This window comes from Oncorhynchus gorbuscha, linkage group LG09 (genome assembly GCF_021184085.1).
Source record: "Oncorhynchus gorbuscha isolate QuinsamMale2020 ecotype Even-year linkage group LG09, OgorEven_v1.0, whole genome shotgun sequence".
Lineage (NCBI taxonomy): Eukaryota > Metazoa > Chordata > Actinopteri > Salmoniformes > Salmonidae > Oncorhynchus > Oncorhynchus gorbuscha.
This window is the reverse complement of record NC_060181.1, coordinates 53,404,783-53,535,739: the sequence shown is the minus strand read 5'-3', so window position 1 is coordinate 53,535,739 and position 130,957 is coordinate 53,404,783. Positions and strand designations below refer to the sequence as shown.

Here is a 130,957-nt window from a genome sequence, read left to right as displayed (position 1 = left end):
AACCATTCTAAATGCAATCGCTATTAAACTCTTGATGACCACAATTATTTCTCAAGCTCAACTCGTAATTCAAGAGCACCTCACATTCCCATTCGAGGCCATAGGCTATAGTCAACAGTAGGCAGGCTATCAGTGCGTCACCCACCACTTGGCAACGTGAGCTTGAGGCAGTATAATGGTTTGAAATCTGAACGTTTTACTTTACTTCAAATAATGAGCCATGTCTTACATTGCTTCAAAGTAGCCTAGCCAAAATCCTACCATAGAAACCTGGAGGAAATTCATGCCATTAGCGGCAGGTAGCCTAGTGGTTAGAGCGTTGGGCCAGTAGCCGAAAGGTTGATGGTTTGAATCCCCGAGCTGACAAGGTAAAAATCTGTCGTTCTTCCCCTGAACAAGGCAGTTGGCCTACCAGAGAACAGTGGGCTGTCATAAATAAGAATTTGTTCTTAACAGACTTGCCTAGTTAAATAAAGGCTAAATTTAAAAAATAATCTCTACTGTTTTATTGGTTTTTATATGAACTTTCTTTTGCTGTCCAGAAGCCTAAGGCACCATCCTAGCCATAGCAACCCATCCTAGTTGTTGGTATTAGATTCCCCATCTTTTAGGTTCTAACAGAGATTTTTTAGCTCTGTCATATATGGAACTGCTCACATTAGGTGCGCTGTTAAGAACTGTGTTTTTCCACAAATTACATTTTGGCAAATATTTGAAAACTGCATTTTATTAACTGCTTCATTACAGGGGTTGCATGCTCAATTATAGGATATAGCCTTTTGACTGGAAAATGATAGGCTTGCCAGGTCAGCAAACTGTTATATTTTTTTTTACAAGACTAAAGGGACGTGACCAACAGAAAATACTATGCATGCATACCAGGAACTGACATTTTTCATTAAGAGCTGAATGGAAACATGCAACAAGAACTTGCCAGGTTGCATGTTTCCATTCAGCTCTTAATGAAAAATGTCAGTTCCTGGTATGCATGCATAGTATTTTCTGTTGGTCACGTCCCTTTAGTCTTGTAAAAAAAAATATAACAGTTTGCTGACCTGGTTAATGAGGGGGGGGGGGGGGGGGGGTTAGTCAGAAGCTAAATGTGTCTAAATTTGCATCCATAGCAATCACACATTATAGTGTCTCAGGTATATGATAAAGTGTTTAGATTTTATATAGTCTATCATCTGTCCTGTACATTATACATTATTATAAATTTTAAATAATTGAAACATACATGAGTTAAAGACATGACAGATGTAGTGGAGGAAGCTGATGGCGGTGTGAAGTGGATGTTGTGGGAACAAATAACATTTCACATGTTACCGACTGAACTGATAGCATCGAGTGCAATTTTTTTTTTTTTACGTTTTAAATAATAACTCACTATTCCAGCAGCAGGATTATGTCGTGGTCTGTCTCGTAGGCAGCTTGCAGGTTGACCACACGAGGGTTGTTGCGGGCCGCCTCCAGCACGGCCATCTCGTGCACCACCTCGGCCCGACAATCTCGGCCCTGCCTCCGCTTCCGCAGGAACTTGGCGGCGAACATCTTTCCCGTAGCCTTCTCCATGCACCGCTTCACCACTGCAAATTTCCCTCTGGCACCAAGGACAGAGCGAGGGAGGGCTGAGTCATTTTTTAAAATCACACATTATCTGGGTCATTTTAGTCTTCTCTGAAGGAGACAACATTGTTACCATTTGAACATCAGTTCATACAGTACCAGTCAAAAGTTTAAACACACCTACTCATTCAAGGGTTCTTTATTTTTACTATTTTCTACATTGTTGAATAAAAGAATACATCCAAACTATGGAATCCAAATATATTTTAGATATATCCCTCAAAATAGCCACCCTTTGCCTTGATGACAGCTTTGCACAGGTGGCATTCTCCCAACCAGCTTAACCTGGAATGCTAATCCAACCGTTTTGAAGGACTTCCCACATATACTGAGCTCTTATTGGGTGCTTTTTCTTCACTCTGCGATCCAACTCATCCCAAACCATCTCAATTTGGTTGAGGTTAGGTTATTGTGGAGGCCAGGTCATTGATACAGCCCTCCATCACTCTCCTTCTTGGTCAAATAGCCCTTGCACAGCCTGGAGGTGTGTTAGGTCATTGTCCTGCTGAAAAACAAATGGCGTATCACTGCCAAATGCTGTGGTAGCTATGCTTGTTAAGTGTACCTTGAATTCTAAATGAATCAACGACAACTTCACCAGCAATGCAGCCCCACACCATCACATCACCACCGCCATACTTCATGGAGGGAATCACACATGCAGAGATCATCCATTTATTTACTATGAGTCTCACAAAGATACAGCAGTTAGAACCAATAATCTCAGATTTTGACTCATCAGACCAAAGAACAGATTTTCCTCGGTCTAATGTCCATTGCTTGTGTTTCTTCGACAAACCAAGTCTCTTCTTATTGGTGTCCTTTAGTGGTTTCTTTACAACAATTTGACCATGAAGGCCTGATTCACGCAGTGTCCTCTGAAAAGTTGATGTTGAGATGTGTCTTTTAGTTGAACTGAAATATTTACTTGGGCTGCAATTTCTGAGGCTGGTAACTGTAATGAACTTATCCTCCGCAGCAGAGTTAAATCTGGTTCTTCTTTTCCTGTGGCGGTCCTCATAAGAGCCAGTTTCATCATAGCGCTTGATGGTTTTTGCAACAGCACTTGAACTTTAAAAGTTATTGAAATATTATGTATTGATTGACCGTCATGTCTTAAAGTAATGATGGACTGTCATTTCTCTTAGCTTATTTTAAGTATTCTTGCCATAATATGGACTTGGTCTTTTACCAAATAGGGCTATCTGCTGTATACCACCCCTATCTTGTCACAACACAACTGATTGACTCAAATGCATTACGGAAAGAATTTCCACAAATGAACTTTTACCAAGGCACACCTGTTAATTGAAACACATTCCAGGTGACTAACGCACAAATCTGGTTGAGAGAAAGCTTTGCACACTCTTGGCAATCATCAAGGAAAAGGGTGGCTACTTTGAAGAATTTCATATATAATATATTTTGATTTGTTTAACACTTTTTTGGTTATTACATGATTATATGTGTTATTTAATAGTTTTGATGTCTTCACTATTATTCTAAAATGTACAAAAAGTAAAAATAAAGAAAAACCCTGGAATGAGTGAGTGTGTCCAAACTTTTGACTGGTACTGTATGTAAATGTAAAATGTACATTTAGGTCATTTAGCAGACGCTCTTGACCAAAGTTTTAGTGGCCCTCCTGTTGACAGCGGAGAGGAAATGTTGCAGTTTTAAAGCAAGTTTTCTGGATTTTACACATTTTCCATTGGGCGGAGAGAACATTTAACAATTTTATAACAAATTTCATTCAATTCTACTCATTTCGCCATGCGGTAGTGGAAAATGAGCTGTTTTACAGCTAATTTCCTGCAATTCTACACCTTTTGCCACAGGGTGGAGAGAAACGTTTGCCGTTTTTAATATATCTGAGCGAGGCTGACTAACAAAGACAAGGGGGGGTCCTGCGGCTGGTAATTCAACCATGATAACAGATCTTTGTTTGGGCACAAATTCTTAATGTAGCCAACATTTCCCCTTCAAACTTTGCCAACACCACCAAGAAAGAAAAAACACAAACGGGAAGTTGCCAGACATAGTTGATTTCCTCATTTCTTCTGTGGCTGAATTCAAGTCTGGTTTTCACATGCCCTTGCTTCCTTCCTCCTGAATTGCACTAGCAAGGTTGGGGACACCGGCGATGTGACATACCCTAATGGGTCCTTTATGACAGGCAAAAAATGTTAGGTTTGGCTCATGTAGAGCACTTATAGCCACATCGCTTACAAAAAGACAATGAGGTAATCGTATGAAAACGGAACAAAAAAAATCCACCAAGTATGCATTTTATGAAATTTCATAAAACGAAATGATCTTGTGAGAAATGCCTTTCCATAAATCTATTTGTAGACTTGCCTATTTGGTGCAATTTCTAACATTTAGCCTATCCAACAATAAAAACTCTAGGCACACCAAAACTATCTGATACACAATCTTAGAGGTAGCCTTGCTAGCTATATTGTAGGTAGGCATTTACAGTTGGTAAACAAAGTTCAAGCATCAATGTAGTTAAAAAGTCTTAACTATTAGTCAACTACTATAGCTAACCACACTTGAGAGGTGCCATGTTATAGCTAATTTTAAGGATAACGTTATTTCTAATCACATTTGACGCGTTAGTTAGTCAGTAGTATATTGTGATGTATCGCACTATAATCCAAGAGACCAGTGATGCATTGGAGTCAGAAGGTCAAGATGTGAGAAGAGAATGAAGGAATTAGATAGCTTTAAAAAGGGGGAAATCGTAACGTTAGCATTGGCTCACCTGCCCAACTCGCCGGTGATTTCGTACATACTGTCCATCGGTTCCGTATTGATAAGGGTTTGAATTTCTCCAAGTAACACAGTAGGTCCATTGCGGTTGTCAAGCCGCCTCCGAGACATCGTTGTGGTTAGCCTGACTGTAGGAATAAATTAGCGCCTGTTAAGGCTGTAGACTAGCTAGCGCAATGTGTTTAGTACTAAACCAGTTAAGGTTAGTTGGCAGTTGTATAGCTAACTAGCGTTTACTAACATCGTTATATTAGCTGGATAACGTTACATAGCTCACTAGATAAATAACTAGCTAGTTTTAAATGTTTTAGCTGTTGAGAACTTGTTAGCTAGTTGTAGAAAAGCTAGCTAACGTTAGTTACTTGTTTGACAAGACAGGTCAAGAACAACGGTTAACGTCAGCTCATCTACTGTACTGCAGCTAACTAAACAACAAAGCTAGCTAACGTTACCCTTTTCTAGACAGCGAATTACGTCACTCACGAGTTGCCACTTGTGGGGTTGATTGACAAACGTGACGAAACTGTCCCTTCTGACATCGTAGAGTCATTTGCGACATTAGTGCCTAGTTTACTAACATCTGGCTAAAATCCTTCCCCTCGTCGATGTGTTAAAAAACGTATGTGTTAAAAAAATTGAAGGATTTACAGAATCAACTAGATACATTGTATGAGGAAAAGGCTAGAGGAACTTTCATAAGATCCAGAAAACAATGACTTGAAAAGGCGAAAAGAACAGATACATTTTGGGGGGGGAAAAGAGGGGAACTCGACACACAGATTAATGGGGTTACCACTGAGGATGCAGAGTTGTTATCAGACTTTACCACTAAGTTTTATGAGAATCTTTACTCCTTAGATAACAATTTTAGTGACTAAGGATCTCCTTGATTCTTTAGAGAATGTTTATTCGGTTAGTGAAGAATTTGTTTTATTTATTTATTTGAACACTTTTATTTGAACTTAATATAATACATCAATAAAATCAATTTAGCCTCAAATAAATAATGAAACATGTTAAATTTGGTTTAAATAATGCAAAAACAAAGTGTTGGAGAAGAAGGTAAAAGTGCAACATTGGCCATGTAAATAAGATATCGTTTAAGTTCCTTGCTCAGAACATGAGAACATATGAAAGCTGGTTTCTTTTAACATGAGTCTTTAATATTACCAGGTAAGAAGTTTTAGGTTGTAGTTATTATAGAAATTATAGGATTATTTCTCTCTACCATTTGTATTTCATATACCTTTGACTATTGGATGTTATTATAGGCACTTTAGTATTGCCAGTGTAACAGTATAGCTTCCGTACCTCTCCTCGTCCCTACCTGGGCTCGAACCAGGAACACATTGACAACAGCCACCCTCGAAGTATTGTTACCCATCGCTCCACAAAAGCCCTCTGCAAGGGGAACAACTACTTCAAGGTCTCAGAGTGAGTTACGTCACCGATTGAAACGCTATTAGCACGCACCCCGCTAACTAGCTAGCCATTTCACATCGGTTACACCAGCCTAATCTCGGGAGTTGATAGGCTTGAAGTCATAAACAGCTCAATGCTTGAAGCACAGGGAAGAGCTGCTGGCAAACGCACAAAAGTGCTGTTTGAATGAATGCTTACGAGCCTGTTGCTGCCTACCACCGCTCAGTCAGACTGCTTTATCAAATATCAAATCATAAAATGAATTATAACATAAGAACACACAGAAATACGAGCCTTGTGTAATTAATATGGTCAAATCCGGAAACTATCATTTTGAAAACAAAACGTTTATTCTTTCAGTGAAATACGGAACCGTTCTGTATTTTATCTAACGGGTGGCATCCATATGTCTAAATATTCCTGTTACATTGCACAACTGAGAGAATTCACAACCTTCAATGTTATGTCATAATTACGTAAAATTCTGGCAAAACTGTTGCATATACCCTGACTCTGTGTGTAATGAACAGTAAGAGAAGTGACAATTTCCCTAGTTTAATATTGCCTGCTAACCTGGATTTCTTTCAGCTAAATATGCAGGTTTAAAACAAATATACCTCTGTGTATTCATTTAAAGAAAGGCATTGGTGTTTATGGCTAGGTACATTCGTACAACGATTGTGCTTTTTTCGCAAATGCGCTTTTGATAAGTCATCCCGCTTTTGGCGAAGTTGGTCTTCACACAGTTCGCAATGAACCAGGCGGCCCAAACTGCTGCATATAGCCTGACTCTGTTGCACAGAAAGCGACATAATTTCTCCTAGTTAAAGGAATTCATGTTAGCAGGTATTATAAACTAAATATGCAGGTTTAAGAATATATATACTTGTGATTCAATTTTAAGATTATGGATAAATACACATTGGTGCAACGACAGTGCTTTTTTTCCGCAAATGCGCTTGTTAAATAACCGTTTGGTGAAGTAGGCTATGATTCAATGATAAATTAACAAGCACCGCCTCGATTGTATGCAACGCAGGACAAGCTAGATAAACTAGTAATATCATCAACCATGTGTAGTTAACTAGTGATTATGTTAAGATTCATTGTTTTTATAAGATGTGTTTTATACTAGCTAGCACCTTACCTTGGCTCCTTGCTGCACTGGCATAACAGCTGCACTCGCATAATGTAATCGGCCGTGATCGGTGTTCAAAAATGCTGATTACCGATTGTTATGAAAACTTGAAATCGGCCCTAATTAATTGGCCATTCCGATTAATCCGTCGACCTCTAGTCCAGATGTGAAACAGGGGGCTCAGTCCATGGCAGGGTGCTGCCCATCTGAGGCCCAGGGAATGAAGGCAGGGAAATGGGGGACAAGGATGAGGGAATGGGGAATACAGTCCGTGACTCCGGGGAACCACGCAGTGACACAGGGAAGGAGACTGGGTGAGTGGGCTGTCTGGAGCCTTGTATGCAGCGCCTGGGTGTGGGTGCCTGGGGAATGTCATTGCCAGAGAGGGGAATTGTGGGGGTCCCTGGGGTTTGGGAAGAAGAGGCCCCTTTGTATGGTGCTAACCTGTCCCAGGACAGTGTCACCTTTCTCCCCCTGGGAGACAGCTGCACCCGCTACACAACCTCCCCTACCCTCTCCAGAATGCTGCAGGGCCCCACTCAGTGGCTGTCCAACTTGGGCCATCTGCCTTTCTTTCTCAGGGGGCTGTAGACCCAGACCAGCTCCCCAGACACAAAGTCCCTTCCCCGGGTATGCACGTCATAGTTCCTCTTCTGCCTCACACCTACATTCATCAGCTGCTCTCTGGCAAATGTGTGGGCTGTCTCCAGGCAGTCCTGGAGTCTCCGGCCCCGGGGGAACAGGAGGGCTATACAGTGGCCGACCAAACGCCATCTCTGGAGGGGTGCGGATCTCTCCCCAGCATGAAGAGGGCAGGCGTGCAGGTGGAGTCTTGGACAGTGAAGTGGCATGCCATGAGGACCATGGGCACATGCTTGTCCCAGTCATGCTGATGTTTGGCAGAGACGATGGCCAGCTGCTGTCCAAGCGTTTTGTTGAAGCGCTCCACAAGGCCATCACTTTCAGGATGGAGGTGAGCAGTGCGGGTGTTGTGCATACCCAGCCTCTCACACATGGTGATGAACACATGGGACTCAAAGTTTTTGCCTTGGTCGCTGTGGATGGACTCCGCAGCTCCAACATCCCTGCTGTCAGGGTGTTGACAATGGTCCCTTTCTCCTGGTCTGTCTGTTTAGCTCACATAGACCTCTGTACAGTAGTGTGTGCACCCCATAGAAAATGTGTGTGTGTGTGTGTAAATAAATCCTTTGGGTAGGGGTTATGCACTGAGAAGTCCAAAACCAGGATGAAAACATGCTTTCAAGAAATCGTAAGCATCTGTGTTGGTGTGTAGTGTATGCCCCATGCTTAAAAATGCTTCTATAGCTGTGTGGATGGTACTGAAGTACAGTTTTAACCATGTTTTGAGGCTACAAAGTCTCTCGTTACAACTGAGTTTTTAGTCGTGACCCAATAGGAAATGGACGCATCCCTTCGTAAAACAATGAGTAAAAGTGTCTCTCATAACAAGGCACGAGTCCAATGCCACAGTCTCGGCTTCCATATTCCTCATTCAACCACAGTCATCAATTGTACGAGCTACACTTTGTGCGGCTCTGGTGTTTCTTCTTCTTTGAAGGCTCCTCAGTCTTCCAACTACGGCAAGCTGGAGGTTCATACATTCACTCTTTTGTGATACATTCATCAGTTCACTGAATGGGAGAACATTTCTTCATTGAGAAATAAAGCCTTTTGTTTGGCAATGTCTCAGTGTGTGTGTATTTGCAGCCAGGTGATGGATTTGTGATTTTAAGGTAACTAACAAGTTGCCAAACCAGGCTGAAATGCCATAGAATAGAATGCTCTCTATGACAACATGATAGAATAGGAGCATGTCCTTCTGTTTGACAAAACAAAATCTGAACCTACTCAAAAAATAAAGTCATTGTTGGATCGTGGTGCATTTGTAAAAGTAGACCTGAGTAAAATCCACATTATGGACCACCACAGGTGTGGTCGCCAACAGATTTGGGGTTGAAAACCATTTCCTCAGTTTGCTTGACATTTAGGATGAACATCTGAATCTCTTACAAACCTCTGTTTCTCTGACACAGTAGTCGGTCTCTTTACATTAGACCCAGAATGGTAGTATCATCAGAAAACTGGACAATATAGCTATTAGTGTGAATGGGATAGGTTCGCTCTGACCAGCTGGGTCCTGTTGGTCAGAAATGAGTGATACCCCCTGATGGTATAGGGTTTGACTGACATTTTCTGAGTTTACTGTGGAGGATGTGTGGCTGCAAGATGTTAAATGCTGAACCAAAATCCACAAATAGCAGTTGAGCATAGGCCGATGAGGATTGTTTCATCAGTGCCACATTTGTATTTAAAAGTAAGCTGATGAGGGTCCTTCAATACTCTTCATTTTAAGCTGCCCAATTCTATAAGAGTAATTATTTTGAGCCAAACACATTTTTGTCATCATCTGACAATAGTCAAATAGATGCCATGAGTTATAATAGTCAAACATAGATTTATTGGTAAAAACCAGTAGGCTGTTTGCTACCCAATTATTCAAGAGTAGTTATTTTTATTGGTAATAAATAAAAAACTGGTAGACTAATAACTGACATCAAAATTACTTTTATTTTCATTTTTTCGCTATATGTGAGGTGTTTGTTGTGTGTTTTGTCGACAATCAAATGACACAGTATGATTCTCTATCAAGAATAGAGTGCCTTGTAGCTCTCCCAGTCTTGTTTCACACGGTCGGGAACCGACCAATAAAAATGTGTTAAGAAACTAAAAACAACACACTCAATTAAAACCGCCTAACCAATTACAGAGCACTGGTGTAACGCCTATCGCTGTTGTTCCTCCCACTTCTGTTGACATGCCCACTTTCAGACCCACTCCACATACTGTATGCGGTTACCCATTCTTGCAGCGCGTGGCTTCTCAAACACCATACTTACGATGAGGGGCTTCTTCAAACGGAGGGCATCATTGATGTGAACCTAGTATCTCACAATGACAGGGTCATTCGCACGTGTATTGTACAAAAAGCTGTAAAGCATAAGTGCAATCATAGATCAGGAAAAAAAAGAAAAAGAAATGGGGCAATTCAATTTTTTAGCTGGAACTCTGTATTTTCATATTTTCCAAAATACTTTATGGAATGCAGAGTTAAAATAAAATGTGTGTGTGCGTGTGTTCCTTTCTTTCTGCAAAAATAAATAGAATAGAAAACCATGTCCATGGTATGCTGTAGATCTCTATATGCTGCTCTCTAAGTGCAATCCGTTTTGTCACCAAAGCCCCATATACTACCCACCATTGCGACCTGTACGCTCTCGTTGGCTGGCCCTCGCTTCATACTCGTTGCCAAACCCACTGGCTCCATGTCATCTACAAGACCCTGCTAGGTAAAGTCCCCCCTTATCTCAGCTCGCTGGTCACCATAGCATCACCCACCTGTAGCACGCGCTCCAGCAGGTATATCTCTCTGGTCACCCCAAAAACCAATTATTTCTTTGGCCGCCTCTCCTTCCAGTTCTCTGCTGCCAATGACTGGAACGAACTACAAACATCTCTGAAACTGGAAACACTTATCTCCCTCACTAGCTTTAAGCACCAACTGTCAGAGCAGCTCACAGATTACTGCACCTGTACATAGCCCATCTATAATTTAGCCCAAACAACTACCTCTTTCCCTACTGTATTTATTTATTTATTTTGCTCCTTTGCACCTGATTATTTTTATTTCTACTTTGCACATTCTTCCACTGCAAATCTACCATTCCAGTGTTTCACTTGCTATATTGTATTTACTTTGCCACCATGGCCTTTTTTTTGCCATTACCTCCCTTATCTCACCTCATTTGCTCACATCGTATATAGACTTGTTTATACTGTATTATCGACTGTATGTTTGTTTTACTCCATGTGTAACTCTGTGTCGTATGTGTCGAACTGCTTTGCTTTATCTTGGCCAGGTCGCAATTGTAAATGAGAACTTGTTCTCAACTTGCCTACCTGGTTAAATAAAGGTGAAATAAATAAAAATAAATGAATAAAGTGTTATGCCCTACTGGCTGAGCCCCTGCTTCACCTAAAAAAAATACACAGAAAGAAAACACACATTCATGTATCGCTAATTAAAACTTGCCCTGTGCCATTGTCTTTTAATACAATCATTGGGGGTGAAAAGGAGAAATACAGGAGCTTTTGCATAGAGTGGAGTTCTGACAGTGGGATGTCCAATCCTATTGGTAATTGATCAGGCAAGGGGAGTGGTGGTGGCGGTGAGTTTTGTCCTTATTGGGCGAGAAGCAGACTGACTTTATTCTTATTGGACATTCGCAGCAGAAGAAAAAGCCATGGAAAATGTCTTGATTGGCAGAAATGATTTGAACCCCATTGTGAAAGGTTACTGCACATGCCACAAAGCCGCCCCTCCAAGCTCGAGGTGATGTGTGGACGTTCGAGACTGGGGTCATTCCGTTATACAGAAATAGGGAGACATGGTTGACTATGCGAGCCCCAAACCATTAGTACATTTCGTGCAAAATAAACAGTACCAGTCAAAAGTATGGACACACCTACTCATTAAAGAGTTTTTCTTTATTATTACAATTTTCTACATTGTAGAATAATAGTGAAAACATCAAAATTGAAATAACACATGGAATCATGTAGTAACCAAAAAAAGTGTTAAACAAAGACAATGCCAAGAGTGTGCAAAACTGTCATCAAGTCAAAGGATGGCTACTTTGAAGAATCTCAAATGTAAAATATATTTTGATTTGTTTAACACCTTTTTGGTTACTACATGATTCCATATGTGTTATTTCATAGTTGTGATGTCTCCACTATTATTCTACAATGTAGAAAATAGTAAAAATAAAGAAAAACCCTGGAATGACTAGGTGTGTCCAAACTTTTGAATGGTACTGTATATGTATACACAACAGGGACAGACATACAGTACATGTACAATTATATACAAAGAAAAGTGCTCTCACTTCCTCTTCGTCATTCATTACATCCCTATTGGTTCTCTGTGTAGCCATGAACTATGACCCTTAACCTCCATCCTCTAATATATCGTCACGACAAGTGAACACTTGAATGTAACAAAACAATTTCCCTTAAAGCGTGCTGGCACAGTTCTTCAGTAACACTCGTCATAACCTGTCACATAAACAACAATGCCTGTTATAACATTTCATAGTTAGTGAACCCATACACAATGGGACACAAAACATAGAGATATATTTGACGTATCCCTCGTCGTGTCTTTGGACGTATTTATAACAGTGCTACGAACACATTATAGCAACATACCCTAAAGTACTGTCTGGCTCCTCCCGCTATTTTCTCCACATCGATTGCGATATCCTCATGCAAAATCTAATAAGGACAAACTTGGGTTGCACTATTTCGGCATGCAAATATCGAGCTATAATAACACAACACCATCTAGGGGTTCCAGACTCAGTGCAGCTCACAGAGTTGCTGAGATGGACCCTGCATGCAGTATCGAGCCAGGCTGAGATATGAAGGCTGCCTCCACAGTGCATCACAGTGGGGCTTCTATTACTATCTACTCTAGCCCGAGTTGACTGTTTAGCTCACATAGACCTCTGTACAGTAGTGTGTGCACCCCATAGAAAATGTGTGTGTGTGTGTGTGTGTGTGTGTGTGTGTGTGTGTGTGTGTGTGTGTGTGTGTGTGTGTGTGTGTGTGTGTGTGTGTGTGTGTGTGTGTGTGTGTGTGTGTGTGTGTGTGTGTGTGTGTGTGTGTGTGTGTGTGTGTGTGTGTGTAAATAAATCCTTTGGGTAGGGGTTATCCACTGAGAAGTCCAAAACCAGGATGAAAACATGCTTTCAAGAAATCGTAAGCATCTGTGTTAGTGTGTAGTGTATGCCCCATGCTTAAAAATGCTTCTCTTGCTGTGTGGATGGTACTGAAGTACCCATATATGATGTGCTGCCCTCTTGTGTTTGCATCCTGGAACTGTTTTGGAATACACTTAAAGCTAGAATCCTTAATTGAAAGAATAACAAAGTGCTCAGCTTTCTACCGCCTCTGTTTTGGTAGAAAGCTGAGGGTTGGGCCTGGAGAAATGTAACCCCTCTCAAATTCATAGACAGAGCTATGGATGCAAGGACTGACCATCCATGATACAAAAAGTACAGTTTTAACCATGTTTTGAGGCTATACAGTTTGTTTACATTTACATTGTTTACAATCATTGGAGTAAAACAAGTTTATATTTTGGGTTCTGATGGGGTACAACTGTTGAACTAAGTTCATGATGCATTTATAAGTTATATTCTTCAAGAATCAATGGGTATATATCATTCATTTATAGGTCCAAAAATAGATGTAGGAAGCAACTAAGGATTCTAGCTTTGAAAGTTGTGTTTTTTGTGTGTGACACAGATAAACCTTTTTGAATGTAATTTTGAACAACCAAATAGACAATACAAAGTCTCTCGTTACAACTGAGTTTTCAGTCGTGACCCAATAGGAAATGGACGCATCCCTTCGTAAAACAATGAGTAAAAGTGTCTCTCATATCTCTCATAACAAGGCACATGTCCGATGCCACAGTCTCGGCTTCCATATTCCTCAATCAACCACAGTCATCAATTGTACGAGCTACACTTCGTGCGGCTCTGGTTTTTCTTCTTCTTTGAAGGCTCCTCAGTCTTCCTACTACGGCAAGCTGGAGATTCATACAGGTTCACATACACAGGTTCACTCTTTTGTGATACATTCATCAGTAAGTACACTGAATGGGAGAAAATTACATCAGTGAGAAATAAAGCCTTTTGTTTGGCAATGTCTCAGTGTGTATGTGTATGTGTGTGTGTGTACATGCATGTGGAGCTACATGCGTCTATGAGAAAGTGCATCTCATCTATTTGGAAAAAGAGTGACCCTACAATTGTATCCGTACGTAAGTGTGTGTCAGTTTTAAAGCCTTGCTCATGTAGTCTAACATAAGGTAAGTGCAGTTTGTTTTGGAGTATGACAATGCCTTTGGTGCCCCTTAGGAGCTCTGACATACAATTGAATCCCTTCAGAAATGATAACGGTCTTACTCATGAGGGTCATCTTGAAAGTGTGTGCGTTAGAAGCGTGTGTATGTTCGAAGCCAAGGCATTAGTTCATTATGTATTATAGTGTGCATAGTCTGCAGCCCCAGAGTAGAAAATGAAACAGTTCTGAGGTCCAGAACACGAGGTCACTCCAGGAGGAAGCATAGGGGATTAGAATAAGGTTTCTCTGGGCTTGAAGTGCAGGCTGAACCCCTGGAGGACAGAGGAGGACTGGAGATACAGTAACCAAGGCCATTAAACTGATAAGAGATAAAGCACAAGTGTGGTGGTTGTACGCAGGAATCGAATGGAGGGCATCAGTGTAGGTAAAAGAACAGTAACGTTATTCCAGGAAGTATGGGCTCATGGAGCAGGGAGGTATAGCAAAGCCAGGGGGTCAAATTGGGATTATCTTGTTGGTGAAATTGTCCCAAAGGTTGTTGTTTTTTCTCCACAATGATAATTTCTTGTAGATGTCTATTCAGTCTCCATTGTGTACTGTGAGTCCCGTCTCGCCTCAAGCTAAGGTGGTGGGATTTCCTATCCACCATTGCTCTTACCCAATTCAACCCCTGGCTTTGGCGGACATTTTGGAGAGGTTACTCCAGGCCAAAGGTGCTGGTTTCCTCCACAGCCGTCAGCATTTTCTCGTAGAGCATGGAGAACGACGGGTACGGCGGGAGGTCCAGACGGTTAAAGCATGTGTGGGCCCTGTAGAGAGACAGATCCATAGTGAGGAGTAAACTGACAGAATATGCATGCACGCACGCACGCACCCACGCATGTACAATGTGCATAATATACATTCTACTTTATATGTGCAACAGTGGCGGTCGGTGCCATTTAAGATGAGGACGCCATTTAATTGTTTTACGAGCATGGCCTTATTTTTATTACAGCATATTGGATGACTATCATTCATATTCCATTCACCTAACTCAATGCAGCATCGATAGATCTAGGCTACTACATGACACTCAAATTTCCCAATACCCATCATGAGGTTGCTACAACCTAGCTTATAAATTAAAGTTTACAACTTTGGTGCACATTTTGAGAGAATTCTTAGTAATCAAAGTGACAGACAGTAACACATTCAATACTGTCATGCACACTCTTGCCTGTATCTAGCTGATCTAGGGTGTAATCATTAGTCCAACAGTTGCAAATGAGGGTTTCTATTGGACAAATTCAGGTATGTTTATCCCCGTTTCCTTCTGTTTGCTTCCATTTAAGAATCATTGTTCAACAGAATCAGGGGAATGAATACAAATCAAATCAACATTTTATTTGTCACATGTGCCAAATACAAACCTTAACCAACAATGCAGTTGAAGAAATAGAGTTAATAAAATATTTACTAAATATAGTTTAAAAAAATTGAATCAATCAATAGGTAACACAAGAAATGTACATAACAATAACGAGGCTGTACACAGGGGGTACCTGTACCGAGTCAATGTACGGGGGTACAGGTTAATAGAGGTCATTTGTAAAGAGACTATGCATAGATAATAAACAGTGAGTAGCAGCAGTGTAAAAACAAACGCGGTAAAGCAACCAGTCAGGATGCTCTCGATGGTGCAGCTGTAGAACTTTGAGGATCTGGGGACGTGTACCAAATATTTTCAGTCTCCTGATGGGGAAAAGGTTTTGTCGTGCCCTGTTCACAACTGTCTTGGTGTGTTTGGACCGATAGTTTGTTGATGATGTGGACACCAAGGAACTTGAAACTCTCATCCACTTCAGTCCCGTCGATGTTAATGGGGGCCTGTACGGTCCTCCTTTTCCTATAGTCCACTATCAGCTCCTTTGTCTTGCTCACATTGAGAGGTTGTTGTCCAGGCACCTCACTGCCAGGTCTCTGACCTCCCTATAGTCTGTCTCATCAATGTCGGTGATCAGGCCAACCACTGTTGTGTCGTCAGCAGACTTATTGTGTTGGAGTCGTGCTTGGCCACGCAGTCATAGGTGAACAGGGAGTACAGGAGGGGACTAGGCACGCACCTCTGAGGGGCCCCAGTATTGAGGATCAGTGTGGCAGATATGTGGTTGCCTGCCCTTACCATCTGGGGGCGGCATGTCAGGAAGTCCAGGATCCAGTTGCAGAGGGAGGTGTTTAGTCCCAGGGTCCTTAGCTTAGTGATGAGCTTTATGGGCACTGTGGAGTTGAATGCTGAGCTGTAGTCAATTTACAGCATTCTCACGCAGGTGTTCCTTTTGTCCAGGTGGGAAAGGGCAGTGTGGAGTGCGATTGAGATTGCATCTGTGGATCTGTTGGGGCGGTATGCGGATTGGAGTGGGTCTAGGGTTTCTGGCATGATGGTGTTGATGGGGTGGCAGGGTAGCCTAGTGGTTAGAGCATTGGACTAGTAACCGGAAGGTTGCAAGTTTAAATCCACGAGCTGACAAGGTACAAACCTCTCATTCTACCCCAGAACAGGCAGTTAACCCACTGTTCCTAGGCTGTCATTGAAAATAAGAATTTGTTCTTAACTGACTTGCCTAGTTAAATAAAAATATATTTTAAAAAATGTGAGCCATGACCAGCTTTTCAAAGCACTTCATGTCAACCGACGTGAGTACTATGGGGCAATAATCATTTAGGCAGGTTACTTTCGCCATCTTGGGCACAGGATCTGTTTGAAACAGAGACTGGTTGAAAATGTCAGTGAAGACACTTGCCAGTTGGTCCGTGCATGCTTTGAGTACACGTCCTGGTAATCTGTCTGTCCCTGCGGCTTTGTGAATGTTGACCTGTTTAAAGGTCTTGCTCACATCAGCTACGGAGAGAGTTCACACAGTCATCCAGAACAGCTGGTGCTCTCATGCATGTTTCAGTGTTGTTTGCCTCAAAGCGAGCATAAAAAGGCATTTACCTCATCTGGTAGGTTCGCGTCACTTGGCAGCACGTGGCTGGGTTTCCCTTTGTAGTCCTTAACAGTTTGCAAACGCTGCCACATCCGATGAGCGTCAGAGGCGGTGTAGTAGGATTCAATCTTAGTCCTGTATTGACGCTTTGCCTGTTTGATGGTTCGTCTGAGGGCATAGCAAGATTTCCCATAAGCGCCCGGATTAGTGTCCCGCTCCTTGAAAGCAGAAACTCTAGCCTTTAGCTTGGTGAGGTTGTTGCCTGTAATCCATGGCTTCTGGTTGGAAAATGTACGTACCGTCACTGTGGGTACGACAAGTCCATGCACTACATCCCAGAACATATTCAGTCTGTGCTAACAAAACAGTCCTGTAGGGTAGCATCCGGGTCATCTGACCACTTCTGTATTGAGCAAGTCACTTGTACTTCCTGCTTTAGTTTTTCCTTGTAAGCAGCAATCAGGAGGATGTAATTATGGTCATATTTGTCAAATCGAGGGCGAGGGAAAGCTATGTATGCATCTCTGTGTGTGGAGGAAAGGTGGTCTAGAGTGTTTTTTCCTCTGGTTACACGTGACATGCTGGTAGAAATTAGGTAAGATGGATTTAAGTTTGCCTGTACTTCTGGATGAGCATTTTTCCTGTTTGCTGATGGCTTTATACAGCTTTTTGAGTGTGGTCTTCGTGCCAGCATCGGTTTTTGGTGGTAAATAGACAGCTACGAATAATATAGATGTGAACTCTCTTGGTAGACAGTTTATCATGACGTATTTTACCTCAGGCGAGCAATACCTTGAGACTTCCTCAATATTAGACATTGTGCACCAGCAGTTTTTGACAAATGGACACACACCCTCTTGACAAAGCAGTATAGCCTTTGAGTCAGACTCATTAAAGAAATACAGATGAAGTCGGAAGTTCACATACACCTTAGGAAAATACATATAAACTACGTTTTTCACAATTCCTCACATCTAATCCTAGTAAAACTTGATTAGTGTAGTGTTAGCTAGCTACATAGCTGTCTTTGCTGTCTTTGTATCCAAGATAATTGTGTAGTTTAGAGTGTGTAGTCTTAGAGTGATTATCACATGACTGTAAGTCGCTTTGGATAAAAGCGTCTGCTAAATGGCATATATTATTATTATTATATTATCTTAATTTACCGAGGTTAGCTAGCCAGCTATTTGTCGTCCTTAACGTAGGAGACTCTGCTAGCTAGCCAACAGCTAGCCAACAGCTAGCCAACAGCTAGCCGACAGCTAGCCAACAGCTAGCCGACAGCTAGCCAACGTCTACCGATTAGACTCACAACCCGGTCGCATTCACAGGTAGTATCACATTTTCATTTCATTTCATTACAGTACAACAGTTTGATTTGTTTGATCGTAGCTAGCTACATAGCTAGCTAGCTTAACGTAAACAACACTGCTAGCTAGCCAGCTAGCCCCCGAATAGCAGCACTGTCGAAACTATTACACTCAGCGGTACGACTTGATTAGTGTAGTGTCAACAACGCACCCACTGCCAGCTAGCCTACTTCAGCAGTACTGCATCATTTTAATCATTTTAGTCAATAAGATTCTTGCTACGTAAGCTTAACTTTCTGAACATTCGAGACGTGTAGTCCACTTGTCATTCCAATCTCCTTTGCATTAGCGTAGCCTCTTCTGTAGCCTGTCAACTATGTGTCTGTCTATCCCTGTTCTCTCCTCTCTGCACAGACCATACAAACGCTCCACACCGCGTGGCCGCGGCCACCCTAATCTGGTGGTCCCAGCGCGCACGACCCACGTGGAGTTCCAGGTCTCCGGTAGCCTCTGGAACTGCCGATCTGCGGCCAACAAGGCAGAGTTCATCTCAGCCTATGCCTCCCTCCAGTCCCTCGACTTCTTGGCACTGACGGAAACATGGATCACCACAGACAACACTGCTACTCCTACTGCTCTCTCTTCGTCCGCCCACGTGTTCTCGCACACCCCGAGAGCTTCTGGTCAGCGGGGTGGTGGCGCCGGGATCCTCATCTCTCCCAAGTGGTCATTTTCTCTTTCTCCCCTTACCCATCTGTCTATCGCCTCCTTTGAATTCCATGCTGTCACAGTTACCAGCCCTTTCAAGCTTAACATCCTTATCATTTATCGCCCTCCAGGTTCCCTCGGAGAGTTCATCAATGAGCTTGATGCCTTGATAAGCTCCTTTCCTGAGGACGGCTCACCTCTCACAGTTCTGGGCGACTTTAACCTCCCCACGTCTACCTTTGACTCATTCCTCTCTGCCTCCTTCTTTCCACTCCTCTCCTCTTTTGACCTCACCCTCTCACCTTCCCCCTACTCACAAGGCAGGCAATACGCTCGACCTCATCTTTACTAGATGCTGTTCTTCCACTAACCTCATTGCAACTCCCCTCCAAGTCTCCGACCACTACCTTGTATCCTTTTCCCTCTCGCTCTCATCCAACACCTCCCATACTGCCCCTACTCGGATGGTATCGCGCCGTCCCAACCTTCGCTCTCTCTCCCCCGCTACTCTCTCCTCTTCCATCCTATCATCTCTTCCCTCTGCTCAAACCTTCTCCAACCTATCTCCTGATTCTGCCTCCTCAACCCTCCTCTCCTCCCTCTCTGCATCCTTTGACTCTCTATGTCCCCTATCCTCCAGGCCGGCTCGGTCCTCCCCTCCCGCTCCGTGGCTCGATGACTCATTGCGAGCTCACAGAACAGGGCTCCGGGCAGCCGAGCGGAAATGGAGGAAAACTCGCCTCCCTGCGGACCTGGCATCCTTTCACTCCCTCCTCTCTACATTTTCCTCCTCTGTCTCTGCTGCTAAAGCCACTTTCTACCACTCTAAATTCCAAGCATCTGCCTCTAACCCTAGGAAGCTCTTTGCCACCTTCTCCTCCCTCCTGAATCCTCCTCCCCCCTCCTCCCTCTCTGCAGATGACTTCGTCAACCATTTTGAAAAGAAGGTCGACGACATCCGATCCTCGTTTGCTAAGTCAAACGACACCGCTGGTTCTGCTCACACTGCCCTACCCTGTGCTCTGACCTCTTTCTCCCCTCTCTCTCCAGATGAAATCTCGCGTCTTGTGACGGCCGGCCGCCCAACAACCTGCCCGCTTGACCCTATCCCCTCCTCTCTTCTCCAGACCATTTCCGGAGACCTTCTCTATTACCTCACCTCGCTCATCAACTCATCCCTGACCGCTGGCTACGTCCCTTCCGTCTTCAAGAGAGCGAGAGTTGCACCCCTTCTGAAAAAACCTACACTCGATCCCTCCGATGTCAACAATTACAGACCAGTATCCCTTCTTTCTTTTCTCTCCAAAACTCTTGAACGTGCCGTCCTTGACCAGCTCTCCCGCTGTCTCTCTCTGAATGACCTTCTTGATCCAAATCAGTCAGGTTTCAAGACTAGTCATTCAACTGAGACTGCTCTCCTCTGTATCACGGAGGCGCTCCGCACTGCTAAAGCTAACTCTCTCTCCTCTGCTCTCATCCTTCTAGATCTATCGGCTGCCTTCGATACTGTGAACCATCAGATCCTCCTCTCCACCCTCTCCGAGTTGGGCATCTCCGGCGCGGCCCGCGCTTGGATTGCGTCCTACCTGACAGGTCGCTCCTACCAGGTGGTGTGGCGAGAATCTGTCTCCTCACCACGCGCTCTCACCACTGGTGTCTCCCAGGGCTCTGTTCTAGGCCCTCTCCTATTCTCGCTATACACCAAGTCACTTGGCTCTGTCATAACCTCACATGGTCTCTCCTATCATTGCTATGCAGACGACACACAATTAATCTTCTCCTTTCCCCCTTCTGATGACCAGGTGGCGAATCGCATCCCTGCATGTTTGGCAGACATATCAGTGTGGATGACGGATCACCACCTCAAGCTGAACCTCGGCAAGACGGAGCTGCTCTTCCTCCCGGGGAAGGACTGCCCGTTCCATGATCTCGCCATCACGGTTGACAACTCCATCGTGTCCTCCTCCCAAAGCGCTAAGAACCTTGGCGTGATCCTGGACAACACCCTGTCGTTCTCAACCAACATCAAGGCGGTGGCCCGTTCCTGTAGGTTCATGCTCTACAACATCCGCAGAGTACGACCCTGCCTCACACAGGAAGCGGCGCAGGTCCTAATCGAGGCACTTGTCATCTCCCGTCTGGATTACTGCAACTCGCTGTTGGCTGGACTCCCTGCCTGTGCCATTAAACCCCTTCAACTCATCCAGAACGCCGCAGCCCGTCTGGTGTTCAACCTTCCCAAGTTCTCTCACGTCACCCCGCTCCTCCGTTCTCTCCACTGGCTTCCAGTTGAAGCTCGCATCCTCTACAAGACCATGGTGCTTGCCTATGGAGCTGTGAGGGGAACGGCACCTCAGTACCTCCAGGCTCTGATCAGGCCCTACACCCAAACAAGGGCACTGCGTTCATCCACCTCTGGCCTGCTCGCCTCTCTACCACTGAGGAAGTACAGCTCCCGCTCAGCCCAGTCAAAACTGTTCGCTGCTCTGGCTCCCCAATGGTGGAACAAACTCCCTCACGACGCCAGGACAGCGGAGTCAATCACCACCTTCCAGAGACACCTGAAACCCCACCTCTTTAAGGAATACCTAGGATAGGATAAGTAATCCCTCTCACCCCCCTTTAAGATTTAGATGCACTATTGTAAAGTGACTGTTCCACTGGATGTCATAAGGTGAATGCACCAATTTGTAAGTCGCTCTGGATAAGAGCGTCTGCTAAATGACTTAAATGTAAATGTAAATGTAATGTAAAAATTACCTGTCTTAGGTCAGTTCGGATCACCAGTTTATTTTAAGAATGTGAAATGTCAGAATAATAGTAGAGAGAATTATTTGGAAGACTTATTTGTGACCAAGCTTCAACTTCCTGACTGGTGTCTTGAGATGTTGCATCAATATATCTACATAATTTTCCTACCTCATGATGCAATCTATTTTGCGAAGTGCACGAGTCCCTCCTGCAGCAAAGCACCCCCACAACATGATGCTGCCACCCCCGTGCTTCACGGTTGGGATGGTGTTCTTCTGCAAGCCTCACCCTTTTTTCCTCCAAACATAACGATGATCAAAATGGCCAAATAGTTATGTTTCTGTTTCATCAGACCAAAGGACATTTCTCAAAAAAGTACGCTCTTTGTCCCCATGTGCAGTTGCAAACTGTAGTCTGGCTTTTTTAATGGCTGTTATTGTTCCTTGCTGAGCGGCCTTTCAGGTTATGTCGATATAGGACTCGTTTTACTGTGGATATAGATACTTAACGACCTGTTTCCTCCAGCATCTTCACAAGGTCCTTTGCTGTTGTTCTAGGATTGATTTGCACTTTTCGCACCAAAGTACATTCATCTCTAGGAGACAGAACGCGTCTCCTTCCTGAGCGGTATGACGTCCGCGTGGTCCCATGGTGTTTATACTTGCATGCTATTGTTTGTACAGATGAACATTGTACCTTTAGGCATTTAGAAATTGCTCCCAACAATGAACCAGACTTGTGGAGTCTACAGTTTTCTTTCTGTCTTGGCTGAATTCTTTAGATTTTTCATGATGTCAAGCAAAGAGGCACTGAGTTTGAAGGTAGGCCTTGAAATACATCCACAGGTACACCTCCAATTGACTCAAATGATGTCAATTAGCCTATCAGAAGCTTCTAAAGCCATGACATCATTTTCTGGAATTTCCCACGCTGTTTAAATGCACAGACAACTTAGTGTATGTGAACTACTGACCCACTGGAATTGTGATACAGTGAATTATAAGTGAAATAATCTGTCTGTAAACAATTGTTGGAAAAATTACTTGTGTCATACACAAAGTAGATGTCCTAACTGACTTGCCAAAACTATAGTTTGTTAACAAGAAGTTTGTGGAGTGGTTGAAAAACAAGGTTTAATGACTCCAACCTAAGTGTATGTAAACTTCCGACATCAACTGTACATCTTCATCCATTGAGGTGAGTAATCGCTGTTCTGATGTCTAGAAGCTCTTTTTGGTCGTAAGAGGCGGTAGCAACAATGGTGGCAGCAACATTATGTACAAAATGAGTTACAACAAATGCTAAATAAATAAATACATAGCACAGTTGGTTAGGAGCCTGTAAAACGTCAGCCATCCCCCCCTACTCCATTGTCTTGTTGTACTCCTTATTCCACGCAAACACAGTTCACTTTCATAGTAGCCACATACAGCATGATCACTTTGCTTGTTGTAATTCATTCTCACAACTATGCGCTCTCCTCTCTCACCTTTTCCCTTCACTTGTGGACTTCAGTGCACAACACATTAGCTGTCTGTGACCAGGCAAATAAAAGCTTTCCAAGCCCAACATTCATATCATCACCGCTACACACAACCTACATCATTGTCACCATCTCATGTCATTGTCAACATTGCTCATAGAACTAAACGCATTTGTAAACCCGCTACAATCATGCAGTACAGTGTACAGTCAGCAAGCACTTTAGCAGTTACACCTGTGCGCCCAATGGCAATAAATGAATAAAAAACAATGCTTACCTTGACTTGGAAGTGTTTCAGTGTTTGATAGCAATATCCAGCTAGCTAACATACTCTAGCATTCCTCTGTTTGAGCAAGCTATACTGGCTAGCTAGCTAAGTAAGTGAAAAAATAGGAAACATAGCTAGCTCTCCCTCTTGCTTCAATTTGTTCAAAACTGTTAAACTCTTGTCTTTCTCTCTCTTTGAGTCAACTACTCACCACATGTTATGCACTGCAGTGCTAGCTAGCTGTAGCTTATGCTTTCAGTATTAGATTCATTCTCTGATCCTTTGATTGTGTGGACAAAATGTCAGTTCATGCTACAAGAGCTCTGACAGGTTGGAAGATGTCCTCCGGAAGTTGTCATAATTAGTACCATGAGCCTCCAATGTTTTGTATTAGCTGTCCTCCGGCTACACCATGGTGGTACCCTACAAAGTGCTGTAGACCTTAATTGCAAAACAGTGTGTTTTAATCAATTATATGGTTACGTGAATATATTTAGTGTAGTTTTATCTAAAAATGATAGTTTTTCTAACAGTGAAACTGTTTTAATTTGTATTAAATTCACTGAGTATGGTTCTCCTTTTCCTCCTCTGAGGAGCTTCCACTGATGTGCGCACACACATCACATACACACAAACCTATAATACACACAGGATAGTGACAGAAGCAGAACATGTTGAATAGCTCACACAAACATGTAGGCAAATATACAGACAGACAGACGGGTGTACTGTACCTGGGCAAGGAGGTGATTTTGCCCCACTTCTCCACACAGAACCTGCGTGGTCCATTGCTACCTCTGAGGGAGGCAAAGCCCTCATAGGGAATACTGGAGGTGCCTGTCACAAACTAGGGAGAAATAAACAATGTCAACTATCCAATTTTAGGTAACACTATTTTTACAGCACCAAATATGGGCTCCCGAGTGGCGCAGGCTAGAGGCATCTAGCATCTCAGTGCTAGAGGTGTCACTACAGACCCTGGTTCGATTCCAGGCTGTATCACAACCGGCCGTGATCGTGAGTCCCATAGGGCGGTGCACAATTGGCCCAGCGTCCGGGTTAGGGTTTGGCTGGGGTAGGCGGTGATTGTAATTAAGAATTTGCTCTTAACTGACTTGCCTAGTTAAATCAATAATAAGCAGGTATTTACATGCAATTATATACATTTTGCACAAAAATTACTTCTTGTCACTAGGTTATGAATTGTACCGGGAAGCACCAATTTTAAGCAAGTAATTTCACATTCAATACCAAATAAATACCAGTGGTAACAGAGCTGTAAAATAAAGAGCTATTGTAAGTTAAGACTGGGGAGCTTAGCCTTTCCTAAGTATCAAACTCTGTTGGAGTTTCCCCTGAAAAGTAGTACCTGCAGCAGTCTCAATTTCTGCTCATTGTTGAACCTCTCCACTGCCGCCCAGAACCAGCGGATTACTATGTGGTTGTCATGGTACCCTGGGGAGAAAGATGGAAGGCATCTCAGTCAGCCGTAGATCAAAATAAGCCTCCTGTTCTTAAAAGTAGCTTTCATGTCCAGTCAAAAGTGTTGCCCCTGCACTTGTTTGTAAACTGGGTGGGTTGTGCGGGGCCAAGCAGTAACAGCTGACTCCACTAATCAAAGTTATGATCTCATCTTTGATTAGTAGAATTATGGGTGTTACTACTTGGCTGGAGCAAAAGCATGCCCCCACACCATCTGACTGACCACCACTGCTCCCGTCTCTACCTCCTCTGTACTCTGTGTTGTTCCTCCAGTCTGCCAGGTCGATCTCTGCAGTGCCAGCGATCACCAGCTCCAGCTCCCGGGCATCAAACACAGATACCAGCCGCACATCCACCACCTAACCAATACATGTCACAATACTAACGTATTATCTATTACAGAGACATTCCCACCTTGCCAATACATATTGCAACACTGATACACCCCTAATAAATTTAGAGTAACCACATGGAATGTTAATGGCCTGCATGATTATCCATTTGATTATATCTATTTAAGATACATTACCACCTGCTGCATCATTATCTATTACCCAATACACATACTGTACATTACCACCTGACCAACACATACTGTATCACAACGTAACAGTGCATCATTATCTATTGCAGATACATTACCACTTGACCAATACATGTCAGAATGATGGACCATTGTTGGTGTGTGTGATGTCATAGGGCCCTGTGTTTTGTACAATCATGTCACATGACCTAGATTTGAACCTTTATTTAAAGCTTTTTCATCAAACTGTCCCATTCTCTTTTTATTTCAAATGGTCCAGCACCATCCTCAGACAATTTCTTTCATTTTTGGTGAAACAAATTCCAGGATAAGGCTTTAAAATACAGGATAAAAATCATGCTACAGTGAGCTCCAAAAGTATTGGGACAGTGACAATTTGTGTTGTTGTTTTGGCTCTGTACTCCAGCACTTTGGATTTGAAAAGATACAATGACTATGAAGTGCAGACTGTCAGCTTCAATTTGACTGTATTCTTATCCATTTTGCATGAACCATTTAGAAATTACAGCACTTTTTGTACATAGTCCCTCCCATTTTAGGGGACCAAAGGCATTGTGACAAATTCACTTATGTATGTATTAAAGTAGTCAAAAGTTATGTATTTGGTCCCATATTCATAGCCAACAATCAAGCTTGTGACCTTACACATTTGTTGGATTTGCTGTTTCTTTTGGTTGTGTTTCAGATTATCTTGTGCCCAACGGTAAATAATGTCATTTTAGAGTCACTTTTATTGTAAATAAGAATAGTATATGTTTCAAAACACTTCTGAGTAATAATGAGTGAGAAAGTTAGATTCACGAATATCATACCCCGCAAAAAATGCTAATCTCCCCTGTTACTGTAATGGTGAGCGGTTAACATGTCTTGGGGGTTTATTTGTGCAGCTGTAACAGTCGGCACTTTAACTTCATAGTCATTGCATCATTTTCAAATACAAAGTGCTGGAGTATGGAGCTAAAACAACAAAAAATGTGTCAGTGTCCCAATACTTTTTGGAGCTCACTTTATGTCACAAGATTGCACAAAACACAGGGCCCTACCTCATAGAAGCCTCGCACCAGGCTCTCCGTCTGCTGAGCCACACCCCTTTCGATGCGCCACTTAACCATACGCTCGATGTACTCCTTCTTATTCTTCTCTGACACTGGAATACCAGCCCCGCCTGGCTTCAGCTCTCTCTCTGTGATCTAAAAGGCCGTAGAGATTGATACACAATATGGGTGAAACTTAGTCTGGGTACCAGTCTTTTTGGCTAGCATTCCACTTCTTGACGCTTCTATCATTTGCCAAAGAGACTGGCCTTTCTTCAATCTTCCAATATGAACATTCTATCATTAATGAGCGAGGAGATCCGAGGATTTGATCTTGACTCGAAAACCCTCACAGCTATCCTCAAATCACAAAGGTTATGCAAATATTAGAACTCTATCACTCTTTGTTCTCCACATGTCTGTTGGCAGTTAAGCAAGTTGCTAAGCAACCAATTTTAGTTGTCCAGTGTTAAACCAGTCTGTCAAAGGTTGATAGCGCACATCTAAATTCTCAAACTAAATACGTACTACAATTCCAACCACAAAACATTTTATACAACAACTTGCAAGAGCTAAATGTTGGTTTTTGACTTTTATACAGATGTTGGATGTTAACTTGATTACTCTTGTCGCTGAGAACTTTCCTGTTGTTTCAAGAAATTCAAATGAGCCTCGTGATTCCTTGAAAATGAACATCAAAATAATATATTTCGCTCACTCAGGCCTAGGTCCCCTAACCGACTTGCCAAAACTATAGTTTGTTAACAATACATTTATGGAGTGGTTGTCAAACAAGTTTTAATGACTCCAACCTAAGTGTATGTAAACATCTGACTTCAAATGTAAGTATCCCATGATCTCAGTATATATGCACCTGTTCTGAAAGGCCCCACAGTCTGCAACACCTCTAAGCAAGGGGCACCACCAAGCAGGCAGCACCATGAAGATCTCCAAACAGGTCAGGGACAAAGTTGTGGAGAAGTACAGATCAGGGTTGGGTTATAAATAAAGATCCAAAACTTTGAACGGAGAACCATTAAATCCGTTATTAAAAAATGGAAAGAATATGGCACCACAACAAACTTGCCAAAGGGACGGACGCCCACCAAAACTCACAGACCAGGCAAAGAGGGGGTTAACCAGAGAGGCAACAAAGTTACCAAAGATAACCATGAAGGAGCTGCAAAGCTCCACCGCGGAGATTGGAGTATCTGTCCATAGGACCACTTTAAGCCGTACACTCCACAGAGCTGGGCTTTACGGAAGAGTGGCCAGAAAAAAAGCCATTGCTTAACCTCTCTTGGGTAGAGGGCAGTATTTTCACGTCCGGATGAAAAGTTTGCCCAAAGTTAACTGCCTGTTACTCAGGCCCAGAAGCTAGGATATGCATATATTGGTAGATATGGATAGAAAACACTCTAACGTTTCTAACACTGTTAAGTTAACGCTCTGAGTGTGGTTTCAGGAAAATAACCTCACACTCAACGTCAACAAAACTAAGGAGATGATTGTGGACTTCAGGAAACAGCAGAGGGAACACCCCCCTATCCACATCGATGGAACAGTAGTGGAGAGGGTAGTAAGTTTTAAGTTCCTCGGCATACACATCACAGAGAAACTGAATTGGTCCACTCACACAGACAGCATCATGAAGAGGGCGCAGCAGGAGGAGGCTGCGCCCTGAGGCACCTCAGGAGGCTGAAGAAATTCGGCTTGTCACCAAAAGCACTCACAAACTTCTACAGATGCACAATCGAGAGCATCCTGGCGGGCTGTATCACCGCCTGGTACGGCAACTGCTCCGCCCACAACCGTAAGGCTCTCCAGAGGGTAGTGAGGTCTGCACAACGCATCACCGGGGGCAAACTACCTGCCCTCCAGGACACCTACACCACCCGGTGTTACAGGAAGGCCATAAAGATCATCAAGGACAACAACCACCCGAGCCACTGCCTGTTCACCCCGCTATCATCCAGAAGGCGAGGTCAGTACAGGTGCATCAAAGCTGGGACCGAGAGACTGAAAAACAGCTTCTATCCCAAAGGCATCAGACTGTTAAACAGCCACCACTAACATTGAGTGGCTGCTGCCAACACACTGACTCAACTCCAGCCACTTTAATAATGGGAATTGATGGGAAATTATGTAAAATATATCACTAGCCACTTTAAACAATGCTACCTTATATAATGTTTACATACCCTACATTATTCATCTCATATGTATACGTATATACTGTACTCTATATCATCTACTGCATCTTTATGTAATACATGTATCACTAGCCACTTTAACTATGCCACTTTGTTTACCTACTCATCTCATATGTTTATACTGTACTCGATACCATCTACTGTATCTTGCCTATGCCGCTCTGTACCATCACTCATTCATATATATTTATGTACATATTCTTTATCCCCTTATACACACAAGTGTAAGACAGTAGTTTTGGAATTGTTAGTTAGATTACTTGTTGGTTATTACTGCATTGTCGGAACTAGAAGCACAAGCATTTCGCTACACTCGCATTAACATCTGCTAACCATGTGTATGTGACAAATCAAATTTGATTTGAATCCAAGTGGTGTGTAAATAGGGGTGCTAATTTGCATTCGTGTAAAGTACTTAAGTAAAAATACTTTAAAGTACTACTTGAGTAGTTTTTGGAGGTATCTGTAGTTTACGATTTATCTTTTGGGCAACTTTTACTTTATTACATTGCTATAGAAAATAAAAGTAAAACTTTTTACTCCCTACATTTTCCATGACATTCAAAAGTACTCATTACATTTTGAATGCTTAACAGGACAAGAAGATTGTCCAATTCACACACTTATCAAGAGAATGTCCCTGGTCGTCCCTACTGCCTCTGATCTGGCGGACTTACTAAACACAAATGCATCTTTTGTAAATTATGTCTGTGTGTAGGGGTGTACCCCTGACTATTCGTACATTTTAAAACAAGAAAATGGTGCCATCTGCTTTGCTTAATATAACTAATTTGAAATTATTTACACATTTACTTTTGATACTGAAGTATATTTAGAACCAAATACTTTTACTCAAGTAGTATTTTACTGGATGACTTCCAATTGTACTTGAGTAACTTTCTATTAAAAATGTATCTATAATTTACTCAAGTATGACACTTGGGTATTTTTTACACCCCTGCTAATTGTGTCCCAAAATGTTAAATAGAATGATATGGGAAAGCTGTGCCTTCCTGGTGCTTTTCACCACAGTAACGTTTTAACAGTGTTTAATATTTATTTTGGGGTGAACCTTCTTTTTAGTGATTCTGGTCTGCTGACAGTTACTACAGGGTTTTTGAGTCTACGAAGGCAGTAGGATCAGTCCAACTGTTGTTTAATTCTGAATTATATCGATTTTAAAATAGTTGTTAATCACTGTTGTTTCTAATTAACGCATTTGTATATCTTTTAAAATTATAACTAGTTTGGCATGTATTTGCGTTGCGAGTGCTGTGAGGTTTGCCATTAAGTAGTGTGCTTTATTTGAGCTTAGTAGTTGTTGTAGTTGTTGGCTCTCTTCAAAAGTAAAAGATCATATATTCCTGTTTAAGTTTTTTCAGAGTACTTTCTGTCATGTTTTGTCTTAGATTGTCTTGTCATTTTGCTTTTCCCTCTGTTCATTTTCCCCCTGCTGGTCTTTTTAGGTTCGTTCCCCTTTTTCTCTCTCCCTTCCTCTCTCTCTTCTCTCTATCGTTCCGTTCCTGCTCCCAGCTGTTCCTATTCCCCTAATCAATCATTTAGTCTTCCCACACCTGTTCCCGATCCTTTTCCCTGATTAGAGTCCCTATTTCTCTCCTTGTTTTCCGTTCCTGCCCTGTCGGATCCTTGTCTATTGTTCACCGTGCTGTGTCTATGTATCGCCCTGTCGTGTCGTGTTTCCCTCAGATGCTGCGTGGTGAGCAGGTGTCTGAGTCTGCTACGTTCAAGTGCCTTCCCGAGGCAACCTGCAGTTCTTGATCAAGTCTCCAGTCTGTTCTCGTCATTACGAGTAGAATTATGCCTTTTGATTGTAAAGTTACTTTACTGGATTAAAAACTCTGTTTTCGCCAAGTCGCTTTTGGGTCCTCATTCACCTGCATAACAGAAGGATCCGACCAAAGAATGGACCCAGCGACTACAGATGCTCGTAACACTGCCGTCGAGATCCAAGGAGCCATGCTCGGCAGACACGAGCAGGAATTGTCTGCTGCTCGCCATGCCGTGGAGAACCTGGCCGCTCAGGTTTCCGACCTCTCTGGACAGTTCCAGAGTCTTCGTCTCGTGCCACCTGTTACTTCCTGGCCTGCCGAGCCTCCGGAACCTAGGGTTAATAACCCATCTTGCTACTCCGGGCAGCCCACGGAGTGCCGCTCCTTTCTCACCCAGTGTGATATTGTGTTCTCTCTCAACCCAACACATACTCTAGCGAGAGAGCTCGGGTTGCTTACGTCATTTCACTCCTTACTGGCCGGGCTCGAGAGTGGGGCACAGCTATCTGGGAGGCAAGGGCTGATTGTTCTAACAATTACCAGAACTTTAAAGAGGAGATGATTCGGGTTTTTGACCGTTCAGTTTTTGGTAGGGAGGCTTCTAGGGCCCTGGCTTCCCTATGCCAAGGTGATCGATCCATAACGGATTACTCTATAGAGTTTCGCACTCTTGCTGCCTCTAGTGACTGGAACGAGCCGGCGCTGCTCGCTCGTTTTCTGGAGGGACTCCACGCAGTGGTCAAAGATGAGATTCTCTCTCGGGAGGTTCCTTCCAGTGTGGACTCTTTGATTGCTCTCGCCATCCGCATAGAACGACGGGTAGATCTTCGTCACCAAGCTCGTGGAAGAGAGCTCGCGTCAACGGTGTTTCCCTGCTCCGCATCGCAACCATCTCCCTCCTCTGGCTCAGAGACTGAGCCCATGCAGCTGGGAGGTATTCGCATCTCGACCAAGGAGAGGGAACGGAGGATCACCAACCGCCTGTGCCTCTATTGCGGATTTGATGGACATTTTGTCAATTCATGTCCAGTAAAAGGCCAGAGCTCATCAGTAAGCGGAGGGCTACTGGTGAGCGCTACTACTCAGGTCTCTTCATCTAGATCCTGTACTACTATGTCGGTTCATCTACGCTGGACCGGTTCGGGTGCTACATGCAGTGCCTTGATTGACTCTGGGGCTGAGGGTTGTTTCATGGACGAAGCATGGGCTCGGAAACATGACATTCCTTTCAGACAGTTAGACAAGCCTACGCCCATGTTTGCCTTAGATGGTAGTCATCTTCCCAGTATCAGATTTGAGACACTACCTTTAACTCTCACAGTATCTGGTAACCACAGTGAGACTATTTCTTTTTTGATTTTTCGTTCACCTTTTACACCTGTTGTTTTGGGTCATCCCTGGCTAGTATGTCATAATCCTTCTATTAATTGGTCTAGTAATTCTATCCTATCCTGGAACGTTTCTTGTCATGTGAAGTGTTTAATGTCTGCCATCCCTCCCATTTCTTCTGTCCCCACTTCTCAGGAGGAACCTGGCGATTTGACAGGAGTGCCGGAGGAATATCATGATCTGCGCACGGTCTTCAGTCGGTCCCGAGCCAACTCCCTTCCTCCTCACCGGTCGTATGATTGTAGTATTGATCTCCTTCCGGGGACCACTCCTCCTCGGGGTAGACTATACTCTCTGTCGGCTCCCGAACGTAAGGCTCTCGAGGATTATTTATCTGTGTCTCTTGACGCCGGTACCATAGTGCCTTCTTCCTCTCCGGCCGGGGCGGGTTCTTTTTGTTAAGAAGAAGGACGGTACTCTGCGCCCCTGCGTGGATTATCGAGGGCTGAATGACATAACGGTTAAGAATCGTTATCCGCTTCCCCTTATGTCATCAGCCTTCGAGATTCTGCAGGGAGCCAGGTGCTTTACTAAGTTGGACCTTCGTAACGCTTACCATCTCGTGCGCATCAGAGAGGGGGACGAGTGGAAAACGGCGTTTAACACTCCGTTAGGGCATTTTGAGTACCGGGTTCTGCCGTTTGGTCTCGCCAATGCGCCAGCTGTTTTTCAGGCATTAGTTAATGATGTTCTGAGAGACATGCTGAACATCTTTGTTTTTGTCTATCTTGACGATATCCTGATTTTTTCACCGTCACTCGAGATTCATGTTCAGCACGTTCGACGTGTTCTACAGCGCCTTTTAGAGAATTGTCTCTACGTGAAGGCTGAGAAGTGCTCTTTTCATGTCTCCTCCGTTACTTTTCTCGGTTCCGTTATTTCCGCTGAAGGCATTCAGATGGATTCCGCTAAGGTCCAAGCTGTCAGTGATTGGACCGTTCCAAGGTCACGTGTCGAGTTGCAGCGCTTTTTAGGTTTCGCTAATTTCTATCGGCGTTTCATTCGTAATTTCGGTCAAGTTGCTGCCCCTCTCACAGCTCTTACTTCTGTCAAGACGTGTTTTAAGTGGTCCGGTTCCGCCCAGGGAGCTTTTGATCTTCTAAAAGAACGTTTTACGTCCGCTCCTATCCTCGTTACTCCTGACGTCACTAGACAATTCATTGTCGAGGTTGACGCTTCAGAGGTAGGCGTGGGAGCCATTCTATCCCAGCGCTTCCAGTCTGACGATAAGGTTCATCCTTGCGCTTATTTTTCTCATCGCCTGTCGCCATCTGAGCGCAACTATGATGTGGGTAACCGCGAACTGCTCGCCATCCGCTTAGCCCTAGGCGAATGGCGACAGTGGTTGGAGGGGGCGACCGTTCCTTTTGTCGTTTGGACAGACCATAAGAACCTTGAGTACATCCGTTCTGCCAAACGACTTAATGCCCGTCAAGCTCGTTGGGCGTTGTTTTTCGCTCGTTTCGAGTTTGTGATTTCTTACCGTCCGGGTAGCAAAAACACCAAGCCGGATGCCTTATCCCGTCTGTTTAGTTCTTCAGTGGCTTCTACTGATCCCGAGGGGATTCTTCCTTATGGGCGTGTTGTCGGGTTGACAGTCTGGGGAATTGAAAGACAGGTTAAGCAAGCACTCACGCACACTGCGTCGCCGCGCGCTTGTCCTAGTAACCTCCTTTTCGTTCCTGTTTCCACTCGTCTGGCTGTTCTTCAGTGGGCTCACTCTGCCAAGTTAGCTGGTCATCCCGGTGTTCGAGGCACTCTTGCGTCTATTCGCCAGCGCTTTTGGTGGCCGACTCAGGAGCGTGACACGCGCCGTTTCGTGGCTGCTTGTTCGGACTGCGCGCAGACTAAGTCGGGTAACTCTCCTCCTGCCGGTCGTCTCAGACCGCTCCCCATTCCTTCTCGACCATGGTCTCACATCGCCCTAGACTTCATTACCGGTCTGCCTTTGTCTGCGGGGAAGACTGTGATTCTTACGGTTGTCGATAGGTTCTCTAAGGCGGCACATTTCATTCCCCTCGCTAAACTTCCTTCCGCTAAGGAGACGGCACAAATCATCATCGAGAATGTGTTCAGAATTCATGGCCTCCCGTTAGACGCCGTTTCAGACAGAGGCCCGCAATTCACGTCACAGTTTTGGAGGGAGTTCTGTCGTTTGATTGGTGCGTCCGTCAGTCTCTCTTCCGGGTTTCATCCCCAGTCTAACGGTCAAGCAGAGAGGGCCAATCAGACGATTGGTCGCATACTACGCAGCCTTTCTTTCAGAAACCCTGCGTCTTGGGCAGAACAGCTCCCTGGGCAGAATACGCTCACAACTCGCTTCCTTCGTCTGCTACCGGGTTATCTCCGTTTCAGAGTAGTCTGGGTTACCAGCCTCCTCTGTTCTCATCCCAGCTTGCCGAGTCCAGCGTTCCCTCCGCTCAAGCGTTTGTCCAACGTTGTGAGCGCACCTGGAGGAGGGTGAGGTCTGCACTTTGCCGTTACAGGGCACAGACTGTGAGAGCTGCCAATAAACGCAGGATTAAGAGTCCAAGGTATTGTTGCGGCCAGAGAGTGTGGCTTTCCACTCGCAACCTTCCTCTTACGACAGCTTCTCGTAAGTTGACTCCGCGGTTCATTGGTCCGTTCCGTGTCTCCCAGGTCGTCAATCCTGTCGCTGTGCGACTGCTTCTTCCGCGACATCTTCATCGCATCCATCCTGTCTTCCATGTCTCCTGTGTCAAGCCCTTTCTTCGCACCCCCGTTCGTCTTCCCTCCCCCCCTCCCGTCCTTGTCGAGAGCGCACCTATTTACAAGGTACGTAGGATCATGGACATGCGTTCTCGGGGACGGGGTCACCAATACTTAGTGGATTGGGAGGGTTACGGTCCTGAGGAGAGGAGTTGGGTTCCGTCTCGGGACGTGCTGGACCGTTCACTTATTGATGATTTCCTCCGTTGCCGCCAGGATTCCTCCTCGAGTGCGCCAGGAGGCGCTCGGTGAGTGGGGGGTACTGTCATGTTTTGTCTTAGATTGTCTTGTCATTTTGCTTTTCCCTCTGTTCATTTTCCCCCTGCTGGTCTTTTTAGGTTCGTTCCCCTTTTTCTCTCTCCCTTCCTCTCTCTCTTCTCTCTATCGTTCCGTTCCTGCTCCCAGCTGTTCCTATTCCCCTAATCAATCATTTAGTCTTCCCACACCTGTTCCCGATCCTTTTCCCTGATTAGAGTCCCTATTTCTCTCCTTGTTTTCCGTTCCTGCCCTGTCGGATCCTTGTCTATTGTTCACCGTGCTGTGTCTATGTATCGCCCTGTCGTGTCGTGTTTCCCTCAGATGCTGCGTGGTGAGCAGGTGTCTGAGTCTGCTACGTTCAAGTGCCTTCCCGAGGCAACCTGCAGTTCTTGATCAAGTCTCCAGTCTGTTCTCGTCATTACGAGTAGAATTATGCCTTTTGATTGTAAAGTTACTTTACTGGATTAAAAACTCTGTTTTCGCCAAGTCGCTTTTGGGTCCTCATTCACCTGCATAACACTTTCTTCTTAAGATAGTGATTTATTTCTCTTTCATTTGAATTTCTAACTCAGATTTAACTTTTGCAGAGTATGAGATTATTATTTCCCTATGTACGCCTTAAAAGCATCCCAAATTATATCGAAGGTTGGCATTTCTCTGTCCTCTATGTCTACATTTGTAATGGTTTTAATTTTTTTCATTTAATACATTTTGGGTCTTGAAGATGTACTCTGTTCATTCTCCATATTTTGTCGCTAATTGTATTTTCTGTTGATGTAATTAAGCATGAGATACAGGTGAATGATTTGATATGTCAAGGATTTTATAACCAGTAAATTCTTGTGTGCATTTTTGCAAGAAGCAAAAACGTAGTAAATTCTTGAATAGTCTTTCTATAATAGCTTTTCAATAAATATTGTTTTGTAGTTGGGAATAATAATCTCCAGGTGTTCTGTAAATTATTTGTAGAGATTACATTTTTCCGCATCACTGGAGGCTCAATGAAAACATATTTATTGCGACATCTGTCAAACTTATTGAATGTGTGATTTAGTGTTGCCTGCTAAAATAATAGTTCATGTCTGGATTTGATTTAATATAGCTTGAATTCTATCTATAATTAACAGATTTGACATTTGATTTGCATTCGCCTTCAACACACAATTTCAACTGCGAAATAACAATCTGCGAAATAACGATTGTACTGCAGAAATATTTAATATAAAAAAATGCAGTAGTTAAACTACGAACCTACGAAACAAAAATATCCTCCAGGAGTGAAGACGTGCGCTTCACTTTAAGAGCCGAGGTGGAGGTACAGGGTTTGAATGACAATTATGAGAGCCATTGGAATTAAGAGTTCTGATGACAAGCTATTTTGAAAACATTTCATTTTTGGTCAAGGGGTCGTAAAACGTTCATGCAGAATTAAATGAACATAATTATACAGATTTAAATCAAATAGTATCGATTAATGTACAAAAATAGCACTCACTTCTGTCATCATGAAGTGCTCTGAGAGGCTAGGATCATATCACCTCCACCTTACCTGACACCCTAGAACCAATTCAATTTACATACTGCCCCAATAGGTCCACGGATGATGCAATCGCCATCGTACTGCACACTGCCCCATCCCATCTGGACAAGAGGAAGACCTACATAAGAATTATGTTCATTGACTACAGTTCAGCCTTAAAACACCATAGTACCCTCTAAGCTCATCATTAAGCTTGGGGCCCTGGGTCTGAACCCCGCCCTGTGCAATTGGGTCTTGGACTTCCTGACGAGCCTATCCCAGGTGGTGAAGGTAGCCAACAACACCTCCACTACGCTGATCCTCAACACTGGGGCCCCACAAGGGTGAGTACTCAGCCCCTTCCTGTACTCCCTGTTCACCCATGACTGCATGGCCACGCAGGTCCCCAACTCAATCACCAAGTTTGCGGCCACTGTTGTGCCAGGTAAATAACCTCTCCCTCAACATCAACCATGCGAAGGAGCTGATCGTGGACTTCAGGATACAGCAGAGTGAGCACACCCCCATCCACATCGATGGGGCCACAGAGGAGAAGGTGAAAAGATTCAAGTACCTCGGCGTACACATCACTGAAAATCTGAAATGGTCCACCCGCACAGAAGTCGCAACAGTGCCTCTTCAAACTCAGGAGGCAGAAGAAATTTGGCTTGGCCCATAAGACCCTCACAAACTTTTGTTGGTGCACCATTGAGAGCATCCTGTCGGACTATATCACTGCCTTGTATGGCAACTGCACCACCCGCAACCGCAGGGCTCTCCAGAGGGCCCCCTCCTAGTACCATGCCCTGAAATGTAGTCACTAGTGTTTTTATTTGTACTATTTTGTTCATTGTAGAAAAATAGTAAAGCGATCAAAAGTATGAAATAACATATGGAATCATGTAGTAACCAAAAAAAGGTTAAACAAATCTAAATATATTTTAGATTCTTCAAAGTAGCCATCCTTCGCCTTGACAGCTTTTCACACTTAGTATTCTTTCAACCAGCTTCACCTGTAATGCTTTTCCAACAGTCTTGAAGCAGTTCCCAGATCCCAGTCTTGAAGCAGGTAGCCTAGGGGTTAGAGTGTTGGTCTTCTAACCAAACGGTTGCAAGATCAAATCCCTGAGCTGACAAGCTAAAACTTTAATTATGCCCCTGAACAAGGCAGTTAACCCACTGTTCCTAGGCTGTCATTGAAAATAAGAATTATTACTTAACTGACTTGCCTAGTTAAATAAAAGGTAAATACATTTTAAAAAATACGCTGAGCACTTGTTGGCTGCTTTTCGGTCACTCTATGGTCCAACTCATCTCTCTGCAGCAATTCAACCATGAAGACCTGATTCACACAGTTGATGTTGAGATGTGTCGGTTACTTAAACTTTGTGAAAGAGTTGTTTGGGCTGCATTTTGAGTCTGGTAACTCTACTGAACGTATCCTCTGCTGCAGAGGTAATTCTGGGTCTTCCATTCCTGTGGCGGTCCTCATGAGAGCCAGTTTCATCATAGTGCATGATGGTTTTTGCGACTGCACTTGAAGAAACTTTGTTATTGAACTGTTACGGATTGACTGATCTTTGTATCTTAAGGTAATGATGGACTGTCATTTCTCTTTGCTCATTTGAGCTGTTCTTGCCGTAATATGGACTTGGTCTTTTACCAAATAGGGTTGTGTTGTCACAACACAACTGATTGGCTCAAACGCATTAAGGAAACAAATTCCACAAATTAACTTTAACTGAAATGCATTCCAGGTGACTACCTCATGAAGCTGGTTGAGAGAAAGGGTAGCAACTTTGAAGAAGCTCAAATACACACTACCATTCTAAAGTTTGAGGTCACTTAGAAATAGTTAAAAGCACATTTTTCATAATATCAAATTGATCAGAAAGACAGTGTAGACATTGTTAATGTTGTAAATGACTATTGTAGCTGGAAACACCTGATTATTAATGGAATATCTACAGAGGCACACAGAGGCCCATTATCAGCAACCATCATTCCTGCATTCCAATGGCACGTTGTGTTAGCTAAGTTTATAATTTTAAAAAGGCTAATTGATCATTAGAAAACCCTTATGCAATTGTTAGCACAGCTGAAAGCTGTTGTGCTGATTAAAGAAGCAAATCAAACTGGCCTTCTTTAGACGAGTTGAGTATCCGGAGCATCAGCATTTGTGGGTTCGATTACAGGCGCAAAATGGCCAGAAACATAGCCCTTTCTTCTGAAACTCATCAGTCTATTCTTGTTCTGAGAATTGAAGGCTATTCCGTGCGATAAATTGCCAAGAAATGTCAACAGTGAAAAGGCAACTCCGGGATGCTGGCCTTCTAGGCAGAGTTGCAAAGAAAAAAATATCTCAGACTGGCCAATAAAAATAAAATATCAAGATGGACAAAAGAACACAGACACTGGACACAGGAAGATTGGAAAAAAGTGTTTGAGGTGTTCGGATCACGAAGAACATTCGTGAGATGCAGAAAAAAAATGACGTAATCTGTCAAGCATGGTGGAGGCAATGATGTGGTCTGGGGTTGCTTTGGTGGTGGTAAAGTGGGAGATTTGTACAGGGTAAAAAGGGATCTTGAAGGAAGGCTATCACTCCATACCATACCCGGTGGACAGCACTTATTTGGAGCCAATTTCCTCCTACAACAGGACAATGACACAAAGCACATCTCCAAACTATGCAATAACTATTTTGGGAAGAAGCAGTCAGCTGGTATTCTGTCTATAATGGAGTGGCCAGCACAATCACCGGATTGTGGGAGCAGCTTGACCGTATGGCACGTAAAAAGTATGTACCATACGTAAAAAGTGCCAATCAAGCCAATCCAACTTGTGGGAGGTGCTTCAGGATACATGGGGTGAAATATCTTCAGATTACCTCAACAAACTGACAACTAAAATGCCAAAGATCTGCAAGGCTGTAATTGCTGCAAATGGAGGATTCTTTGACGAAAGCAACGTTGAAAGACAATTATTATTTCAATTTAAAAAATCATTATTTATAGCCTTGTCAACATCTTGACTATATTTGCTACTCATTTTGCAACTCATTTCATGTATGTTTTCATGGAAAACAAGGACATTTCAAAGTGACCCCAAACTTTTGAACAGTGTATTTTGATTTGTTGAAGACTTTTTGGTCACATGATTCCATATGTGTTATTTCATAGTTTTGAGGTCTTCACTATTATTCTACAATGTAGAAAATAGTAAACATTAAAAAAAAATGGAATTAGTAGGTGTGTCCAAACTTTTGACTGTCACGCACGCACGCTCCGGACTAATATTTCTTAATTAAATTATTTTACTTTCATGTGTGTGCATTGTTAGATATTAGTGCACTGTTGGAGACAGAAACACAATTATTTTGCTACACCCGCAGTAACAAATAAATGCCAAATGTATATGTGACCAATAAAGAACAGTATGCCTAGGGTGGCTGGAGTCTTTTTTAGGGCCTTCCTCTGACACCGCCTGGTACAGAGGTCCTGGATGGCAGGAAGCTTGGCCCAGGTGATGTACTGGGCCGTATGCACTACCCTCTAGTGCCTTGCAGTTGGAGGCCGAGCAGATGCCATACCAGGCAGCAGAGGTGTGGACTCGAGTCACATGACTTGGACTCGAGTCACAAATATGACTTGCAACTCAAGTTTGACTTGAATACCAATGACTCGTGACTTAACTTGGACTTGAGCCTTTTGACTTGACCTGACTTGATACCCTCCTCAAGCCCAGATATTAAAAATTATGCTATTAAAAAAGGGTGCAGTGCACAAACTCTTCATTTAACAGATTACAATTTGAATTGGAAAGTAGCCAATCAAATTGTGGCAGCTGAGTGAATACAGATGGAGCCCTTGGAAAGATGATACTCAAAATTATTATTTTTGGATATAAAGACGACGCTGTATCAACAAAAACGGATTGCAACTTGCAAAACATGCGGGAAGAAAATTACAGACGGAGGTGCAACAATTTCCAACTTTGTTCGACATTTGAAGCTGCACAAAGAACAGTAATTTGTGGCAAATATAGCCGACAGCTATATCATTTATATCTTTGTTAGTGTAGTATGTAGGCTAACATAACGTTAAATCAATGAGCCTCCACAGTCAGTGCGGGAACGTGAACATTGCACCCAAGATTGAGCTACAACTGGCTATGCAGTTGGTAGCCTAAATCCTGCTGGATGTTACTGCTGTTCTTAAATCCTTTGACATACGTTAGCCTAATGTAACCACACACAGGGATTGTGCGTGTGCGTGTTAAGGTGGTGAGATTGTGTACAAGCCTACGGCGCCCAATAGCGATCCTCGATAGTCGATTTCTATGGGGGAAGGGGGGTCTTTCTCTTGGTTACCCATGTATTTTCATGGAAATACAAAGTTTATTCGGAAAGTATAAATATATATATTTTTTTTAAAGCATTCATGATTTGCATAAATGTAATATGCTATTACTCTTGTTAAAAATATGAAATGGCACTACAGTTGGTGAAGAGCACATTATGACTTGTTTAGAACTCGACTTGGGACTTGAGTCTTACTTGTGACTTGTAAAACAATGACTTTGTCCCACCTCTGCCAGGCAGTCATTCAACCGATCAGGATGCACTCGATGGTGCAGCTGTATAACTTTTTGAGCATCTGAGGACCCATGCCAAATCTTTTCAGTCTCCTGATGGGTTTTGTTGTGCCGTCTCCACGACGGTCTTGGTGTGCTTGGACCATGTCAGTTTGTTGGGGACGTGGACACCAAGGAACTTGAAGCGCTCAACCTGCTCCACTACAGCCCCGTCGATGAGAATGGGGGCATGCTCAGTCCTCCTTTTCCTGTAGTCCACAATCATCTCCTTTGTCTTGCTCACATTAAGGGAGAGGTGGTTGTCCTTGCGCCACATGGTCAGGTCTCTGACCTCCCTATAGGCTGTCTCATCGTTGTTGATGATCAGACCTACGACTTGTGTCATCAGCAAACTTAATGATGGTGTTGGAGTCGTGCCTGGCAGTGCTTTCATGAGTGAACAGGGAGTACAGGAGGTGACTGAGCATGCAACTGAGGGGCCCTTTGCTGCAGCAACAGATCAGGCTGAAGCCATCACCAAATCTATTGGGATGTTTAATCGCTGCAAACATAAGACCACACTCTGTTGTGGAAAACAAAAAGGCTTAAAAATATTGTTAAAATGTTTGAGCCATGCTACGAAATCCCCTCGCAGATCATGCCAGATCTTTGTGAACAGGAAAAGATCCAAATTGAGCACTGAAACTGCACCGTCTGTGTCCATGATCCTACCTCTGAAAACAAGGATTCTACAGTGGTTCCCCCTTTAAAAGTTGGGGCACACCTAGCGTGCTGCCTCAGCTTTCTGTGGCACGTCATTTAATTCTCAGCCATTTTTTCTGTTACTGCAAGTAATTGCTAGTTTGACCAGCAGAGGGGATCTTTGAGAAGCATTTGATAGTATTCCGTATAGGCATTAACCTGTTAGTCCTATAGGGGCAGTATTTCATTTTTGGATAAAAACACGTGCCCGTTTTAAGCGCAATATTTTGTCACGAAAAGATGCTCGACTATGCTTGGAATAGCTTTGGAAAGAAGACACTCTGACGTTTCCAGAACTGCAAAGATTTTCACTGTGAGTGCCTTATAACAAAAGCTTCAGGCAAAACCAAGATGTTTGAGCGACCAGTAAATCAACAGGATTTCTGAAGGTAGGTTTTCCATGATCGCCTTATATGGCTGTGAATGTGACAGGAATGAACGGACACTTTCTAGCGTTTCCCCAAGGTGTCTGCAGCATTGTGACGTATTTGTAGGCATATCATTGGAAGATTGACCATAAGAGACTACAATTGCCAAGTGTCCCGCACGGTGTCTGCGTGGAAATTGGTGCGCAAAAGTCACCTACCAGTATTTTTCCATCCGAATCTGAGAACAATGCAGGCTTCCAGGAACGGCATTTCAATGAAGAGATATATGACAAAACACCTTGAGGATTGATTCAAACAACGTTTTCCATGTTTCAGTCGATATTATGGAGTTAATTCGGAAAAAAGTTCGACGTGTAGGTGACTGAATTTTCGGTTAGTTTCGGTAGCCAAATGCATAGTAACAAAACGGAACGATGTGTCCTACACAAGCATCTTTCAGGAAAAACTGGACATCTGCTATGTAACTGAGAGTCTCCTCATTGAAACATCTGAAGTTCTTCAAAGGTAAATTATTTTATTTGATCCCTTTGCTGGTTTTTGTGAATATGTTGCGTGCTAAATGCTAACGCTAAATGCTAAGCTAGCTATCACCACTCTTACACAAATTATTGATTTTCTCTGGTTCTAAAGCATATTTTGAAAATCTGAGACGACAGGATTGTTAAGAAAAGGATAAGCTTGAGAGCAGGAATATTTATTTCATTTCATTTGCGATTTTTAGAAATCGCTAACGTTGCGTTATGGTAATGAGCTTGAGGCTGTAGTAATGCGACCGCATGCGGGATGGATCGGACTATGAGGTTAACAGAGAATTTAAAACCTTTTTTGTATAGTATGAGGTTGATTAAGAAATTTGGCTTAATTAATTTGATTAAAATTATGGTGTTTCTATTCAGAGAAAAACAAAACCCTCAAGGTATCTATGGCGTTGTACAACGTGACGTCGGGAGTAGACTACAGGATCGGAGGATTCTAAATTGTTTGTCATCATTAGACAACTTCATTTCAATATTTCTGTAAGTCAGTGATATTTATTCCCATAGTAATTCGTTGTGGATCCATAACTAAAATCAACTTTGAAATAGCATTTTGAAAGAAAATCATTATTGTATTAAATAAATGTGTTTATTAGGCTACTGTGCAGTTTACAATAAATACTGTAGTAAACATGGCTAATTCCTTACATAAGGGAGAGTAGGCCATGTCTATACTACAGCATGCGGGGTACGCGTGAGACCGGTGTTATGTCCGGTGTGATGTCTTCACTATTATTCTACAATGTGTCCAAACAATGTAGAATGAGTACAATGAGTAAGTGTCCAAACTTTTGACTGGTACTTGCTTAATTAATTGGATTAATATTATGGTGTTTTTATTCCATGAAAAACCCTCTGGGTTTCTGTTAGAATGGAACGGAAAATATGGTGCTGTACAATGTGACGGTAGGCAGTACAGTACTGGGCTATTTAGCTAAAGAATCCCTGTGTCCTGTGGACGGGAGACCGGGTGGAAGGAGTAGGCTGTTCACGTAAATAGGAATTTGTTCTTAACTGATTCCATATGTGTTGTTATTTCATAGTTGTGATGTCTTCACTATTATTCTACAATGTAGGAAATAGTTTTTTTTAATATAGAAAAATCCTGGAATGAGTAGGTGTGTCCAAACTTTTGACTGGTACTTGCTGAAACGGAAAATGACGGTCGGCAGTACAGTACTGGGCTACGCTGTCCTTTAGTTCGTAACTGACTTGCCTAGTTAAATAAAGGTTACACTATGAGCATAACATTTCTGCACCCTAATTTTCGAATTCTTGTCTAACCAATACCCAAATATTGCGATTAAGTGAAATATAAATATAATTTGAATGTCCTTTTTAAAATGTTATTAACGAAAGCATAAAGATAGATGAAGAAATACTGTGCTGCTGTTTTGAGTTATAAATGTAACACTTTAGAGTACTTAAGCATCAAATACATTGCAAGTTGAGGGATTTCCACAACAGTAGCCATTATAAAAAGTATATTGTCCTGCTAATAGGAAACATTTGCATGATGGGCTCTTTAAATAAATAAGACCTACACCATTTAACAGTATATTTAAAAATATATTTTTTAAATGATGTGACTCTCCGCCAATAATTACATTTAGAGGATTCTCAGATATTCTCACAGATCCTAAGGGGCTTTTCTATAATTCTAAAGTAATTAATGATAGCTTTGATAAAAAGTAACGCTATTTGAGATTTTGTTTTCATTTCACCGAGAGTGAGCGAGAAAAGGGCAATTCTTGAACATGGGGTGAGACATTCTTACTAATTTGTATATAGTCAGTTATTTAGAATTATTTATTTCCGGAGAAACCTAACTTGATTATTTAGCAGATGTCACTTGGTTATATTCAGTCAACACAGTGGGGAGAACAAGTATTTGATAACCTGCAAAATCGGCAGTGTTTCCTACTTACAAAGCATGTAGAGGTCTGTAATTTTTATCATAGGTACACTTCAACTGTGAGAGACGGAATCTAAAACAAAAAATCCAGAAAAGCACATTGTATGATTTTTAAGCAATGAATTTGCAGTTTATTGCATGACATAAGTATTTGATCACCTACCAACCAGTAAGAATTCCGGCTCTCACAGACCTGTTAGTTTTTTCTTCAAGAAGCCCCCTGTTCTCCACTCATTACCTGTATTAACTGCACCTGTTTGAACTCGTTACCTGTATAAAAGACACCTGTCCACACACTCAGACTCCAACCTCTCCACAATGGCCAAGACCAGAGAACTGTGTAAGGACATCAGGCATAAAATTGTAGACCTGCACAAGGCTGGGATGGGCTACAGGACAATAGGCAAGCAGCTTGGTGAGAAGGCAACAATTGTTGGCGCAATTATTAGAAAATGTAAGAAGTTCAAGATGACGGTCAATCTTCCTCGGTCTGGGGCTCCATGCAAGATCTCACCTTGTGGGGCATCAATGATCATGAGGAAGGTGAGGGATCAGCCAAGAACTACACAGCAGGACCTGGTCAATGACCTGACGAGAGCTGGGACCACAGTCTCAAAGAAAACCATTAGTAACACACCATGCCGTCTTGGATTAAAATCCTGCAGCGCACGCAAGGTCCCCCTGCTCAAGCCAGCGCATGTCCAGGCCCGTCTGAAGTTTGCAATGACCATCTGGATAAAAAAGTATATTGTCCTGCTAATAGGACTAATTTGCATGATGGGCTACATTCTTTACTATAACCACAATGTCACGTCATTTGTATCTACCTTTCCAATTACTTTTAGACTTTGGGAATTACAAATGTGTGCTCTCTTTTTAGTTTGAACGTGCAGCCTTTTTTTCTTTAAATTGTTTTATGTAGGATTCTAAGGCCTAAAAAAAAAATCCTACTTCTACTAGGCTGTTAAGCCTCATAACTTGCTGAGGTAGGCTAAGTTATTTTATATACAGTGGGGCAAAAAAGTATTTAGTCAGCCACCAATTGTGCAAGTTCTCCAACTTAAAAAGATGAGAGTCCTGCAATTTTCATCATAGGTACACTTCAACTATGACAGACAAAATGAGAAGAAAACAAATCCAGAAAAATCACATTGTAGGATTTTTAACGAATTTATTTGCAAATTATGGTGGAAAATAAGTATTTTCCACCATAACGAATCATAATACTTTTCCCCCTTTCCATGTTAAAGATTCCAATTGATAGTGTTTTTAGCCACAATCGGCCCCAACCCCAATTAATACATTTGGGCACAGTCGATAGCATGCTGGTGTCACGTCCTGACCTTAGTTCCTTTTTATGTCTCTATTTTGGTTTGGTCAGGACGTAAATTGGGGTGGGCATTCTATGTTTTTGCCTGGTATGGTTCCAAATCAGAGGCAGCTGTCAATCGTTGTCTCTGATTGAGGACCATACTTAGGTAGCCTGTTCCCACCTGGGTTTGTGGGTAGTTGTTTCCTGTTTTTTCACCTTACAGGACTGTTTTGTCGTTCACTCCCTTTTTTTGTCATTCAGTATTCAGTTTATTGAATTAAATTTACTATGAACACTTACCACGCTGCATGTTGGTCCGATGATTCCTATTCCTCATCATCAGACGAAGAGGAGAGCCGTTACAGTTGGACTTCAGGCTACAATGTTGAGGGTTTGTGTCACGCCTTGGTCATTGTATCTTGTGTTTTTGTTATATGTTTGGGTAGGCCAGGGTGTGACATGGGTTTATATGTTGTATTTCGTATTGGGGTTTGTATTAATTGGGAGTGTGTATTAGTAGGGGTGTGTCTAGTTAGGCTTGGCTGCCTGAGGCGATTCCTAATTGGAGTCAGCTGATTCTCGTTGTCTCGGATTGGGAACCGTATTTAGGCAGCCTGAGTGCGCGTTGTATTTCGTGGGCGATTGTACCTGTCTCTGTGTTAGTCACCAGATAGGCTGTATTAGTTTCACTCGTTTGTTGTTTTCGTATTTTCAGTTATTTCATGTACTGCTATTTTCTTCATTAAAGTCATGAGTAACCTACACGCTGCATTTCGGTCTGACTCACTTCAAACAACAGACGAAGTTCATTACAGAATCGTCCACCACGATTCACAGACCGAGCAGCGTGTGAACTGGCAGGATCTGAAGGTGGACGTTATGGACAACAGAAGCAAGGATTATACGACGTGGGAAGAAATCGACAGGTGGGCGGCCGACCCAGTGCGAGTGCAGGAGCCCGCCTGGGATTCCCTACAGCAATGCGAGGAGGGCTACCGGCAAATCGAATCAACGAAAAAGACACGCCGGAAAAAAACGGAGAGGTGCTAGTTTAAACAGGCAGCGACAGCTGGAGCAGCAAAGGGAGGATGAACTATTTGGAGAATGGACATGGGAAGACGTGTTGGATGGTAAAGGTTGTTACACTTGGGAGGAGATATTGGCCGGTAGAGATCGCCTCCCATGGGAACAGGTGGAGGCACTAAGGAGAGCAGAGGCAGCGGGAAATAGGAGCCGACGATACGAGGGAACACGGTTGGCAAGGAAACCAGAAAAACAGCCCAAAAAAATTATTGGGGGGGAGCTAGAAGGGAGAATAGTTATGTCAGGTAGGAGACCTGCGCATACTCCCTGTGCTCACCGTTGGGCTAGAGAGACCGGGCATGCACCGTGTTATGCTATGGAGCGCACGGTGTTTTCAGTGCAGGAGCATAGCCCGGTGAGGCACATACCAGCTCTTCCTATTGGCCGGGCTAGAGTGGGCATCGAGCCAGGTAAGCTTGGGCAGGCTCGGTGCTCAAGAGCTCTAGTGCGCCTGCACGGTCCGGTCTATCCAGAGCCACCTCTACACACCAGTCCTCCGGTAGCAGCTCCCCGCACCAGGCTTCCTGTGCGTGTCCTCGCGCCAGTACCACCAGTTCCAGCACCACGCACCAGGCATCCAGTGCGCCTCGCCTGTTCAGCGCAGCCAGTGCTTTTCTCCCCTCCTGCGCTGCCGGAGTCTCCTGTCTGCCCAGCGCCACCAGTGCTTCCAGTCGGCCCAGCGCGTCCAGTGCGCCTCGCTTGTTCAGTGCAGCCAGAGCCTTTCTCCTCTCCTGCACTGCCGGAGTCTCCTGTCTGTCCAGCGCCACCAGTGCTCCCAGTCGGCCCAGCGCGTCCAGTGCGCCTCGCCTGTTTAGCGCAGCCAGAGCTTTTCTCCTCTCCTGCGCTGTTGGAGTCTCCCGCCTGTTCAGCTCAGCCAGAGCCTTTCTCCTCTCCTGCGCTGCCGGAGTCTCCTGTCTGCCCAGCGCCGCCAGTCGGCCCAGCGTCACCAGTCTGCCAGGATCCGCCAGAAGTGCCAGTCTGCCAGGATCCGCCAGAAGTGCCAGTCTGCCAAGATCTTCTAGATCGGCCAGACAACCTGAATCATCCAGGTCCACCAGCCAGCCAGGATTTACCGGAGCCTACTACCTGCCTGAGCTTCCTCTCAGTACTAGGCTTCCTCTCTGTACTGGGCTCCCTCTCAGTACCGGGCTTCCCCTCAGTACCGGGCTTCCCCTCTGTCCCGAGCTGCCCCTCTGTCCCGAGTTGCCCCTCTGTCCCGAGCTGCCCCTCTGTCCCGAGCTGCCCCTCTGTCCCGAGCTGCCCCTCTGTCCCGAGCTGCCCCTCTGTCCCGAGCCGCCCCTCTGTCCCGAGCTGCCCCTCTGTCCCGAGCTGCCCCTCGGTCCCGAGCTGCCCCTCAGTTATGTGGGGAATAGGGTGAGGACTATTAGGCCATGGTCGGCGGAGAAGGTGGATTATCCTAGGACGCGAAGGGGAGGAACTAGGACATTTATGGAGTGGGGTCCACGTCCCGAGCCAGAACCGCCACCATGGACAGACGCCCACCCGGACCCTCCCTATGCTCTTGAGGTGCGTCCCGGAGTCCGCACCTTAGGGGGGGGGGTTCTGTCACGCCTTGGTCATTGTATATTGTGTTTTTGTTATATGTTTGGGTAGGCCAGGGTGTGACATGGGTTTATATGTTGTATTTCGTATTGGGGTTTGTATTAATTGGGAGTGTGTATTAGTAGGGGTGTGTCTAGTTAGGCTTGGCTGCCTGAGGCGATTCCTAATTGGAGTCAGCTGATTCTCGTTGTCTCGGATTGGGAACCGTATTTAGGCAGCCTGAGTGCGCGTTGTATTTCGTGGCCGATTGTACCTGTCTCTGTGTTAGTCACCAGATAGGCTGTATTAGTTTCACTCGTTTGTTGTTTTCGTATTTTCAGTTATTTCATGTACCGCTATTTTCTTCATTAAAGTCATGAGTAACCTACACGCTGCATTTCGGTCTGACTCACTTCAAACAACAGACGAAGTTCATTACAGTTTGAAACCTGCTCGCTGTAATGAATGAGTTTGATCCACCTGGTATTGGATATGGCTGGGAAAAAAACTTGCTAAATAGCGATTTTCGTAAATGAACTTTTTGACTCTACATTAACTAACATATCCCTCTCAATTGTATTTTTTTTGCTTGACTCGTTATGACGTTATAATTACTTAAATGATCTTCCCCGAAATGTTTTGTCAGCCATCTTTGCTGAAGTCACCAGGGATGGATGGCCCGTGTGAAATTCGTCATTGGAACCACTCGATGAATATCAAAATCTTGGGACCCAAATGCATAATGAGTGCTATAACTATGAATATTAATTCAGAACCTAACGTAGACAGATCGGCTAGCTACACATCCATAGGCATACAATTACTTTTATCCTCCACTACACAATAAGCAAGTAAATAGTTAGCTAACATAGCTATGTTACTTCAGCTGCATTGCAAGGCAAGCTTACACAATTGCACAACCAATTTCCAGTAAATGCTTTAGCTAGCTAGATTCTGCACATCCACTGTTCCACAAGACGACAGCCTGGTTTGTTGGTTCTCAGGAGTCCCTAAAACATTAAACACATTAATTATCCTAACACTAGCTAGCTGGTTAATGTTAGCTAGTCAGATAACTCGCTTAATAGCGATTTTCATAAATTAATTGTATGACAAAATAAGTACAAACCTTTGTCTCTACATTAACATATTCCTCTCAATTCTATTTTTTTTGCCTGACTCGTTATGGCGTTATAACAACTTACATCTGGTTCCACCATAATGTTTTGTCAGCCATCTTTGTTGAAGAACGCCACAAGACAAGGGTCAAAATTCATCATTCGAGCCACTCATTATGAAAACCATTTAAAAACCTTTGGGATCCAAATGCATAATGAGTGCTCGAACTCTCCCTTGTGGTGGTCTGGAGAAATGAAGCTGTGACACTGGGTACCTGTAAGTCCTGCGGTGCAAGCTCGCAACTTTTAAAATAAGGAACCACTGTACAATCCATGGTCACAAGTGAGGAAGACATCACAAGAGATGCCAAGGCAGCCATTAGAGAGGATCGGAACCCCAGAAAACCCCCTAATGTACAGGACTACCTTCATAGATCTACTGCACTGGATCCAAGGTTCAAGTCCCTGTCTTACCTAGACCCTGCCCTACGCCAGAGGACATACAGTGATCTCACCACTGAGATTGTGGCTACTGAAGAAGTAAAATAAATAAAGTGTGAATTTGTTAATAAATATACTGCAGTCTATTCTACGTCTATGCTATTGCTATTAGAATCATCCACTTTTGATTTTGAATAATACTGGCTTTTAAATGTTATTGCCACAATTATAGTTCTATGAAATATGAAAATAAATAATTAATTTAATAGAGCAAGTCATTTTTTCTGCAGGATCAAGCCACATAACTGACAGGAGCATACTCACAGAATAGGCATCTCCTCCACAAAATAATTTGGCCATAAAGGAGCTTTTCGGGGAGACCTTTGCGAGCAAGGACACGGGCAAGACGTTGCAAACACCATCAAAGAGGAGGTGGCATCCTACAAAGCAGTAAGTGGCATTCCAGTGGAGGGTGATCCACTGGCATGGTAGAAAAGCAATGAGTGTAAATACACTCACATTGCCATGATAGCAAGATGCTACCTGGCTGTGCCTGGCACTTCAGTTCCTAGTGAGAGGATGTTCTCCACAGCAGGGAACATAGTGACTGCAAAGAGGTCTACCATCTCCCCAGACATCCTCCTCTTTTAAAAATGTTTTATTGTAAGTTATAAGCTCAGGTTTGCTTTGCTTTATCTCAACTTTTTTTTTATGTTGACACAGGCTATTTTTTCCATTCACTATTGTCCAAAGGAAGAAGGTATCATGCCTCATTATTGCACTTTAATTTAACAATTGAGAACAGAATATTTTATTTTAAATTTGTATTTAAACATTAAAAAGTTCCTTGCTTTAAGTGTACTTTAAGTAATAAATGGAAAGCAAAGTTCTATTTTTCTCCCGCTGATCCGAACAATGAACCGATCCGTAAGTTAAAACCGCGATCCGATCCCTGAGTTTTGTGATCCATTGCACCACTAAAATCTAATGTAACTGAAGTGATTTGGTAAAATGTCAAGGAGTAGAAAAGTAGGTTACTTCCTTCAGAAATTACTTGAGTATGAGTACAACCCACAGAGAGTAACTAGAAAAGTACTAGTTCCTCCAAAAATTCAAAGGGCCAACCATGCCAACTCTGGCATATGTGTGCCGGGGTCAGCTGCTATAACAGCTAGACCACACAGGCAACCAATCATTTATTCGACCTATTGCTTTCCTTGAAAATAAAATAAAGCAATTAATAAACAATTCATACAATAAAACAACTGTTTTACCCCTAATGAAAAATACATCTACCCCTTACAAATATAAGAATTCCCACGAGACCCACTGTAGCCTACAAACACTGCTTTCAGCTGCCCCCAGAAGCGACTCTAAACATTCTATATTCATTCAAATCCTGCTGCTGAAGGATTATTTTCCTCCTGCGACGAAAGGGGTGACATTAAGATGCGACATATGTATAATTCTAATTTTGAGGCCCCACGTATTGTCATGGAAAGTGTTATTTCCAACAACCAACGAGCAACTCTGGTGGAAATCAAGCTGCACGTTGAGATTGCTGACAGGCCAGTCTCTTTGGCAAATGACAGGAGGGGCAAGGAGTGGAATGTTAGCTAAAATGACTGATAGGTGAATCCTACCTTCCCATTGACATCAATGCATGACTAAGCAAAAATGTGACTTAAGTAGAAGTTAGGATTCAGCCACAAGTACAGCACATTGCAACAAACAGTCAAATATCAAATGCAGGGCAGTGTATTTAGTCTAAAAACCATTGAAGATGCATACAATATATTAATTAAAACAATCATGCATACACACACCTGTCCAAAGACCTCCTCGTTGACGGTAAAGGTGAGGTCCAGCATGTCCTCGATGTCATTGTCCTTCATCCACTGTAAACTCTGGTGGAACTCCTCATCCAGGAACTCCAGGTCACTCAGGTCACACGGGCTGCAGGGGTCAAAGGTCAACAAGAGGAGAACAAGGGTAAATAGAGGTCAAAGATTGAACTCCTAACTCTACGATGAATAAGTCTTACATTTCAGTCATTTAGAATGTGCTTATCCAGAGTGTATATCAACCACTTAATAAAAGCATGGTAACTGAATTATTAATGCCAAATCCATTTAATCAACTTCTGTCGGTTCACCTTCCACCAGGTCAGTAGTTTTGTATAAAATATTTTACGTTAAAGCATTACTCGCTATTTGACATTGTGGTTGTTTTTCTAAAACCTATTAACAATGCGTGTTCATGACAATAGCAGCCCTAGCCAGCTGCTGGCTGGGGGCCTGATTGAGACACTCACATGCGCAGCAGGCCCTTGTAGAACGGGCGGGTAAAGAAGGCATCCAGCAGATACTGGTGGATCAGAGCCAGGCCCAGGATACGCCCACTGAAACGGAACCTGGAACACAGAGCAACATCACTGCTAGGTGTACAGTGCAGTGTGTTTATGATGACAAGTCAGATGTTATGGGTTTTTGTGTCTTTGTTCTTTATTTTACCTTCAGTAGATCTGTCCAGCATGTCTGTCTGTCTTCCTATATCCATCCACCCACTCACCATCCATATCATTGTAATGTAAACTTGTCACTCACCACTCGTGATGGTTGTCCACGAAGGCAGACATGGGGCTGATCTGCACAGTGTAGGTGTCGTTGGCGGAGTACTCAAACAGGCCGTAGTAAGGGTTAAACAGCTCCCTCGACACCAGGAAGAAGAACTCCCTCGAGGGGCCGCTGTAGTCCAGCCTATGAGACACACAACAGACGTTTGTAAACCATATATTAAGATTATGAAAAATACACAACTTACACAGCGGTGGGCTAGAGTTTAGAGCGTTGGGCCAGCAATGGAAAGGTTGCTGGTTCGAATCCCAGAGCCGACAAGGCGGTCTGTCAATCTGCCCTTGAGCAAGGCACTTAACCCTAATTGCTCCAGGGTCACCGTCAATAATGCCTGATCCCTGGCCGTGACTCCACTCGCTGAAGGTGTCTCAGGGGGGGTTGGGAAATGCAAAAAAAAACACATTTCCATTTGACACCAACACACTTGTAAAACACAGGAGAAATATAAGCACCCACCTATCGGACCTTGACATAACAACCGATGCATATGAGCAAACATAAGGAAATGTGTAGCATATATGAAATACCTAAACCCAAACACTCACCCTTCCTCGCCCACAAAGCTGACGTAGAGCTTACTCCTCTGCAGGTCTTTGCGGGAGTAGCACATTATCTGATTGAAGGCATCCTCCAATAGGTGATCTCTACGAATGATCAATCTGGAAGGAGAAACACACAGTCACGAACGTGCACACCACACATACACACAGTTTAAGATTATTATACGGCTGATATTTATCTGTTCTCTGAACCTGTTGAAACACGTCGTCAAACAGCAACAGTACTCACTTGACTTTCCCAGGTCCCTGGCCATAGCCTTTCGTCTCCAGCTTGCGATAGAAGTTTCTCAGTTTGGCCTCAAAGTCACGTTTGTAAGGGGCAGGGGCGCGTGCATTCGCCCGCTGAGTACCTGAGAGGGGGGCAGAAAAGGAAGAGCAGAGAGGAGGAAGATGAAAAATAGACAAAAAAATACATAAGTTCATCAGAAAATCGTGTATCTCATTATTACAACTTTCATTAGAATATAATTAGTTCATATGAAACACTTCACTTTACTGATTGAGAGCGCTAAAAGCAACTTCTACGGCTCAAGGCTTATTCTCACTGTCTTGCCCTGGTTAGGATGGATAGTTTGGATAAAAAGCAAAGCTATGGGAAGAAAAGGCATGAGGAGAAAGTGTGTGCGCACGCGGCTTTGCATGTGTGTTCTCACCGGGGGAGCTCTGAGGGGAGGAGCAGTAGCTGGGGTGCAGTAAGGCATGAGGTGGCACATAGGACATAACCTCCTCTTCAAACAGGCTGAGGGAGAGAGGGGTGCTTAATAACACACACACACTTATCACAAGCACACTAACAAACACAATACTCACAAACATACAGTCACACACACATGCAATACCATCTCGCACACACAAACACACACAAATCACAAACAGACATTAACCCCCAGAAGACACACCTGAGCAAAATGACTAGATCAGCATCGCTAGAGAGACGAGCAAGCCCAGAAACACCCTCACTGCGAATGAACTGTAACCTTTCCCTGCAGACACACACAGGTTAACATTTGTGATACTGCTGTATGGCACAAACATAATACACTTAGAGGGTTAGGATTAAAGGTTAAATATCTGGTTAAATGGTTCCCATGGTGATTGGGGTGACCTACTTGAGTGAGTGGTTCCTGACGAGCTCTGGCTGCCTCTCCTGCAGGATCTCAATGATGTTGGGTTGCCGTAGAAACGCCACAATCTTGTCGTTGTAGGCTGGGGAGAGACCTGTGTCAATATCAACATTCCTGGGTCTGTAACTGCATGTGTGCGTGCACCGGCGTGTGTGTGTGTGTGTGTATAAGCCAGTGTACTCACCCACAGGCACCAGGTCCTGATTGCGAGTGGACCCACTGAAGGTGCTGGAGGGGCAGGGCACGACAGGTGGGCTGGAGTGTCGCATGTCATCTACAACCTGCAACATAAGGGACACACATTTTAGTCAAGTCCATTTGGCAATACTTTGGCATTATTGTCTATTTTGGATGTGTAAGCTAGCATGTTCTTCAAACCAGCTAGCCAGGCAAGCTGCCAAGCCACCTGTACTGTAGGGTAGTCCACTAGTTTGCATGCTGTCCGGTCTGACCATGTTTTGAGTCGCCTAAGGGAATTTAGCAGTAGTCTCACCTCGCCTGCGCTGTGGCTGCGTTGGCGGTTAAGGTGCTGTCGGTGGGCCAGCAGGCTAGTTGAGTGTGCACTCTGGAGGGGGAGCCGCGGGTCGATGAAGGTTGTGGAGCGACAGTTGTGATCCACAAAGAAGGGCTGTGGAGAAACACAGCCAGCCACTTACATTAAGATAGATAAACAAATTACATTTTATAAAGGTGTACTGTACACACAGTTCCAGTCAAAAGTTTGGACACACCTACTCATTCAAGGGTTATTTATTTTTACTGTTTGCCTTGACAGCTTTGCACACTCTAGGGATTCTCTCAACCAGATTCACCTGGAATGCTTTTCCAACAGTCTTGAAGGAGTTCCCACATATGTAGGGCACTTGTTGGCTGCGTTTCCTTCATTCTGCAATCCAACTGATCCCAAACTATCTCAATTGGGTTGAGGTCAGATGATTGTGGAGGCCAGGTCATCTGATGCAGCACTCCATCACTCTCCTTGGTCAAATAGCCCTTACACAGCCTGGAGGTGTGTTGGGTCATTGTCCTGTAGAAAAACAAATGACAGCCTCACTAAGCCTAAACCAGATGGGATGGTGTATCGCTGCAGAATGCTGTGGTAGCCATGCTCGTTAAGGGTGCCTTGAATTCTAAATAAATCAGTGTCACCAGCAAAGCACCCCCACACCTCCATGCTTCGCGGTGGGTACCAAACATGTGGAGATCATATGTTCACCTACTCGGCATCTCACAAAGACACGGCAGTGGGAACCAAAAATTTCAAATCTGGTCCAAAAGGACAGATTTCCACGAGTCTAATGTCCATTGCTCGTGTTTTTTGAACCAAGCAAGTCTGGTCTTACTGGTGTCCTTTAGTAGTGGTTTCTTTGCAGCAATTCTACCATGAAGGCCTGATTCACGCAGTCTCCTCTGAACAGTTGATGTTGAGATGAACTCTGAAGAATTTATTTTGGCTGCAAATTCTGAGGCTGGCAACTCTAATGAAGTTATCCTCTGCAGCAGAGGTAACTCTGGGTCTTCCTTTCCTTTGGCAGTCCTAATGAGAGCCAGTTTCACCATAGAGCTTGATGGTTTTGGCGACTGCAATTGAAGAAAATGTCAAAGGTCTTGAAATGTTCCGGATTGACTGACCTTCATGTCTCAAAGTAATGATGGACTGCTCGACAAAGATGGCATTGATGGAGATGGCAGCATTGTGACTAGCTCTTAGGAAAATGCAGTATTTAGTTTTTTTTACATTATTAGCTCAGGAAATGTTGTCATTACATACAGCCGGGAAGAACTATTGGATATTAGAGTGCCGACTCTACCAGAACTACCAGACTTCCCTGGAGCAGATCCTTTGTTCATTCTCCCCAGAACAATTTAACTTATTCCAGAGGCCGACACAGAACGTCACCGGCGGAGGAGAGGCACTCGACGCGGCCTGCTGGTTTGACCTAGGAGGCGCGCACACCATCCACCACTTCTGAGTATTTAACTCGCTAATGTTCGGTCTTTGGATTTAAAAAAAGTTGAGCTTAGAGGAAGGATTTCTATCCAGAGAAACATTGCGTACTTTGATTCACGGAAACATGGCTCTCTCGGGACACTGTCGGAGTCCGTAAACCCAGCAGGATTCTCACTACATCGCACAGACAGGAATAAATATCTTTGGGAAGCAGAAGGGCAGTGGGGTGTGTTTCATGATTAATGACTCATGGTGTAATTCTAGGAACATACAGGAACTCAAGTCCTTTTGTTCACCCAACCTAGAATACCTCACGATTAAATGTTGACCATATTATCTCCCAAGAGAATTCTCCTCCGTCATCACCATGGCCGTTTACATCCATTTGAGTGCACACTCATACCGAAACCTCGTAGGCCCTCAAAGAACTTCACTGGACTTTATGCAAACTGGAAATCACATAACCCGAGGCTGCATTTATTGTAGCTGAGGATTTTAACAAAGCACATCTGAGGACGAGGCTGCCAAGGTTCTATCAACATGCTGACTGTCCTACCTGAGCTACTAAGACTCAAACATTGCTATTCAAACTTCCTGAATGCTTAAAAGGCCCTCCCCCGCCCTTCTTACGGCAAATCAGTCCACATCTCCATCTTGCTCCTCCAGTCCTATAGGCAGAAACTCAAACAGGAAGTACCCATGCTTCGTACTATTCAACGCTGGTCTGACCAATCGGAATCTATGCTTCAGGATTGTTTTGATCAAGTGGACTGGGATATGTTCCAGGTAGCTTGTGAGAAAATAATCTAGATGCATATACGGAGACGGAGTTTATAAGGAAGTGTATAGGAGATGTAGTACCCAATGACTATTAAAACCTACCCCAACCAGAAACCGTGGATATATGGAAGCATTCATGCAAAACTGAAAGTGTGAACCACCGCATTTAACCATGGCAAGGCAATCGGTAATATGGCAGAATATAAACAGTGTAGTTATTCACTCCGCAAGGCAACCAAACAAGCTAAATGTCAGTATAGAGATAAAGTGGAGTCGCAATTTAACGGCTCAGACCCGAGACGTATGTAGCAGGGACTACAGACAATCACGGACTACAAAAGGAAAACCAGCCACATCGCCGAAACCGACGTCTCGCTTCTGGATAGGCTAAACACATTCTTCACACGCTTTGAGGATAACAGTGCCACAGACTTGGCCCGCTACAAAGGGCTGTGGGCTCTTCTCTGTGGCAGATGAGAGTAAAACATTTAAAATGTGCTAACCCTCGCAAGGCTGCCGGGCCCAGACGGCACCCCTAGCTGTGTCCTCAAAGCATGTGCAGACCAGCTGGCTAGAGTGTTTACAGACATATTCGATCTCTCCCCATTCCAGTCTGCTGTCCTCACATGCTTCAAGATGGCCATTGTTCCATTGTTCCTGGACCCAAGAAGGCAAAGGTAACTTAATGACTATCGCCCCATAGCACTCACCTCTGTCATCATGAAGTGCTTTCAGAGACTAGTCAAAGATTATATCACCTCCACCCTACCTGCCACCCTACACCCACTTCAATTTGCTTACCGCCCCAATAGATCCACAGACGATGCAATCGCCATCACTCTGCACACTGCCCTATCCCATTTGGACAAGAGGAATACCTATGTAAGAATGCTGTTTATTGGCTATAGCACAGCATTCAACACCATAGTACCCTCGGTCTGAACCCCAACCTGTGCAACTGGGTCCTGGACCTAAGTAGGAAACATCACCTCCACTCCGCTGATCCTCAACACTGGGGCCCCACAAGGGTGCATGCTGAGCCTCCTCCTGTACTCCCTATTCACCCATCACTGCGTGGCCAAGCACGCCTCCAACTCAATCATAAAGTTTGCACACGACAACAGTAGTAGGCTTGATTACCAACAATGACAAGACCGCCAACAGGGAATAGGTGATGGCTCTGGGAATGTGGTGCCTGGAAATCAGCCTCTCACTCAACGTCAACAAAGCAAGAGGATCGTGGACTTCAGGAAAGCTTACATCCCTGACAAACATCCCTGACAAACTGAAATGGTCTACCCACACAGTCAGTGTGGTGAAGAAGGCACAACAGCCTCTTCAACCTCAGGAGGCTAAAGAACTTTGGCTTGTCACCTAAAACCCTCAAACATTTACAGATGCACAATTGAAATCATCCTGTCAGGCTGTATCACCGCCTGGTGAGGAAACTGCAATGCCCACAACCGCAAGGCTCTCCAGAGGGTGGTATGGTCTGCCCAGCGCATTACCGGGGGCAAAATACCCACCCTCCAGGACCCAATGTCACAGGAAGACCAAAAAGATCAAGGACACCCGAGCCACTGCCTGTTCACCCCACTATCATCCAGAAGGTGAGGTCAGTACAGGTGCATAAAAGCTGGGACCATGAGACTGAAAAACATCTTCCATCTCAAGGCCATCAGACTGTTAAACAGCCATCACTAGCACATTAGAGGCTGTTGCCTATAGGCATAGACTAGAAACCACTGGCCATTTTAAGGAATAGAACACTAGTCACTTTAATGTTTACATATCTGGAATTACTCATCTCATATGTATATACTGTTTTCTATACTATTCTAAGGTATCTCATTCACTTAATGTTTACATATCTTGCATTACTCATATGTATATATTGTTTTCTATACTATTCTACAGAATATTAGTCCGTTCCGCTCTGACATCGCTCATCCATATGTATATAGCCTTAATTAATTCCTACTTATATTTGTGTGCATTGGGTATATGTTGTGTAATTTGTTAGATATCACTGCACTGTCGGAGCTAGAAGCACAAGCATTTTGCTACACCCGCAATACATCTGCTAATCATGTGTATGTGATGTACCAATAAAATTTGATTTGACTAATTTCTCTTTGTTTATTTGAGCGGTTCATGCCATAATATGGACTTGGTCTTTTACCAAATAGGGATATCTTCTATATACCACCCCTACCTTGTCACAACACAACTGATTGGCTCAAACACATTAGGAGGTGAAGAAATTCCACAAATTAACTTTTAACAAGGCACACAAGTTAATTGCAATGCTTTTCAGGTGACGACCTCATGAGGCTGGTTGAGAGAATGCCAAGTGTGCGCAAAACTATCATCAAGGAAAAGGGTGTCTACTTTGAAGAATCTAAAATATATTGATTTGTTTAACACTTTTTTGATTCCATATGTGTTATTTCATAGCTTTGATATCTTCACTACTATTCCACAATATAATACAAGCAATACAAGTAAATAAAAACCCTGGAATGAGTAGGTGTCCATACTCTTGACTGGTACTGTATATCCACACACTCCCTGCTCTTACACCCAACCCCACTTCACACACACCCCTACCCCCCACACACTGGTCCAGACCTTGCCAGTCTGGTCATGCTTCATCTCCCAGCCCCTGGGTAGCTCCAGCTGGCTGTTGGTGAACATGTTGAGGAAGACCACCAGGTCCCGATTGTGCTGGTAACGCTCATAGTGGTGGGCGTCCCGACGCACCTTACTGATCATGTGCTTCAGGCAGGTGTTGCTCGTAAACATGCTGTAGGCACTCTGGGGAGGGAGGGGGGGGGGGAACAGACTGATGAGGACATCAAAAGAGGGACATTAAATGCTGGGCTCTTCTGTAAATGGGGTTATTACTGTGAGTAAACACATTAAGGAAGAATGATCAATGAAAACCCAGGTAGCATGGCTCATATTTATATATCAATTAACCTGATGAAGGCAACATTTGAAGTAAACGAGAAAAGAGCAGTTCACTCCAAGAAGCTCTTTCCTTACCATACACACCTTTGCTGATCATTATCAACTACTGAGAGATATGACATGGTAAGGGTGACCTTGAGGGACCAAAGGAGATCCATAAGAAGGTGAAAGGTGAGAGTTGAGCGCCTGTGCAGCCAGACTCACAGGGTTAGAATGCAGCACGGTGAAGAAGTCTGTGCTGCACAGGAACTTTGCGCTTGGGGACTGGAGCAGCAGAGAGAGACGCGACCGAGAGCTGGAGTGACCCACTGCGCTCTCTCTCCTGTACTCTACAACAGACAAAACAAAAACTGTTAGAGGTAAATATATGTTGGAAAGGGTGTGTGTGTGTGTGTGTGTGTCTGTGCGTGCGCTTGTATGCGCGCACATACAGTATGTGTGCATACCTCGTGTGTGTTATCAGTGCGTGTGTGTATGAATGTTAGTGTACAAGCACACCAGGGATGGTCTGGGGTAGAAAGTCACTCTCTGTGGGCTCTGGCGGGAGGTCAACTGTGTTCTCCTCAGACCTCTCACTGGTCATCGTCCTCCTGATGCTCTGATATCTGACAGACAGAAATAGAGTAAGAGGGAAAGAAGGACAGTGTGAGAAAAAGAGGAAAGGGTGTGAAGGGTTAAGGAGAGAGAGGAAATGTAGAGGATTGAAGTTACAAAAGTGTGTGTACACCTGAGTGTGTGAGGGAGAGAGAAGGTGTGAGTACGTATATGTACGCACATATATGTGTGCGAGTGTATGAGCATGGTGTGTATGTACGTGTGTGTGTGTGCGCCTCTACATGATTACAGACCTGCGGTTGAGCTGCTCCATCTGTTGGATGGAGCTGGAGCGGGTCAGGCCCTGGGGAGCGGGGGGTCCGGTGGGGCGCTGCCACGTGGTGGTCCGGTTCACGTGATCGACAAAGAAAATACGACCGTGACTATCGATCCTCGCCTCCCAGTCTGAGGAGGACAAACACATGGCTTTACATTCGCAAACACACACTTAACATGAGACAGAGGCTATGTCCCAAATGGCACCCTAGTTCCTTTATAGTGCACTACTTTTGACCAAAGACCGTAGGGAATAGGGTGCCATTTGGGACACAGCCACATTCGAACTAAATTCACACATGGTTGACATACAGATGCATTCTGACAGAACCATGACACCTCGAATAGCATAAAAATACAGTATATCAAATAGTATACCATTGTGTATATAGCAGTTAGAAATGTAGGACAAGTCATAGATTTAGATAGACAGCTCTAATGACAAAGCGTGTTTTAGCATGGGCAGTGCCATTGAAAACTGCCACCATTTTGAAGTAGATATGCAGGTCATAAGGAAAGGATCAGCCAATTAATTATACTACTCAGCAAACATTCCATAACTGCATGTGGCAGTAAATTTCCAACATTGGTTTTATACATGTTCAGACAACACACTCCAGGTGGCAGTATGCACCCTTTCAGTTTGTCTACATACTTATAGAAGTAATAGTCAAAGAAGCCATTAAGGCACAAATACAAAGAAGCCCCCTCTATCAGCCTCTATGAAGCCAAAAATACACATTGTATCAAGCAGCCTTCTTTCTCTCCTTTTTGTCATCTTCCTTCACCTCAAATACATACAGATATAGTATGTACAGACAGACACTTACTAGGAGGTAACGGTTCATCCACTCGTTGGTAACGGTGAATGTCATGGCGCACTGAGGGGAGGCAGTGCACGGGGTGACCGTTCACTTGAGCACCTGAGGATACATTCAGGAAAAGAGCACATGAGCCTTTTTATAGTTATGGTAATTCACTATTAGTTTCTCCATGACTGGATTAATTAATCATATTTAATGATAATTTCAAGTAGGGGTGTATGTGGATGCTTTGATGGATCCCACGGAAGCAGAATAGTAATATAATGTAGTAATATAATTTCATCATGTAATTTCTAAGATACTACAAGGTAAATATTAGGCTGCAAAATAAAGCATGAAGAAATTATTTTAAAAGTGGTAGTTACACACCGTCTTCTCCATCTGCCTCCATGGCAACTGCATCTGAATCAACAGATACAGCCACCCCTGCGGGTCTTGGCTCCTCCCCCTCCTCATCCTGGGGTACATTCCCAGATACCTGTAAGCTCCACATCCGCTCACTAATCTCCTCCCCTGGCTCCAGCGCATAGGCAGACGGAGCATCTCCTTCAACCTCATTGGCTGACGTATGCCCGCCCCCCTCGTCATCTACGTGCTGGTGGGTGGGTGGAGTGCCAGTGAAGGTGTCTCCCCCTGGGTCAATGGCAGCTACTGCCCTCTCCTCTGCCTCCTGCAACATGAGGGCTCAATGAGGTCAGAACAGTGTTTCCCAAATGATGGGTCAGGACCAGGGATGTAGTGGAGCATTAATAAATGATGTTAACACACCTTATTTGCTTTGGTAAATAACGTTCGTGCGCCTATAACACTAAAATGACATTGTTAGTATTTGCGCTACCTGCCGGCATCATCTCGAAAGGCGTTCTTGTTCACCCACCTTTTTTTAACCACTAACCACATCTCTGGGTAGGACCCAATGGCGGGTTGTGGTTCATTCTTTTAGAACCTTACTTTGTGAGGATTCGGTTTGCTGAAACAAGGTAAGGTCCTGGCTAGAAACATTGTTTGATGTAGTATTGTATTAGCTCGGTTTTCAACCTCAGCATGAGAACCAATCCTGAAACAGGAAGACCACTCAGTGAGCAAGCAACTTTATAGCTTTAAATCCTGAATTGTTCCTTTACTAAATGTCTCATGGACAGACACGTATAACTGGTATCCTAGCATCTGTCAACAGACGGACGTCTAACGAGGAACTTTGATCCGATATTTCATCAATCTTTCGAATATCAGATGGGGAGGGGACATTTGACCCATAGAATTGCCTGTAACTTGCAAAGAGAGCTACCGCCCTGCTTCCACTCCTCATTCTAGCATATTTTCTAACGTGTCAAATTTAATCGAGCATCTGACACAATCACGCAAGATTTTAGTTCTGGGTTTCCGTGATTGTTCCTTGACTTACTACTACAGATATATTTCTATGTATTCCATAGAGAACCTTTAACCACGGGTATGATCTACTCACTTAACCACCAGTCACTCACCTCAGCCGTGGAAATTGTGATTGGGCAACTCTCTGAGGAAGAGAAGACTGTCTGTGGGGCCATTGCCATGGAGCAGGTGTCAATCGGCGACGAGGGGTTGTCAGCGGGCCCCTGGCCCTCCTCTGGCCCCTCCAGGCACACAGCCAAAAGACTCTGGGACAGCGCCTCGGAGAAGAAAGGAACTTCCTCCACCTCCGAGAAAACATCAGGCTCTGAGGAGTCCTCGAAGTCGAGGGCCAGGTCTAACTCAGGGGCCACATTGGATTCACCACCAGGGGCACAATCTTCCCCCGTTACCATCAGCTGTTCATCTCCCACCACACTGGGTTCCAGCTGCTCAGGGTCAGGATCCTGCTCTAGCTCTGGGACAACGTCTTCCTCTTCAGGCCCCTCGGGACCCCCGTTGAGCAGCAGGGGGGACCCGGGCACCGGGTAAATGTCAGTGGGCCCTGAGCGCTCCTCATCTTCGTCTGAGTCAATGTGCAGCATGGCACTGAGACGTGTGTGAGTGGGAAAGCTAGAGCGCAGCTTCGGTGAAGCAGCGCCCAGGGGCCTCTCTCCGGGGCCCTTGGGGGCCTCGATGGCATCCAGGCCTTCGCTCAGGGACCTCTGCAACCGTAGAGGGCCAGAGTAGGATTCACCCTCTGTGGTTCTGCCCTCTGTACCGCTAAAGTCCCTGTAGTCTGGGACTGGATAGGCTGTGGCCCCACCTTCCCAGGACCTCTGTGAGCCCAGGGAGCCAGTAGGGGAGGGGCCTCCAGTAACCACCCCCGGGAGTAGGTGAGGCAGATCCTCGTCATCTGATGGAGTCCCAGGGGCCCCGTTATTGGGCACACCGATGATAGAGTCTGGAGAGGCCCCTGAGCATGAACGAGATCAAGATTCATCATTTTGTAATACCTTTTTAGTCCATTACAATTCAGTAGTGTGCACTTCAATTAGGTATTGTTGTTTACAAACACATTAAATTACAGGCAATGGCCCTCACCGTCAGGTCCAGTGGATGTGAGCTCCACCCGGAACTGCATCTGGCCACTCACGTGCTCAGTGGGCAACCGTCGACACAGAGAGAAGCTCAGAGGCTGGAGACTGAGGATAGACGGACAGACAAACAAACAACCGAATGCAATTACTCAACTATAGTTAACACGCAATGATAAAGTATAGAGAACAATCAATAATTATGAGCATGGGTCTAAATGAGCATCATTAAAAACACGTATGTCTTTGAGTGTGTATAAATGGTTTGTTTATTTTAAAGCACATTTGTGTGTGTGTGTGCGTGTGTGCCAGTGTTCCAGGTTACCTACCCAGGTATTTTCTCAATCAGCCTCTGCACAGGAATGGTCAGCTGACCAAGGAAGCGTTTGATGATTGGTCGACTTTTGGCAAACTTGTCCTTCACCTCGATGTTCAGAATGTCCGTCATCAGTGCTACAAAAGTGTATTTCTACAGAGAGAGGGAGAAACAGACTGTGAGCTAAGCACCATCTGACCTTTCTAAGTAAAAGTGATTTGCGGTGAGCAGAGGATTAGCACCAATTTAAGTGGACAGCAACTTAATTGGAAATCTGAAGTGAAACACCATGACAATCTGAGCAAGGAGAAGCCTAGCGGGGAAGGCTCGCTCGGCTCCCCATGAACTCTATATTTCGCTTGACTCTTCAGCCATATTGATTTCAAACGTTTAATCGTTACAATATTGTAAATGATAGGGAACACATCTAGTGAGTGAACCAGTGATCTATGAGTGGAGTGAGTGTGCACGTTTGTGTGTATGTCTGTGCACGTGTGTGTGTGTACATGCATGTATATAGATCACCTCTCCGCGCCACTTAGGGTTGGTGGTATTGGCGATGATGGCGGAGCGTCTCTCCTGTCCGTGGTGGCTGAAGGTGGGGAAGCCACTTCTCTTCCCAGGGTGGATGGACATCTTCAGGTAGGGATCCGGGTTGAAGAACATACCCTTCTTCAGCCCCACCGCGTGCATATCTACACAGAGGATGACCGTCATTAAATCAGGGGCTGTATATGTCAAGAGTCTCCGAGTAGGAGTGCTGACCCAGGATCAGTTTAGCTTTTTAGCCCACAACGAATAAGACTACATGGAAGGTGTGGGGGGGGGGCATCACTCCTACTCTGAGACCCACTACATTACCTTGTTATTTAACCTTCCAAAATGGACATGTCAAGCCGTTTCAATAAAGGCTTTTATCTGCAACTGCAGTTTTGCCCAAGTCCAATTGTTAATGTCACAAGCCAGGGAAACCAAAGAGCAGCTTACCATTTGAACTCATATTACAAACGAAGAGTTGCAGAAACTTTGGCTTTTTCACTAGTTGTCAAAGGTTTATTGCAAGGGAAGGATGACATACATATCTATATGAGTCGGATTCGGTTGGAGCGAGTGGTCGCATCTGCACGTCGCTCCAACACGTCGCTCCAACGGGTAGTATAACTTTTTCATTATATTTCATTATATTTCATTATATCACAACGGTTTGATTTGTCTTATCTTAGCAAATTCTTCTCAGCTAGCTACAGAGCCGTCTTTGTATCAAAGATAATTGCGTAATTATCGTATTTCGCCGTCCTAACGTAGTCTTCACTAGCCAGCTAGCTAACGTCCACTGATTAGCTGCACTGGAGAAACTATCATACTCAACTGAACGACTTGATTAGTTTAGTGTTAGCTAGCTACATAGCTGTCTTTGCTGTCTTCGTATCATCGTATCCAAGATAATTGTGTTGTTTAGGTTTAGAGTGTGTAGTCTTAGAGTGATTATCTTAATTTACCGAGGTTAGCTAGCCAGCTATTTGTCGTCCTTAACGTAGGTGACTCTGCTAGCTAGCCAACAGCTAACCAACGCTAGCCAACGTCTTCTGTATAGAACTCAACTACCCGGTCGCACTCACAGGTAGTATCACATTTTCACTTCATTTCATTACAGTACAACGGTTTGATTTGTTTGATCGTAGCTAGCTACTTAGCTAGCTACATAGCCGTCTTTGTATCAAAGATAATTGTGTAGTCTAGAGCGATTTTCTAGGTTCGCTAATCTATTGTCATTCTTTTAACGCAACGTAACGTAAACAACACTGCTAGCTAGCCTGCTAGCCCCGAATAGCAACACTGCAGAAACTATTACACTCAACGGAACGACTTGATTAGTGTAGTGTCAACAACGCACCCACTGCCAGCTGGCCTACTTCAGCAGTACTGTATCATTTTAATCATTTTAGTCAATAAGATTCTTGCTACGTAGCTTAACTTTCTGAACATTCGAGACGTGTAGTCCACTTGTCATTCCAATCTCCTTTGCATTAGCGTAGCCTCTTCTGTAGCCTGTCAACTATGTGTCTGTTTATCCCTGTTCTCTCCTCTCTGCACAGACCATACAAACGCTCCTCACCGCGTGGCCGCGGCCACCCTACTCTGGTGGTCCCAGCGCGCACGACCCACGTGGAGTTCCAGGTCTCCGGTAGCCTCTGGAACTGCCAATCTGCGGTCAACAAGGCAGAGTTCATCTCAGCCTATGCCTCCCTCCAGTCCCTCGACTTCTTGGCACTGACGGAAACATGGATCACCACAGACAACACTGCTACTCCTACTGCTCTCTCTTCGTCCGCCCACGTGTTCTCGCACACCCCGAGAGCGTCTGGTCAGCGGGGTGGTGGCACCGGGATCCTCATCTCTCCCAAGTGGTCATTCTCTCTTTCTCCCCTTACCCATCTGTCTATCGCCTCCTTTGAATTCCATGCTGTCACAGTTACTAGCCCTTTCAAGCTTAACATCCTTATCATTTATCGCCCTCCAGGTTCCCTCGGAGAGTTCATCAATGAGCTTGATGCCTTGATAAGCTCCTTTCCTGAGGACGGCTCACCTCTCACAGTTCTGGGCGACTTTAACCTCCCCACGTCTACCTTTGACTCTTTCCTCTCTGCCTCCTTCTTTCCACTCCTCTCCTCTTTTGACCTCACCCTCTCACCTTCCCCCCTACTCACAAGGCAGGCAATACGCTCGACCTCATCTTTACTAGATGCTGTTCTTCCACTAACCTCATTGCAACTCCCTCCAAGTCTACGACCACTGCCTTGTATCCTTTTCCCTCTCGCTCTCATCCAACACCTCCCACACTGCCCCTACTCGGATGGTATCGCGCCGTCCCAACCTTCGCTCTCTCTCCCCCGCTACATCCTATCATCTCTTCCCTCCGCTCAAACCTTCTCCCACCTATCTCCTGATTCTGCCTCCTCAACCCTCCTCTCCTCCCTCTCTGCATCCCTTGACTCTCTATGTCCCCTATCCTCCAGGCCGGCTCGGTCCTCCCCTCCCGCTCCGTGGCTCGATGACTCATTGCGAGCTCACAGAACAGGGCTCCGGGCAGCCGAGCGGAAATGGAGGAAAACTCGCCTCCCTGCGGACCTGGCATCCTTTCACTCCCTCCTCTCTACATTTTCCTCCTCTGTCTCTGCTGCTAAAGCCACTTTCTACCACGCTAAATTCCAAGCATCTGCCTCTAACCCTAGGAAGCTCTTTGCCACCTTTTCCTCCCTCCTGAATCCTCCGCCCCCTCCCCCCTCCTCCCTCTCTGCAGATGACTTCGTCAACCATTTTGAAAAGAAGGTCGACGACATCCGATCCTCGTTTGCTAAGTCAAACGACACCGCTGGTTCTGCTCACACTGCCCTACCCTGTGCTCTGACCTCTTTCTCCCCTCTCTCTCCAGATGAAATCTCGCGTCTTGTGACGGCCGGCCGCCCAACAACCTGCCCGCTTGACCCTATCCCCTCCTCTCTTCTCCAGACCATTTCCGGAGACCTTCTCCCTTACCTCACCTCGCTCATCAACTCATCCCTGACCGTTGGCTACGTCCCTTCCGTCTTCAAGAGAGCGAGAGTTGCACCCCTTCTGAAAAAACCTACACTCGATCCCTCCGATGTCAACAATTACAGACCAGTATCCCTTCTTTCTTTTCTCTCCAAAACTCTTGAACGTGCCGTCCTTGGCCAGCTCTCCCGCTATCTCTCTCTGAATGACCTTCTTGATCCAAATCAGTCAGGTTTCAAGACTAGTCATTCAACTGAGACTGCTCTCCTCTGTATCACGGAGGCGCTCCGCACTGCTAAAGCTAACTCTCTCTCCTCTGCTCTCATCCTTCTAGATCTATCGGCTGCCTTCGATACTGTGAACCATCAGATCCTCCTCTCCACCCTCTCCGAGTTGGGCATCTCCGGCGCGGCCCACGCTTGGATTGCGTCCTACCTGACAGGTCGCTCCTACCAGGTGGCGTGGCGAGAATCTGTCTCCTCACCACGCGCTCTCACCACTGGTGTCCCCAGGGCTCTGTTCTTGGCCCTCTCCTATTCTCGCTATACACCAAGTCACTTGGCTCTGTCATAACCTCACATGGTCTCTCTTATCATTGCTATGCAGACGACACACAATTAATCTTCTCCTTTCCCCCTTCTGATGACCAGGTGGCGAATCGCATCTCTGCATGTCTGGCAGACATATCAGTGTGGATGACGGATCACCACCTCAAGCTGAACCTCGGCAAGACGGAGCTGCTCTTCCTCCCGGGGAAGGACTGCCCGTTCCATGATCTCGCCATCACGGTTGACAACTCCATTGTGTCCTCCTCCCAGAGCGCCAAGAACCTTGGCGTGATCCTGACAACACCCTGTCGTTCTCAACTAACATCAAGGCGGTGGCCCGTTCCTGTAGGTTCATGCTCTACAACATCCGCAGAGTACGACCCTGCCTCACACAGGAAGCGGCGCAGGTCCTAATCCAGGCACTTGTCATCTCCCGTCTGGATTACTGCAACTCGCTGTTGGCTGGGCTCCCTGCCTGTGCCATTAAACCCCTTCAACTCATCCAGAACGCCGCAGCCCGTCTGGTGTTCAACCTTCCCAAGTTTTCTCACGTCACCCCGCTCCTCCGTTCTCTCCACTGGCTTCCAGTTGAAGCTCGCATCCGCTACAAGACCATGGTGCTTGCCTACGGAGCTGTGAGGGGAACGGCACCTCAGTACCTCCAGGCTCTGATCAGGCCCTACACCCAAACAAGGGCACTGCGTTCATCCACCTCTGGCCTGCTCGCCTCCCTACCACTGAGGAAGTACAGCTCCCGCTCAGCCCAGTCAAAACTGTTCGCTGCCCTGGCCCCCCCAATGGTGGAACAAACTCCCTCACGACGCCAGGACAGCGGAGTCAATCACCACCTTCCGGAGACACCTGAAACCCCACCTCTTTAAGGAATACCTAGGATAGGTTAAGTAATCCCTCTCACCCCACCCCCCCTAAGTTTTAGATGCAGTATTGTTAAGTGACTGTCCCACTGGATGTCATAAGGTGAATGCACCAATTTGTAAGTCGCTCTGGATAAGAGCGTCTGCTAAATGACTTAAATGTAAATGTAAATGTAAATACACATTCATTCGGTTCTACTTTTGCGATAGAAATCCGTGCTCGAGGCCAATTGGAAGAAACTTCAGTCAACGATTGAGGCTGACTGTATAACTGCTTGCAGGTCGGATGTTAGGAGCAATGCAAAGTTGGAACTTATTTTCAAGTGGGAATAACACAGGTAAGGAGGAATAAAAAGGTCAAATAAAGAAGTAGTAGTAGATTGTAATAACGAGTTCATCGATAATGGAAAACTTTGACGCTCTTCTATTAAATCATTTGAATCCGAACTATAGAGGGCACCTTTTCTGAGTCAATGAGGACATCTTCCTGGTTTTAGCCAAACCACACCTCACCTGTCAAAGTAAAGCTGATTAGTTTGCGAGGATGATCTGTGGATGACTGCCCCTCACTTTGACCTTCTCCCTGAGAGACACAGAGAAGTTGAATGTAAAACACACACACAGACACACCACACACACACACAACAAACCATAAACACACAGGCAGACACACCAGGACTCCAGGGTTCTTCACAGTGATGCAGGGGGTGGTTGCTCTCAGGGCTCCACTGACGCCGTGATAGTACTTGAAGCAGATCTTGGTCTCAGCTAGAGGGAAAACAGAGAGATGCATGATATGAACACCATCCCTCGTTTCTCTCTTCACCCACTCTTTGGCTGGCTGCGCCTCAATTATGAGACGGGACTTGTAATGTTCTTACGCAACAGGGAAGTACGTACATGGAGTAATGCAAAACGTACAAATCTCGCTCACAATTACTTGTGTTTGCATGTATTATAGAATTAACAAGTCAATTAAAAGTAGTATACTGTGTAATTGCAGTGTAATTCCCTTCCCATTAGTTACCCATGAAATAATGCCACTATGGTTGTTCCCTATAGGCCCTGCTCAAAAGTAGTGCACTACGGGGCCTCCCGAGTGGCGCAGCTATCGAAGGCACTGCATCCCCGTGCTAGAGGAATCACTACAGATCCGGGTTCGACCTGTAGCGGCAATTGGCCCAGCGCCATCTAGGTTACGGAGCATTTGGCCGGATGGGATGTCCTTTTCCCATCAAGCTCTAGCGCCTCCTTGTGGAGGCCGGGAGGATGCACGCCGACTTCGGTCGCCAGCTGTACGGCGTTTCCTCCGACACATTGGTGTGGATGGCTTCCGGGTTAAGCGAGCAGTGTCAAGAAGCAGTTTGGGTGAGCGAGGTCGTGTTTCGGAGGACGCAAGGCTCTCGACCTTCGCCTCTCCCGAGTCCGCACGGGAGTTGCAGCAATGCGACAAGTCTAACTACCAATTGGATATCACGAAAGGTAAAAAAACAATATATGCACTACATAGGGAATAGGGTGCCATTTGGAATGAAACCAATGTCAATTATTAAGTATTGTATCTCCCCCTTCTTAATCCTGTCCCATTGTAATGAGTCCAAATGAGTGTGTAATGAGTGTGGTTTTGAAAAGTAGTTTCGACAGTATACTTGATCATATTTCTCACTGTATGAATCCCACTGATGCTTTCTCTCCTCTCCTCTCACCGTCCATGAAGTAAGGCCCAGGCTCCAACCTCCAGACGATCTGGCCCCTCTGTGTCCCATTCACCCCACGGTTCTTACAGTCCCACACATTGGATGGGCTGATTTCATCTGGGCCGGCGAACAGAAAGAAAGCGCCGTCAGTCCAGTCAGTATGTGTGTGGGGTTCTAAATGAGTGCGTGTTGTGTTCTATGAAGACATGACAGTGACAGACAAACTTCTGGATTATTGTCCAACTTTGAAAATGGTTGACCCCAAATAATGTTATAAATGTTATGGTCAGATGTTTATTGAACAGCACTTGTCTACGCTCCACATTGCAGCCTTATCACAGCTGTTGTTCCATGTCTGTTTAGCCTCATGTCATATAACCATGACAGATACCTAACTTCAGACAATTTTCCTTTAATCCATAAATGTAGTGCCTAAAATGCATTCTCTGCAACCTCTAACACAAAGGACAAGAAATTGTAACCTACCACGGAGTTAAATGGAGGGAATTACGCTGTACGTAGCACTTTCGCCCCCCCCCCCAATAATGAACCACCACTTCAGGCTGAACTGAACGAGCACGAAGCAGCACAATGGGAGGGGGGGATGGGGGTGAGGTGATATCATTGAATGTCTGCTTAGTAGTGGAAAGTGGGAGAGCACGGGGCACCCCGGGGGATTAAGACCCTGACGCTAGTAATGAAGTGCACGATGGCCTCGTGATCGATAGCCACGTGGCCTGGCGCCCTCCCTGCATGCTTTCTCTGCTTTTTCCTGTCTCTCATATTTCAGCCTTACAGTGAACCCTTGGGATCCTTCTTCCTTAAAGGAGGGAAGTAAGTCCAGTGAGGTCAAGGGGCGGGTGGATAGAGGACTCATGGAGCGTCTAGAGGTCGACTGACTCGTCCCGACAGCCAATTGGTATATTGGTAAACCGGTAAATGAGAATTAGAGTCAATCATAATGTGGTTGCTCTAGCTTTCTGTTAAATAAATACTAGAGAGTTTGTTGGCTGAATGTCTCTAGTGGGTATGAATAATTGCATAGAACTGAATTGGCCATACTGTAGTTTCAAACAATATGTGGTTCATAATATGAACAAATATGAATATGCTAGATAGGTTGGTTTTCACTGCAACAGGGGAACATTTAGGCTTAGTAGCCTTATGCAGTGTGCTGCTAAAGCAGGGCTATCATGTTGGGGACCACCCAGAATAGTCTAAGTGTATATGGTATACGTGATGGTGTGCGTGTAAAGCCTATCGTATGTTTCCCAGTAAAAATAGTTTGTGTATATATTATGACAATTTGTGCACCCTTTTGGTTCATTTTGGTGTTCGGCTGTTTATCGGGCTGCACAACGTATTTTCTTGAGTCAAGTCGAAGTTTGGCAGCCGTAGTCTATGCCCCTTCATCGTTGATTGGTCAACAGTACTACTGCTAGTAGGAGTGGGAACTATGGACGGGATTGTTCAATTAAGTGTTTGAGAGACGACTAATTTTCATGCACGTTTTCTTACATGAGAATGTAGTTAGATGTCAAATCTGCAACTAAGAACTCCCCTGCAAAAGTTTTTTTTTTTAAATCAAGAAATCTTAGACTAATTCCGATTATATGAGGAAGTGTATACTGGCTGTGTTGTTGCTATGGCCTCTCATTCCATGCTCCACCAGTAAATGGACATGTTTCTCAACTCCAGTTCATTTTTGTTCAGGCAGATACGAACCCTCCCGATTCAACAAATAAATGGCTATATTATTAGTTGAGAAGTTGAATCAGGTGGTGTTCGTGCTGGACTATGTTCGTGCTGGGGCAACCAGTACAGGTGTTCTACTTTAAACTTTCCTAGTTATGAACTACACCATTGTGAAATGAACATACTGAATGTCTCACCAATGTGATACAGGCCGATCCAGTCGGTGGCGTCCACCTCCTCCTTGATGTCCCAGGAGATGACCAGGTTCTGGCCCCTCCCCAGCGTGAACTCCAGTGTGGACGCAGTCAGCGATGAGCGGCCCTGCGAGGTCACCAGGTCTGTGTCGCTGTTGGCCCTCGGGAGACTCATGGGGCTGCTCACCACAGAAGCCGTGTCCCTGGCGGCACCGCCTCGCTCCGCCAGGCTCCGCAGGTTCTCTGGGCTGAGCGTGTGTCGCAGGTGTGGGCTGCGCCTCCGTGGGGCCGACAGGTGCTCCCGCCCCACGTGTGCAGACAGTCCGTGTGCATTGTGGGGAGGGGCTGTGTGGGGATGGTTACGGGTCCTGGGAAGGACCGCAGTGAGGGACGCATGGTGGCTGCGGAGGAGGGACCAAAGCAGGAAATTTAACGTTTGGCAGGGTTACGGAAGACGGGAAGGTGTTGATGGGCCACAGATAACAGGAAACCCTTGGACTTAGTAGTTGGGTTAGGCATCAAAGATATGGTCTACCTCGGCCACTTAACTATAGTAGCTTGCTACAGCTTTAGCTTTCCGATGGTGGTGTCAGTAGTGTTTGGTGTGGAGGCTGCAGACCTTATCCTTCCATAGAAGCTCTGTGGTGTGTTGTACCTAAAGTTCTGACAATTCTCTCTGGCCAATGTACAAACAGAAGCATGTCTTGAGTGCAGTATGCCATCCAGGAGCAAAGACAGGTTGAAGACACAGCCAGCATTGTCCACGCCGCTACCCCAAATTGACACTGTCCAACAAGCAAAGATCAAGAGAGAGACCTCGAGGCTAGGAAAGAAGAGAACAAGGCAAGATGGAGGGGAAAATGGAGGGACAGAGGCAGACAGGCGTCAGTATTCCTAACAAACGAAATTCCTAACAAACACGTCAGTATTCCTAACAGATGCTCTATACACACAGCAAATGTAGTGGACACTGCTGTCAAAGATCCAGTCACCTTGCCTGGCTACCCAAACGCTACCTAACGCCCACAGACATGACTTTCTTCCACGCAATAAGTCTGGATTCGAGTAGCTCCTGTACAATATCTAGAATGGAAATCTATTCAGGACCATCCGATTGGTTCCACACGTGGGTAAAGCAGTGTTTTGAAAATTCGTCATTGGCTTTGATACTCTGATTGGTTAGAGATACAGTCACTGATGACTTTGTTTTGTACAGCACCCCTCATTTTGACACCACCACATGACTTCAATGACGGCAGTCTCCGACTGAAGTATGTAGCGAACGATAAGAGCAGCAGAAGAATTTCGTTTGAGGCGACAAGCACCCAGTCACCAATGCAGTACTAGACGTAGCCATTCCAATTTACACACCGCGTCATTCTCTACGTCTTACATCAACCTTCCAAATGAATCAGGAAATCTGTGTGTGTGTTGTGTGTGTACCAGACTGACTGCCCCAGAAAAGGCAAGTGGAGAAAGGCAGCTGTAACTGCTTCTCTGGAAGCTCCTAATTCAGCAAAGGCAGCTGGGGGATATCAGGTGGGAAGGACTGTCTGATTGGCTGTCGGATTCTGAACCACAGCCGTTTAGTAGGAAAAGGGGGACATGCGACTTAATGATCCAACAGGAGCTTATTTTAGATGTGCTGAGCAACAATCAAGGCTTTTTGAAGCTTGGGTATAATTTGAGCTAATGCTAGCGCAAGTCATTTTTGATTTGGGCTGATCTATGCTGGGCTCGTCTCGTCGGCTGGTCAGCACTATTTTAGCCGACTATGCTGTTCTGGCTGCTTGGAGACCATTGCATAGGAATGTAGCTCCTCTGTAAATTGAGGCGATTTTTGACGAGCTTAAGGGGTGTGAGCTAAATCAAGTACCTAAACTATCTGAAAGAATAAATGTTAGGAGCCAGGTCTACAGCCTTCAGAGTCAGCGATGAAGAGGCGACTCCGGGATGCTGGCCTTCTAGGCACAGTTGCTCTGTCCAGTGTCTGTGTTCTCCCCCCCCCCATCTTAGTCTTTAATTGGCCAGTCTGAGATATGGCTTTTTCTTTGCAACTCTGCCTAGAAAGTCAGCATCCCGGAGTCACCTCTTCACTGTTGACGTTGAGACTGGTGTTTTGCGCGTACTACTTCATGAAGCTGTCAGTTGAAGACTTGTGAGGCATCTGTTTCTCAAACTAGACTATGTACCTGTCCTCTTGCTCAGTTGTGCACCGGGGCCTCCCAAGCTTTCTATTCTGGTTAGAAACCGTTTGTGCTGTTCTGTGAAGGGAGTCGTGCACAGAGTTGTACGAGCTCTTCAGTTGCTTGGCAATTTCTCGCATTGAATAGCCTTAATCTCTCAGAACAAAGAATAGACTGACGAGAAAGGGCTTTGTTTCTGGCCATTTTGAGTCTGTAATCGAACCCACAAATGAAAATGCTCCAGATACTCAAGTAGTCTAAAGGCCAGTTTTATTGCTTCTTTAAATCGGAACCGTTTTCAGCTGTGCTAACATAATTGCAAAAGGGCTTTCTAATGATCAATTAGCCTCTTAAAACTATAAACTTGCATTAGCTAACAACATGCCATTGGAACACAGGAGTGATGGTTGCTGATAAATGGGCCTCTGTACACCTATGTAGATATTCTATAAAAGAAAATGTGGTTTCCAGCTACAATAGTCATTTACAAAATTAACAAGTGTCTGCACTGTATTTAGGATCAATTTGATGTCATTTAAAAAATGGACAAAAGTGCTTTTCTTTAAAAAAACAAGGACATTTCTAAGTGACCCCAAACTTTTGAACGGTAGTGTAGTTTAGAATGATGTTTCTGCAATACACATGATTGCCAGTGTTCTATTTGTGACACTTAGGGTGTGGGTTGATGGTCACTAGACTTGATGCCCTGATGTTATAGACTGTTCTCATATCTGTAAGTAGTGCTTGACACCAGAGCAAGTTACTGAAGGTCCAAGGACCGAGGACACACAGTTTATTCACTGTTGCATTGATGACATTATGTGGACATGGATGTTCTGATTACTTTGTGACTGCCCTTTGATGTAATTGATTACTGATGATCGTCTGACTACTGTGATCGCTCTATTGCAGTTTTCTGTAGTAGCTGATGTTTGTAACTCTGTAGCAGGAGACAAAGGTCACTGCTACACTGGGTTTTCTACAAGCCCCTAGGGCTAATGCTGTCAAAACAGTTTCCTGTCTGATTGGGGTATAAGGGCTTGTTTAGAGAAGGCCAGGTAGACTTTATCTGCTTTTGTGCTGGGTGGTGTCTCCCTGTTGCAGCTTGTAATACACAGAGTGATTTTTGATTGCTCTCCTTTTGTTCAACTGGACATTCCTATAACAGACACATACCGCGCGCGTATGTGTGTGTGATGATTGCCTGTGCTTCCAGACTGATGCTGAAACTGGAGAAAGGGATGCCTGCATGGATGTCCCGGAATCAACCAGACTATATAACTGGGGCACACACACGCACAAACAGATATGGGCACAGCTACATGCACACACTTACTTGTGGGAAGAGGAGCAATTTCAGTAAACAATCAGAGGCTTTACAGTCGAGAGACAAAAGTCTGTACACTCGCATATAAGTTATGCAACTGTTCTTGAGGTCAGTGGCGCAGCTGTGTATGTCACTGCCTCTCGGTGCAAGAGGCGTCACTGCAGTCCCTGGTTCGATTCCAAGCTGCAACACATCTGGCCATGAATGGGAGTCCCATAAGGGCAGCACACAATTGGGGTCGTCCGTCACTGTAAATAGGAACTGACTTGCCAAGTTAAATAATGGTTAAATAAAAAAATAAAACATGTAAAACAGTCCTCAGATTCTATGTCTGTGTTCCGTTGATTTCACTGATCTGAGTGGGAGAAGTCTGGGTTGTCTTTGTCACTGAACTAACGGGATAAGGAGTATGTTTCACTACCTCCACACACAGGGCCATGACCTGAAGATCCTTCTTCCCTTCCTTGAAATAATTACTGATCTAACATGACTGGATGAAAGCTTCCACTACACTGCTTTCATCCATCATGTCATGTGAGATCTGTGATTTATTGATATCTGAGAAGAAAAGGAAGCAAGGATGGTGGTAGCCATTTCTGTTTAGGACAAGAAATGCAGATTTGAAAGGTTGGTGAAATAAAAGGATGCTCTTGTGTAGTGGGACCCACAGATTCCATCTAGTGCCTTGAAATTCTGGTTATAAGTGCATGAAACAGTGTATTATTAGGCCTATAAATAAATAAAAGTTTGATTTTGCGCTCATTGGACACCAAGCTTATGGTAAAGCCATATAATCTTTTTGTTGGACAAGAATACCAGAGTGACATTTTGCTTGGCACAAATACTGGTAATTTCAACTAAGAAAATATTTTTTTCCCTCCTGATAGCGTTGAATCAACGTGGAAAACTGACTGGATTTGAAAGCAGTCATCGACATAAAAAAGGAATTTTGAAAACGTGTGACTTTTTCCTCAACCAAAGTTTAACCTAAAGCCAAAATGGCATGGTTCCAATTTTTGTCGATATCAATTTGAAATTCCAAACTAGATTTTGAACCTCCATCCCTTCTCTCAAGGAACGTCACTGATCTGACTAGATCGGTGAAAGATATGTCATTGACTAGGTACGCTTTCTCTGGTTCAGTCATGCTAAATCAATCATTACTTCAAGGAAATAAGAAAGGAAGGCGAATGGGAGACACATGCAACGTTTTGTATCGAACGACAGGGGTGAGTATAGATATTACCCTTCGGGAGTTTGTAACATCACTGCGCGTCACTATTACAAATCCCGCACACCTCAGACCTGGGACCCACTTCCAATGGCCACACAGTGTATCATCCCACTTCGAAACACCAACGTAGTGAAGAATGGGGTTGATTACCTCCCTGAGAGCGGATGGAGCCATGGCTGCCTTACTCCAAAAGCAAAAGTGCTAGCAACAAACCTTGGTTAAGTTCACAACTACTGTATTCATTCAAAACGGGAAGTTGGTGAACTGTTGTATTCAACACGTGACAAATACAATTTGATACGAAATAAACTATTTTTTTTTTAAAGGATGCCTGGAATAAGGATATTGCCTTTCTTGACAATTGACCCGCATTCTACCAACACCACTGGACACTTTGTGGGAAAGGTATCACTCCCTCTCTCCTTATACGTCTGTGTCCCTGCTGGAGTGTGGTTGGCCCTGTGAATATTGATTGACAGTGGTCTATCTTCCAGGCTTCCTGTTGATAGCCTGTCCAGAGGAGACCGGGGCCTCTCAAAGACTGAAACACTCAGGGAGGATAGATGACAGTATGGAAGAGTGCACACACACACCTCTTGCCAAGGAGAAGTGCTGAATCTTCACAACACAAGGTGCTGTATACAGCACTCTTTTGCAGCACACACACACACACACACACACAAACTTGCACTCCCAGTATGTCATGCGCATGGGTGTGTGTACACACTGACAGTAGTATGTTAGCAAGTGTGTGCACAGTATTGTTTTTTTTTACTGACAGCACAGACCTGTATTGTTTATCAAATACTGTAATGGAAAATAGTTTGTGCATAAATGTGCATAAATCAATGTCTGGGCTTGAGTACAATATGCTCCTCCTGTGATGTCAGCAAAGGGGTTCCTTTACTGTATGTGTGTTGATGTCAGCATAGGGACCCCTCAGTGCTCCTGTGGAGGTGACTGCAGCACTTTCCTGCTTGACAGAACAGGCACCTTGGGGAGCTGGCACGAAGAGTGTCACCAGGATCTAAATGTGCCTCAAACGCTTTCAGTAAGGACTCAGACATACAGCCAGCACACACACAGGCATATGACGCATACACATATTGCACCCCAAGAATCACACACAAAACCACGTGCAAAATGGGCTCATAGTCCACACAAAACACAGCTATGGGTATGACACTATGCTAACATTACTGTAGATGTAGGCTAATCATTCATGGACCCGTGCACCATGGGTAACGCAGTGCACCATGGGTAACGTAGTTCATCTAAACATGAACATTTTGTCAATGCACAGAGACCTCATAATACTGAACGCAGTTCTTACTCACAACGACAGCGGGAACAGACTGTTCCCGAGTATTCCCAGCAATATGCCATGGAGTTACAGTCAGGGCTACTTTGCCGGCTGCTTCCCAGTGAGAATATGTTCTTGGAATGAGTCACATGCTGGGAGGTATCCCAGCAGAAGAAGCATGACAAATGTATGCACTCACTACTGTAAGTCGCTCTGGATGAGAGTGTCTGCTAAATTACTTAAAATGTAAGTATCCCAGAATGACCTGCAGTGTGAGCGAGCACCACGGAAGACGCTCCATTCACGCTCACTTTCTGTATTCATGAAGGATCACTTTAGAACGCAGATATTGTTATAAAACATAATGGAAGTGAAGGCTGCTAACATATGCACACTGCACAGGAATCTGTACCTTAATTGTTACCTTTACTGTAGACGTACACACACACACACAGTCAAAAAACACATGAAACAAGCATACAAACTGTACAGCCAACCCCAATGTGCTGTCATTACTCAACTTTTGAGGAAACCAGCTACACTTAACGTCTGAGCCGTTTAAGTGATTTTGCAGTCATTACTCAAACCGATACAGTCACTGTGACCCTGTAGGAGGTCCAGATGTGAGTTGTATCAGCTTGAAAATGTTGACTAACTCCCCCACTAAGCCACACCTCCAATTTAATTTCCCAGTGTGCCTTGCCTTCGAGTAAATAAGTTAAAAACACATCAATGACCATGTCTCTATTTTCAGTCCTTTGGCCTTCACTCAGTGAGTTCCTAGGCACATATCATTAAACTCTTTATGACAATACATTACATAAGGTCTTATTCTGAGGCCTAGACGTATTGTAACAGTGGCCTGAAACTCATTGTCATGTTTTGTCATTTATTATCTTGTCTTGTCCCTGTGCTTCCCATTCTATTCGTTTCCCTCTGCTGGTCTTATTAGGTTCTTTCCCTCTTTCTATCCCTCTCTCTCCCCCTCCCTCTCTCACTCTCTCGCTCTCTCTTCTCTCTATCGTTCCGTTCCTGCTCCCAGCTGTTCCTATTCCCCTAATCAATCATTTAGTCTTCCCACACCTGTTCCCGATCCTTTCCCCTGATTAGAGTCCCTATTTCTTCCTTTGTGTTCCGTTCCTGTCCTGTCGGTTCCTTGTCTAGAATTCACCGTGCTGTGTTTGTGTATCGCCCTGTCGTGTCGTGTTTTCCTCAGATGCTGCGTGGTGAGCAGGTGTCTGAGTCTGTCTGGTTCAAGTGCCTTCCCGAGGCAACCTGCTGTTCACCTGCTGTTCAAGATCGAGTCTCCAGTTTGTCCTCGTCATTTCGAGTGAAAGTTGTGTTTTTTGTTTGTATTTACTTTACTGGATTAAAGACTCTGTTTTCGCCAAGTCGCTTTTGGGTCCTCTTTCACCTGCATGACAGAAGGAACCGACCAAGGAATGGACCCAGCGACTTCAGACGCTCGTTACACTGCCGTCGAGATCCAAGGAGCCATGCTCGGCAGACACGAGCAGGAATTGTCTGCTGCTCGCCATGCCGTGGAGAACCTGGCCGCTCAGGTTTCCGACCTCTCTGGACAGTTCCAGAGTCTACGTCTCGTGCCACCTGTTACTTCCTGGCCTGCCGAGCCTCCAGAACCTAGGGTTAATAACCCACCTTGCTACTCCGGGCAGCCCACTGAGTGCCGCTCCTTTCTCACGCAGTGTGAGATTGTGTTCTCTCTCCAACCCAACACATACTCTAGAGAGAGAGCTCGGGTTGCTTACGTCATTTCACTCCTTACTGGCCGGGCTCGAGAATGGGGCACAGCTATCTGGGAGGCAAGGGCTGATTGCTCTAACAAGTTCCAGAACTTTAAAGAGGAGATGATTCGGGTTTTTGACCGTTCAGTTTTTGGTAGGGAGGCTTCTAGGGCCCTGGCTTCCTTATGCCAAGGTGAACGGTCCATAACGGATTATTCTATTGAGTTTCGCACTCTTGCTGCCTCTAGTGAGTGGAACGAGCCGGCGCTGCTCGCTCGTTTTCTGGAGGGACTCCACGCAGTGGTTAAGGATGAGATTCTCTCCCGGGAGGTTCCTTCAGATGTGGACTCTTTGATTGCTCTCGCCATCCGCATAGAACGACGGGTAGATCTTCGTCACCGGGCTCGTGGAAGAGAGCTCGCATCAACGGTGTTTCCCTGCTCCGCATCGCAACCATCTCCCTCCTCTGGCTCAGAGTCTGAGCCCATGCAGCTGGGAGGGATTCGCATCTCGACTAAGGAGAGGGAACGGAGGATCACCAACCGCCTGTGCCTCTATTGCGGAGTTGCTGGACATTTTGTTAATTCATGTCCAGTAAAAGCCAGAGCTCATCTGTAAGCGGAGGGCTACAGGTGAGCGCAACTACTCAAGTCTCTCCATCAAGATCCTGTACTACTTTGTCGGTCCATCTACGCTGGACCGGTTCGGTGCTACATGTAGTGCCTTGATAGACTCTGGGGCTGAGGGTTGTTTCATGGACGAAGCATGGGTTCGGAAACATGACATTCCTTTCAGAGAGTTAGAGAAGCCTACGCCCATGTTCGCCTTAGATGGTAGTCATCTTCCCAGTATCAGATTTGAGACACTACCTTTAACCCTCACAGTATCTGGTAACCACAGTGAGACTATTTCTTTTTTGATTTTTCGTTCACCGTTTACACCTGTTGTTTTGGGTCATCCCTGGCTAGTATGTCATAATCCTTCTATTAATTGGTCTAGTAATTCTATCCTATCCTGGAACGTTTCTTGTCATGTGAAGTGTTTAATGTCTGCCATCCCTCCCGTTTCTTCTGTCCCTACTTCTCAGGAGGAACCTGGCGATTTGACAGGAGTGCCGGAGGAATATCATGATCTGCGCACGGTCTTCAGTCGGTCCCGAGCCAACTCCCTTCCTCCTCACCGGTCGTATGATTGTAGTATTGATCTCCTTCCGGGGACCACTCCTCCTCGGGGTAGACTATACTCTCTGTCGGCTCCCGAACGTAAGGCTCTCGAGGATTATTTGTCTGTGTCTCTTGACGCCGGTACCATAGTGCCTTCTTCCTCTCCGGCCGGGCGGGGTTCTTTTTGTTAAGAAGAAGGACGGTACTCTGCGCCCCTGCGTGGATTATCGAGGCTGAATGACATAACGGTTAAGAATCGTTATCCGCTTCCCCCTTATGTCATCAGCCTTCGAGATTCTGCAGGGAGCCAGGTGCTTTACTAAGTTGGACCTTCGTAACGCTTACCATCTCGTGCGCATCAGAGAGGGGGACGAGTGGAAAACGGCGTTTAACACTCCGTTAGGGCATTTTGAGTACCGGGTTCTGCCGTTTGGTCTCGCCAATGCGCCAGCTGTTTTTCAGGCATTAGTTAATGATGTTCTGAGAGACATGCTGAACATCTTTGTTTTTGTCTATCTTGACGATATCCTGATTTTTTCTCCGTCACTCGAGATTCATGTTCAGCACGTTCGACGTGTTCTACAGCGCCTTTTAGAGAATTGTCTCTACGTAAAGTCTGAGAAGTGCTCTTTTCATGTCTCCTCCGTTACTTTTCTCGGTTCCGTTATTTCCGCTGAAGGCATTCAGATGGATTCCGCTAAGGTCCAAGCTGTCAGTGATTGGCCCGTTCAAGGTCACGTGTCGAGTTGCAGCGCTTTTTAGGTTTCGCTAATTTCTATCGGCGTTTCATTCGTAATTTCGGTCAAGTTGCTGCCCTCTCACAGCTCTTACTTCTGTCAAGACGTGTTTTAAGTGGTCCGGTTCCGCCCAGGGAGCTTTTGATCTTCTAAAAGAACGTTTACGTCCGCTCCTATCCTCGTTACTCCTGACGTCACTAGACAATTCATTGTCGAGGTTGACGCTTCAGAGGTAGGCGTGGGAGCCATTCTATCCCAGCGCTTCCAGTCTGACGATAAGGTTCATCCTTGCGCTTATTTTTCTCATCGCCTGTCGCCATCTGAGCGCAACTATGATGTGGGTAACCGTGAACTGCTCGCCATCCGCTTAGCCCTAGGCGAATGGCGACAGTGGTTGGAGGGGCGACCGTTCCTTTTGTCGTTTGGACAGACCATAAGAACCTTGAGTACATCCGTTCTGCCAAACGACTTAATGCCCGTCAAGCTCGTTGGGCGTTGTTTTCACTCGTTTCGAGTTTGTGATTTCTTACCGTCCGGGTAGCAAGAACACCAAGCCTGATGCCTTATCCCGTCTGTTTAGTTCTTCTGTGGCTTCTACTGATCCCGAGGGGATTCTTCCTTATGGGCGTGTTGTCGGGTTAACAGTCTGGGGAATTGAAAGACAGGTTAAGCAAGCACTCACGCACACTGCGTCGCCGCGCGCTTGTCCTAGTAACCTCCTTTTCGTTCCTGTTTCCACTCGTCTGGCTGTTCTTCAGTGGGCTCACTCTGCCAAGTTAGCTGGTCATCCCGGTGTTCGAGGCACTCTTGCGTCTATTCGCCAGCGCTTTTGGTGGCCGACTCAGGAGCGTGACACGCGCCGTTTCGTGGCTGCTTGTTCGGACTGCGCGCAGACTAAGTCGGGTAACTCTCCTCCTGCCGGTCGTCTCAGACCGCTCCCCATTCCTTCTCGACCATGGTCTCACATCGCCCTAGACTTCATTACCGGTCTGCCTTTGTCTGCGGGGAAGACTGTGATTCTTACGGTTGTCGATAGGTTCTCTAAGGCGGCACATTTCATTCCCCTCGCTAAACTTCCTTCCGCTAAGGAGACGGCACAAATCATTATCGAGAATGTATTCAGAATTCATGGCCTCCCGTTAGACGCCGTTTCAGACAGAGGCCCGCAATTCACGTCACAGTTTTGGAGGGAGTTCTGTCGTTTGATTGGTGCGTCCGTCAGTCTCTCTTCCGGGTTTCATCCCCAGTCTAACGGTCAAGCAGAGAGGGCCAATCAGACGATTGGTCGCATACTACGCAGCCTTTCTTTCAGAAACCCTGCGTCTTGGGCAGAACAGCTCCCCTGGGCAGAATACGCTCACAATTCGCTTCCTTCGTCTGCTACCGGGTTATCTCCGTTTCAGAGTAGTCTGGGTTACCAGCCTCCTCTGTTCTCATCCCAGCTTGCCGAGTCCAGCGTTCCCTCCGCTCAGCGTTTGTCCAACGTTGTGAGCGCACCTGGAGGAGGGTGAGGTCTGCACTTTGCCGTTACAGGGCACAGACTGTGAGAGCCGCCAATAAACGCAGGATTAAGAGTCCAAGGTATTGTTGCGGCCAGAGAGTGTGGCTTTCCACTCGCAACCTTCCTCTTACGACAGCTTCTCGTAAGTTGACTCCGCGGTTCATTGGTCCGTTCCGTGTCTCCCAGGTCGTCAATCCTGTCGCTGTGCGACTGCTTCTTCCGCGACATCTTCGTCGCGTCCATCCTGTCTTCCATGTCTCCTGTGTTAAGCCCTTTCTTCGCACCCCCGTTCGTCTTCCCTCCCCCCCCCCGTCCTTGTCGAGAGCGCACCTATTTACAAGGTACATAAGATCATGGACATGCGTTCTCGGGGACGGGGTCACCAATACTTAGTGGATTGGGAGGGTTACGGTCCTGAGGAGAGGAGTTGGGTTCCGTCTCGGGACGTGCTGGACCGTTCACTCATTGATGATTTCCTCCGTTGCCGCCAGGATTCCTCCTCGAGTGCGCCAGGAGGCGCTCGGTGAGTGGGGGGTACTGTCATGTTTTGTCATTTATTATCTTGTCTTGTCCCTGTGCTTCCCATTCTATTCGTTTCCCTCTGCTGGTCTTATTAGGTTCTTTCCCTCTTTCTATCCCTCTCTCCCCCCTCCCTCTCTCACTCTCTCGCTCTCTCTTCTCTCTATCGTTCCGTTCCTGCTCCCAGCTGTTCCTATTCCCTAATCAATCATTTAGTCTTCCCACACCTGTTCCCGATCCTTTCCCCTGATTAGAGTCCCTATTTCTTCCTTTGTGTTCCGTTCCTGTCCTGTCGGTTCCTTGTCTAGAATTCACCGTGCTGTGTTTGTGTATCGCCCTGTCGTGTCGTGTTTTCCTCAGATGCTGCGTGGTGAGCAGGTGTCTGAGTCTGTCTGGTTCAAGTGCCTTCCCGAGGCAACCTGCTGTTCACCTGCTGTTCAAGATCGAGTCTCCAGTTTGTCCTCGTCATTTCGAGTGAAAGTTGTGTTTTTTGTTTGTATTTACTTTACTGGATTAAAGACTCTGTTTTCGCCAAGTCGCTTTTGGGTCCTCTTTCACCTGCATGACACTCATGGTTTACAGGGCACACCATGCCTACAAGTATGATTCCAAATTACAGTAACAAATTACCAGATAAAAAACATGGATTTCCAGGAATCTTTACAACCAGGATATCTGTAAAACCTGTGAAATTTACCAGAATTTTGCAACCCTACTTGCAAGTCACATTATACTGTCTTGCAAAATGATATGTGATTCCCATTGGAATCCAGCCAGAATTAGGATATCCAACACGTTTGTATTCACCCACAACCTGCATTCATAAATGACTGCCAGGGACAGGAACAATGTGAAGAGACGACCTAAGCCATTTCAACTGGAACAATTATTTCAGTAACACGTGCAAACAACTAAATGATTGGATTCATTTATATTTTCATATATCTTTGTCTTGCATAATCAATCACTCAATGTACATGCAAAAACTCTGATATTAAAAACAATGATTTTTTTACCTGTAATAAAGCATGCTGGTTAAATTAAAATTGTTATAATTTCTTCTTTTTTTGATGATGATGTGACTTCATTTAGTTGAGTCAGTACCACAAACATTTGAAGTAATAATTACTTTTCATTGACCGAGTTCAACTTACTAGAAGTATTTGAGTTAAAAATGCCTTGGGGTTTACAGGTCATTGTTCTTACTCTCCCTACTTACTGTACATCACTGTGTCCGACTACACCTACACTGTAGGACTTACTTTCCCCGCAAAACAGATGGCGACAAAGACAGCCAGAGACAACGAGGGACAATAACATGCAAACGTTACCACTCTGGGTTGCCGATAGGCACAGACCTAGCATCAGCTTTCTCATCTCTGAACCGTGACCTTAGAATGGCGTCGCCCAAACGTCATTATGTTTTTTTAACCATTTCATTTCATTTCATCTCGACCCTGTTGGTGACTGCATTCGTCCAACCAAGTGAGGCTTGGCAGGACTTAGAAGTTTGTGAATATGGGCAGTTCCATCTCTACAGAACAAAAATAAAAATTCAACATGTAAAGGGTTGGTCTCATGTTTCATGAGCTGAAAAAAAGAGCCAAGAAACTTTCCATATACACAAACAGATCATTTCTCAAATGTGTCACACATTTGTTTACAATCCCTGTTAGAGAGCATTTCTTCTTTGCCATGATAATCCATCCACCTGACAGGTGTGGCATTTCAAGAAAATTTCCATGCTGTTTAATCAGCATGGTCATTACACAGGTGCACGTTGTGCTGGGAACAGTACAATAAAAATGTGCAGTTTTGTGACAACGAATACAGTTGAAGTTGAAAGTTTACACACTCTTAGGTTGGAGTCATTAAACCTTGGTATTCAACCACTCCACAAATTTCTTGTTAACAAACTATAGTTTTGGCAAGTCGGTTGGGACATCTACTCTGTGCATGACAAGTAATTTTCTCAACAATTATTTAGAGATTATTTCACTGTATCACAATTCCATTGGGTCAGAAGTTTACATACACTAAGTTGACTGTGCCTTTAAATAGCTTGGAAAATTCCAGAAAATGTCATGGCTTCAGAAGCTTCTGACAGGCTAAATGACATAATTTAGTCAATTGGAGGTGTACCTGTGGATGTATTTCAAAGCCTACCTTCAAACTCCGTGCCTCTTGTGGACCTCTGCAAGTCTGGTTCATCATTGAGAGCAATTTCCAAACGCCTCAAGGTACCACATTCATCTGTACAAACAATAGTACGCAAGAATAAACATCATGGGACAATGCAGCCGTCATACCGCTCTGAAAGGAGACACGCTCTGTCTCCTAGAGATGAACGTACTTTGGTGCAAAAAGTCCAAATCAATCCCAGAACAACAGCAAAGGATCTTGTGAAGATGCTGGAGGAAGCAGGTACAAATGTATCTATATCCACAGTAAAATAAGTCCTATATTGACATAACCTGAAAGGCCGCTCAGCAAGGAAGAAGCCACTGCTCCAAAACCGCCATAAAAAAGCCAGACTACGGTTTGCAGCTCACATGGGGACAAAGATTGTACTTTTTGGAGAAATGTCCTCTGGTCTGATGATACAAAAATAGAACTGTTTGGCCATAATGACCTTCGTTATGTTTGGAAGAAAAAGGGAAGGCCTGCATGCCGAAAAACACCATCCCATCATGTTGTGGGGGTGCTTTGATGCAGGAGGGACTGGTGCACTTCACAAAATAGATGGCATCATGAGGTAGGAAAATTATGTGGATATATTCAAGCAACATCTCTATAGACATCAGTCAGGAAGTTAGAGCTTGGTTGCAAATGGGTCTTCCAAATGGACAATGATCCCAAGCATAATTCCAAAGTTGTGGCAAAATGGCTTAAGGACAACAAAGTCAAGGTATTGGAGTGGCCATCACAAAGCCCTGACCTCAATCCCATAGAACATTTGTGAAAAAGTGTGTGAAAAACTGAAAAAGCGTGTGCGAGCAAGGAGGCCTACAAACTTGACTTAGTTACACCAGCTCTGTCAGGAGGAATGGGCCTAAATTCACCCAACTTATTGTGGGAAGCTTGTGGAAGACTACCCAAAACATTTGACCTAAGTTAAACAATTTAAAAGCAATGCTACCAAATACTAATTGAGTGTATGTAAACTTCTGACCCACTGGGAATGTGATGAAAGAAATAAAAGCTCAAAGAAATCTACTATTTTTCTGACATTTCACATTCTTAAAATAAAAGTGGTGATCCTAACTGACCTTAAAGAGGGAATGTTTACTAGGGTTAAATGTCAGGAATTGTGAAAAACTGAGTTTAAATGTAAAACTGAGTAATTACATGTTAGGATCACCTTTGGAAGCGATTATAGTAGTCTTTCTAGGTAAGTCTAGCCATAGATTTAGGTCAAAATTGTAACTAGTTTACTCAGGAACATCATATGGCATCTTGGTAAGCAACTCCAGTGTATAATTGGCCTTGTGGTTTAGGTTATTGTCCTGTTGAAAGGTTAATTTGTCTCCCAGTGTCTGTTGGAAAGCAGACAACCAGGTTTTCCTCTAGGATTATGCCTGTTCTTAGCGCTATTCCATATATTTCTATCCCAAAAAAGTCCTTGTCGATAACAAGCATACCCATAACATGATGCAGCCACCACCATGCTTGAAAATATGAAGTGTGTTACTGAGTGGTGTGTTATGTTTGGGGCAAATCCAACACAACGCTCTGTACTCAGTCCGCCACTGCATGATCAAATCTGAAGCAATCATAGACGTCCATGTTTCACAAGTTTGGACATCACAGTACAGTATAACACAGTTGAGAACAGCACAGTAAAGAAAAGTACAGTACAGTACAATACTGAACATATCATTACTATAATATACTGAACTCTACTGCGTCTATGTTTAACAAAAAATGTAGACATCTATTTCAGATTTTGTCTGGTCCGGCTCAACAAAAAGTGGTCTTGTTTGGGGGCAGAGCGCATTACAATTGCCAGTGTGTAGAAAGAAATACCCAAATATGCAATAGAAGGATATTGCATATACAGTGCCTTGCGAAAGTATTCGGCCCCCTTGAACTTTGTGACCTTTTGCCACATTTCAGGCTTCATAAAACTATTTTTTTGTGAAGAATCAACAACAAGTGGGACACAATCATGAAGTGGAACGACATTTATTGGATATTTCAAACTTTTTTAACAAATCAAAAACTGAAAAATTGGTCGTGCAAAATTATTCAGCCCCCTTAAGTTAATACTTTGTAGCGCCACCTTTTGCTGTGATTACAGCTGTAAGTCACTTGGGGTATGTCTTTATCAGTTTTGCACATCGAGAGACTGAAATTTTTTCCCATTCCTCCTTGCAAAACAGCTCGAGGCACTGTATATTGCACATACCTGTTTGTAGCCATAAGCTCGAGGCACTGTATATTGCACATACCTGTTTGTAGCCATAATTCTGTATAGTACAGATCAGGGACCTATGATGTAATTCCGTTACCGGATGTTGATCCACTTCACCTACTGTAGTAAAATAACCAAAATGTATTATTTATTTTTTACTCAAAGTGTCATGTCATAACTGACACCCTATTCTTTCTTTAGACATCTTTTAATCTTAATTCGGAACAGATAACAGGTTTTGGAAAATGTGGTCGCATTAAAAAAAACTCAGCGAGATTTTAATCGTCATTCTGTTACCAAAGTTTGCATCTGCACAGGTGTTCCTGTAAATGTGTTTTATGAAACTTTGTAAAACCGCGCAAAGTAGTCCTTGTGCATAGAGTATTGTTTTTGTTTTTTTACTTTGAGATCAATTGTTTTTGTTTGGAAAACATTTTAAAGTGTAAAATCTGATGTTAATGTTGTGGTAAAGTTGATTTTTTAAATTATTATTAAATAAAATGGACATTAGGCCTGTATAATAATGTCAATATAAGATGTTACAGTTTGCTTTGATAAACCAAGTGTGATACACCCAGGATGTGAGGTGACTATATGCAAAGGCCATGGGGCACAGTTCTTGTCTTCAGGGGCTAGAGTGGTGCTGCTTTATCTCGCTCCCTGTACTAGCACTGAATTGATCGATTTAAAAATCACTGATTTCCTAAAGAATGTACACACATGAAGGCTTTTGACAACTGAGCCGAACCAAGCCCAAATCAAGGCGTACTGAGCTCGCATGGTTACAGGAACCATTCTGAAAATAACAACGTGAAATAAAAAATAAACTGAGCCAGCACAAAATGGTTTGATCTGCATAATAACGTGAAAGGGTTTCCATTTCCCAGGACTCAGATTAACAGGATAGGACGAGAACCAGCAGACATGTCGGCCGTTGAAGACCGGACCTGTGACACCCTGGCTATAGGCATAAACCCACTCGTAACCTTTGACATGATGACAATGTAGCGTAGCCTAGTGGTTAGAGCGTTGGACTAGTAACCGGAAGGTTGCGAGTTCAAACCCCCGAGCTGACAAGGTACAAATCTGTCGTTCTGCCCCTGAACAGGCAGTTAACCCACTGTTCCCAGGCCGTCATTGAAAATAAGAATATGTTCTTAACTGACTTGCCTGATTAAATAAAGGTAAAAAAAAATGCTTAGGCGCATGGCGTAGGCATTATTCTGTACTCCCCAGGGCATTATTCACCACAAAGTTGTGACAAATCGGTAGCCTCTCATGATGTTTAGCAAATTAAATAGTTAGCTCATCTTACTATAGCATCTAGCACTGGTATTCAGCCAGTAGCACAAACGACGACATCACTTTGCTATGCGAATGAGGAAACCATAAAAATAAAAGCCTGCTTTTGAAAACATTGCGATGTGGATAAGTCATCAAATGATATTGAATTTTAAAATCAAATGGCCACATTTATTGTGCCAACAAGAAAATGCAATAAGTGATTTCTGAAAACAAATAGAAAATATATGTTTTTACCTTTTCAAGTGTGAGATCCAAATATCTAACGGTTGCCGCAGCGTGAGGTTTTGTTACGCGCATGATGTCAGGATGCACTCACTCAATGTGATCTTTACACAACAGGACATAGGGCTGGGCGATATGGCCAAAATCTCATATCCCGATATAGGTCATTTCATATCCTGATGATGATACATATCACGATATAGCACATTTTCTGTAAATTCAATGAATAAATAGTTTATGTAAAATTACCACATGTAAAGGCCTATTTTTTATTTAATTTTGAATTATACGCAACAAAAAAATGTTAAAGGTACTTACTCATGTTATTATTTCTCCTTTTAGAACCTTTGTGCAAATGTTCAATTAAGGGTGCAACAAAATATAAAATATTCATGGATAAAATAAAATAAAAGATAAATAGAAAAGACTTAATGTATAGTTGCATGCAAAATAAATATCTCTATATTTATTATTGGGGGGGGCTTGTCTGTTTTGCATGTTATTTTGGCATTAACACGTGCCACATGTCAATTTGTATGTGGTACCTGGGGTGGCAAGTAGCCTAGTGGTTAGAGTGTTGGGCCAGTAACCGAAAGGTTGCTGTATCGTATCCCAGAGCTGACAAGGTAAAGATCGGACATTCTGCCCCTGAACAAGGCAGGTGACCGAATGTTCCTAGGCAGTCATTGTTAATAAGAATTAGTTCTTAAACGGACTTGCCAGGTTAATTAAAGGTTAAATTCATTAAAAAAAAAAAAAAAAAAACTTGGGTCGAGTGTTAGCACCAACTCACGAAACCCCTGTTTCTCTCCCGTGTAAATTTGGGCCATGTCTTTGCAGACGTAAGTTGTAATAGCAGCTGTTATCTCCTTCCGTCTACGTGATTCTTTGCCATATGGTGTGCCGGGGGCAAAAGCCTCTTGCAACGTCTGAGGCAGGGGTTTGTTTTGAGCACTCGACTGTAGACTCTCTCCGTACGTTTCACATGATTCTTGGGTAGGTGGTAAAAGAGGTTAATGGTGTTTGAGCCCGTTGTCGGGACTGACCTGCATATTTTGCAGAGGACGGTTTTCTGGTCCATGTCAGACTTTTCATACCCGAACCACGTCCATGCAACCAAAGTATTCCCTCTTAGGGACGAGTGCTGTGTCTGCTTTGTGTCACATTCACTCTCGTCCATGTTTGTTTGTGTTGCAAATTTCCTTCCATACGGCACGCCAAGTGTCGTCCAATTGGTGAAAAATATTGCCAGAGTGATTTGCGACAACAAAATAAACGACAGAGCACAATATGAAACAATAGACATTTTTCTATTGTCACACGATATATCGTCATAGCGCCCAGCCCTAACAGGACAGTTCATTTACGCTGCCTGAATTATCTATAGACGGTTCCAACTTGTCAATTTCAAATGACTTTAACAGGTTTTATTTTCTAACAGTTGAAATTGAGGTGTGTGCCACCTCATTAATTTGCATAATTAGGCCATTTTCACTGTTAGAGAGAAGTTTGTCTGGCTCCTTAACACCTTCGAAGAGAACCCAAGCACTTCCCCAGATCAAGTATCTCTAGTCAGAACAGACCTTGCAAACTTTCCCTCCTGGCCAGTGGTGTAAAGTACTTAAATAAAAATACTTCAAAGTACTACTGAAGTTGTTTTGTGAACTTTTACTTTACTACATTTAAGAAAATGTGCTTTTTACTCCATACATTTTCCCCGACACCCAAAAGTACTCCTTACATTTGGAATGCTTAGCAGGACAGGAAAACTGTCTAATTCACATTCATCAAGAGAACATCCATGGTCATCTCTACTGCCTCTGAGCTGGCGGACACAAAACACAAATGCTTCGTTTGTAAATTATGTAAATGACGGGATATCCCGTAAGTCACTTTTTTTTAAAGCCTTCTGGTTTGCTTTATATAAGGAAATTGAATTTTATACTTTGATAGTTAACTATATTTAAAACCAAATACTTTTGAGTTTTACTCAAGTAGTATTTAACTGGGCGACTTTCACTTGTGTCATTTTCTATTAAAAAGGTATCTTTACTTTTACTCAAGTATCAAAATTGGGTACTTCTTTCACCACTGCACCTGGCACATTTTCTGTCTGGCACCCACATTACCTTTTATTTATTTTTTAAGGAAAACAAACTCTGCAAATGCACATGTGTGCGTTCCTATCAAAGTAAGTGCCTTATTTTCTGTATATTGTTTTGTTGTTTCTACTGTAGCATACCATATGCATGTATGGAGCGTAACATATTTGTTTTATTCACATTTTCAAGTACTGGTGAAGAATCATCCATTCCGATTCTTGCAAAGATTGTAATAGACACGTGTTTAGAATACTTTTTTGAAGGTTGTACTGATTATGATGAGCTAAATGCTAAGCTATGTGTGGCGCCATGTTTGTCACAAAAGCGTCTGTCAGACCAAAAATGTTATAACGAAACGAGATGAAGTAATAATTTACTCGACTGACTTGTGCTTTCACGACAACTGGGAACTCTGAAAATACGAGGTCAAATCATGATGTCAGTGAGCTTCAGATCGGAAAGTCAGAGCTCTAACAAGAAGCCAGAGTTCCCCGGATGGAATTACGAGTTGGATAACCGTTAAACGATTTTTCCCAGTCGATGCTCGTTTTTGTATGAGTTCCCAGTTGTCTTGAACACGCTGAAGTCAGAAATTGGAGATTTCCCAGTTGCCGTGTTCAAGACATCAGATTGTTACTATGGTACCTCAGGGTTGCCAGCGCAGAGCCCCCTTTCCAGGGGTTTTATTTAGCATAAACTTCTGTGTTTGCCCCCCTTTTATTGAGAAATCCCCTATAGTAATATTTCCTGCATGCATTTGCTCTACTGTTAGGCTAGTATTTGGGGTGATGATCTGTGAGGTGATAACATTTCATTTGCATTGCGATTTGGTCTAATACTGTAAATGACTTGTCAAGTCATGTCCTCCGGTTCTTGTATATACAGTAACAAGTACAATGAAGATGTGCATTATGCTGAAACGTGACCAAAGCTCAATTTTCAGGCAACGGACACAGCCATCTTTGACCGTAACTTTGTTTATTTGCGTGTTATAGTGAAGAGCATTCTGGGATTGAGTTTTTGCTTGTCAAAAATAAACAACCATGGCTGCCATCAAAGAATTTAGCTGCTGTTAGCTTAACTGACAGGCATCTCTTTCTAAACAATATTACATTTCTCCCATCTGCTCACCAGAGATGTTAGGTCGCTAACTTATGTTTTGTTTGTTGTCAGCGCAACCTGTTATTTAGACTGGTTAATGGAATGAATTTGGCTGTGGATGTGTTCCATGCGATGCTTGAATGATGAAATTTGCATTTATCTTTTACAATAAAAAGGTGAAATTGAGGAATTTATGTTGTGAAGACCTTTATTTCCCATCAGTACAAAACATTGTTTAGATGCTTTTCAGACAACTCTTCCAAACACATATTTGCAATGGTATGCTGCAGGGACCACTCAACATTAATCACAAATATGTAATCGTACACAAAAAGGGTTAAAAACATTTAAAACCAATAATGAAAGAAATATACAATGTTGACACTGGTATGTTTAGAATATTGGGCTGAGTAAAAGCTTGCTGAGGGGGTGGTGGGGGGGTATGTCCCTAGGGGAGCAGCAAGTAGTTGACTAGTGGTGGCTATTTAGCGGTCTGAGGGTAGAAACTATTGGCCAGTCTCCCAGTTTTTGCCATGATGCTCCTGTACTGCCCGTGTCTGAGTGATTGAATCATGGAAAACAGGGCATGGTTTGGGTGGCTGGGGTCCCTGATGATCTTCTTGGCCTTCCTGCGACACCTGGTGTTGTAGGTGCCATGTAGGGAAGGCAGTGCACACCCAATGGTGCGGTCGGCTGCACGGGTCACCCGCTGAAGCGCCTTCCGGTCCGCGGCGGAGTTGCCGTACCAGGCTGTGATGCAGACTGACAGTATGCTCTCGATGGTGTTCCTGAACACTGAGGGCCCTCAGGGAGAGGCTGAATTTCCATACTTTCCTGAGGTTGAAGAGTCGCTGTCATGCCTTCACCACGGTGTCCGTGTGGTTGAACCATTTCAGGTTCTCCAAGATGTTTAAGAGGAGGAATTTGAAGTTATTGACAGTCTCCACGTTATTGACAGTCTCCCTGTTGATGAGGATGGGGGCGTGTCCAGCCTGGTTTCTCCTGAAGCCCAAAATCAGCTCCTTTGTTTTACTAACATTAAGGGAGAGGTTCTTTAACTGGCACCATTCCGCCTACATCCTCGAAGAAAGGGCTGTTTCATCGTTGTTGGTAATCAGGCCTACTACTGTTGTGTCATCAGCGAACTTGGAGTTGTAACTGTGGGAGGCCACAGTTGTGCATATACAGAGAATACAGGAGGAGGAGGTAATGTTACCTACCTTCACCACCTGGGGGGGAGGGTCAGGATGTCCAGGACCCAGTTGCATAGGGAGGAGTTCAGACCCAGGGCCATGAACTTTGTAATGAGCTTATAGGGCACTATAGTACTGAAGGCCGAGCTGTAGTCGATGAACAGCATCCTTCACATATGCATTCCTTTCTGTGGACCTATCAGGGCGGCAGGCGAATTGGAGAGGGTCAAGGGTGTCGGGGAGGGAGATGGTGATATGGTCTTTGACTAGCCTCCCAAAGCACTATATGCTGATGGAAATCAGTCAGTGCTACTGGTCGGTAGTCATTCAGTTCAGTTACTTTCCCTTTTTGGGAACAGGGATGATAGTGGACATCTTGAAGCGGGTGGGTATTAGCGGCCCGAGTTTGGGAGAGATTGAAAATGTTTGAGAACACAACAGCCAGCTGGTCTGCACATGCTCTGAGGGCACGGCTATGGATGCAGTCTTGGCCGGCAGCCTTGCGAGGGTTAACATGTTTGAATTACTTACATATGTCCTCAGTGGAGACCGTGTGTAGCCCACGTTGTCAAAGGGGCTCTCCTCGGCAGCTCAGAGTCATTATCCTCGAATCATGAGCTTCTCCGGTATGGTGGCGTTGGTGAATTCGATGTGGCTGGCTTTTTATTTGTAATCCGAGATTGTTAGGAGCCCCTGCCACTTACGCCTTGTGTCCAATCTGCTGAATTTCTTCCCCACTTTTTTCCCTATACTTGTATTTCGCCATCTTGATCGATCTGCGTAGGTCGGATTTGTATGGTTTAACCAAACAATTGTCCCTGGTTACCTTGCCCTGTTTATAAGCAGCAGCTCGCTCTTTCAGGTTTTCCTACAAGGCTGCTATCAATCCACCATTTTTTGAGTCGGGAACGTTTAGAAAGACATCGGTATCAAGTCATCTATGCATTTTTTAAATCCGGTGACTGTCGACATATTCATTGATATTATTCATCTCCAGAGGAAACCCAGAACATATTCCAGTCCACGTGATCAAAACAGTCTTGGAGAATGAATTCTGAATGGTCAGACCAATGCTGTGTAGACATCACCACAGGAACATCACTCAAGTTTTTGTTTGTAGGTGGGGAGAAACACAATGGAGTTATGGTCGGATGTGCCGAAAGGAGAAATGGTCAAGAGCAGAATGAAAGTTGGACAGTCAATGTGTTGGTAGTAATTACTTGTTAAATTCCCCCACAACAATGAATTGCTGCCTCCAGAAATGCGGTCTCGTTTGTTCAGGGTCCAATTAAGATCTTTGAGAGCCTTTTTTGTTTCGGCTTGGGGCGGGATGTACTCGTCCATTGCGATAATCCCTGAGAACTCTCTCGGAAGGTAAAAATGGCGCCATTCGATGACCAACTATTCCAAGTCGGGGGAGCAGAAGATCGCAAGCTCCTGTACGTTTCCTCTGTCACAAAATGGGTTGTTGGTCATAAAGCAGAGCCCACCACTTCTGCTCTTGCCAGAGACAGCCCGCTTACAATCTGCTTAAAAAAACAGTCAAACCTGCTGGTTGTATATAATCCGTTTGGATGTCAGAGGAAAGCCTAGTCTCAGAAAAACAGTATGTTGCAGGATCTGATGTCCCTCTGGAAGGAGATCTTCACCTCAAAGTTTGTTCATTAATGGTTGAACATAGACGAGTAGCATGCTTGGTAACTGAGGATGGGTCACCCGGCGTCTTAATCTTATTAAGACCCCGCCACATCTACCTCTCCATCAGTGTCATCGCTTCGTACTCTCCGGTAAGACTGCCAAGCAACTCAGCGCCTAGTCCATTGTTCCGCCATCTCAAGGATTCCGGGGAGGTTGAATGGACAGTGATTACCCAGCAATTTGTATTCCAAAAGTTCTACCCAGATGTATGTAGTAATGTAGTAAAACTGATTAACATTTCAGAAAACGCACAAAAAAAAGTAGAAACGGCGCTCGAGGTGAGGCACCCTTCATCGGCGCCATCTTAACCACCTGCACATCACTAGAGCTTGGGATGCGTATAACAGTCAAAGCTCTGCTCTTCGATCACTCTCTACAAGCCAATATGTATCCCATGTACAGTACAGTGGGGCAAAAATAGTATTTAGTCAGCCACCAATTGTGCAAGTTCTCCCACTTAAAAAGATGACAGGCAAAATGAGAAGAAAAAAATCCAGAAAGTCACATTGTAGGATTTTTTAAGAATTTATTTGCAAATGATGGTGGAAAATAAGTATTTGGTCAATAAGAAAAGTTTCTCTCAATACTTTGTTATATGCCCTTTGTTGGCAATGACAGAGGTCAAACGTTTTCTGTAAGTCTTCACAAGGTTTTCACACACTTTTGCTGGTATTTTGGCCCATTCCTCCATGCAGATCTCCTCTAGAGCAGTGATGTTTTGGGGCTGCTGCTGGGCAACAGACTTTCAACGCCCTCCAAAGATTTTCTATGGGTTTGAGATCTGGAGACTGGCTAGGCCACTCCAGGACCTTGAAATGCTTCTTACGAAGCCACTCCTTCATTGCCCGGGCGGTGTGTTTGGGATCATTGTCATGCTGAAAGACCCAGCCACGTTTCATCTTCAATGCCCTTGCTGATGGAAGGAGTTTTTCACTCAAAATCTCACGATACATGGCCCCATTCATTCTTTCCTTTACAAGGATCAGTCGTCCTGGTCCCTTGAAAAACAGCCCCAAAACATGATGTTTTGACCCCCATGCTTCACAGTAGGTATGGTGTTCTTTGGATGCAACTCAGCATTCTTTGTCCTCCAAACACGACGAGTTGGGTTTTTACCAAAACGTTATATTTTGGTTTCATCTGACCATATGACATTCTCCCAATCTTCTTCTGGATCATCCAAATGCTCTCTAGCAAACTTCAGACGAGCCTGGACATGTACTGGCTTAAGCAGGGGTGCACATCTGGCACTGCAGGATTTGAATCCCTGGCGGCGTAGTGTGTTACTGATTGTAGGCTTTGTTACTTTGGTCCCAGCTCTCTGCAGGTCATTCACTAGGTCCCCCCGTGTGGTTCTGGGATTTTTGCTCACCGTTCTTGTGATCATTTTGACCCCACGGGGTGAGATCTTGCGTGGAGCCCCAGATCGAGGGAGATTATCAGTGGTCTTGTATGTCTTCCATTTCCTAATAATTGCTTCCACAGTTCTTCAAACCAAGCTGCTTACCTATTGCAGATTCAGTATTCCCAGCCTGGTGCAGGTCTACAATTTTGTTTCTGGTGTCCTTTGACAGCTCTTTGGTCTTGGCCATAGTGGAGTTTGGAGTGTGTCTGTTTGAGGTTGTGGACAGGTGTCTTTTATACTGATAACAAGTTCAAACAGGTGCCATTAATACAGGTAACAAGTGGAGGACAGAGGAGCCTCTTAAAGAAGAAGTTACAGGTCTGTGAGAGCCAGAAATCTTGCTTGTTTGTAGGTGACCAAATACTTATTTTCCACCATAATTTGCAAATAAATTCATTAAAAATCCTACAATGTGATTTTCTGGATTTTTTTCTCTCATTTTGTCTGTCATAGTTGAAGTGTGCCTATGATGAAAATTACAGGCCTCTCATCTTTTTAAGTGGGAGAACTTGCACAATTGGTGGCTGACTAAATACTTTTTTGCCCCACTGTATATTACAGGGTATTGCATTGAGGGCTATGGATGGGGTAGAGAGCAAAGCGCTGCTGGATATGTACGACACATTCCCTCTCCAAAACTACACATATTTGATTAGTAGTGACCCTACTGGGTATTTCCCACCCCACTTTAGCTGAGACAGGTAGCAAAGTTCTCTCTACAAGACAATAAGTATCCCGTATACCGTGTATTGCATTGCAGTGAATGGCGTGGGAGTAGTAAGGAGTCACCAGTGCTCTGTATTAAACCGGTAGCCAGCACAAGAGACCATTTAAGTTTCAGAGTAATTCTGTATGGAGTAATTCCAAATAACACATTTGTATTTAATTGAAAGTGTGTTTATTTTAATATTGTCTACACAACAGCTTTCAACCACAGGAGGTTGGTGGCTCCTTAATTGGGGAGGACGGGTTCGTGGTAATGGCTAAAGCGAAATAAGGGGAACTGCATCAAATTAAACATGGTTTCCATGCGTTTGATGCTGTTCTATTTGCACTGTTTGAGCCATTATTTTGAGCCGCCCCTCCCCTCAGCGCCTTCATTGCAAATATCAGTATTTGTGTAAACTTTCAAAAGAAATGCAGGTATAAATACAGTATTAAACTTCAACAAATTATCCATTTATTTTGTCAAATGAGGTTGCAGTGTTGTGAATAAGTTGTACTGCACTAGAGTCCAGCCCCCCCAATTTAAAAAATATATATATCGATATTCCCAAAGTTCAGCATGTCTTTGCAGGGGGACTCTTATTTTGAATATAAAAATACCCGATCGTGCTGTAGGCATACTATCCTGCTGCTATGAACACGGTAATGCAAGTACTACCGACATCGATTAATGTGCATGTCAATACGTTTCTGTGGTGCGTCGAGCCCACAGGCTCATTGCCTTGCACACAATCCTGAATAGGGACTGTACTGAACAGTATGCTACCAATACTTGCTATTGGGTTACTCTGGGATTTCCCTACGTCATTTCTTAATGCACATCTCATTAATAAGACGCAGGCTTTAAATCAATCACTTTCACTTCATTGAAAGTGACCAAGACATGCACACATGACGCTTATACCAATGTAGTGGTTTGACTATAAACATATTTAAATTCCTTTTGTTGAATGGTGACAATGAACGATAATAAAATATAACATTCTGACCACGGGTGCATCGGGTAGCCTACCCATGACTTACCTTTTGCGCAGAGGTACCGAGATAACGGACCCACAAAAATAAACGTGAGCACAGCCTTTATCCGCAGTTATAGTGTTGATATCACGATGAATTAATTCGTTTCCGTTTTGTGCAGTCTCGGGTTTATGGACGGGCGGGGTACCGCTTTAGGGGGCCCAAGTCCACCGCAGGGGTGTAGAAGTATTATGGGTTTGAGTCACGTACAGCGTCGGCATCACTCCTTCGGTTGGCAGCACCTTTGGTGTGAAATTTTCGTGTTGCGGAGGCAGGTCGGCCTTTTTTGTAGCAAAATGTCACCGTGTCTAAAGGTGTGCGCTAGCAACACCATTCTCCTTAATTATTACAACTGCACGATTCGTTTTGTCTCCTTTTCAACGTATCCCCCATATTTGCTTCTTCATCGCAATGCGCCTTCTACACCCTCACGAATAAGGTCCTCCCTATCATCCTATCATCTTCTCTGGCAGCAGATTCTCAAATCCGAACGCCCTGTCCCGCAAGCAATGCAGGTTTGGAGCCAAACCTACCGAGTAAGATGGCGAATGTAGCCAACTTAATTATCGCAGTTTGGTTATGAGTCCTTTTTCTAAAAAAAAAAAAAAAAAAATGAAATTATGCATAATATACCTGATGCGTGAGCCGTTCCTCCTCACTGTTGATATGGTTTCATTATATTATGGGGGAGAGCACAACGTGGGCGGTGACTTAAAAGGGACAGACCAGCGTTTCCCAAACTCGGTCCTCGGGACCCCAAACGGTGCACCTCTTGGTTATTGCCTAACACTACACAGCTGATTTAAAATATCAAAGCTTGATGATTAGTTGAGTATTTGAATTAACTGTGTAGTACTAAGGCAAAACCAAAATGAGTTTGGGAAAACCTGGGATAGACCCATCCTGCAAGAATGTGTGTGATATTTTATAATTCGTTGACGTGGTTTAGGTTAATATCCCATCCACTGTGGGCTCTGCCTGCAATGTAGCTAATGGTATATAGCCAGCAATCCCATCCAGAAAAGCAATATTTTGAAATATATATGGTGGAAGGGCAAAATGTTTTTTTTTAAAGGTGACAGGCTAAAGTCTCCATGTAAACCATAACACTTAATAATAATGCTAATTTAGGCTTCATTAAAGGGGCAATCTGCAGTTCTAACAATAACAACGTGGCAACTGCTTTTGTAAATAGCTGAGGGATGTGGCTAGAGAAATGTAATCACTCTCAAACCCATGGACAGAGCTATGGATACAGGGACTGACCATGCATGAAATCAAGATGATAGCCTAAAAGCATATATAAAACTATAATGTTTGTTTACATTTACATTATTTACCAACAAAGGTGTAAAACAAGCTCATATTTTGGGTACTGATTGGGTATGACAGTTGACCTAAGCTCATGAAGCATCTATGGCTTATATTCTTCAATAATCAATGGATACAGTGGCTTGCGAAAGTATTCACCCCCTTGGCATTTTTCCTGCTTTGTTTTCTTACAACCTGGCTTTGTATAATTTAATTTACACAACATGTCTACCACTTTGAAGATGCAAAATATTTTCTGGGGGGAAACAAACAAGAAATAAGACAACAAAAAAACAGAAAACTTGATCGTGCATAACCATTCACCTCCCCAAAGTAAATACTTTGTAGGGCCACCTTTCGCAGCAATTACAGCTGCAAGTCTCTTGGGGTATGTCTCTATAAGCTTGGCACATCTAGACACTGGGATTGTTGCCCATTCTTCAAGGCAAAACTGCTCCAGCTCCTTCAAGTTGGATGGGTTCTGCTGGTGTACAGCAATATAAGTCATTCCACAGATTCTCAATTGGATTGAGGTCTGGGCTTTGACTAGGCCATTCCAAGACATTTAAATGTTTCCCCTTCAACCACTCGACTGTTGCTTTAGCAGTATGCTTAGGGTCATTGTCCTACTGGAAGGTGAACCTCCGTTCCAGATTCAAATCTCTGGAAGACTGAAACCGGTTTCCCTCAATAATTTCCCTGTATTTAGCCCCATCCAGCATTCCTTCAGTTCTGATAAGTTTCCCAGTCCGGGCTGATGAGAGTTGATGGGTTTGTACCAGACATATGTTTTCCTTGATGGCCAAAAAGCTCAATTTTAGTCTCTGACCAGAGTACCTTCTTCTTTTTTTCTGGCCACTTTTCCATAAAGCCCAGCTCTGTGGACTGTACAGCTTAAAGTGGTCCTATGGATAGATACTCAAAGTGGGAAGTCAGGTGCAGGAAACAGAGAGTTCAATATAGTGCTCTTTTAATGCACACACGGTGAACAACGGCCACCCCACGAAACACTGGGTGCTCAAAACAAATGCCCCAGACATGAGGACGGAAACTGTCCAGCAAACTCCACGAACATAAACCAACACATTCGTCTACACCAAACACAAAGGTTACAATAATTAATCCCGCACAAAGAAACGGGCGGGCCGGCTGACTAACAAAGCCCAACTAATTACAACAAACTCAAAACAGGTGTAACCAATAAACACATAAGGAGGGGGTGGAAAGAATCAGTGGCAGCTAGTAGGCCGACGACGACAGCCGAGCGCCACCCGAATGGGAAGGGGAGCCACCTTCGGTCGGAGTTGTGACAATAACCCATCACTCATCACTCATTCATATATCAAATCAAATGTATTTGTCACATACACATGGTTAGCAGATGTTAATGCGAGTGTTGCGAAGTGCTTGTGCATCTAGTTCCGACAATGCAGTAATAACCAACGAGTAATCTAACCTAACAATTCCAAAACTACTACCTTAAGTACACAAGTGTAAAGGGATAAAGAATATGTACATAAAGATATGTACACATTCTAACTTCCTAGGAAACTATGCAGTATTTAGTTTTTTTTTGTGGGCAGAACTGAAAAAGTGTGTGCGAGCAAGGATGCCTACAAACCTGACTCAGTTACACCAGCTCTGTTTGAAGGAATTGGCCAAAATTCACCCAACTTATTATGGGAAGCTTGTGGAAGGCTACCCAAAACGTTTGACCCAAGTTAAACAATTTAAAGGCAATGCTACCAAATACTAACTGAGTGTATGTGATGAAAGAAAGAAAAGCTGAAATAAATCATTCTCTCTACTATTATTCTGACATTTCACATTCTTAAAATAAAGTGGTGATCCTAACTGACCTAAGACAGGGAATTTTTACTAGGATTAAATGTCAGGAATTGTGGAAAACTGAGTTTAAATGTATTTGGCTAAGGTGTATGTAAACTTCTGCCTTCAACTGAGATGGATAGGTAGATATACACCAAAAAAGATGTGTGTATATACACTACTATTAAAAAGTTTGGGGTCACTTAGAAATGTCCTTGTTTTTGAAGGAAAATGCATTTTTTGTACATTTAAAATAACATCAAATTGATCCGAAATACAGTGTAGACATGGTTAATGTTGTAAATGACTATTGTAGCTGGAGACGGGAGATGTTTTATGGAATATCTACATAGGCGTACAGAGGCCCATTATCAACACCCATCACTCCTGTGTTCCAATGGCACATTGTGTTAGCTAATCCAAGTGTATTATTTTAAAAGGCTAATCGATCATTATAAAACCCGTTTGCAATTATGTTTGCACAGCTGAAAACTGTTGTCCTGATTAAAGAAGCAATACAACTGGCCTTCTTTAGACTAGTTGAGTATCTAGAGCATCAGCATTTGTGGGTTCGATTACAGGCTCAAAATGGCCAGAAACAAAGCCCTTTCTTCTGAAACTCGTCAGTCTACTCTTGTTCTGAGAAATGAAGGCTATTCTGTGCGAGAAATTGCTAAGCAACTGACGATCTGGTACAACGCTGTGTACTAATCCATTCACAGAACAGCACAAACCGGCTCTAACCAGAATAGAACAATGAGTGGGAGGCCCTGGTGCACAACTGAGCAAGAGGACAGGTACATTAGTGTGTAGTTTGAGAAACAGACGCGTCACATGTCCTCAACTGTCAGGTTCATTAAATAGTACCGGCAAAACACCAGTTTCAAAGTCAACAGTGAAGAGGCGACTCCGGGATGCTGGCCTTCTTGGCAGAATTCCTCTGAAAAAGCCATATCTCAGACTGGCCAATATAAGAAAATATTTACATGGGCAAAAGAACACAGACACTGGACAGAGGAACTGTGCCTAGAAGGCCAGCATCCCGGTGTCGCCTCTTCATTGTTGACGTTGAGACTGTTGTTTTGCGGGTACTATTTAATGAAGCTGCAAGTTGAGGACTTGTGAGGTGTCTTTCTCAAACTAGATACTCTAATGTACAAAACACTCCAAGGCCCTTTTCTCAAAAGTTAATCAACTTTCACAGCAGAATTATTTTCCCATTGTTCCTCAAAAATGCAGTGTATGATATACCATTTTGTACTTTTTACTAATAATAATCATTTAAAAAAATCAAATTTAGCTACAAATGACCAAATCCAGGTGGTGAGTCACATTTGTTTATATCAAATGAATTCCCATAATTTAATTTAATAATTTAACATTAGTGAACTCTGTAGTTAGTCTGTCAGGCAATAAAGCAAGAGTGGGTTGGAGAGAGAGTGTGTGGAATGGGAGGTGTGTTACTGTATCACACTATTTATTATTAGGAAGAGAGTATGTGTATGGTTGAGAAAAAGAGAGGAAGGAAGAGAAAGAGTGTGAGAGGGAGATTATGTTCCTGACCGCAGTTGTATCCTATTTGTTGCTCCTCTCCCTCTATTCCTCGGTGAAAGTGAGGGAAGTGATGTTGAGAGTCAGAGCTCAGCAGAAAAAGGAAGGGAGGAAGATGAGTTATGGTGATTAGATGAGAGAGATTTGGAGCAAGGAGGGAGGAGTGGAGTGAGGGGAGAGTGGAGGGAGAGAAGAAGAGGAGAGTGAAGGAGGGATGACTGGAGGTGGAGAGGAGAGTAACAGGGAGAGGAGGAGAAGGGAGAGTAATAAGCAAAGGGAGAGGAGGAGGCGGAGGAAGAGCACACCCAAGTATGTCTGCACCAAGTCCCACCATTCACCCTTGTACCACACAGCCTGGGCCTAAAGTGAAAGTGGCAAGGGTTTTGGAGTTGTTTTTGTAAGTGGTAGGAATTTATCTGTTCCAGAGCTTGTAATAGATTACAAGAAGAAAATTGGAGGGGTTGACCATCTTGCCCAATTGAGGAGCTATTACAATGTTGGACGCTCAGGCAGAAAATGGTATGTGTTTTGGGGGATGCTCAACATTCATCAATGCGTACATTGTATGGGGGACCCTGCAAAGGCCCCTTCCCAGAAACCGCAGGCGCTGGTCCCTGAAGGAATTCAAAATTCAGCTTGTGCATTCACATTGTGATATGGCTACAGTGGCAGGAAGGGGAGTGTGGCACCAGGGTGTGTGGACCGAGTAACTAAATTGTGTGGTGTTGCATCCGGAGTGGACGCAGGGCAAAGAGTGGGAGATGTGTAGAAAACTCCTTTGGGTGCTCTACGTGTTCTGTGGCACTTTGCAGGATGGGGCTGTGCTTCCAGAAGTTCCATGACATGCTGTAGACTAAATGCAAACTCTAAAGTGACTGTGTGAAATATGAATTTGTCCTACAAACATTTTATTGTCTCTGAACAGTTGTTGTATTTTGTATCTTCTCTCTTTATCTGTCTCTATCTAATACTTGATGCATTCACTGAATTATTGTCAGTGTAGGCTACTATTTGTACATTGTGTGTAAGGCCTGGCCTGTGCTAAATCTAATTGAGAGAGGTTACCTAAATAGTTGTTTGCATTTTTACGTTGTTACAGAAGTAAGAATCGTTGTCAATCAAATAACCTACTTTCTGTGGGTTTTGAAATACTTTCTGGATATTGTCCTCTGGTCACATTGTATAAATGTATTTATTTATATGTAAATATTATTTACAAGTATAATGAGTGAGTAATTTATTCAAATTTACTACAATTTAATTACTCTAGAGTTTTCTGTTGTGTTAATTACTTTTTGATAGTGAGTGTATTCACACACTGGAAGACAACATTTATGTTATTCCTATTGACATGAATGTGGTATCATATTAAAGAAGAGGTTGTGCTTTTTAATGTTAACTTATGTTAAGTTAACTTGGCATTTGTTCTTTGTTTTTGAGCTATGTCTGTTTGTTTGAAATGTGTGAGAAAATTTGTTTTATCTTGAAAATTCTCAGTAATCTACAGCAGCATTCTAGCATTATATTGGGGTCTACAGAGACAAAATTTATATAAAAACCGCAATAGGCTATACATTTACAGTAAAAGTTCAGTAAATACACTCAGTGTAGAAAACATTAGGAACACCTTCTTTTGCCATTCTGTTGCACTCCCTTTTGCCCTCAGAACAACCTCAATTCTCCAGGCAAGGACGACAAGGTGTCAAAAGCAATCCCCAGGGATGCTGGCCCATGCTGACACCAATGCTTCCCACAGTTGTGTCAAGTTGGCTGGATGTCCTTTGGGTGGTGGACCATTCTTGATACACATGGGAAACTGTTGATCGTGAAAAACCCAGCAGAGTTGCAGGTCTTGACACACTCAAACCGGCGCGCCTGGTACCTACTACCATACCCCAAACAAAGGCATTTAAATATTTTGTCTTGCCCATTCACCCTCTAAATGGCACACATACACATTCAATAAAAGACAGTACTGGCAGCTGTCTTCATCGACCTGGCAAAGGCTTTCGACTCTGTCAATCACTGCATTCTTATCAGCAGACTCAATGGCCTTGGCTTCTCAAATGACTGCCTTGCCTGGTTCACCAACTACTTATCAGATTGAGTTCAGTGTGTCAAATCGGAGGGCCTGTTGTCCGGACCTCTTGCAGTCTCTATGTGCAGCAGGGTGGCCTAGTGGTTAGAGAGTTGGACTAGGAACCGAAAGGTTGCAAGTTCAAATCCCTGAGCTGACAGGGTACAGATCTGTTGTTTTGCCCCTGAACAGGCAGTTAACCCACTGTTCCTAGGCTGTCATTGAAAATAATAATTTGTTCTTAACTGACTTGCCTAGTAAAATTAAATATGTATATATCAATGATGTAGCTCTTGCTGCTGGTGATTCTCTGATCCACCTCTACGCAGACGACGCCCTTGTTTGGTCACTGTGCTAACAAACCTCCAAACGAGCTTCAACGCCATACAACACTCCTTCTGTGGCCTCCAACTGCTTTTAAATGCTAGTAAAACTAAGTGCATGCTCTTCAACCGATTACTGCTCGCACCCTCCCGCCCGGCTAGCATCACTACTCTGGACGGTTCAGACCTAGAATATGTAGACAACTACAAATACCTAGGTATCTGGTTAGACTGTAAACTCTCTTTCCAGACTCACATTAAGCATCTCCAACCCAAAATCAAATCTAGAAACGGCTTCCTATTTCGCAAACAAAGCCTCCTTCACTCATGCTGCCAAACATACCCTTGTATAATGTCATTTACAAAATAGCCCCCACCACTCTACTGAGCAAACTGGATGCAGTCTATCACAGTGCCATCCGTTTTGTCACCAACGCCCCATATACTACCCACCACTGCGACCTGTATGCTCTTGTTGGCTGGCCCTCTCGTTGGTTGGCCCTCACTAAACCCACTGACTCCAGGTCATCTATAAGTCTTTGCTAGGTAAAGCCCCGCCTTTTCTCAAGTCACTGGTCACCATAGCAACACCCACCCTTAACACGCGCTCCAGCAGGTATATTGCACTGGTCACCCCCAAAGCCTTTCTTTGGCAGCCTTTCCTTCCAGTTCTCTGCTGCCAATAACTGGAACGAATTGCAAAAATCTCTAAAGCTGAAGTCTTATATCTCCCTCTCCAACGTTAAGCATCAGTTGTCAGAGCAGCTTACCGATCATTTTACCTGTACACAGCCAATCTGTAAATAGCACACCCAACTACCTCATCCCCATATTATTACTTACCCTCTTGTTCTTTTGCACCCCAGTATCTCTACTTGCACATCCTCATCTGTCACTCCAGTATCAATGCAAAATTGCAATTATTTTCTCCTCCATGGCCTATTTATTGCCTACCTCCCTACTCTTCTACATTGGCACACACTGCACATAGATTCTTCTATTTGTCTTTTCTTTTGTGTTATTGACTGTACGTTTGTTTATGTAACTCTGTGTTGTTGTTTTTGTAGCACTGCTTTGCTTTATCTTGGCCATGTCGCAGTTGTAAATGAGAACGTGTTCTCAACTGGCCTACCTGGTTAAATAAAGTTGAAATTAAATAAAATAAATAAATAATTGCTTCAAGGCTTAAAAATCCTTCTTTGGATAGGAATTCGCCTAAAATGACATACCCAAATCTAACTGCCTGTAGCTCAGGACCTGAAGCAAGGATATGCATATTCTTTGTACAATTTGAAAGGAAAAACGTACAAATTTGTGGAAATGTTATATAACATATAACATATTAGATCTGGTAAAAGATAATACAAAGCAAAATGTGTGTTTGTTTTTTCCGTAATCTCTGAAATGCAAGAGAATGGCCAAAATGTTATATTCCAGGTTAGGCTCAATTTCGACTTTGGCCACTAGATGGCAGCAGTGTATGTGCAAAGGTTTAGATTGATTCAATGAACAATTGCATTTCTGTTCAAAATGTTGTTTCAAGACTGCCCAAATGTGCCTAATTGGTTTATTAATCCATCTTCAAGTTCATAACTGTGCACTCTCCTCAAACAATAGCATGGTGTTCTTTCACTGTAATAGCTACGGTAAATTGGACAGTGCAGAATTTAAGCTTTCTGCCCATGTCAGATATGTCTATGTCCTGCGAAATAGTCTTGTTACTTACAACCTCATGCTAATCACATTACCATATGTTAGCTCAACCATCCTGCAAGGGGAACACCAATCCTGTCTCATCCTCTTCATCTACACTGGAGTGGATTGGAGTGGATTGAATGAATTGGAGTGGATTTAACAGGTGACATCAATAAGGGATCATAGCTTTCACCTGGATTCACATGGTCATTCTATGTCATGGATGTTTGGTACACTCAGTGTACAGTGGCAAGAAAAAGTATGTGAACCCTTTGGATTTACCTGGATTTCTGCATAAATTAGTCATCAAATTTGATCTGATCTTCAGTCAAAACAATACACAAACATTGTGTGCTTAAAACTAATAACACAAATTATTGTATTTTTCTTGTCCATATTGAATACATAATTTAAACATTTACCGTGTAGGTTGGGGAAAGTGAAAGCTAATGACAAACCCCTAGGTTTTAATGACTAATGACTAGGAGTGTCAGCTAAAGACTTACAAAAATCTCTGGAACGTGCTAACATCTCTGATGACGAGCTACGATACGTAAACCACTAAACAAGAATGGTGTTCATGGGAGGACACCACGGAAGAAGCCACTGCTGTCCCCCCAAAAAACTGCATGTCTGAAGTTTGCAAGAGTGCATCTGGATGTTCCACAGCGCTATTGGCAAAATATTCTGTGGACAGATGAAACTACAGTTGAGTTGTTTGGAAGGAACACACAACACTATGTGTGGAGAAAAAAAGGCACAGTACACCAACATCAAAACCTCATCCCATCTGTAATGTATAGTGGAGGGCCTGGAAATCTTGCTATCATCGACGGAAAAATGAATTCCCATGTTTATTAAGACATTTTGCAGGAGAATGTTAGGCTATCTGTCCGCCAATTGAAGCTCAACAGAAGTTGGGTGATGCAAAAGGATAACGACCCAAAAGACAGAAGTAAATCAACAACAGAATGGCTTCAACAGAAGAAAATACGCCTTCTGTAGTGGCCCAGTCAGAGTCCTGACCTCAACCCGATTGAAATGCTATGGGATGACCTCGAGAGCAGACATACCAAGAATATTGCTAAACTGAAACAGTTTTGTAAAGAGGAATGTTCCAAAATTCCTCCTGACCGTTGTGCAGGTCTGATCCGCAACTACAGTACATGTTTAGTTGAGGTTATTGTTGCCAAAGGAGGGTCAACCAGTTATTGAATCCAAGGGTTCACATACTTTTCCCACCCTGCACTGTTAATGTTTACACGGTGTGTTCAATAAAGACATGAACACGTATAATTATTTGTGTATTATTAGTTTAAGCAGACTGGGTTTGTCTATTGTTGTGACCTAGATGAAGATCAGATAAAATTCTATGACCAATTTATTTCGAAATCCAGGTATATCCAAAGGGTTCACATCATTTTTCTTGCCACTGTATAACAGTAGTGTATGGTCCAACAATGAGACAATTATTAGAGACTGTTGGAGGGTAATATACTGGACTGGTCTGCCTTGTTGTTCAATGGAGTCTAATGAAACCTGTCTTTCAGGAGTGGGCACCAGAAAACAAAAGCAAACAAGGGTAGAAAGAGTTACAGCAAGCCACAATAGAGGTGAGCATGTCTCTATCTATCTTCATGACCTCATGCTACAGTACAACCTTATTTCAGTGATGCTAAATATTTGGAGTCGTTCAGTACTCATATACCATCTCATTATGATGAATCATCATTTCCTAATTATTATTATTATTATTGACTGGTTTGGTAATTGTTTGTAGATAGTGTTATGTATCTGTGTGTGTGTGTGTGTGTGTGTGTGTGTGTGTGTGTGTGTGTGTGTGTGTGTGTGTGTGTGTGTGTGTGTGTGTGTGTGTGTGTGTGTGTGTGTGTGTGTGTGTGTGTGTGTGTGTGTGTGTGTGTGTGTGTGTGTGTGTGTGTGTGTGTGTGTGTGTGTGTGTGTACATAAGGATATGGAGCGGAGTGCTGAGTAGGCATGGTGTAGGCCAGGTCAATGAGAATGACATGAGACTGCTAACTCTATGTCCCGAGCATGATCTCATCGTTACTAACACCTTGTTCCAGCAGAACAACAAATATAAAATGGAATAGATTTGCCATTGACACTAATTCCGTCCCGCTGAAACGTGCCATGAGGGGTGCAGAATGCTGGACATATATATCACCGTATGATACTGGCTAAACTAGTCCCCCCTAACGCCTGCAGAACACTGTGCCCGGCTTGAGAATGCTGCAGTAAGGGACGAGTTCCATCGCTCTCTCGCTAAAAGGCTCAGGGAGATTGAGGCTATTCTGAGTGCAGAGGATCTTATTGACCGGAAGTGGGCATCTATCAACTCAGTGATTTATCAGGCAGCGGCCCACTCCATTGGCTACAGAGGTAGGAAACATCAGGACTGGTTCGATGAGAACTCAGACACCATCACAACCTTACTGGACTATATGCATAAAGCACACAGGGCTACTCTCAACAGCCCCATATCTACTACTCTCCGCCAGCAATGGTGTGCATCACGCAAGGAAATTTATGCAGACAAAGACAACATGCTCAATTTCTACAACTTAGCTAAAACTATCTTTGGCCCTAGAAGTCGCTCCATCACCCCCCTGAAAACAGCTGATGGTCTGACTCTCTTGAAGGACCAAAACCAGATCCTGCTAGGCTGACCACTTTGAAGCACTACTCAATCAGCGCTCTCCTACAGACCACTCCATTCTGTAAGAACTGCATGACCGTCCACCCATTCAAGACCTCAACCATTTGACAACCTTCCAAGGGGTGTTATCAGCTATCCATTCCCTCAAGAACAACAAGACTCGTGGCACTGACAGCATCCCGGAAGAGCTACTTAAGAAGAGAGGTTAATCCTGCGCCAGATCGCTCCACCAGTACATCACAGAGGTTTGGGACCAAGAGATCGTCCCCAAACAGTGGCAGGATGCAAACATTGTCACCATCTATAAGAGCAAGGGTGACAAGTCCATCTGTGGAAACAGCAGGGGGACATCCCTTCTGGCTGTTGCCGGAAAGGCCCTACACAGGCTGGCTAACAACACCCCAGAGGAGCTGCTGCTAGAGTCTCAATGCAGCTTCAGAAAGAACAGGAGAAGAGCCGTGAACAACATCAGGACCTTTTCATGGCCTTTGTCAACTTCTCCAAGGCCTTCCACACTGTGAGCGGGGAACTACTATGGTGTATTATACTCAAATTTGTCTGTCAACATCCTTTGCCAGTTCCATGATGGCATGATGGCACGGGTGGCCATATGAGGGCAGGAGTCAGTGTCGTTTGGAGTAAGCATCGGTGTGAGGCAGGGGTATGTGCTGGCACATGTACTCTTTAACATCTCCCTCCTATGTGTCACACAGCTTCTCCATAAGGAGTTTGAGGACAGCAGTGGGGTTGTGGTGGACTTCAGGCTGGATGGAAACCTATACAACATCAGGAGGTTCCAAGCAACCACCAAGGTTTCGAGGGAGCGTGTTCTTGAGCTGCAGTGTGCGGTTGACTGTGCTCTTGTGGCCCACACTCAAGACGATCTTAGCAGGATGAGACTGTCTATCAACACCACCAAGACAGAGGTGGCCTGCCAATGGAGATCCAGCCTTCCACCCTCCATGCTTGTCTTCACCATTTAACACAAATCACTGGCAATAGTCCAATTATTCAAATAACTTGGCAGCATCCTCTCGGAAGACTGCAGCATTGACCTCAAAATTAATAGCTGGCTCAAGCAAGCATCTGCTGCCTTCGGGAAAAAGACGCATTGTCTTGCAAAACAGTGATCTCCACCTCCACACCAAAGTCTGCATCACCATACAGCTGTGAAGCCTGGGTCACTTACAGTCGCCACAACAACCAGCACAAGCGATTACACATAAGAATCCTGCAGCACATCCTGGGAATCACCTGGTACGACCGTGTGACCCATACAGAAACACTTGCTAAGACCAACTGCAAGAGTATGGAGGACATGGTCACCCAACACCAATGGCGCTGGCTTGGGCATGTCATTAGAATGTATCAGGACCACTTGCTGCGGAAGATCCTGCATGGCCATCTACACCTTGGCCGGTGGTCTGCAGGGGGGCAGATGAAGGTGTTATGATGTGACTACCATTAATGTGATGACTGCTATTCATCAAATAGTTACCTCCTACATTTAATTTTAACCCGATTTAAATTAATCATGTAAGAATTAGCTCATTAGGAATCTGGGGCACCATGGGAAAATTTTGTTTAATGAGTTACCTTTTCCCGAATTAACTCAAGAATATATCAGAATTAATCGATATCATACCAGTCATCAATTAATAATTTCCTCATATCAGTCTCATTCTGAACGTCGTTGACCTTGTAAATCTGCATGAACCCTAGTCTAAGTGATGAATAAGCGATATTGGCTTAATTATTTATTTAGTAACTAATTAAATAATCACACAGAAATACATACACATACCCAGTATAGATTATCGATTACTAACATAATGCATATGAAAAATCCCTAGTGTGCTAAGCCAATATGATGGCTTGTTACACAATGAAAAGAGGGTGGGGAAAAGTAAAGAATGGGAGAGACAAATAGAGTGGACTTATCGTACGTACATGTATATGTGTAAGCTATGGTCATGGGAATAGATCATTTGCACATGAAAGACCACTCATTCAGAAAATAAACACAACACTTGTTTATGCGTAGTTGTCTTTCTCTGTCGTCTCCCTGATGAACTCAATGTTCTATGGGTGTTATCGAGGGATGCGAGACTCTGGTTGTGTAAGTCTCTGGTTGTCCAAAAGAGGTCACAATGTCCTTTGTAGTTGTAGTAGGCTTCTTTGTCTCAGAGTGATCGTTAGACTAGATACTCCAGATGTTAGAATGGATCCTTCAAAGGTACCTATAGTGGTGAAAGAGATATATTTTTCCCCTCTCGTCTTCGGTTGTGTTTCCAAGACTACCAGTACTTAAACAGCTGTGAATGTTCCAGTATTCTTATACGTAGATCATCTAAATGTTGTATAAAATAAATGATTATCTGATCTATACATTGTGAAGCTCTTAAAGTTACAATGTTATTTAGTTATACCATCCTTAATGATATCACAAAATAATAAACTTTTGACAGGTGTATTGTTTGGATCCCCACCAACCATTCCAAATGTTTGGATTTCAAAACTAATATTTCAATGTCCAATCTTTTCATGTTAAAGTTTTTAGCAAGTCTCTCTGTAACACTCAGACATTCCATTCTCAATACTGCAGAGCCAAACGAGAGTTTCTGCCAGGTATTTACGATCCAGTTGATGAGTCATAAAACCGGGCCAACTCCCCCAGGAGATAGAGAGTTTGGCTATCTGTCAGCCATTGGCCTAGCTGATGGATCCTTTTGATCCTCACCCAGGAGAGAGAGTCGTGACAAACGCTGCAAGGACCATCTGAAAACGTTGCTGTAGAAGTGCAACATCAAACCCACAGACCTGGAGGACGCTGCTGTCAACCGTTCCACCTGGCGGTAGCTCTACCAGGGCGGTGTACATCGGTGGGAGGAGGAGAGGAGCACAAAGAAACAGCAAAAACAGCTCAGGAGACATACAATCGTGCCTGCCCCACGCTAACACCTATTGCTCATGCCCCACCTGCAATAAAATCTGTGGATCTCGGATTGGACTCAACAATCACCAAAGAAGTCACCGCTAACTCAAAGGTGGAAGTCATCATTGCATACGATGGACTACCATAATGTAACGTGTGTGCGTGTGTGTGTGTGTGTGTGGATGCATTCACAGACACAGCGTTCCGCTTGTGAGGGTGAACTAGGAGCACAGTGCTGTAGTGGTGAGAAAGAGGAGATGGTAACCGAGAGGGCTTCGTCAGGAGTTAGCAAGATAACTTTGGTCAACCGGTACCATAAAAGTGAAAAGGTAAGCACCTTTTAGTCAGGTAAATTTCTATGGCAACAAATCCTTGTGGAAGGACCACTAGAGGGCAGGCTGGGCTCATGGATAGTAGCCCAACAAAGCATGGGAGACAAGGTAACCAGAGTCAATTAAGCACAGCTGATGGTACTAATGAGATACTCTCCTTCCCCTATAAAAGAGAGAATGGAACCAGCAGAGAGAGAGAAAAACTATCTCTGGAAGATGGCCACCGAGAGAGAAGCTGTGCTGAAAGAACCACGAAGACGGTGACAAACCCGTGATTTATGTTTGTTGTAGTTTAAAGATTGTGTTCTTGTTTCATCTGGAGAAGAAGATGTGTGTTTTTTCCTTGGAAGATTTTTCATTGATTATGTTAATGTTTTTGTTGACAAAATACCCTCAATAGAGAACCGTGTTCAATCAGAAAAACCTACTCCTGACTCGTTTATTCCACCTTCCCGCTTTAGAGTGACGCCTAATTACTTGGTACGCTCACATTGGTGGAGGATGCGGGCATTAGGTGGACGAGTGACACAAGGATAAGTGAGTAAATTAATATTCTTCCAGAAGACCCGGAGGAACCATTCAAGAACGATGGATAACGCCCTACTACAACAATTGATCACGGCACAGCAGACAACCATAGAACTCCTGCAACAACAGCTGAGTCGACGAGAAGAACCTAGAGTTAGGCCAAGAGCGGCTGCTCACGCCATCTTACCTCGTCTCTCCAAGGAGGATGATATTGAGGCCTTCCTCATGACCTTCGAAAGGACGGCCACCTTGGAAGAGTGGCCGCCCACAGAATGGGCTAGCGCATTAGCTCCTCTTTTGACCGGGGTGGCTCAGGAAGCCTATTTTGACCTGGATTCCCGCGAAGCTGCGGACTATGGGCGACTAAAAACCGAGATCCTGTCCCGGTACCAGCTGACTGCCAGAGATAGGGCTGTAAAGTTCCATCAATGGACCTATACAGCTGATCAACCCGTCCGTGCCCAGATATTCGCCTTAATACGACTGACGAAACAGTGGCTAGAACCTGGAAAAGGAGTAGGACATGTGATAGAGACTCTCGTAGTGGACAAGATATTGAGAGAATTACCCAGTGACTTAAAAAGGGTTGTGGGGCAAGCCAACCCGTTGTCAGCCAACGACATAGCCCAGGCGGTGGAAACATATCGGTCTACATGGGAGCTGTTAAAAAGTGACAAGGAGGAACGGAAGGAGTCTTCCAATCCCGTACCACGACTCACCCCGGCGCACCCGCCACCGAAACGTCCAAGCCCCCCCCGGAGGTGGGAGAAGTCAGCCACCACACAGCCGGGTCGGTGTTATAAGTGTCAGTCTCCCAACCATTATGCCCCACAATGTCCTAGCAAGGATGAGCCCATGGTCACAGAGTCGTCACTGCCTACCCCCACACATCCCGTTTTGAGGGGGCAGGATCAACACTGTTGGTTAGCAGAGATAGCCCCAGCCTCAGAGATTCCGGTGCGAGTTGAAGGACAAGATGTGGTAGCTCTGGAAGATGGCCACTGAGAGAGAGAAGCTGTGCTGAAAGAACCACGAAGACGGTGACAAACCCGTGATTTATGTTTGTTGTAGTTTAAAGATTATCCTATTGTGTTCTTGTTTCATCTGGAGAAGAAGATGTGTGTTTTTTCCTTGGAAGATTTTTCATTGATTATGTTAATGTTTTTGTTGACAAAATACCCTCAATAGAGAACTGTGTTCAATCAGAAAAACCTACTCCTGACTCGTTTATTCCACCTTCCCGCTTTAGAGTGACGCCTAATTACTTGGTACGCTCACATCCTTCAGAACTAACCTACTCTGTGGCAGGCTAACTCATGGCTAGCTTAATTTATCCTGAATGTAGTGACTGAGCCTCGAGTTTAGCACCATTGAAATCAGATATCCTCCATCTCGCAACTACTGTGTCATCATCCCCTTCATTTGAGGTAGACATATATATTATTAATCAACATTCTTTTTGCGTGTAAAAAAAATGAGTCATGTTAAAATGTGACCAACCGGCTCAAATCGGTCTTATTTAGCTAAATTTGAAGGTGTGTTTTTACATTGGATAAAAGTAGAGACTCATACACTCATCATACACTACAGTTGAGGAACAATGGGAAAGTAATTCTGCTTTTAAAGTTGATAAACTTGTAAAATGGTCTTTGAACGTTTTGGTACTACTACTGGATAGCCCTCTTTGTCTACACCCATTCAGCATCATTCACACCCTCTTAAGCTTTAGCCCCACCCATCTCTTTAAGGGTTGATCCGAGCGTTCTGTACTAATAATAGCAGTCAAGCACCCAAGCTAACTTGCTAGCTACTTCCAGACACAAATGAGAGAACAGCTCATTGTGCATTACTCACCCTAGCAGGGCTGGTTAGACTGTTATTGTCATGCAGGTGAAAGAGGACCCAAAAGCGACTTGGCGAAAACAGAGTCTTTAATCCAGTAAAGTAAATACAATCAAAAAACACAACTTTCACTCGAAATGACGAGGACAAACTGGAGACTCGATCTTGAACAGCAGGTGAACAGCAGGTTGCCTCGGGAAGGTACTTGAACCAAACAGACTCAGACACCTGCTCACCACGCAGCATCTGAGGAAAACACGACACGACAGGGCGATACACAAACACAGCACGGTGAATTCTAGACAAGGAACCGACAGGGCAGAAACGAATAACAAGGAGAGAAATAGGGACTCTAATCAGGGAAAAGGATCGGGAACAGGTGTGGGAAGACTAAATGATTGATTAGGGGAATAGGAACAGCTGGGAGCAGGAACGGAACGATAGAGAGAAGAGAGAGCGGGAGAGTGAGAGAGGGAGGGGGGAGAGAGAGGGATAGAAAGAGGGAAAGAACCTAATAAGACCAGCAGAGGGAAATGAATAGAAGGAGAAGAACAGGGACAAGGCATGATAATCAATGACAAAACATGACAGTACCCCCCACTCACCGAGCGCCTCCTGGCGCACTCGAGGAGGAATCCTGGCGGCAACGGAGGAAATCATCAATGAGTGAACGGTCCAGCACGTCCCGAGACGGAACCCAACTCCTCTCCTCAGGACCGTAACCCTCCCAATCCACTAAGTATTGGTGACCCCGTCCCCGAGAACGCATGTCCATGATCTTATGTACCTTGTAAATAGGTGCGCTCTCGACAAGGACGGGAGGGGGAGGGAAGACGAACGGGAGTGCGAAGAAAGGGCTTGACACAGGAGACATGGAAGACAGGATGGACGCGACGAAGATGTCGCGGAAGAAGCAGTCGCACAGCGACAGGATTGACGACCTGGGAGACACGGAACGGACCAATGAACCGCGGAGTCAACTTACGAGAAGCTGTCGTAAGAGGAAGGTTGCGAGTGGAAAGCCACACTCTCTGGCCGCAACAATACCTTGGACTCTTAATCCTGCGTTTATTGGCGGCTCTCACAGTCTGTGCCCTGTAACGGCAAAGTGCAGACCTCACCCTCCTCCAGGTGCGCTCACAACGTTGGACAAACGCTTGAGCGGAGGGAACGCTGGACTCGGCAAGCTGGGATGAGAACAGAGGAGGCTGGTAACCCAGACTACTCTGAAACGGAGATAACCCGGTAGCAGACGAAGGAAGCGAATTGTGAGCGTATTCTGCCCAGGGGAGCTGTTCTGCCCAAGACGCAGGGTTTCTGAAAGAAAGGCTGCGTAGTATGCGACCAATCGTCTGATTGGCCCTCTCTGCTTGACCGTTAGACTGGGGATGAAACCCGGAAGAGAGACTGACGGACGCACCAATCAAACGACAGAACTCCCTCCAAAACTGTGACGTGAATTGCGGGCCTCTGTCTGAAACGGCGTCTAACGGGAGGCCATGAATTCTGAATACATTCTCGATAATGATTTGTGCCGTCTCCTTAGCGGAAGGAAGTTTAGCGAGGGGAATGAAATGTGCCGCCTTAGAGAACCTATCGACAACCGTAAGAATCACAGTCTTCCCCGCAGACAAAGGCAGACCGGTAATGAAGTCTAGGGCGATGTGAGACCATGGTCGAGAAGGAATGGGGAGCGGTCTGAGACGACCGGCAGGAGGAGAGTTACCCGACTTAGTCTGCGCGCAGTCCGAACAAGCAGCCACGAAACGGCGCGTGTCACGCTCCTGAGTCGGCCACCAAAAGCGCTGGCGAATAGACGCAAGAGTGCCTCGAACACCGGGATGACCAGCTAACTTGGCAGAGTGAGCCCACTGAAGAACAGCCAGACGAGTGGAAACAGGAACGAAAAGGAGGTTACTAGGACAAGCGCGGCGACGCAGTGTGCGTGAGTGCTTGCTTAACCTGTCTTTCAATTCCCCAGACTGTTAACCCGACAACACGCCCATAAGGAAGAATCCCCTCGGGATCAGTAGAAGCCACAGAAGAACTAAACAGACGGGATAAGGCATCAGGCTTGGTGTTCTTGCTACCCGGACGGTAAGAAATCACAAACTCGAAACGAGCGAAAACAACGCCCAACGAGCTTGACGGGCATTAAGTCGTTTGGCAGAACGGATGTACTCAAGGTTCTTATGGTCTGTCCAAACGACAAAAGGAACGGTCGCCCCTCCAACCACTGTCGCCATTCGCCTAGGGCTAAGCGGATGGCGAGCAGTTCACGGTTACCCACATCATAGTTGCGCTCAGATGGCGACAGGCGATGAGAAAAATAAGCGCAAGGATGAACCTTATCGTCAGACTGGAAGCGCTGGGATAGAATGGCTCCCACGCCTACCTCTGAAGCGTCAACCTCGACAATGAATTGTCTAGTGACGTCAGGAGTAACGAGGATAGGAGCGGACGTAAAACGTTCTTTTAGAAGATCAAAAGCTCCCTGGGCGGAACCGGACCACTTAAAACACGTCTTGACAGAAGTAAGAGCTGTGAGAGGGGCAGCAACTTGACCGAAATTACGAATGAAATGCCGATAGAAATTAGCGAAACCTAAAAAGCGCTGCAACTCGACACGTGACCTTGGAACGGGCCAATCACTGACAGCTTGGACCTTAGCGGAATCCATCTGAATGCCTTCAGCGGAAATAACGGAACCGAGAAAAGTAACGGAGGAGACATGAAAAGAGCACTTCTCAGCCTTTACGTAGAGACAATTCTCTAAAAGGCGCTGTAGAACACGTCGAACGTGCTGAACATGAATCTCGAGTGACGGAGAAAAAATCAGGATATCGTCAAGATAGACAAAAACAAAGATGTTCAGCATGTCTCTCAGAACATCATTAACTAATGCCTGAAAAACAGCTGGCGCATTGGCGAGACCGAACGGCAGAACCCGGTACTCAAAATGCCCTAACGGAGTGTTAAACGCCGTTTTCCACTCGTCCCCCTCTCTGATGCGCACGAGATGGTAAGCGTTACGAAGGTCCAACTTAGTAAAGCACCTGGCTCCCTGCAGAATCTCGAAGGCTGATGACATAAGGGGAAGCGGATAACGATTCTTAACCGTTATGTCATTCAGCCCTCGATAATCCACGCAGGGGCGCAGAGTACCGTCCTTCTTCTTAACAAAAAAGAACCCCGCCCCGGCCGGAGAGGAAGAAGGCACTATGGTACCGGCGTCAAGAGACACAGACAAATAATCCTCGAGAGCCTTACGTTCGGGAGCCGACAGAGAGTATAGTCTACCCCGAGGAGGAGTGGTCCCCGGAAGGAGATCAATACTACAATCATACGACCGGTGAGGAGGAAGGGAGTTGGCTCGGGACCGACTGAAGACCGTGCGCAGATCATGATATTCCTCCGGCACTCCTGTCAAATCGCCAGGTTCCTCCTGAGAAGTAGGGACAGAAGAAACGGGAGGGATGGCAGACATTAAACACTTCACATGACAAGAAACGTTCCAGGATAGGATAGAATTACTAGACCAATTAATAGAAGGATTATGACATACTAGCCAGGGATGACCCAAAACAACAGGTGTAAACGGTGAACGAAAAATCAAAAAAGAAATAGTCTCACTGTGGTTACCAGATACTGTGAGGGTTAAAGGTAGTGTCTCAAATCTGATACTGGGAAGATGACTACCATCTAAGGCGAACATGGGCGTAGGCTTCTCTAACTCTCTGAAAGGAATGTCATGTTTCCGAACCCATGCTTCGTCCATGAAACAACCCTCAGCCCCAGAGTCTATCAAGGCACTACATGTAGCACCCGAACCGGTCCAGCGTAGATGGACCGACAAAGTAGTACAGGATTTTGATGGAGAGACTTGAGTAGTTGCGCTCACCTGTAGCCCTCCGCTTACAGATGAGCTCTGGCTTTTACTGGACATGAATTAACAAAATGTCCAGCAACTCCGCAATAGAGGCACAGGCGGTTGGTGATCCTCCGTTCCCTCTCCTTAGTCGAGATGCGAATCCCTCCCAGCTGCATGGGCTCAGTCTCTGAGCCAGAGGAGGGAGATGGTTGCGATGCGGAGCAGGGAAACACCGTTGATGCGAGCTCTCTTCCACGAGCCCGGTGACGAAGATCTACCCGTCGTTCTATGCGGATGGCGAGAGCAATCAAAGATTCCACATCTGAAGGAACCTCCCGGGAGAGAATCTCATCCTTAACCACTGCGTGGAGTCCCTCCAGAAAACGAGCGAGCAGCGCCGGCTCGTTCCACTCACTAGAGGCAGCAAGAGTGCGAAACTCAATAGAATAATCCGTTATGGACCGTTCACCTTGGCATAGGGAAGCCAGGGCCCTAGAAGCCTCCCTACCAAAAACTGAACGGTCAAAAACCCGAATCATCTCCTCTTTAAAGTTCTGGTACTTGTTAGAGCAATCAGCCCTTGCCTCCCAGATAGCTGTGCCCCATTCTCGAGCCCGGCCAGTAAGGAGTGAAATGACGTAAGCAACCCGAGCTCTCTCTAGAGTATGTGTTGGGTTGGAGAGAGAACACAATCTCACACTGCGTGAGAAAGGAGCGGCACTCAGTGGGCTGCCCGGAGTAGCAAGGTGGGTTATTAACCCTAGGTTCTGGAGGCTCGGCAGGCCAGGAAGTAACAGGTGGCACGAGACGAAGACTCTGGAACTGTCCAGAGAGGTCGGAAACCTGAGCGGCCAGGTTCTCCACGGCATGGCGAGCAGCAGACAATTCCTGCTCGTGTCTGCCGAGCATGGCTCCTTGGATCTCGACGGCAGTGTAACGAGCGTCTGAAGTCGCTGGGTCCATTCCTTGGTCGGTTCCTTCTGTCATGCAGGTGAAAGAGGACCCAAAAGCGACTTGGCGAAAACAGAGTCTTTAATCCAGTAAAGTAAATACAATCAAAAAACACAACTTTCACTCGAAATGACGAGGACAAACTGGAGACTCGATCTTGAACAGCAGGTGAACAGCAGGTTGCCTCGGGAAGGTACTTGAACCAAACAGACTCAGACACCTGCTCACCACGCAGCATCTGAGGAAAACACGACACGACAGGGCGATACACAAACACAGCACGGTGAATTCTAGACAAGGAACCGACAGGGCAGAAACGAATAACAAGGAGAGAAATAGGGACTCTAATCAGGGAAAAGGATCGGGAACAGGTGTGGGAAGACTAAATGATTGATTAGGGGAATAGGAACAGCTGGGAGCAGGAACGGAACGATAGAGAGAAGAGAGAGCGGGAGAGTGAGAGAGGGAGGGGGAGAGAGAGGGATAGAAAGAGGGAAAGAACCTAATAAGACCAGCAGAGGGAAACGAATAGAAGGAGAAGAACAGGGACAAGGCATGATAATCAATGACAAAACATGACAGTTATGGTATCCAAAGCGTTGGTGACTGCAACTGTGCTGTCAGATTGTCTGTTTGTAAATTCAAAGTTTCGCTCTCGGAGCGTACAGAGCGCACACTTTACACTGGCCGATGAGTAGGTTTGATCAAAAAATTTCTGACCTCACAAAGGCAGTCAAGCACCCAGGCTAATTGGCTAACATTGGCCAACTTGCTAGCTACTTCCAGACACAAATGAGAGAACATTTTACTTGCCCTAGCAGTGCTGGTTAGGCTGTTATCATGTTATCCAGAGCGTTGGTGACTGTAAATGTGCTGCTGGCAACAATTTAATTCATCTATTTTTGCTGACGTTTACTGACACCGGCCATATTCAACGGGTGTTGACCGTTTGTAAATTCATTCGTTATTCTGCGCTTTGGCAAACTCAGACGAGAGTGCTCTGAAGTTGGAGTAGATGGTAAACAATGAACCATAATCCCAACTCATGACGTTACTACCCTGCATGAATCTGCATGTAGCTAACCAATCAAGTTCAATGTTAGCTAGCTAACATTAGGCTATAGCTAGCCAAGCAAAGAGCTCTGAGATACAAATAATAAGATCATACACAACGTTAGCTAGCAAGTCAGCCATCTAAGATTAGCTAGCTAGCTAACAGTACACTTTAACTTGAAATTAAGCCACTTTCTGTCAAAATTAGAAATGTGTAATATCTGAAAATGTAGCTAGCTAGACTATTTTACCCGTATACATCATTCATGGATGGATGCGTCTCCTGTTGGATGCCATGGTTGCCCTTAGTTTGAAGATGTAATCCGGAGACAGTGTTTTCTACATCTCCTGAGCTATCATACTTGAATTCCACTAATTTCAAAACTCGACTTCATCAATAAGTGCATCGAAAGACCCCACAGTGACTGTACATACATACCCCAACCAGAACCTATGGATTACAGGCAACATCTGCACTGAGCTAAAGGGTAGAGTTGCCGCTTTCAAGGAGCGGGACCTTAACCCCGAAGCTTATAAGAAATCCCACTATGCCCTCCGACGAACCATCAAACAGGCAAAGCATCAATACAGGACGAAGATCGAATCATACTACACCGGCTCTGACGCTCGTCGGATGTGGCAGGGCTTGCAAACTATTATAGACTATAAAGGGAAGCACAGCTGCGAGCTGCCCAGTGACACGAGCCTAGAGGCGAAAGAAACACGCACCCATTTAGGCGAGGTGCTGGGTAGCGGAGTAGAACGCTTAAAAAATAATAAAGTAGAGCTGCACACTCTAGAAGCTCAGATGCAAAAATATTGATGTCCAACGTTTGACAGACAAGCTGTTTTCATCAGGGTATAATGACAAACACTGCGGGATGACTAATTTATATTACTAATTTATGACTAATTTATGTCAAAAGACACACAGATGTCTGTAATCATGGCCGGGTGTGGCCTGATATCATTGGTTAATTCTCGTATATTAAAATAGCATACAAAAAAACATAAATGGATAGCGTACGATCATAGATACAATTTGGCTACATAAGCCTACAAACATTTACAATAGCAAAATCACAAGAATGGCTTCAGATCAAAGTCTACGTTGAGACCGAAGGGAGCAAGGGTCTTGCAAACTCTTACAGACTACAAAGGTAAGCACAGCCGAGAGCTGCCCAGTGACACGAGCCTACCAGACGAGCTAAAAAACGTCTATGCTCGCTTCGAGGCAAGTAACACTGAAACATGCATAAGAGCATTAGCTGTTTCCGATTGTGTGGTCACGCTTTCCGTAGCCGATTTAAGTAAGACCAGGTCAACATTCACAAAGCTGCAAGGCCAGACGGATTACCAGGAAGTGTACTCCGAGCATGCTTTGACCAACTGGCAAGTGTCTACACTGACATTTTCAAAATCTCCCTGTATGAGTCTGTAATACCCACATATTTCAAGCAGACCACCATAGTCCCTGTGCCCAAGCACACGAAAGTAATCTTCCTTAATGACTACCGAGCCGTAGCACTCACGTCGGTGGCCATGAATTGCTTTGAAAGGCTGGTCATGGCACACATCAACACCATTATCCCAGAAACCCTAGACCCGATCCAATTTGCATACAGCCCCAACAGATCCACACATGATGCTATCTATATTCCACTCCACACTGCCCTTTCCCACCTGGACAAATGGAACACCTATGTGAGAATGCTATTCATTGACTACAACACCATAGTGCCTTCAAAGCTCATCACTAAGCTAAGGACCCTGGGACTAAACACCTCCCTCTGCAACTGGATCCTGGACTTCCTGATGGGCCGCCCCCAGGTGGTAAGGGTAGGTAACAACAACACTGATCCTCAACATGGGGGCCCCTCAAGGGTGCGTGCTCAGTCCCCTCCTGTACTCCCTGTTCACTCTTGACTGCATGGCCAGGCACGACTCCAACACCATCAAGTTTTCAGATGACACAACAGTGGTAGGCCTGATCACCAACAACGATGAGACAGCCTATAGGGAGGAGGTCAGAAACCTGGGGGCGTGGTGCCAGGACAACAAACTCTCCTTCAGTGTGAAAGACAAGGAGATGATTATGGACTACAGGAAATTGAGCACCGAGCACACCCCCATTATCATCGATGGGGCTGGGAGTGGAGAAGGTTGAGAGCTTCAAGTTCCTTGGTGTCCACATCACCAAAAAACTATCATGGTCCAAGCACACCAATACAGTCGTGAAGAGGGCGCAACAAAACCTATTCCCCCTCAGGAGACTGAAAAGATTTGGCATGAGTCCTCAGATCCTCAAAAAGTTATACAGCTGCACCATCGAGCGCATCACTGCCTGGTTTGGCAACTACTCGGGCCTCCGACCGCAAAGCACTACAGATGTTATGCTGGTGAATGAGGACCCAAAAGCGACTTAACAGAAACAGAGTCTTTATTCCAGTCTTAAACAAAAACGATAATTCTGGATATTATCTTAGGTAAATACAAAACAGGAAAACTGAAATCCACTCGTCAGTGGAGAGGAACGACTGGAGACGCGACCACAGACTGCAGGTCGCTTCGGGAAGGCAACGGCCGTAGCTGACATAGACACCTGCTCACACGCAGCATCTGAAGAAGGCAAAAACACGACAGGGCGGAACAAGGACACAGAACAGCGAACATCAAACAATGATCCGACAAGGACAGAAGCGGAAAACAGAGGGAGAAATAGGGACTCTAATCAGAGGGCAAAATAGGGGACAGGTGTGAAAGAGTAAATGAGGTAGTTAGGAGAATGAGGAACAGCTGGGAGCAGGAACGGAACGATAGAGAGAGAGAGCGAGAGAGGGAGAGAGGGAGGGGGAGAGAGAGGGATAGAAAGAGGGAAAGAACCTAATAAGACCAGCAGGGGGAAACGAACAGAAGGGGAAGCACAAGGACAAGACATGACAATATATGACAAAACATGACAACAGAGGGTAGTGCGTACTGTCCAGTAAATCACTGGGGCCACGCTTCATGCCATCCAGGACCTCTATACCAGGTGTTGTCAAAATGTGTCAAAGACTCCAGCCACCCTAGTCATAGACTGTTCTCTCTGCTACTGCACGGCAAGTGGTACTGGTGCACCAAGTCTAAGTTCAAAAGACATATTCTACCCCCAAGCCATAAGACTCCTGAACAGCTAATCAAATGGCTACCCCCCACCCCCCCCCCCCCTTTTACGCTGCTGCTATTCTTTGTTATCTATACATAGTCACTTTAACTCTACCTACATGTACATATTACCTCAATTACCTCAACTAACCGGTGCCCTCGTACATTGACTCTGTACCGGTACCCCCTGTATATAGCCTCGCTATTGTTATTTTACTGCTACTATTTAAATATGTGTTACTTTTATTTCTTATTTTTTACTCAACACATATTTTTCTTTGAACTGCATTGTTGGTTAAGGGCTTGTAAGTAAGCATTTCGCTGTAAGGTTGTATTCAGCACATGTGACAAATAACATTGGATTTGATTTGTATCTCTGTTAGTCTAATGGCTGGGATGCCAGTAAGATGTTAAACTAGAATACGGAGTCAACTCCACCTGTGGCATCCTCTACATCTGCTATTCCCAAACTGGGGCATGCGCAATGATGTCGGGGGTACGTCAAATACAAATGTGATTCACATTTTCAAACAGTCCATTTAGATTTTCTCAATCTGCATTAACAAGGACAACACATAGGTCTTTCCATCATTGTATGATTTTTTTGTGTGCAAATGAACTCAAGCTTACAGACAATGTTAAATGTGATATAGCGAAGCACCTGAGTGAGTTGGGTGCGCAATTACTCAGGTACTTTCCCGAAATGGATGACACAAACAACTGGATTCGTTATCCCTTTCATGCCCTGCCTCCAGTCCACTTACCGATATTTGAACAAGTGGTTCTGTGAAAATGTTATTTAATCAGAAGTCACTGCCAGAATTCTGGATAGGGCTGCACTCAGAGTATCCTGCTTTGGCACATCACGCTGTTAAGACACTGATGCCCTTTGCAACCAGTACCTTTGTGAGAGTGGATTCTTGGCCCTCACTAGCATGAAAACTAAATACAGGTACAGACTGTGTGGGGGAAATTATTTAAGACTGAGGGGCTTATACAACCCAACAATGCGGAGTTATGTGCATCCTTTCAAGCACACCCTTCTCATTAACCTGTGGTGAGTTATTTACAATTGTTGATGAACAAATAAAGTTTTATATGTAAAATGGCTAAATAAAGAGCAACATGATTGATTTGTATTATATTATTGTTTGTGCCCTGGTCCTATAAGAGCTCTTTGTCACTTCCCACGAGCCGGGTTGAGACAAACTCACCCTCACTCGTATGTTTAATAAATGTATTGTATATCGTATATAAATGTATTGTATATAAATGTAGTGTGTGTGTGTGACAGGCTTACAATGATGGCAAAAAAACAACATTTGAGAGTGTGTTGACCCTGGTGCTAGAGGGGGTACGCAGCTGGAGGTTGAATGTTTGAATGTTTGAACCACTGCTCTAAATGTACACGTGAGTATCCTCCCCTCAGCTCCTCAATGGCTCCTCAATGTGTTTTTTAGAAGGTTTAGTAATGCCTTATTTGCCTTGACAAGCAGCCCATTTCCAATCAGAATACCTGTATTTATACTGGTATGCCTTACTGAGTATGACCATGTCAATTTTCTCTCCTTCCCATTTACCCCTCTCCCCTCCATTAGTTCCTCTGGAGAGGCTTGCCTCGGATGAATGAGACAGAGGGCAACCCACCCAATACCACCACCACATCTCACTGAAGAACGAAGAAGGCAAGACTGTGAGGAGTACATGTAAAGTACCATGGTCTAAGAGAGAGAGGCGAAATGAATGAGTAGTGCCGAGGGCAAGTGGGTCACGAGAGGAATCACACGAATACATGATCACGTACAAATGTGTAATAGAGTTAAGAATGTGCCGTAACCTCACTCCAGAGCTAGCTTGAAATGTCGCGGATGGTGCCATCCCACTGGTACCTTTTGGGTGGCTCAAACTGTCGATAGGTTGTCAAGGAGGATGTTCATGTGTGTTTGCGAATAGAGGATCACTGGTTCGAGCCCAGTGTGGGACTGTTATGCAAGTGAGTGAGGACCCAAAAGCGACTTAACAGAAACTGAGTTTATTTAAGTCCAAACAGAAATGAATTTGAACTCCTGGAAAGAGATTGGGTAGGTAATGGGGATAAATGCAATAAAGAGGTCAATGGAATGCAGATCGTGGGGGGATAGGACACTGGATTGGCGCACATTCAACAAATCTGATCAAACAAAGTGGATATTTGTCAATTCCGTCATGATTGATGTATTGTAACAGGCCCAAAATGTGGTTAATTTGATACATTTAATTGGATATATTTGGCTGTTTTTGCTGCATAACATTAAGAAGTTATCCCTTTTCAGGTTTAGAAAAAGTCACTGACGAATGCTAACTCCCATTCGTATAAGCTGGTAGTGTAGCTAGCATACAGAAATCGGTGGTGGTAGTCAAAGTAGTTTTTCTATAATGCAGTTGATTGATGAAGATGACATGAACATGGTTTGTTGAGATCGGAGTGGAAGAATTTGACTGACCTGCACAGAGCCCTGACCTCAACCCCATCGAACACCTTTGGGATCAATTGGAACGCTGACTGCGAGCCAGGCCTAATAGCCCCAACATCAGTGCCCGACCTTACTAATGCTCTTGTCCCCGCAGCAATCTTCCAACATCTAGTGGAAAGCCTTCCCAGAAGAGTGAAGGCTGTTGTAGCAGCAAAGGGGGGACCAACTCCATATTAATGCCGATGATTTTGGAATGAGATGTTTGACGAGCAGGTGTCCACATACTTCTTGTAGAGTGCCTAGCAGCCGAGACAATGTCACAGGGTTGCATCCTCACAACTGACACTACGGGTACACTACAGGTGCCGTGCTTGGCTCAATCCACACAAATGCATGGTGACCAATAAAGTAAAGGAGATCTCCTTTAATTAAGATTATCCATAGATTCTATCCAAGTAATAGCTTGATTTCTAAATACACTGCTCAAAAAAATAAAGGGAACACTTAAACAACACAATGTAACTCCAAGTCAATCACACTTCTGTGAAATAAAATTGTCCACTTAGGAAGCAACACTGATTGACAATACATTTCACATGCTGTTGTGCAAATGGAATAGACAACAGGTGGAAATTATAGGCAATTAGCAAGACACCCCCAATAAAGGAGTGGTTCTGCAGGTGGTGACCACAGACCACTTCTCAGTTGCTATGCTTCCTGGCTGATGTTTTGGTCACTTTTGAATGCTGGCGGTGCTTTCACTCTAGTGGTTGCATGAGACGGAGTCTACAACCCACACAAGTGGCTCAGGTAGTGCAGCTCATCCAGGATGGCACATCAATGCGAGCTGTGGCAAGAAGGTTTGCTGTGTCTGTCAGCGTAGTGTCCAGAGCATGGAGGCGCTACCAGGAGACAGGCCAGTACATCAAGAGACGTGGAGGAGGCCGTAGGAGGGCAACAACTTAGCAGCAGGACCGCTAACTCCGCCTTTGTGCAAGGAGGAGCACTGCCAGAGCCCTGCAAAATGACCTCCAGCAGGCCACAAATGTGCATGTGTCTGCTCAAACGGTCAGAAACAGACTCCATGAGAGTGGTATGAGGGCCCGACGTCCACAGGTGGGGGTTGTGTTTACAGCCTAACACCGTGCAGGATGTTTGGCATTTGCCAGAGAACACCAAGATTGGCAAATTCTCCACTGGCGCCCTGTGCTCTTCACAGATGAAAGCAGGTTCACACTGAGCACGTGACAGACGTGACAGAGTCTGGAGACGCCGTGGAGAACGTTCTGCTGCCTGCAACATCCTCCAGCATGGCTGGTTTGGCGGTGGGTCAGTCATGGTGTGGGGTGGCATTTCTTTGGGGGGCCGCACAGCCCTCCATGTGCTCGCCAGAGGTAGCCTGACTGCCATTAGGTACCGAGATGAGATCCTCAGACCCCTTGTGAGACCATATGCTGGTGCGGTTGGCCCTGGGTTCCTCCTAATGCAAGACAATGCTAGACCTCATGTGGCTGGAGTGTGTCAGCAGTTCCTGCAAGAGGAAGGCATTGATGCTATGGACCGGCCCGCCCGTTCCCCAGACCTGAATCCAATTGAGCACATCTGGGACATCATGTCTCGCTCCATCCACCAACGGCACGTTGCACCACAGACTGTCCAGGAGTTGGCGGATGCTTTATTCCAGGTCTGGGAGGAGATCCCCCAGGAGACCATCCGCCACCTCATCAGGAGCATGCCCAGGCGTTGTAGGAAGGTCATACAGGCACACGGAGGCCACACACACTACTGAGCCTCATTTTGACTTGTTTTAAGGACATTAAAACAAAGTTGGATCAGCCTGTAGTGTGGTTTTCCACTTTAATTTTGAGTGTGACTCCAAATCCAGACCTCCATGGGTTGATATTTTTGATATCCATTGATCATTTTTGTGTGATTTTGTTGTCAGCACATTCAACTATGTAAAGAAAAAAAGTATTTAATAAGAATATTTCATTCATTCAGATCTAGGATGTGTTATTTTAGTGTTCCCTTTATTTTTTTGAGCAGTGTATATACCTGTGCTGCATTTGATTCAGCACTCCATCATTCTCCTTCTTCGCCAAATAGCCCTTACACGGCCTGGAGGTGCGTTGGGTCATTGTCCTGTTGAAAAACAAATGATAGTCCCACTAAGCGAAAACCAGTTTGGAGGTGTATCATTGCAGAATGCTGTGGTAGCCATGCTGGTTAAGTGTGCCTTGAATTCTAAATAAATCAGACAGTGTCATCAGTAAAGCACCATCACACCTCCTCCTCCATGCTTCACGGTGGGAACCACACACGTGGAGATAATCTGTTCACCTCCTCTGCATCTCACAAAGACACAGAGTTTGAACCAAAAATCTAAAATTTGGCCTCATCAGACC

General features: G+C 44.5%; 2 protein-coding genes across 3 annotated transcripts in view; both read right to left on the bottom strand.

The window, feature by feature from the left end:
• LOC124043762 (serine/threonine-protein kinase 17B-like) overlaps positions 1-5,029 on the bottom strand; it is a 19,595-nt gene extending 14,566 nt beyond the window's left edge. The window contains exons 1-3 of one of the 2 annotated variants that reach the window (XM_046362694.1): positions 4,885-5,029; positions 4,394-4,529; positions 1,388-1,600 (exon numbers count right to left, since the gene is read on the bottom strand). In XM_046362694.1, coding sequence (XP_046218650.1) covers positions 1,388-1,600; positions 4,394-4,529; positions 4,885-4,960 — 425 coding nt within the window. In that variant the 5' untranslated portion in view covers positions 4,961-5,029. Of the gene's footprint in view, positions 1-1,387; positions 1,601-3,649; positions 3,792-4,393; positions 4,530-4,884 lie in introns of those variants that run through there. The other variant, XM_046362695.1, reaches the window with a different exon arrangement.
• Positions 5,030-11,789: 6,760 nt separating this feature from the next.
• Positions 11,790-100,637, bottom strand: LOC124043761 (E3 ubiquitin-protein ligase HECW2-like). The gene is made up of 30 exons (XM_046362693.1): positions 99,986-100,637; positions 73,085-73,904; positions 71,202-71,309; positions 70,169-70,263; positions 70,009-70,078; positions 65,064-65,233; positions 64,552-64,691; positions 64,230-64,330; positions 63,242-64,101; positions 62,124-62,424; positions 61,761-61,853; positions 60,909-61,059; positions 60,559-60,665; positions 60,265-60,389; positions 59,719-59,904; positions 54,850-54,984; positions 54,541-54,637; positions 54,342-54,438; positions 54,132-54,215; positions 53,886-53,971; positions 53,462-53,582; positions 53,218-53,331; positions 52,643-52,795; positions 52,351-52,449; positions 51,863-51,992; positions 26,474-26,620; positions 25,131-25,245; positions 24,774-24,859; positions 24,139-24,251; positions 11,790-14,724 (listed from the first exon to the last, which is right to left on the bottom strand). Exons 2-30 carry the CDS (start codon positions 73,254-73,256, stop codon positions 14,613-14,615), a joined length of 4,368 nt encoding a protein of 1,455 aa, XP_046218649.1. The 5' UTR covers positions 73,257-73,904; positions 99,986-100,637; the 3' UTR covers positions 11,790-14,612.
• Positions 100,638-130,957: the final 30,320 nt, after the last annotated feature.

Excerpts from the sequence above, each read along its gene's own strand:
- LOC124043761 (XM_046362693.1), bottom strand. The coding sequence starts at position 73,256 with ATGAGTCTCCCGAGGGCCAACAGCGACACAGACCTGGTGACCTCGCAG. Across the intron at positions 52,796-53,217 it reads AGCTTTGTGGGCGAGGAAGG|GCTGGACTACAGCGGCCCCT; the intron begins GTGAGTGTTTGG and ends TGTGTCTCATAG. Across the intron at positions 24,860-25,130 it reads CAACACAGAGTACAGAGGAG|GGTACCATGACAACCACATA; the intron begins GTAGAGACGGGA and ends CTTTCTCCCCAG.